The following is a 118329-nucleotide window of genomic DNA, read 5'->3' on the forward strand; positions in this document are numbered from 1 at the left end:
AAGTGGCCAGTGCAAAATAATTCAAGGGCCCAATTATTACTCTTCATAAAACAGAGCCAAGGTTCCACACGGTGGTACAATTTGTAATCTCTTATCACATCGTTACACTTGGGGGATGAGAGCAAAGTATTACAAAGCAACCTTGTTGCAATGGGGTTATATGCACTGAGATTTGTCACAAAGCTTTGTGGTGTTATATGCAAAACAAACAAATTCTCCTTCTGTAAAGACACTTGCAAGTTTTGTAAAACACTTTCAATAATCACTTATCAAAGGTACAACCAGTTTTCACCACTGCCAACCTGTAGCAATGCATAAATATCACACATCACATTTTAGTACCGGGCATATAAAATTGTCTGTGTTACAAAATATTGTGCACATTGACCCTTACATACATCATGATATATCCTGCCATATTCTGGCATTTTAGCTTATGTTCAACAAGCAAAATTTCATACTTGAAATGTTGTGATTTTGCGTCGCATATTGGATGTGTGTTTAGATAGCCCTGAAGACTGCATTCACCTTTATAACAAAAGTGGTAAGCATACTATTCTCAATGTCGTTCCTTGATGTTACTGTTTGCATGCCGGCTATGCACATCTATACACAGCTGAATGTAGACGAATAGCTTTCTACTATTAGGAGTCAGCTCTGCAACTCTCTGTCCTGTCAGGTACTAATGATCAATGACTTGAGGTTAGATAAGTATCACTGCGGCATTCTCATTCGGCACAACAATCACCCTTGACTTCATTTAAAAAAAGTATAATCTAAGATACGGACACTCTATACGCACAGGTAGTGGAGTCCTGTCCAATGACTGCATGACATTAGAGTCGTGTTATTATGAAACCAAATACATGAGAGGAAAAGCCAGATCTTGGTATCCTCAGTGTAAGATCCCCTTACAGGTGTAGGTAATGTCAAATATGCTATAATAAAGGTCAGGAATCCAGCAAAGCACTGACAAACTGTACCATGGGACTGAGAGGCTTTAAGTCTGTTCTTTATCCTCTACACCCAAAACTGCATCATTTCACTGTTAATTTACCAACCTGATAACAAAACATTCACTCATTATAAATTACACCCGTGACTGTAAGATATCAAATGAAAGCTGAAACTTTGCTCCTTGCAGATTTCTAGTAGTTCCCATAGAATTCTATGTAACTTGCAAGAATTTTACAGTTTTGAAAATGCAAATGATGCGTGTAGAACAATGTATTGATCATGCTTTTCTTTGTGGGTTCTACATTGGAGGTGGCCGTGGTTTTTTCTGCGAAGGAGGGTAAGGAGGAAAAGGAGGAGGAGGAGGGGGGCGGTAGTCAGTAGGGTTCCCACTGGGCAGTGGTGGCTGGAAATCACTAAAGAGACCTTGATGATCAATGGTAGACAGCATGGGAGGCAACTCACTCACTGTTGACAACATGGGAGGCAACTCACTCACTGTTGACAACATGGGAGGCAACTCACTCACTGTTGACAACGGGGAGTACCTGGGTGGTGGAGGAGGAGGGGGCGGAGGAGGCACATCTTCCCGTGGTAGTGGGGGTTGTGGCTCTCGCTTGCGCCTGGAGTGTTTGTTGACTGGGGAGGAGAGGTGGGAAGATGACAATCTGGCTGGGTCTGGTGGCATCGGGAGGTCCAGCAAGGACTGGCTGCTCTGTGAGGAGGCCCTGAATGCCTCTGGCACATCCAGGGCCCTACGCTTACTTGGAGATATGGCTGGTGATGCATCTGAAGCACCGGACACATTGGGACTCCGTGAGTGTCTGTGGTGCCCATCTCGACTGCGGTGATGACGGGATTTGTGTTTGTGATGCGACCGGTGATGGTTGCTCTGGTCCTTGTCTCTGCCAGATTCTCTTGGTGAGCTATTATGGGGTGAATTAATTTTAAGATTCAGTTTTAGTGATACCTGGCCTGGTGACTCACAGCTGGCATTAGGAGTTTTGTTGGAGTCTTTGCCGTTACGCTCGTCACTGCCATTATTGAAGGAATTGGAGAGGCCTTTTATTTTCAGTTTGATTCCAGTGGAGGTGGTCAGGACAGTGTGTGGTGAACCAGTCTCCTCCAATCTCTGCCTCTTAGCTGGGGCCATATCACCACCTGCTTCACTGACATCATTTTCATGGGCATGCTTGCGGGATGAGGGTGAATGGTTGCGGTGCTTGTGAGAGCGGTGATGTTTTCTGTCATCTCTCTTGGATTTGTGACCTTCCCTCCTCTTTTCACGCTCTTCTTTTCTCTCACTGTGATCCCTCTTGGAAGATTGTCCATCCTGACAATCTTCTGGCCTTGAGAGAGGATGAGGGTTTTCCTCCTGGGTTACATGCTCAATTAAGTCCTTATTAATTCTTAAGTGTGTCTTATCAAGTGATGCCTGCTCTGCTTGCAGACTCTTCCCTGATGATGGAGGATTATCAACTGTTGTTTTAGGTTGTATTGTGACGGTTTCAGGCACTGAATTAAGCTGAGGAACATCAGAGACATTCAACCCGCTCTCCATTTCAAGCTCTTTTTCCAAGTTTGCTGAAAGCTCTTGGAATATTTCCAGCTTGATTTGTCCTTCATTACTCGTAAGATCTGGCTTTGGTGCTTGGATGGATTCTTTCTTGATAAAGGGTAGCTTTGAGATTTTGTCAGCATACTTGCTAGAGTCAGTACCACGGAGAGTGTGTTGCTCCTCTTTGACTCTCCTGTGCATTTTCTCATTCCTGTCTGAGATTCCTTTGACAGCATGGGCGTAACTCTTTTCCTTTAGCCCTGTACCTAGAGCATCACTAACATTACTCTGTAATAACCGAGCGCTAGAAGTTGCAGGATGCTCGTCGGTCATTTCTGGTGGTGCAGGAGGGTTTGCCTCTGGCCTTCTATGCTCTCTCCTGTCTCTATGGTCCCCGACAAGTCCCCTTTTGGCTGGGTCAATGCTGGCTATTGATGACAGAGCCTTGTCCTGAGATTTCACTTTGTGGGCTATTTGTGGGCCGGTTGGTTTGGCAGAGCTTGAGGGAGCCCTGCCCAGGCTTGCTGGAATCCTTTCCTGACCTGAGGAGCTACGTTCATGACTAGAGGGTAACCTCTCTGGCCCCGAAGGACCACGGGTGTGTCCTGAATGAACCTTGGGGTTTCCTGGCATTATTTTGTCAGAGTTGGAGAGAAGCTTTTCGTGACCAGAAGCATGCCGGTCATGACTGCTGGCTTGTATTCTTTCATGACCTGTGTGAGTCCTCTCATGAGGTGGATGGATTCTCTCATGACCCGTGGAATATCTCTCATGGCCTTGAGATCCTCGCTCCTTCCCACCGACACCAGGTGGAACACCCGGCAACTTATCTGGATAGTGTTTTGAGTCTCTGTGTGATGGCCTACCAGGAACAATTCCACTGACTTCAGACTTCTCAGGACGGCCCATGGCTGGTGGAGGTTGCTGCTTTTTCATTTGCATTTCTCGCTCTTTTCGCTCCTTCTCTTTACGCTTGTACTCCTCAAATGACACTTTGACAACCTCCTGTTTGGGTGGACCAGCAGCCGATGTAGACGATCCACTGCTCCGCTCCCGCGATGTCTTATCACTCTTCTGGGACGACTCCTCAAACTTTGCATCTTCAGAGTCAGAGAACTGATCGAAGCCAGACTTTGCATCGAAGGAGTACTCAAAAGGATCAACCGATGAGGTGGCGACTACCCCGCTGTCTACTGAGCCTTGAGATGATCCAGCAGTCTGTGGTTGCTGCTGCTGACTGCCATCTGCACTGGGTTGGTTCTCTTGCTTGGGCTTCTTGTTGTCTTTCCCAGAGTGCTAATAGTGGCGGGGAAAAGCACAGTTGGATCATAAACAGACTTGGACATATATGACATTTATACAAGATCTAAACTAACAAGTAGAGTCAACTCTACTAAATCAGAATTTCATAGGTCATAGTTGGGAGTAAATTTTCAGACCAAATAGTGAGAAGTGTGGTCACTAAAATGAATATAAAGTTATATGCTCAAAGTTTAGTCTCCGGTCCCAAGGTTTCACTTATGGAGAGTGGGCCATATATACCTCAGAATCTCTGACCTGTTGTATCACACATCTGCCTCATGTATGATAAAGAAAAAAAAAAAAATCAAAATTTAAAAAAAAGTTTGAATTCCAGGTAAAAAAGAAAAGAAATTAAAAGAATTGAGTGTACATTGCATTACTTAGTCTTGTGTCGTGAGAAAATAAAACCATTTGTAATTTCAATCACAAAGCCTTCTAATACCTAAACTACGAAAAAAAGAAGCTTTTAAAACCCTTGCTATTTTAGACGTTTGTTGAGTTTACCAACAGAGCTTTGAGCAGCTTTTAGTAAAACACATTTCTTTGTTTATAATGACACAAAGACTTCTCAAAATAATGAGCTTAGTCCGATCATGCCGTTTCAAGAGGAAGAGTCAAGACAATTGTTGAAAAATGTGGCACAGGATGCTATGTATCTTCTCTTTTTTTTTTTTGTATTACTCGCCCGGTTGGGCAAACAGATTTTTAAATTGTGACAGAACACTTGTCCAAACACGAATTTTACCTGTCTGAAAAGAAAGTCCAAAAATATGAGAAAATGATAGAGAAAAATCACTTGTAGGTCAAGGGCTTGATAAAACATAAACAGTTGAATGAACACCAAACATCGATTCAGACATGAAAACACATTAGAGAAACAAACTTAGTTTGATAGAGTGTTGGTGTTGCATTGTATTGGGGCTTTTTCATGCAAGTGTTAGAAAGTTGCTGAAATGAAATTACAGCACATTGCATCAATTAAACAGTAATCATCTTTGGTCTTCTGTATGGTTGACTTTGTGGGTTTGAATGGGGGAAAGTGAAAAAAAGGTGGCTTCAAAATGTTTCGCTTGCCCAATTCAGGCAAGCAATTTTTCTCTTTGTTCCAAAACACTTGCCCGACTTTGATCTTTGACTTGCCTTGGGCAATTGGGCAAGCATTTATGTAGCATCTTGTGGCATACAATCATGTTGCAGACACCAAGATTTCCTTCCCAAGCTATGTTTGGCCACCAGACATACCTTGTATCCCATAATTCTCTTCTTCAGCCGCATTGGACAGCGATCAATGATGGCAAGAAACTCTCTTGTCAGTTCTGGAAGAAAATCAAACACAATCGGATAAACACATTGCTATGAACTTGCCCAACAGTCATTAGTGGAGAAGACATCAGGAATACATCTACTTCTCACATAATCAGCATATGTGCCATTCATATGAACATGGCCCTTCTCTTAACTTTGTTGATTTTGACCAGTAACCAAGGATTGACCCTACAACGTATAAAGCAGCTACGTTCTGTGTACACAGTGCATTGAATGCCTGTAGCAATATGTGGAAGTTTCACGTCGTGAATGTTTCTAGTTTTACGGTAACATAATAACTGGACTTACCTAATGAAAGTTGAGCAAAAAAATAAAATTAAATTAAATTTTAAAAATGGCATTTTCAACAAGGTACAGTGACCCTCGCATCATCTTTTCTTTTTAATATTAAAAACTGTCGAGTGATTTCTACACTTCCTATGAAATCATAACACCATTAGTCATTTAACTTCAATCAACTTTAATATTATCTTACAAAAAGTGCAGTGAACTTTGAAATGTGACCTTGAGTAAATTTGCCAAAAGTCTGATCAGCGCATCCACTTCAAGTAGCATACTTGGGCTGGGTACCAAGAAAACTCACTGAGAGGTTTTTTGCAATAACGAGCTGTGACATAGATGGATGGCCAGATCTTATCCCCCCCCCCCCCCCCCCAAAAAAAAAAAAAAAAAAAAAAGAAAAAAAAGACTAAATGTCTATGGACATCATTCAGGGCGATTGTCATTATTGAAATATTAATTTGTAATCTAGTATACTTTTTTTTTCTATTTTTCCAATTTATCAAATAATATGGTTATGTGGATGGGATGCGACAGAACCACACCTTCAGTAAAATCTCCGTAACCTCCAACCCCCCCCCCCCCCCCCCACCAGCATCAATTATATTGTATACTAGATATTGCAGTGATTGACATGGGACAAAATTGTACCTGAAATCATGAATGACAGAATTCAGATAATATGCAAGGTTTTTCAAAGAACCATATACGTCTGTGCCATGCTTTCTTTTTGTCTTCATCAGAAATCACATCTAATCACTTCTACATTTTCAAATCACTTGGCTTCCAATTTCAGACAAACGTATGTTCAGTAAAATGTGTACCAAAACTTACCATCTAGAAGATTTTCTGTCACTGTTGGGTCAACATACTCCCACCAGCCTTTGCCATCATTGGACTTGGGAATCTGATGGGTTGAAAAATATCATAATACAAAAATCTTTGATCATCCATCTAAGGAAACCTGTCAATCAGCACCATTTCTGATTATTATTATTGACATTAATGTGTCATGTTACACATCATTTGAAAGCTTATGGTCTAAACTTTAATTTTCCATAATAATCTGAGTGAGGGCGCCCTTCAATTTTAAGTAGGACGCCCTCTTATGTCACATGATTATCATTGCAGACTTATTTCTACATGTTACCCAGTACCTCATTTTTCCACACAACATGCTCTTGCATCACAAAAAGGTCTCACAGATGGTGTAGAAAATTTATTCAGCTTTCAGATAATATGCTTTTTTCATCAATAGCATCAGTACTTTTCATTTTATGAACAAAAGTCTGTGACAATTACAACCTAGATTTCACACATTTTGTGTAATTTCTGATTTTATGAGTGATGTTGGCCTGAAAGTAGACAAAGCGTGTTTGTATCTTATCAAGCTGAAAATACAAATTGAATTGTGCTTTTTTCTTTTAAATTTATATTAATCTTGTCCTATGATAATGCCATAATGATAAGATAATCTAAGGATAAAAATTTTTATTGAAAATATTCAGACATCGGAGTGTCCATGCAGTCGTTGATCATCATCTATATGCTAGTCTACGACTTTCTGCACTTTCCTTATTGAAACAGAATTAACTTTCACAACAGTCATTTTCTTCATGATTAACCTGCATTGAACTGAAGTTTTGCATAGTGATGGTTTCATCATGTAATAATAATAAACAATCATACATACCCCAACATCAAGACTGTACAGCTTCAAGCTTAAACTATGGTTTCAATTGTATCACTTTCGTGAATTCGGGCCAAAGACTAAAAAAAACTCAGTATTGTTGGGAACAAACTTCTAGCAAGTTCTTTCATTTCCCACGATTTATAGATTAGGTAGAAGCAAGTCACCAGCAGCCACTTCTACAAGGGTACAAACTGTACCTCAAAGTAAGCACTTACAGTACCCCCTTTTATGCAAAAAGTGCCACATCAACTGGACACCCCCCCCCCCCCCATAAAAACTTGGTCTCAAATAGCCCAGTTAGAATAGGGTTAAAACCTCTCTCCTCCCTTTTCTATGAAATTGAACCTCCCAACTCTCATTTATTTCAATCACTCTTTGAATGGGTTTATGAATAGTCCAATTTGAACAAGTTATATCATACATCATTCTAAAGCTTAGAAAGGACTGTTTCTAACTATGCAGAAAAGTTAAAATTTCATTTTGGCCTACTTTTTGTGAGTTTTGAGCTGGGCAGTCCAAAATGAGTGAAACAAATAAAACCTACCAAGTTGAATCTTATTTATAGTACGTATCATGACATGACTGATGTATTTAAATGATTCCTTACTTTCTGTTTTATTGACAATTATGATAAATCAAATTTGGTATTATGGACATCTTTATTATGTGATATGGAGTGAAACATGAGGGCTCATATGCCTCCAGGTAATAAAGAATTTTACTTTTGTGAGCCCTGGCCCATGTATTATTCCCTTACATTTCATACATGTACACCTGAATCTATGTTATATTGCAGCTGTACAGCCAAATAAACAATGATGATGATAGTAATGATAATAACTAGAGAAGCACTCTGAAAGCGCAGACCTCCGCCAAGCAGCTCATTTCCACCAGTGATCATGTTCTTTCATGGAGATCAGTGATTTCCGCCCATATATATGAGTGCTACAAGTTGCCCGATTTCCCAACATAGGGGCTTCTTGTTATGTCATCCTAATGTCCAGCTGCACAGCGCCCCTCGCCTTACATGAAGCTTAAACTAGAGTATGCACTTTGGTGCGCGTATGAAAACCTAAAAAATGCACAGCTTCAACCCCCAAGTTCAATGACCCTACCTTCCAAAATATTGAAAATCCTTCATAAAATTCACAATTCCTGGATCACTACCAAACTTTAATCATCTGCTACTTGTGTCATTTTCAACCATTCTTGTAAGTTTAATCCAAATCCATTCACAACCTTTGAGTTATTTTGCACACAGGCAAACCAACAAACAAATGCAAATGAAAACATAACCTCCTCCCTTGGCAGAGGTAATAATAATAATAATAATAATAATAATAATAATAATAATAATAATAATAATAATAATAATAATAATAATAATAATAATAATAATAATAATAATAATAATGATAATAATAATGAAGATGATGATGATTACAATAATAATCTGGTACAAGAAATCTATTAATTCCATGTGTAATCTGGATAGGCACTGACCGTCCATTGTGTCCACTTGCAGGCAAGATGGATGCAAACACAGGCAACAACAGTCGGCTTGTACTTCAGGCAAAATGTAGTCAGATGAAGGCTAGAAAGGACAGAGACACAAGAAAACAAGATTTGCTCGTAAGAGCAAGTATCAAACTTAAACCTTAATACAATGGTGTCACATGTGGTCAATGTTCTACTTGTAGCATCAAGTTGAATGCACTTTGCCTGCTACTCAACCACTTGCACCAGCTGCCCAGATGTCACATGGCTTTTTGTCTTTCCCTTCCAGGCAGGAAGCTACTACAGGAATATCACATCCATCATTAACACTTCAGCTATAGAAAGCTTATGATTGAATTTGAATAATATCATGTCTATACTTTTATTTTTTTTCAATGGGGATGGGAAATATTTGTGTATTTCAATTCCAAGACTACAACCTTGTTATGTCTGGATATTTTTCTTTACATGCCAAGTGTTGGATTTTTCTCACAGGTCTGGAGTCATTACAAAGACCAACCAAATTACATCTGGACAGGGTGAGATGGGCTGCTGGTAACCTGGTGTTTACAGACATAGCTCCTATGCTGTCTTTCATGTGTGCTCTAGCTGAAGAAACAAATAATTACTACTTTCTAAGTGTTAAACTAGCAGCCACAAATTCTGACATGTTGTTACTAGGCGATGCATGAATCATGAAATTGGGAGTTGATATTTGAGCTGGTGTACAAGTCTCTCATGACTTTCTAGCTCCATCGCTGGATACACATACCTCCTGGCACCTGAAAGAAACAAGATACTGCAGAAGGAAAGTATGAATTATTAAGAGTGTAATAAAATTCTGTCTTTACCCTTGTATTTTTGCCTGACTGAAAAGTATATACACAATACTGTTATAAGTTTTAATCAAACTCTTACACACTTTATGAATGCAAACACCAGGTGATATTTTTTTCTCATAAGTTGGCACAAAGTGAATTCAACTTTCAGCTACAGCACTCATATAAGATATACCACACAATAGCTTATTTGATCACCTACAATCACTTACCTTGACCTCTCTATTTCAAGTTTAGAAAAGATAATGTTGGAAAGTTTATCTATTTAGTTTACGCCGATTCATATCTTCACACAATTGCATTCACCATCCAGTGCCCATACATGATTTTCTCCTAATTGTTGCATGGAACATATCATGCTATTTTGGATTGGGATGAAACAGTATAGGTCCAATCATGATTTGAGAATACAGCCGAAGTTCAGGGGGTCATGGGAGTCAGTACAAAATACCCCTTTGAAAAGAAGTGATAAAAACACTTTCTCTTAAAATTTTACTAAAATGCATGAAAAGTGAATAACCATGCACATTATTTCCCCTGATGTTTTATTCAATAGTATAAGAGCTTGCTGTTATCATTCTCATCAAAATAAAATAAAAACACATTAACATTTGCTGACTTTTACAAATCATAAGTCATTAAACAAAGTCTCAGGTTAAGTGGTTTAAACATCATGACCAAGGGGGGATTAGACGCTTATTAAAAAAAAAAAAAAAAAAAAAAAAAAAAAAAAAATCAATGCTGCAAGCTTAACATACAAATATGGTATGCCATGTTAAAAAGATTTGGACTCATCACAGTCACAATGGAGCTGTGTCTTCATTTCAGAGGTTAATGTTAATGTTTCATTAGAAAATTACCTTGAGCTAAGGCTGCATCCCAAATCATGATAATTTTTTTTGTTTCTTCCCAATAAACTCTATCTCTTCCAAGCTGAAAGTATGAGCATCAATTCAGCACCAAATTGGCAGAAAATCTATTAGAGTGAGATAGTTATAGCTGATACATTACATATGATCACTGCAGCATTATATTCTTCAGAGTTCAGATACTGCAATGGCCATACATAATATAGAGAGTTATGTGATCTCCTTTTTCACATATTTTGAATCACTTAAATGACTTTCTCTTATCACTTGAAAAGGAGAGAGTGAGAGAGAGGCAAGAGGGGCAGCCAACCTGTTGGTCGCCAAGAAATAGGAGCTCTGCGACAGGTCCTTGCTGGCTGCTCCGGGAAATATGGGTGATGTGAGCCAGGGGTCCATGGTGGCATGGATGGGGTGTCAGCACCAAGCGTCCACACGCAATGCCCGACCGAGGAGCAGAAGCGGTGCACACACCGTGACACAGAGGTGAAGCGTCACATCACCCATGATTGGAGGGGGGAGGCAGGGGAGCAGACAGGGGGAGACAGGAGACCATTAGAAACAAATCCTTTTCCTCTCCCTCATTTTCTTACAAGTGACTGCAGTCAACACCGCCTAATCAGCACGAGTCATTTTTTGATCTGACTCAGCTTTACTGCTCATTTTGCTTCGACACATTACACTCTAGATCCATCTAACATACCTGACCAAAACATTTCTTGAAACAATGTTGGTTAATGGACATTCACTCCGACTGACACATACAAACTTGTACATGTGACTGAATCACTAGACACATCTATACACCTTGTGAAGAAGGCATTACATTCCCTGATTATCTTGTCCAATCAGATAATTTTTCTGTGATTGATGATCACAGTAAAGAGTGATCCTTCCCCCTTTTGTGGACAGGGGAGAGAGTAAAACTGTTGCCTACGAAGTCTTCCATGATAAGATGAATTGGCAGGTATTGAGTAAATTTCATCACAAATTACTGCCAAACTTATGCAATTTCCATGTCAGATAGAAATATGCCAGATCAGATAACCCCTGATTAGACAGCAACAACTGCAGCACTTTCTTAAAATCAACCAGACTTTAAAATCAACATGAGCAGTAAAATTGCGTCTTTGGAATAATGCAAGCCAAGGTGCTAACAAACACTGAAGAAGAGGCCTCTCATCTGTCGAAGTTTGAGGCTGTTTTTTTCGCTTCGCATCACAAGAGTTAGCCTTCTCTTTATGAACTGAAAGAAAAAAAAAAATAGAAAGTTAGAAAAATGTTTTGTATGAAGCTGAATGGGAAAATTACTGACCTGACAAGCAATATCACCATGAATCCTACCACAGTTGGCAAATAAACCACTCTTAATAGTCTCTGGGAAGTTTGTTGTTATGCCAAATTTTAGTGCTTGAGCTTGGTAAGCTTCAGCTACATCACTTTTAAAACTGAAATGGGCACATTAAAATCTGCAGTGCAGCATTAGTCCTTGAACAGACACTCTGAAAGGATTTCAGTATGAAAATCAAGTCAAACATTACCATGACATGCTTTCACAAGGTCAGTTTTTCAGTACGATAAAAAATGGTAAGTGCCACTACAGTCTTCCTACCACAAAGGTAGTCATATATTCGTTGTAAACAGTTTTTACATGGACATTCATCACACTTGGATGAACAATTTTCCAACAAATAGCAGTTGCTGATGGTAAAAGCTCTGTATAAAAGCTTCAGCCAACTTGGTAAGACAGTGGAGGCAGGATGAATTTACAGTTGAAAGCAGCTAAAACTGGGGTTAGATGTGCATTTGTTCAAACAGGGGATAGTATGCCGTGTGTACTGTATTTATCAATTTCTTGGAAATTAAAATTGTATGTGCATACACCCTTGACAACCAGTAATCTCTTGTACCCTAGAGCAAGAGAAACTGAGAAATGGACACACACAGATAGATGCTTCACTACGACATACTGCCCTTGTGAGCTTCTTCTCAACTCATCATGTAATTATAAAGGTGTCAACTGTACTTCTCCCTTCCATCTTTTTGATTTTACTAACTAAACTGAAATATCTATCCATCTGAAATTTATCCCATTTCAAAACTACTAATAAAACAGATCCCTGTGACTTAACCCTAAAAAGACTGGGCTATTTTGACGCCTCGTAGGAGTGGGGGGGCTCATTGGCCCCCTCCCCCCCAAGATCTTGGCCATTGACCGCGTGATTGCAAGGAAAATTGGCACACGCGTCACCCACAAGGTAATCTACAAAACTGAATAGGTAATTACTTCACAAATATTCAAAATTATTTTTAATAAATTAATTATGCTAATTTATGCATGAATTAAAAAAAAAATGGCTGTAAATCTGTAATCAAAGGTCCAAAACTGCTGATTTTTAGTTTAAGTACTCTGTGTAGGATTCTTATCGAATGTACATTAAAAAAAAACGGCGGTATCAAAAATTTTTTCTTATGTATTTTGTTTTTAACATTTCTTATGTATTTCTTTGTTTTCGACTTTTTGTTTTTTATTGTTTTTTCGATGGAAATCATCAGCGACACTATTTTGATCATAAACAACATGAAATTTATTGATTTTGATCAGTAAAAGTAAAAATAATGATATATTTATGAATTTTGGTCAGAAACAGAATTTGCATTGGATTAGTACATGAAATCACGTTTTTGAGCAATTTCTGGTCTGACATGCACTTACAAAATATTGCGTAACTTCAGAACCGCGTACCCGGGCGTCGCAAATTTGGTCTCAAAAGTTGCGCAAGACTTAAAAGAAATAAGTCATAAAACGTCCCGCCGTGAGATTTTTACGTTCAGATTTATCGCGAAAAATGTCGAGGGGGGGCCTAAAAAGCCCCCCCCCCCCCCCCAGTCTTTTTAGGGTTAAAAAATGAACAATACTTGTACCAGAGACCTTGTCGGATCACTAATATAAACATGTAACATTCCCACACTTCACTCTGTGCAAAGACATAAGCAAAGATATAAGCCAATTTAACAATACCATACAACTTTTTTCATAGTCATTATGTCATTAGAAACGTATTATGTATGGGTTTACAAATACAAACTTTGGGAAGTACACTGCTTGGCACACTTGACAGGATTTAATAATGGAACTTTGCCTTCTGTTTGATGTTTAACCTGTGCAGTACACAGCACAGATTTCACACAGTATCCACTTATTCACAATTACTTCACACTGGAAAGATATTTGAGTTCTTTGTTTTGAATACTATTTTGACAACAAAGCAGCATGTACACAAACAGCGTTGTGTGCTTATGAAGGATTCAAAGTTTTCAAATCTGAATATATGACCGATTACAACCTTAAAGGGGCTGTACAGTACTGGTTGAGGTGGGGATTCATGTTTTGGACATTCTTAAGTGAGATAATGAGAAACCTCTTATGAAATATGAAAAAGCATGTAATTTTAAGAAGGATTCAACGTTTATTTGATGAAAATTGGTTTTCAAATGGCTGAGATATCCAAAAAAGTGATAATAATAAAAGGCGACAGGCCACAACTTTATTAGGATCTCTTTGTTTCACCTTGTTTTTGCATATCTCGGCCATTTCAAAACTGATTTTCATCAAATCAACTTTTGATACCCCTTAGAATTACATGCTTTTTGACATCTCATAGAGTGGTTTCTGAATATCTCGCAAAACGTTAAATGCTAAATCCTCGCCTCGACCAGAACTGTACACACCCTTTAACAAAGCTTGGCTACTTAATAAAAATGGGACAAATCTGATCAAAACATTTTGTTCTTCTTGAATTCCCCTTCTCCCCTTATAATACATGTGTATACGTTAATCTGACCAATAGACGAATGTGTTAAGACTGTTTGCAGGCACTGCAAAAAAGGTTTGTGCCTACAAACAATTCCTTACCTCTGATCATCTGTGTGCATTTAACAACGTGTGAGTGTGGGTGAACCACACCAACCTCGAAGCCTGCAAAAGATCGAAGAAAATACACAGCATGTTAAGCTTCACATACAACTTTTTCGAAGGTGGTATAATTTTTCCTAAGTAGTTCACATCTTCACAATGCATTACAAGAATGTATTTGATAAACCAAATATGTGTGGTAATTCTTAAATTCAAGTTATGGATATTTTAATAGCAAAAGTGAAAACTATTGTATGGCTTTGCCTGGACTGTTCTAAGTGCAATATACAGATACTTTGCAGGTGTCTCAAAGTCACTTGAATCGCCAATCAATTTAATATGACAATAGATTGTAAATTCAATGTTGCGATATAAAATTACCTACAGAATGGAAACCACCCATCTCCTTTGTTTGAGAACATCACTATACAGTTATCTTGCTATCTCATACAAGGCAGAATGGCATCATAATTATGACTGGTCTTAGCTTCCAAAGAATAATGTGAACTCCATATTTGTTTCAGATCATGTTGCATCCACTGCACTTGGGCAATATGATGGCATTCTTAAATCAAAATCCCTCCTAAGTTCTGCATGGTAAGCTGACTTTCTTGATTTACAAAGCAATAATGTATTAATTAAAACAAAACCATACCGAGAGTTTGCAGAATAATGCTCTCATTGATGACCAACTCCTGGGCTTGCGCTGCATAGGTCTACAATGAAAACAAAATGATTGAAAGACATACACATTAAATAACAAACAGAGAGCTAAAATTAAATGTGTAACCTAATCACACAGATCTGTTTTCTTCCATGTCCATCAGAAACGGGGCAGCCAATAATGACACATCAAAATCAAGAAGGTTGCAAAGAGCTGTTAAGAAGATACTCTCTTAAATTCATCTCAATTGTGAGTATTCCCAATCAGGGAGGTTTCTTAAAGGTATTAGCCCACATTTGTAAACCTGCAGCAATTGGTCTCATAGTTAGCATGGAGTTTGGGTATGATTGCAGTAACACCTGTGCAAAATTTCGTTCCAATTAGTCCATTACTTTCATAAAAATAAATGAAAATGCACCGTATGCATGCGTATAAAAACGCTCGCTAGCTCCGGTCCACGCGCGTACTACATGCATGCGATACATGTGTAAGTTAATGTACGTAGCTAGCCCGCGCTCGCAATTCGATTTTGGGTCGGGTTGACCCGGTTTGAAAATTGATTTTAAAACGATGATTTTCTCTCTTTTATCGAATGGTATAGACAAAGAGCAATAGGTGAGGTATGTTACTGTTATAACTTGTACTTGAAGTCATATTGGACCTGTTCTTTGCAGTTTTGATTTTCGTGGGTTTGCAAATGTGGGCTAGTACCTTTAACATTCTTGTCAGGTTATGAAGAGATAAGTTTTCACAAAGCCTCCAGCAGAATCTGTGAGCCTTGGGAGGTCTGCAGATGTTTTCAAAACATCACACATTTTCAGATATGTAACAACTGAGTTTGCCCTAAATGAGTACATCATTTTACATGGACACAGTGAAACTTACAGGAGCCTAATGCAGATTTAAGCAAAGGGTAGTCTACACGTGTAATATACCACATACATTGTACTTGAACATCAGCAGTTTCAACAATGATTGTTTGACATTCTAGAACAGCTGTCATACAAGTTATATTCCTTTGAGTTGATGGTCAAAGAATTGCAATCAATTCTTTATTTTCTCAAAGTACTGTATATGGGCAATTCCGCGGTTAGTAACGTTACATTTTAAGAAATTTAGATATTCATTTTTACTACTAAATCCCCGTTTATTCATTTCAAGTCAAAATCATGTTAAAAACATGTTCATCCTTCCCAGGTTTATGATATAGAAAAGAATGAATACAATCCAATAAATATTAGAATTGCTATGGCAACTAAAAGGGCTGGTTAGTAATGTTACGAAAAAAGGACATGACAAAAAAAATCAATGTCTTGTAAAAAAAAAAAAAAATGTGCAAAAATTCAAGTTACTTCAAACAAAGTGTTCCATTAATTTCAATTATTGCATCATGACAAATGTGACCCGCTACAACAACAGGATCCTAAAGTCGCTGACAGGTGAGCCGAGAAAATTGAGTTTGAAGTCAGATCACCAAAATCTGTCAAAACGTTTGGATTTCTGTTTTACATTATTTTGTAGTCTAATGTATCTTCTATCATCTGCCGAAATTTCGAAGCTAAATGATCAAAGGAAAGGCCTGAAAATAGCATTTTTCTGGGCCATGATTGGCTCGCCCGTCAGCGACTTTAGGATCCTTTTGTTGTAGCGGGTCACAAATGTTCATGCAAATATTTTTAGCAGTTCAACCGATAATTTATTAGGTAGACCCCCAAATGCTTGGTTAGTAACGTTATGGTTAGTAACCTTACTAAACGTTAGTAACGTAACGTAACGTAACGTTACAGTTAGTAACGTTACATTTGTCCGGAGTAATTCTGCAGGTCATTTCACCCTTTTGTAAATGTAATGGACAAAATGTTACGACATCTGTGTTCATCTTTTACCTTTTAGCAAAAATTTGAGGAAAAATTTTCAAAGCACCCCCCTGTAATTTGCATTTAAGTGAATTTCAGCGTCCCCAGTCCCACATGTACATTTTGAATGATGGTTTTAGATCTGGCAAAATCAGTAAATACGAAAAATAAAATTTACTGAATTTGAAAGACCTTAGTGATTGGTGAACATCCATGGCATTACATGGTGTAGTTGATACCTAAATTAAAGAGTAAGGTAAAGAGGCACATTTCTTTTATCCATGTCATGTCCACCTACCTGCGGAATTGCCATATGGCAAATATTTCGCGAGGTTTTCATTTTCGCGAGTCAGCAGCTATTCGCGAAAAAAAACGCCAAAATATTGACTCTGATCCTGATATGAATGTGATGTACACGTACACATTTCTCCGTTCAGTACAGGACTCCACGATCGCAAATTTAACCACTCGCGAAATCATCGGGAAATCTCGATTCGCGAAAATTTAGACTTGCGAAATAAATGGCGTATACGGTAATATTTCCCACATAACTTCAGGACATATCCAGGATATGATGCCCATACAAACCTTCAGTAAAAACATCTTCATGGAAACAGAAGAAACATGACATCTGTAACACCATGTGATCTGGTTGTTTTGTGAAGAAGCAAATACCTGCAACATAGGAGACAGTTTCAAACTGCCCTCCCCCCAGGCCACAATAGGGAGCTTTAGATTTTAGACGCGCGCACGTTCAAAGGGAAAAAAAACATGGTCTGAGCGTGCGCATTAGCGCACGTCAAGTTACTGCGCACGCTCAGACCATGTTTTTTTCCCTTTGAACGTCCGCGCGTCTAAAATCTAAAGCTCCCTAATATTATTGAGCAAACTACTCTAGAGTCTGCATTTTCATCCATTCCCACTGCAGTTTTACTGATCTGCTTGCTTTTGATGGCTACTGCTTAAATTTATTATCTCCTTTCAGTGAAGTTGATTCTACTTCAGGGATATACATCTCACCACCATAGCATACAAAGGCATACAACTGGTGTACTTAGTATCCGACCATTACTGTAAAGCTACACAAGATCTCAAGATTATGTAGGCAGTATTCAAAAGAGTGTTTGAGCCCATATATTTCACTCTTATCACACCATGGAAGCTCACTCCATGCACACAACCTTGGAGATTTTATGTTTTTAAACACTATTTTTTTTTTCTTTTTAATTTTTGATTTTTATTACCATTTATCAATGATCATTATCATAGATTTTTTGGAGAGTGGGGGGTCAACACTGGTCAAAGGGTCTTACGTACATTGCTCCTTGGGTCCAGAGGGGGCTCCCCCCTGTGCAGGCAGGCATGGCATACTCTGATAACATGCTCCAACTTGTGAGGCTGCTCCTCCACCTTGGCAGCAAGAAACAAAGCTGCTGCTGCTATGCTCTGTTGGTGTGAAAAATCAACAGACAAAAGAACATTGGGGAACATAAATGTGAAGTAAAATATGTACTCACATGTCCAAAATGAAGACAGAACAGGTGTTATTCACAATATACTGGCGAGAAGAATAGATGCACTTTGAAATATCTAGCATGAATGCTAATGTGCATAATGCTGTCTTGACCTTTTTTTTTTTTTAAATCAAAACAGCATGAAACATTTCATAATTTATGATCAGAAACTCTGTTGAAAATGAATAAATTTTCAAAGGGTATACTCGTATCACAATGATTTCATACTTACATTGCGTGGAAACCGGGTGAATGTGTGATACATGTAAAATCGGTGCATGTAAACAATTGCCGTGTTGATGCATAATTGAAATCTGTTAGAAGATGTCAAGGTAAAATTTAAAAGATTGCACAAAGTTCTTGTCCTAAAACTGCACTTGCTACAGGACCAAATATTGTGACATTTCCTTATACTGTACACTTGAGAATAATTGTACAATTGCTTATGCTATGCACTGATTTGAGCATCGCGATCCAGTGCACTTTTAAAATATAAATAAACAGCTAAGATCATTACCAATCCACATGTAAACTACAATTTAGTAGATATTCTACAGACCTGTATAATTTAGTTCTCGTTCTCCATTTTCAAACTGATTAGCCAAGTTGGCCTAGGTAGTTTGTGAGCATGAGTGTGCAGACTGTATCCATATGCACATTGTGAGTCGATGTGATGGCAATCTGACATGTGTTGTAGAGCTATCGCCATCGATGGCAGCTTTCTGCCCACAATGCATCGAACATATTGACTGTAGCGACACGCTTACGCACATATTCAAATTCATGAAATTCTTCCGTCGAGATGTTTTCATTGCAACTGATTGACAAATTGCCCTACATCGACGTAAATAAGCACTGAATTGATCAGTGTTTTAGTAGTAGCCATGATAAAAAATCATGGGCGTACATACTCGAGCAGGATTCGAACCTACGACCTCCTGATCACCGGACAGGCGTCATCTCCACTAGACCACCGAGCTTTCGCCCGACAGTAAGTGTTGGTTCTAATCCTTATAGCATGCAGCGGGTACTGCTTTGTTATTCAAATTCATGAAATTCTTCCGTCGAGATGTTTTCATTGCAACTGATTGACAAATTGCCCTACATCGACGTAAATAAGCACTGAATTGATCAGTGCACATATGTACACACAAACACACACCACTAGCTCCCTGCATCGGGCGCTGCATGCACACGCGATCTACTGTAAAACGAGGAATGTTCGCATGCATTTTAATTTTGCAAATTTCGCGAGCCAAGAATCACGAAATTAAAATGCATGCGAAAGTTCTTGTCTACACTATATGCATTGAACGCCATTGGCAATTCGCGAAAATTTAATGCCACGAAAAAGGCTGTCGGCTCCAATTCGCGATAATTTCATGCCACGAATATATCATGTTTTACAGTATACACTGTAAAGGCCATGTGACAGCGATGGGCGTTAAATTTACACACTGCATGATCTGAGCACCTTTGCGTGGATGTTACTATGGATCTTGCATAGCGTCGCCGGTCACACGAGCCGACGAATCCCTCAGGTTTGCGTAAGAATGACAATTCGAGAAAATCGCGTTTGAAGTTAACCCATTTTTTACTTATGGTTGCTACACTTTCATGTCTATAATTTCCAATTATTTTTGTAGTACATCATACTTCAATTCTTGCTCTAACTTGTGAAGTTTTTATCGAATTGTATTGTTAACAAATAAGCGGGAAATCGTCAAAGAGCTGCATGCATGTATTTTCGGTCTGCAAAGAACGTTGTCATTTTCCATGTGTGTCCATATGTACATGTACATTGAGCGTTGTCATTGTCAACGCATGTATTACATAGTACGCGCACTGTGCACGCGGTCAATGAACTGTTGAATCTCAAAAACTACACGCAAGTCAATGCGCACTGATTCGTCGGTTCGGTGACCGCGCGTACTAGTCCGCGTACTAGTACGCGCGGTCACCGAACCGTCAAATCGCCTGATTGTTTAACACACGCGTCTATGGGGAAAACAAATAATTTTCACAAATGGAATTACATACTTCTACAAAAGTGATAACTACGTAAAAATTACACTGAATTACACACTGAGAATTTCAGAATATGTAGTATGGAATGTCTACTATCGAAATGATTGAAAATCTCAAAATCTAACATTTGACCCAAAATCAAATGATTCGTCGGTTCGTGTGACCGGCAACGATATGATGCCACGCCTAAAATGTTCGCTGCGATCAAAAAATTAAAACAAGGGGTGTCTTTACACCAATTTGTTGTCAGTTATGTACCAGCGCTCTACTATATCATTAACTATACACAGACCTGTCGCTGTACACAAGTGTAAGTCGCGACAGGGCTGTACCGTGTGGACGCTACGTAATCTTATAATTCCAGGGCGCCGATTCTATTTTGAATTTACTGCACCATATTTGTTACTAAGACTACATAAGATGAAAACTTTACCTATTTAGCTACCGTTTTCAGCTATTGATATTGACATACATATTTCACAACTTACCAGAAATGACACCTTTTTTAATCCTGTACGCTGAAGAAATCCTAGAAATCGCAGAAATGATTTGAAATGTCGGCGCAGCACTGGGCAAAGGGGGCGCTGTCGACCGCGTGGGCGTACAAACTCTAGCAGGTCAGCGCAGTTTGTATCGTTCAAAGCTGGGAAAGATTTATTTTGAATCGCCCAGCGATGATCACAGCATTCCGGGTTAAGATTGGACTTTTTGCTCAGTGTATGTTGCGTGAGGGCTCACTATGGACTGAAATACCATGCTCATAGTCCAAGCATCTCAATTCACAGGAGTGATTAGTAAAATTTGTGATAAGAATGTAGAAATTTTCAACAGTTTTGTTGTTGTGTGGCTGTGTTCGAGGGGTTTACTAGATATGTGTATGGGGTTTAGTAGATATGTGTATCACACGGCGTCTGGTCGGGCTACTAGAACCTACAGTAGGCCCTATATCATATGATATGGAGCAAATCTTCCCGTTTCATACATGTATGATACCAAATTTTGTAGGAATCGACAGCGGCATGGACTGCAGATTTTGCAATAAAAACGAAATTTGGGACAAAAATAAGGGGTCAAAGCAGCGCAGACATGCGGCTCCATTGCGTTCTATGGGACTTGCATGTTCTTAATCTTAGATAGGGGCGCATTGTTGTCTGAAGGTTGGCAGTGCGCAATCGGACACCCTACAGTCGCGTTGCATGCCATGCCTGCACACTAAGGTTTGGCTGCCATAGGCCATGTACACGGTTTAAGCAGCGCCTCAGTCAACACAGCGCAAGCGCAGATCCCCGACATGCATAATTCATGCCGCCCGAACTGCACCGAGAATGCCTGCCGCTCCACCACTCAACTCCGGATTGCGTACAGAATATCGATATCTCGACTATCGGCTGTGCAATCGCAGCAACGAGAGAGCTAAAAATATCTTGGCCTCTTCTCTCTCGGACTCTTTCCGCTCCGTGATGCGCATGCCAGGTCTTAGCTCGTTGCTGATTGGCCGAACCACGACTGCATTGGCCATGTGTATTGTGAGCACTGTGTCTCGCTGCTGCATCGCTAGCATGCACAGCGCGTGTAGTCACTGCACGCTATCCCGCTCTCGTAACCCGTTTGTATGTACCCAAACAGCCTCGCAGCGCACCGCTAGTATCGGGTAGGTCGCTCGCTACGGAAATCTAACATTTTCAACATTGATCTATGCACTTCAAACATCCTGGTACATACATTGCACATACTTGCACACAGTAAAAGTAGTATCAAAACACAGATAAATCGCTCGAGAATCCATCAAAAAATATCACGAGGGTGAAAAAAAATTGCATGAATGACCAAAACTACTCCTTTAATAACATATTCTTGGCACAGATTGCCGGAAAATTCCATAATATAGGGCGAAATTATAAGGAAAATCTCTGTCGTTTTCCAGTAAGCCACGGAGGTGTACATGGTATTAACGTAAAGCTTATGAATGGAAGAAAGCGATGATGTCATTGTCGGAAGGCATTGTGGTAGAGCAAGCCGACCAATGAGGGAAAACCTTTCATAGTTGAAAGCGATAGCAAGCCAATCATCAACCGATACTAGCTTGCCGTCGTCTGCTATGGTAGGGATCAACGGCATGGTGCATGCAGTGCGTTGAGTGAGACATGACGTCCTCGCTCGTGAACGGTGGGAGTGCAAACCGTAGTGCTGCACTGCACCCGTCTCTACTCGATCATGCCTAACACAAGGGTGTCTGGTAGATTTTTGCAACTGGAGAAATACACATCATTTCACACAAAAACATAAATATCCATGATGTCCATTGTTAACATAATACATGTGCAAAATTTCTCACCATATTCATAAATAACGGTGAAGTTATGAGCAAATAAAAACAGGGTATTTTTCATCCTCACGCTGTTAAAACCTTGGCAAAAAAGTGGGTCGCGAGCATAATGAAAATTCACTGTCAAGCGCACTCCAGTGGGCGGTGCTATTCACTTCATTTATCACATTCAAAGCGCGCATGTTTCTAAGGCTAAGCGCACATCCTTGTCAGCTAGCACACCTACCCAGTAGCTAGCTGCAAGGCCCGCTTCGATCCCGCGGCACAAACTAGTCAGTGGCCCATGTGCATCGCTATAGCTTTTGGTCTACAGATTGCATGGAGACGCGCACATGTACTCACATTACGTACCGGCGGTGCGCTATGCTGTGCGGAGGCTGAACAATCGTACCTATGCATGCAAAACAGACTCGACTGTTCTGGAGCTTTGCGTAAGTGCGCGCCGTAACCATGAGTCATGGCGTGTAACTATGTGTCTATGACTTTTAGGCCCCGCCTCACTTAGTTCGCTGATGCTGTTATTATGCTGATCGATGACAGGGTATCTTAATCGCTATTTCGCGGGTTGATCCCGTAGAATAAGTGAAAAACCAATGCTATTTTTGGATTCAGCACCATTGAATCCTCCTACACCAGCCTTGTGAGTTTCACAGTCAACGGAACAGCTGAGTTATAGCGATGTTTAGGCTTAAATCTAAATTTAGGTAGCAATACGTCTTGATATCTGAACTCATCATAGGACGAGAAGAATGAGACCACCACAAGCTTTCATATGATACCAAATTTATGGGGATTTGTTCCCGGGATGAACCCGCGAAAATGCCTGAAAGGTGATTTTAAGCCAAAATTGTGGGTCCACTTTCCGACCAAACGCGCGCCCTACGTTTGCCCATTGCCCAACACGCACTGAACGCAGCTGGTAGTCGTAAGTTTATTTGAAAATGCTAGCGCTGTTGCAACCAAAATGTGACTTCCATGATATCATATGTATCGAAAAGTCTAATATGATAGATTTCTCTTATTGTAAAAAAATGTTTTGAAGTAGTTTTATGCTCTGTAAATGCATACAGACCTACACTGTAGGTCAAAGATGACTTGTGAACTCGCGACTTGTGCATGAATTTTGAAGGGGAAGAAAAAGTACATCGCACTACCGACGCCCTACTAACAGTAACACTATAAAGTTTACAGGAGGAATTGAAGGGCACTAATGGTAACCAACGGTGTAGCATACCAGAAGTACTTTCATTACGCATACACAAGTCACCGACACATGCACACACATCCAACGTGAGATCCCATCCCACACACCTGCACACACACAGAAACACATGCTGGCGACCTGCCCGCCAACTACTCAACTCAGATTTGCATGCATTGCTGCTTGATTAACGTTAGGGTAAAATCTTGCACCCAATAGGCCTATTACTTTAGTAGAACACTAAATAGGGCCGTAAAGTGCTGGACTACCTGGAATTTTGGCGCAACTGCTTCTTCAACTTGTTTCTTGAGGCCAGGTCCACAACCAGGATTAGGCCTATTAATACGCCTAGCTAGATTTACAATAGGCAATATAGAGTAAAATATCCCGTTTGCGGCAGTTTAAGCATTGTTAAGAGTTTTTCCAACTTGTAAACAAATCAGGCATATTATTTTCAACCATTTCATATATCATAGACAAGATTATTCATTAACGCAATTGTTTTCATGAAAGAAATTTACCATTGACCAACGCAGTTTTCATGATTTACCATGGCAAAACCCGGCACAATTTTCGCCGATAAGGGCGATATGCGACGTAGTATTTCTGCTTGCGGCACGATGTACAATCCCTATGCAATACGCGCGTGCTCCGCGATCTTTAGCTGAACGCCTTCACATGTCTCGCGAACATTGCGTAAGCGCCAATTCCCATTGCGAAAGCACGTGAAAATAGCGTGCGCACATGCATTGGCCGCAAACAAGATCGCACTTCTGGCAGTGTTGTTGATGTCTTTCTCGTGTTTTTCTCATTTTTTTCGATGGTAACATCCACTTTCTGAAAAAAATGGCGGCCCACATCGGCTCGCGAAAATTCTATTTTTTACGTGAGGATATGTTTTCAAAATCCATAAACATCGAGAAACGAAAAAAATCTAGTTTCTTGGACCATTGTTTCTTAACTGTTATGTTAAGAAGTACCGAAAATTTCATTTTGGATGCGATATGTTGTCATTTAGATGAGAAAATTTCACTTTCGTCAGAGATCGTGCCCATTTTATCGGTTGGTTTTTGTTGATTGCTAGTGTGTTACTGTTAGTATATGTGTAGTGTGCATGTAACAGTGCAATGCTGTGTTTAGCTGTATATTACCGTGTATGTTGTACCTGCCGCGAACGGCTGCACAGCTGCTTACTGACGCAGTTACTCTAGACCAGACCTAGTAATTTATGCTAGACTCAATTCTTTTTAAGTTTTCCTGTAATTTTGGTGCACTAATCTAAGTTATGGAACATGAGACATGAGATACAGATACGACAGTTCACCAGCGCCCATCATTGCACCATTTGAATTTATGTGTTCTAGACCAATGTCTCAGTGAGAGTGTATGGGAGCGGCAGACAGGATCAGGACAGGTACAGACAGGTAGACCCGATGCCGGCGATGGCAATGACATGCGTTTCATTGCCATTCGCTTACATGACATGCAAGTTACGCCATGTTGGAATTACAATCTACACTTTGATCAAGGATACACTTGTAGCCGCTGACCCATATCCTGAATCAGATTGGCAGCCTGCTGGCGATATGACAGCTCTTTCTCTGGATCCAATCCACATTTTATTGATGGACTGTTTAACAGTTGTTCTCTTGAAAAATACCAACGGTCGGGTTTCGTCGCCATTAGTCCCGTACCGGCGAGATATCCAAGAGACAGCGCATGCGCATTTCTTCGAATAACGTAATTTCTCGTAGATTCTCGCGGTCAACGTGATGCACTTTTTACTGGTGAACCCGCACATGTTCACAGCACAGGGCGGCGTAAGAGCTTTTAACCTCAAGATGTGGTCACAGTCCGCACGTCCTGCTCGCTTGCGAACTGCATACTAGCACAAGAGTTCTGTGCATATAGTAAGAGGGCACGTACCTGTAATAACTCCATGGTGGTGCAATCGAGAGTAATGTGGTGCGTACGCTTCACGTGCGTGTGCGCTACAATATATCTATGGCGCGTCGATCGCTGATATCAAGGTCTGCAAAATGAATCTACTTGAAAAATCACTCAAATAGCGGCAGAAATCGAGGGTAGTCGGTATTTTACATGCTGGATGACGTGTACCAGACATTAAGTAAGCATTTGGTGTTATTTATCATTCTTATTTTAGTTCTTCTAAGAAACGTGAGCTTTTCAAAATTGAACATTTTTTGCGTTCTAGGCCTGTTGGTTACATGCAGTTTTTAACACTACTAGTATGATCATACCTCCGTACTGCTGGTACTGTACTATTGGCCACTGCCACTCGTGCTGTGTCGCAGTCTCTTTGCAGTCCGTAGCCATCGCACGCTCCATCTTGCTAGCCGTGTACGTGTGTACGCGTGGATGTCGACCACCGAGCTCCACCATGCCCAGCATTGCACTGCACTGCAGCATGCATTGAACGTTGTACGTACACATAGAGCTAGACGTTGAGAGCTGGTCCGTCCGGCGGAGCGCGAGCGAGTCTAAAGCGGTTTTACGTGGGCTGTACATTATGTACAACAATAATTATTGTAATGCGTTAGCGCACGTTCCGTGCGACAAGTGGTTACTCTACGATTACCACTGCACTACACGCATTAACGGTACCGTCGGCGCGGTACATGATGATGATGGTGATGAGCCATGTTTGTTGACTGATGTACACTGCATATGTGTACATGATAATGATTGTACTCTCACTCTAGAGTTTATAGGCTAGAGTAGTGGACCATCTTTTGTGCTCACATGTGTTGCGATTATACCAAGGTCAAGGAAGCGCCTAACCGTTAGTTGTGGTTGGTAGCATGGTTGGGTGTTAAACACATCGACACCTTAATTGACAATAGATAGGCACCTAAATCATGTAAATCTAGATCATTTCTACTTCAAATATCTCACTAATTTACATGTATTGTAGATATTTTCTAGGCCTATCTCACAATTTGCCTGAAAGTGGTGAAATTGTACTCGCCATGCTCAAATGTATAACAGTTAAAGTTTAACAACATTTTGTGTATACAACCACACGTTGGTCATTACATGTAGGTCCTACATAGTCATAGGGATACACACACGGTACGGAGAAGATGATCACCGGGCCGTGCGTGCATGTCAAACATGGTAACGCCACACAATCATGATCAGCTTGCTCACAAAGTGATGAAAATAACCTCATTTTCATGCCTTTTATTATTGTTATTTTACAAATATATTTTTCGCTCCGTTAGATGGATTCAGGAATAGATCTATTCTGACTTCACATTTCACGAGCAGACTGACAAGCGCACATTGAAAATGCGATATGCGGTACACGCTCCAAAACCAACCAAGATCTATTCTTGCCATCTTGGTTTGATTTTTAATTGTTCTGATTGTTTTCTTTTGTTTTCTTTTTTTTGGGGGGGGGGAGCTGTCATTTTGCCAGCCGATTTGTTAGGGATTTTTTTTTTTGTGTATACAACCACACGTTGGTCATTACATGTAGGTCCTACATAGTCATAGGGATACACACACGGTACGGAGAAGATGATCACCGGGCCGTGCGTGCATGTCAAACATGGTAACGCCACACAATCATGATCAGCTTGCTCACAAAGTGATGAAAATAACCTCATTTTCATGCCTTTTATTATTGTTATTTTACAAATATATTTTTCGCTCCGTTCTCATCGTGTTTTATGGGTTTAGAATTAATAGCAAAGTTACAACTGCCGCTAAATTGGGGGACTTTGGATTGGCATCGCTAGACTGCTGGTGGTGTGCTAGCAATCGCTCAGCGCAGCTGCAACCTAGCCAGCGCAGTTGTGCCGGCCACTCGCCCCAGCAGGGACCCGGACCCGTGCGCCGGCTGCCTGCGTACGCTGGATCGTGGATGCGCGATTTGCGAGTACCCAACGAAGGCGAAGAACGAAGGCGAAGTCTCAATAACGACACGATGCAAAAATCAATTGTAACTTTAAATTCACCTCATCAAATCAAGAAAATGAGAATAAAGTTAAATATGAAAAAAAAGTAAATTTGTCTAGATGGTGTGATAATATTATATTAAATGGGATTAATCTAGGAGGCAGGTTCATGTTCATCGCTTTGCGGTGGTGCATGATCGCGTGTTGATGTGGCCGGCCACAAACATTCCCGCTACGCAATAAAAAGCTTCTTCGTGTGTGTGAATGTACATTACACACGAGTGTGGCTGTATCCAGCAACTAGGGCCATGGCTACAACCACACTCGTGTGGCTGGATGGTAAAGACACGCGTGTGGTTGTATACACTGCCTTTTTTTATTTTCCTTCCTTGATATAACATAGGCCTACAAAATGTAATTTCAATTTCATGGTACAATGTAATTTAGGATAATCTCACTCGGGCCACCTCAATTTTAGATCAAGCGCAGTCCCATTTTTCATGCTTGCCACGCTGTGCATGTAATATGTACATTGAAATATAGTTGTAGTATCGTATGTAGTGCATGAATTAAAGACACACGCAATTCATCTTACCTGGCCGAGTACAAAATACTACTCCCATGAAAATATCCACTTTTACAGTAGCCTATACATCATGATACATGGGGTATTGTAGTATTGTACAGATGTAGTTTATGTTTGTAAATCCAGCGATGGCAGCACATTTGCCGCACCTTGTTTAACATGTTAGGTCATCATAGAGTGGTACAGTGGTAAATATCCAGTTTGTCATGTTTGTCATGCTTGGAAGCCCTCATCTGCTTTCAAACTGTACGTCTGTACAATGTAGGCATATGTGATCTGCGGGAGTGCGGGTACATACATAGATTAGAACTCACTCCTTCACTTTTATTGTTTCAATGTTAATTAATTAGGGCCTACTGGGCTGCTGAGTATTTCACTGCCCGATTACTGTACAAGTTGAAATTTTCGCGGTGGTTTTATTTTCGCGAATTTCGCGAATCGTCCTTGAACCGCGAAAATAACAACGCACAAATAACTAAGTTCAGTTAGACCCTCGCAACCGCGAAATTAACAACATATGAAAATATCTTCCAAGTAGCAATTCGTGAAAATATCTATACGCGAAAATTTCAGCTCGTACAGTATAAGAAATGACAAATGATTGCCACATTGAATACACTGTATATCGCAGTGTTTTCCACATACAGTACATGTAGTAAGTAAACATGAGTGTCTATCATTTTTGTTTCTCTCTCTCTCTCTCTCTCTCTCTCTCTCTCTCTCTGGCAGAATCATGTATCGGTCAAAAGCAAGTCATGGAGGTCGACGCACTACTGGAAGGTCAGAGGGCCTTTTCTGCAACTATTCTCACCGCATCTGCATGCAGGACCGACATGAGGGCTTTGAGTACTGCCTGGACCACATTCTGGAGGACAAGTCGGCTCCCTTCAAGCAGTGCAACTTTGTCTCCACCAAGACAGGCCAGAAATGCCAGAAAGCAGCCCCAAAGGCTGACAGGAAGGAGGGGTGAGCTGTCCACAACATGTTCATCTCCATCTTCATCTTGCAATGCTGTAAAATGAGGAATGTTTGCGTGCATTTTAATTTTGCAAATTTCGCGAGCGTCATAGATTCGCGAAATCAAAGTGCACGCAAAAGTTCTTGTCTACACTGTATACATTGAATGCCAGAGGCAATTCGCGAAAATTTCATGCTGCGAAAAAGGCTGTCAGCTCCAATTTGCAAAAATTTCATGCCGCCAATGTATATCATGTTTTACAGTATTCTCTGTAATGTGAACTTGGAAATGTTGCAACATCAGTTCCTCCCCTACATGCTGTACCCTTTTCATAGCAGGAAAATGGCACATTGTGATGTCATTGTTAGTTTGCACCAAATGATTGTGGTTTGAAAATTGTTCATATTTCCTCAGACACCAGACGGGTGATTGTACTTTTTCAAAATGTACCAATCAATTAAATCTCCTGTTTCATTGGACATTTTCTATAAAGAAATATGATTTTTTTTTTTTTTTTTTTTTTTTTTACATCTTACTGTATGGGTTTCTTAATCAGAAAAGAGACAAATCAGCATTCTATGAGTATTTGTTGATTGAGCTTTCATTTCCAAGAATTACTATATTTGTCAGCGTGTATGCTGCACCCGTGTATAGACTGCCAATTTTTTGGTTTCCAATGGGAGAAGAAGAAAAAAATGAGGGAAAACATGGAGTTCTATGATTTATGTTATGAAGAGCAAATGACACTGAAATAAGAATACTCAAATGGTTTGTTTTCATTAATTTTAATGGCAAGAATTATAATTGTACATTGTATTTAGTGTCACATTGAATATTGGATAAATTCATGAAATTTTCTGGTTTTAGACCAATTTCCATATAATCGTGTAGAAGCCACACCCAATTTCCCCAGCTTTTTTTTTTCCAGAATATTTATGAAGGGGTGTGGCAAATATAGCAATGCAAAAGTATGTATCAAAAGGAAAGTGATATTGAAGCAATGTACAACATTGCACATGATTCATGCTGAAGGGTTACAGTTTACCTCACAGTGTATTCTTGTGCATTTTCTGTTTTGATTACTAGCTACTGTCCTGCCCATGCAAGGAAGGCAGCTCAGATGAGACACAAAGCTGCCCTAAAGGCCAAGCCCACTGATGCTGTGAAGGACACCCTGGATGAACTGGACTACTACCGGCCAACTTCCTCCAAGTCGGTTCCAGAGACTCCCCCTTCCCTTGCCACAAAGATTCTAGGTAGGGAACATCTCACTCTAATGATTAACCCTATTCTAACTGGGGGGGTCAAATTGACCCCCGCCCTCGACGTTTCGCGCCACGATTTCGCAACGCGCAAAGATTTTGCCGCGTCGTTTCACAACTTTTTTCACTGAAGTCTCCCGCATATTTTGAGACCAAATTTGCGACGTCCGGGTACACCGTTTTGAAGGTACGTAATGTTTTGCATATGCATGTCAACCAAAAAACAGCTCAAATTCATGATATCATGTGCTAATCCAATGCAAATTGTGTTTTTTGGTTAAATTGATATAAATTAGATTATTTCAACTTTAACCGTTGAAATTAATCAATTCTAGTGTAGATAAGCCTGAAAAAGTGCCTGCAACAAATTTTGGCAAAAAAACAATAGAAAACAAAAGGTCGAAAAAACAATAAAATACATAAGAAATTAACAAAACAATAAAAACCAAAAGAAATTGATTTTGATTGTGCTAATTTTTTTCAAGAAAATTGTTTGATGTGTCTTGAGGAATTCTGACACAAAAACTTTGCAATCCTCCAGTCTTTTTAATGGAGTTATAGGTGAAAATATGATTTCATGCACAAATTTGCATAATTAATTTATTTAAAATAGAAAGGCAATATTCTGCTATTGTATGACCATGTTATCTTGTAGTTTACATCCAGCTCTATCTTCAGGCAAAATTTCACGGCAATCGCACGATCGGTGGCCGAGATCTGAAGGGGGGGTCAAATTGACCCCCCTCAGTAAAAACTTGGTCTCAAATAGCCCAGTTAGAATAGGGTTAACCCTATTCTAACTGGGCTATTTGAGACCAAGTTTTCACTGGGGGGGTCAATTTGAGCCCCCCTTCAGATGTCGGCCGCCGATCGCGCGATTGCCGCAAAATTTTGCCTAAACATAGAGCCGGATGTCAACTACAAGATTACATGGTCATACAAAACACAAATTTTGATTTTCTATTTTTAGTAACTTAATTATGCACATTTACGCATGAAATTATATTTTCACCTATAACTCCATTAAAACGACTGAATGATTGCTAAATTTTTGTTTAAGAGTTCGTCAAGACACATTGAATAATTTTCTTGTAAAAAAATAGCACAATCAAAATCAGTTTCTTATGTTTTTATTGTTTTGTTAATTTCTTATGTATTTCATTGTTTTTCGACCTTTTGTTTTCTATTGTTTTTTGGCAAAAAATTGTTGGAGGCACTTTTTCAAGCTTATCTACATTAAAATTGATTAATTTCAATGGTTAAAAGTTGAAATAATCTAATTTATATCAATTTAACCAAAAAACACAATTTGCATTGGATTTGCACACGATATCATGAATTTGAGCCATTTTCGGGTTGACATGCATACACAAAACATTACGTAACGTCAGAATGGTGTACCCGGACATCACAAATTTGGTCTCAAAATATGCGGAAGACTTCAAAGAAAAAAGTTATGAAACGACGCGGCAAAATCTTTGCGCGTTGCGGAATCGCGGCGCAAAATGATGAGGGGGGGGGGTAAATTGACCCCCCCCCCCCCCAGTTAGAATAGGGTTAATATTAAAGGCATAATTTACCATTTGTGTATGAAACAAAAACCCAGCATTAGTGCTTCAAAATAGTTCTAAAATGTGAGTTAGAGATAGAAACAACCTAATATGTAAAAATTTCGAACCAGTATGATAGATGGTAGTATTGTTGAATATACAAAATGTGAACAATAGTTATGATCAGCTTGGTTATGATAATAATGTTTTCAGACTAAACCGTCAGCAGTTATGGTTTAATGAAAAATATAGTGATATCTCCGTATATTTTAGGCTTTATTGCAAACATTTTATATGGTAGGATGTTTTGTCATACAACTGACCTACACATATGCTTCAAATGTGATATTTTGAAATTTTTTTAAACCACTGAGCTAAACTCCCAATAAGTAAGGGTTGTACAGAACAGTATTATAAATACAAATGCAGAATCTTTGTCAAATGCCTAAAAGTAGCTTGAATTGTAGTGAATTGTAATGCTGCATTTCTAGTAACTAAAGATGTTTAACTTTCAGTGAGTTTCCTGAAAATGACGTCATTGTGAACTACCTCCCTTTATTGCATAATTTCAGTAGTGAGAGGTAGGATTCAGTGACATACTGTGTGTCTAGCATACATGAAAATGTCATTGGCTATCATCAGTCTTGGCTCCAAAGTGCCATTGACCCCTCACAGGTCATGCTCAGAGTACAGCAACAAGATTGCTATTGACTGAACATGGCTACATGGCTACATGTTTTCATTACAGTTTGCTTGTTTGTCCATGTGCAAAATAACTCAAAAATGTAGTCAGCGGATTTGAATGAAAGTTGAGAATGATACAAGTGACAGATGATTAAATTTTGATTGTGATCCAGCAATTTTTGTTGATTTTATGAAGGATTCTTGATACTTTGGCAGGTAGGGTCAATGAACTTGGGAGTTTAAGCTGCGCATTTTTGAGGTTTTCATACATGCACTAAAGTGCGTGCAGTAGTTTCTGCTAGGGTGAGGCGCGTCGCGCAGCTGGGAGTTGATGATGTGACAAAAGGCTTCTATATTGGGAAATCGTGCAACTTTCAGCATGCATAAGTACAAGCAGAAATCACTGATGTTTATGAAAGAACAAGATCAGAGGTGGAAATGAGCTGCTTGGCGGAAGTCTGCGCTCTCAGAGTGCTTTTCTAGTTATTAATGAATAAAGAAGTTTTAATCAATGTAGATATCAACATGATTAGACTCCCTTTTCTTCATGCCCAGATTATGGCAGCGAAAGTGAAAGTGATGGTGACCCTCTCCTGTTGGACCAGGCGTGGCGTGGGACTACCGACAGTGATGCAGAGAGTGTAGACAGTGAACAGGAGGACTCCCTCAAGTGAGTTTAAAGAGCATCTCAAATCATTTTGGGGGAAATCCCTTGTCTGCTCTCACAGGCTCAATGAGAATCTGCACACTTCCCTGCAAACACGATAAAATGTTTTCAACCGTAAAATTTGTAGGATTTTCTTCTCCTTCATAAGACTATGTACTGCTGATTACATGAATTGAGTGATTGTCAACCCACTTCTGAAAACATTACAAGGGCTGTCTCATTCCTATTACAATTAGTATTACAAATTTACTTAAACATGCACTTATGCCTGGTAGATATTTATTGCTATCGAAATTAAAATGTGCATGCATTGGTTTCTTGAGGAAAATATCATGTAGGCAGGTTTTTATTTCTGCTATTTAATTTTAGGTGTTGAGTTAAAAATATCTTAGCTTACATCTAAGCAAAGTTCATTCTTGAGACAATTACATATTTCCAGATGTTAATTTCTCTAAACGTGCTCAAAAAGTTGTATAAAATCTATAAGATCTCTTGCTAGAGCATTGCTCTCATTCATGTCAATCCAAAGAAAACCATATATCCATCTTAAGGTTATTCTAAACTACATGATTAGTTCTGATATATATTTTACATCGATACACCCACCCCCACAATAAGGACATGTACCATCACTTTCGTTGTATATCTAAAATAATCATTGCCACTAAAATCCCTGGGAATGTTTCCAACACGTTTTTAGGAGAATCTTATGAAAAGAAATAGAAGGCTATTTAATTTTTTCTCGGTATCCTTCATTACAAGATATGCTGGGGTGTATACTGCAGAGGAGGCGGCTCTGATCACCAGAGACAAGCTGATTCGTCTCCAGTCACTCTACATCAACCAGTTCAAACGTCTTCAGCACCTGATGAGGGAAAAACGCCGCCAGTACCTGATAGCCCAGCAGCAAGAGAGAGAGACTTATGGTGAGGGATTCTGACACCTCCTTCCTCTTCTTGTCCGATGGCACAGCATACTGCGCTGATGGCATTTGCTGTGCCACTAGAGGCTAAATGTCATTTCCCTGATTTTGGGAGTGTGACGTAAAGGGTTTTGGTTTAATATAAATGACCTATGCATCAATCTCTCTTACTTGGAAAGTGCTTACAAGAAATGGTCCAACTGAATGCAGCATACAAAGGTCATGTGAGCTGGCATGGGGAAGGGGGGTGGGGGTTGGTTATGCTGCTGTGTGTGGAGGCTATTGTTTAGTACAAAGAAGAGGAACCTATACCAGGCATGTTATTCTGCAGAATTGAATCTGATTTCCTGTTTTACTTTTTTTCTTCTTCTGAAGTCTGTACAGGTGTTGCTATTTCTATGTATTTAAATCACCAGAAAAATGTGATTTCTTATTTTTTTTTTAAATAATAATCATCCCTGATGTATGCATCGCATACATGTACACACTGTTTTTCTCGGGATTGCCACGTAGCATTGTGTAAGAGCAATTCTTGTCTCCTTTGCATCAAGACATATCACAGTCTTGCCATCTGTACAGGGAAGAATGGATCACTGGTATGGTGTTATAAAAATGCCTGGAGAAAAACAGAACTGCAAAGAGAGTGTTTTGAGTGAAAGCAGAGATCTGAAAGAGAACAGATGAGTTGAAAATTAAGCCAGTTGCCCATGTGTGGTTTGGCCTCTATTGTTTAACAAAGGAAATGTGTAAAGTTTGTCCCACATACATTTCTCTGAGCTGTGCTCCAAGTGGTACAGTGGACTCATGTTATAGCGAAGTCCTCAGGACCGGCAGTTTTCTTTTGTTATATCGAAATTTTGTTATAACCGAACTAATAAACAATAAAGATATATGGAATGGATGATGTTGCGGCCTGAATTTTACTTCGTTGTAACCGTGTTCGTTATAACGGGAGTGCACTGTATGTGATTCACATCTGAGAGGTAATGTTTTGTCATCAGTCATGTGTCCAGATCTACAAGATGCTGTCCATATTTGCTTTAGATATTGCAGAGAAAGAGGAAAGAAAATCTGTTCACTTCATTCTTGTTATTTCCTGTAGGCATTGACTTTGGTGTAATTACTGACCCGAAGCAGAAGCGTAAATTTCGAGAGTACCAAGCTGCCAGGGGCTTCAGGCGGAGGAAGGGAAAGGAGGCGCTCTTGTATCAGAAGTCCAAGCGGAGGCGGATTGAAGCCACGCCCGACTACCAGGGCAAGCAAAAAGTCCCCCTCATGCTGCAGTGTTGCTACACTTGCCCTACCAAGGAGAAGGAGCAATGTAGTAAATTCAGTCTACCCATGGCCAAGTTCTGCAAAGATCGTATCCTTTCCAACTTCCTTTCCTTTCCTTCCTTCCTTTCCAGTCTCTCTGAAGGCATCAAATTCCCTTTGTTTGCAAATACTGCTTCTTAAAAGCAATTATTTGAGCTTGACATGACTAAGGAACAGGAAGTCATTTCATTATCTGATTTGTGCATAACTCTTTAGTGTGGAACATTCCATTAGCATTTAATTAATCTTTTACTTTAGTTATTTCATCATTTAGCCTGATTTGTTGCACAGGAAACTTCGATTTTCTTTACAAGAAAACACCTGTTTATTTATGTGAAAAATGTTCTGGCTTGTATCTGTTTGTTTGTTTGTTTGTTTGTTTTTGCATGTCTGTTTTTGCTTAGTCATGGTATACTGATGAATTAAATTCTTCCCGCAGTATAGTTTCAATATGATCCTTAATTCTGTGCCCATATCAGACATCCTCATGGATCCTAAACAAGTACTTTATGTGGAGTGTACCAAGGGGAATGGCCATTGTGATAGACCAGCCTCCCTCATGGCACCTGATGAGAGCTGTTCTCTTCACATGGGTCTTCCTGAGCATGTTCCCTACAAACCTTACGAGCCTGAGCCACCCCCACCCCCTCCCCCACCACCTGTACCCAAGCAGGTGCCTGTGCCCCAACCGCCGCCCACCATCATCCCAATCCCAGAACAGGCCCTCCCACCAGCCCCCATCTTGCCCTCCCAGCTGGACTCTCAGATCGACCAGCTGCTCCAATTCCAGCCACATTTCCTGGAGCAGCAGCTGCAGCAGCACGTGTACGATACCTCTCAGCTCCTGAGTTCCTTTGCCCAGCCAGACATGGACATCCAAGTAGACAGCCAGGGGGATGTGCAGGCTGACACGAATGTAGCTGGAGCCAGTCAGGCAACACAGATGACCACAGCAGACAGCGAGGGCAGCAATCAACTTGACATTGACAAGAGTGGTCTTCCAACAAATGAAGGCACAGCACAGTACAGTATTCAAGTTGATGCCCAGACAGACATTCATGTTGATGTGGAGACAGATCTCCCATCAGATGGTCAGCCTGAAGTAGAGGAGTCAGTACAGACTGGTCAGCAGGTTTCAGCCACATGGACATCGCCCTCAGCCTCAGTTGACCAAAAAGACACTGAACATACTGACAGTTCAGAGAATGCCAATGTTGGGGCACAGGAACGTGGCAGCGAAGCAGTAGATATGGCAGAGGACGTACCTATGCAGACTGAGCAAAGTTTGCCATCGGATAAGGCCGAAGAGCCTACACAGGGTCAGACGGAGACAGGAACCGACCTCAAACAGGAAGTGGAGATGACCGACCAGCACATCTCACAGGCAGATGTAACAGAGAACACACCAGAGGCTACAGACATGACTGTCCCGCCAGTCACAGAGGCTTCTCAGATAGTGGAGGATACAGTGAGTGTTTTGCAAAGTACACACATTCTCAATTTACACTAATTTTGAATGGTCATTCAGTTTTTGCCAAATACTGTAAATGATTATGTCGCTTAAAAGCTGTTTTTATGTCCTTTTTTTTATGTCTCCGCCACAAAGTGATGCCAGAGGCATTATGTTTTCGGGTTGTCCGTCCATCTGTCCGTAATCATTTTTGTGGACAACGTAACTAGAAAACCATTTGAGGTGTCCTTACGAAACTTGGCATGTGTACAGTGTATACTATGAGTGGGCAAAGTTGTGCCCGTCAACTTTTGGGTGCACATGCTCAAGGTGCTCAAGGTCAAAGGTCAAGAGTCAGTGGTCAAGGTCAACTCCTCAAAATGTCACTATCTCCCTCATACATTCTATCTATGCAATGGCAGCTGGACTTTTCTTGAAACTTAGTGTATACATGTATTACCCAGTAGAGATTCATTGGGAAAGATTTTTGCCAAAAGGTCCAAAGGTCAAAGGTCATGTTAAAATGCTAAATTACAGTTCTTCTCCATATCTCGTAAGTGGCCAAGGTATCATCATGAAGCTTTGTACATATTTATGCATATACTGCCTGACGGTGATTCTCTTGGGAATTATAAGGTCATAGGGGCAAGGGTCAATGGCGAGGGTAAAATGTCAAAATTTTACTATTCAGTACTGAAATTACACTTTTTCCCATACATTGGAAATTACTCAATGCATAAACTGAAGGGTCAAAAGTCAAGTAGAAATCCTCAAATCCCCAAATACCTGCTCTCTTAGACAATATAGCCATACATTCAATTAAACCTAGTTCAAGGAAAGTGAACATTCAACACATTTGTGACAAACATGTCATTTCAGTAATATGCCAATTATGTGAAACTGTCGTCACACATTGTCAAGTTGTACTATAGACCTAGTGGGAGAACCATGCATTATGGCGGAGGCATACCAGTCGCAATAGCAACATTTCTAGTTTCTTTTCTATATCGAAAATCTAGGGCAATTTTGGATACTGCATAAACACAAAGAAAACAAGATAATTCGTGGAAAAATCCAGATGATTTAACAATTGTTTAAATATGACAAAAAATGTTTGCAACAATTATAACCTTTGAGTAGCTGGTGCCTTTAGTTCTCGGCACAGTCATGCAGTGCATGATATCCATGCAAAGTGTTCCAAGCTCACTAGTACATCATAAAAACCAGTTTGGTTCAGATGCTTGATCTAGAATTTTGAAGAATCACTGATGTGTTCTGATAATGTTCCTGCATTCACCCAATATTGGGTTTCATTCCACTTTAAAGTTACTCACAACTATTCCAAGTTAGCCAACGTAGTTTGTCTTGAACTAATATGATCTCCTGTGTAGGTGATTTCAAGCACCACTGTCACTGTAGATGAACAAAGTGCCTGCACAACTACAACCAGCAGCCGTCCTTGGTATCACCAGAGCCAAGTGAGCAGATCATTGATGTGACAGGGATACCAGATGAGAGTGCCTCAAACCAAGACTTGGATCTGGAGACAGGGCAGAGTTCAGACCAACGGGAGTGCTCTGCCCAGGACCAGACCACTCCAGGCAGCGAGGATCTCCTCTCTAACTCAGGCACAGGCAACTGAGTGATCTGTGAATGACTTTCTTCCTGTAAAAAATGCATTCCTCCAGTTTGGACATGTTTATGCTGTTGCTTTTTATTGTTCAGCTTTGTGTGCATTACAATTGTACATTTTAAGCACCAGTCAGAGGTGAACCTTTTGTATACAGGACTTGTTTGTGTTCTGAGCATCAGTTGAATGATTTATTGCCAATCAAGTTGAAAATGATTCAACTTTTCTATTTATTTTCCACTACTGTTCCACTGTACACATATTGTCAAACATCTGACTTGTTCTTACTGGCAATAGTTGCCACAGGTCTTTTGAGCATTATGTGTTTATCTGGATTAATCAGTGATAGACCTTATTAAGTCAGAGAATATCTAGACAAACAGAAAATTGTGTTTACTAATAGTGAATGACAATAAAATTATGTGAGAAAGAGAGATAAGCAATGATGTTTGGATTGATGTTATATTTAGTTAATGGCTGAATGAGTGAAAAATAGGATGCACACAACATCATGTCATGCTACACAAATCTGCACTAGGGCACAAACCAGCTTCACAGTTGCCTTTGCTGATTTTGTTGGGGTTTATATTATAGCGTGAATGTGCACAAAATCTACTTGCATTACCTGTGAGCAATTCCCCCCCCCCCCCCCCCCCCCCCCCCCGTAATCATCTGTATTGCATGCACATTCCTTATTTTCAGGAAAAGGGGTATATCTCAGGGTTCAGTTTTGGGGAAAAATCCTGAAAAAATTATGAAATAGGGAGTTTTTTAATATTTGTAAAAATGTTTTTATTAGGGGAAATATTTTTATTATTTCTTCAATCTTTCCAATCCTGAAATAGTGTCCCGATTCAAACCCCTGAAAAATTCTGAAATTTTGGTAGTAAGGCTTTTTGTTTGCCCAAATTCACCTGAATGTGCTTACTATAATGCATGTTTTGCTGCAAAGCATGTCAGGCTGGGCTTGCCTTCTTTTCACAGGACATTTTGCCACATGCGATGCAGATATGTCACACAACTTGTACATGTACACTTCTAGCAGGCTTCCCTTCCCAAAACTCCTTGATAGGGGGTCAATAGCCGAACCTATTTCCATCCTTAACCCGTTGAGGACGAGTCCCGAGTATACTCGGGCAAGCATCTATGGGAAATACGTGTTGAAGCAAAATGAAACTGTCCTCAACGGGTTAAAGGGGGTATCTCTATATGTTTAGGAGCAAGCATAAACATTATGTGTATGGTTGATCACTTGAGTGAGGAAGGGGAGGCTGGGGAAAGGGTGGACATGTCAAGTATTCGAGTATCTTTGTGAATTAGATGATCCCATAGAGCATGACATTTTCAGATTTTTAATTGGCAAGAGAGGTAGTAAACCTAATATTTGGAGTCCGGATATAGCCCCCATGGTGTCAACTGTATTTTAACCAAAGTTATTTTGTTTCTTGCTTTTAAGCAGTATTTGGAATGCCGTTGCTTAGTATATTGACAGACGTGTCAAAGAATGCTTCCTCTAAAGACAATTTTTGAGTTCAAATGTGAGAAATCAAAGAACTTGTGATTACCATTCAAAGTTTGATGTTATCAGTGTTTGTATTGTTCAGAAATTAAGAATTCCATGGTGTTATTGTGGTATGTTAGTGTGACATTTTTCCACGAAAATCCAGTGACAGTGACAGTGCTTTATAGATGATTCTTGCAGGTAAGCTGAAGGAAGTATAACAGTACTGTTACCGCTTTATGTACGTGTAAATTTGTAGGGTTGTATGCTGTGTGTGTTAATTGAACAAGCCTTTCACAATTGAGAAAAGTTATATCCCATTCTAGATGCTTGTAACGAGATAGATAGATATTTGAGATTCGTTTGACCCCCCCAAGGACCCAATTCCTGTTGTCACTTTCCCTGGGGTCCATTTCATAAAAGTCTTATGAGAGACTTTTTGCTTAAGTAAGACTCACTTAACCCTAATCAGGCTGGGGGGGGGGGGGGGCGGAATCCGCCCCCCCCCCTCGACGTTTCGCGCAATATCTTCGCAACGCGATAAGCTCCCGCTGCTATGTTTCATGACTTTTTTCTTTCAAGTATTGCGCAACTTTTGAGACCCAAATTGTTGCGCCCGCGCCTACCGTTTTGACGTGACGCCCGTTCGAAAAAAATTTGTCAACCCCAAAATTGCTCCAAAACGTGATTTTGTGTACAAATCCAATGCAAATTGTGTTTTTTCAATTAATTCACATAAAAATTCATATCTTCACTTAGAATGGCCAAAATTAATTTATTTTAGCACAATAATGCTTTGAAAAATGTCTGTGACAAATTTTCGCCAAAAAACAAACAAAAACAAAAGGTCAAAAAACAAGGAAATACATAAGAATTTCAAAAAACAATAAAATACATAAGAAATTAGTTTCGATACAGATTTTTTTTTATCCTATGTCTTAGAAGAATGATACAAGAAACATTTTTAAAAAGAAATTAGCTTAATTGGAGCATAAATAAGTGATTTAGAGCCCAAAACTGATTTTATGCATAAATTACAATAATTAATTAATATAAAATATAAGAAAAATTTTTCGCAGAAAGCAACCATACATTTTGATAGAGTACGTCGCGGGCGTCGCGTGTGCCGATTTTCGGCGCGATCGCGCGTTCCATAGGCGAGATCTGAGGGGGGGCGGAATCCGCCCCCCCCCCCCCCCCCCCCCCCCAGATATAGCATAGCCAAAAAAGCCCAGCCTGATTAGGGTTAAGAGAGACTTCATGAAATGGATTTGAAAGTCTCTTATAGCTACGTATGAGCCACTTTGGCCATTCTGTGATTTATGTAGAGACTTTTATGTGATGACCTCGTGAAACATACCCCTGGTGACTTGTAGCTGAATAACCTACAGATCCCTGTAGGACTAAGGTACAAGCTTGTCATCTGCCCGTCAGAAGAGCCCTAGCATGAAACTTTGACTCCCAAATCAAATTTTTGTTGGTGTCATAATTGGACAGTGGTTTGAAAACTCTTTCATGTGATGTAACGTCATCTATTTGTGATTTTTTTTTTTCTTCAAGGAGGCATGCCTTAGGGCCCTTCTGCCCAGTATTCAATATAGATTTATTCAATCAAACTACTCATACTGAATGATGTTCAGTCTGCATGAAAATTTCTATGCCAGATAAACCTAAGGCAAGTCTTCTGGCTGTCTGAAACAACCTTTGCTATAAATAAGTTATTAAAAGTTCACCATTGGGTGTATGATATTGGATATGTGTGTGGTAATGAGTGCACTGAAAACAAATTTCTGCTCTGCAGTAATGATGGGTTATTTTGCTTATGAAATATTCTTAGTATGAAAGCCTTATTTAAGATACCGGTAGATTTTACTGGAGACGAGATGGGGCCGGTTTGTGGTGTGGTCATTTCTGTTTGTTTGTTTTTTGTTTGTTTGTTTGTGTTAAACTGGTGTATGCATTAATTGTATTTTAACAGAACCAGGACAGTATGTAATGCACAGTATGCAACATTCTAAGTGCAACAGACAATCTCATCCAAAATAAAGATGCTCCTCACCAGTTAGCTCCAGCTAGCAAGGAGTGAACTGGTATGAGTTTCCAAATTAACATTTCTGCAACAGTTTTATATTGTATTCCTGTACAAGGATTTATTGTCTTCATGCAAACAAAAAAGACAAAGGCATCTTTATGCTTATTTACTCTGGGAGACAGAAAGTATTGCTACAGTAGAGTGTGTTTGTGTATGTGAAGGTATTATTCATGCTAGAAAGTTGACATGCTGTAATATTGTTCTGTTCCAGAGTAAGTTGTGTGATGTCTCAGTACATGGAAATCCCATTATAACAAGTTGCTAGGACAAGCGTTTTTACTCTATTAAACATTACTGGTTCCTCGTAAATGTGAAGAGAAAAGATACAGTATTACAGTACATAATAGTGAAAAATATGGGACCGACAGAATACATCTTTTGAAAAGCGGTACCTTGTAAGCAGGCTTGTGATAAGGTTTCCCTGTACTTGGGCAATCGCATGGGTAGCTAGTGAATGACTTTTTGTCAATACAGTTTACAGATACAAGTTACTGTGAGACTTGATATAATCGCAGCATGATATTTTCGCGAATTGGAGCCGACGGCCTTTTTCGTGGCATGAAATTTTCGTCAATTGCCTCTGGTGTTCATTGCACACAGTGTAGACAAGAACTGTTGCATGCGTTTTAGTTTTGCGAATCTTGGCGCTCGCGAAATTCGCAAAATTAAAATGCATGTGAACATTCGTTTTATAGTATATGAAGATATTTGCAGTAAATCAGTGTATACATGTGTATAAATACATGTAAAGAGAAAGATAGATAGCTAGATACAGTAGATTGATAGACAGATGCACACACACACACACACACACACACATTTTTCACACAAAATCACAACAATCTGAATCTGAAAATTAAAATCTATGGAAAACACAAGTGATTAAATACAGTGATGAAGATGAAGGTTGTTTGGGCTGTCATTTCAACATACTTCACACAAGATGTAGTACAATATGTGCACAGGACAACACTAACGCCACAAGACTTCAGTCAATATGTCTTGTATATCATCCGTTGAGTTTTATTGCCACATTTGTTGACACTTCGTGAGTGGACAACTACACAAAAATAAGGCACAAAAAAATGTTGATCATACTGTTCAAGTTGAGAACATCGGTACAGTATTGGTCATGTGACTCCATTTTGGAAACCAAAACTTTAGAAGATAAACACACACATCAAATCTGACTTGTCAACTGTACTTATTTGAGATAAGTACATGTATCAGTGGTATATATATATTTTTTTTTTGTGACAGACTTCTGAGAGACCAAAACATTCCAGAAAAAGGAAAAGTTTATTTTCTCCTTTCAGTGAAACAGAGGCAATATGCAGCCTCCAAAGTGTTAATGTCATTGGTAATCATCCAAACATACACAGCTTGCAAGTTGTGTTGCATATTACAATTGAACAAGGAGAGATAACTGAAAGTCACAACTAAGATGCCATACTACAGATTACTGTAAAAGTGGAAATTTTCGCAGTGTTGAAATTTTTGCGCATTCACGCAACCAGAAATTAGCATGCGAATATTTTTGCTTGCCATATGTTCCCATGCGCGGTGGCTTGATTCCGCGGAATTAAAATCAAGCAAAACTCTTCTTGCCCAGCCAAGCGCGAAAAATTAGTCGCGCGAAAATATCCACATTTACAGTAGTGGCATGCATGCAACATGTCAGCAGTACACACAATATTATACTATTTGCAACTCATTAACAATCAGAATTTCATATTAAGTAGATTTCTGTCTTCATGAAAAAGAAACATGACCTGGCTTGAGTCTTCAAAGAAACCGTTACGAGGCACTACTAGAGATGTAAATTAGATTACATATATTTCATTCTATTCAAATATATAAAACAGGGTACAAAGAATTTTAATATAAGACAAGCTACAACTTACAGAGTAAAAAAATAATGCATTTTCAATAGAGCAAAACATACAACTCATCCCAAACAGTATTTCATATGGAAATGTAAAAGAATTAAATAAATCAAACTATGTTTGCTCAGCATGAGCAAAGCAAATCTGATACTACATGCAAAATTCAGTATCTTCACACCATTGAAATGACATTAAGATTAACAATGCACTGGTATTATGTACTTAAGTAAATTGCCCACAAGTTTTAGCAGGCTGGAATTAAACTTCACTCATTGACAGTCTACAGATAGCATCTCAAACACTCGGCTAAACTGATGTCATTTCTTAGCACTGAAATGAATTTTTATACAATCAAATATTACAAAGGTTGAAACGTTACACTCTGCTTCTATTAGATTGGATACGGGTGAAGTCGACGGTGATTTACCAGAATTACATTTTTGTGGCATTGGAATCAGAGAGGAAAGTGCAGAACTTTACATAAACTGAATACATGTATAGTCTTTTCACTATTTCTTAAAGAAACAACCTTGTATACACAGGTAACATGAGAAGTTCTCTCATAATACATGTACATGTTACATAGAAAATCATAAATTAAGAGAACATGTTTGTAAGAAATGTTACAATGAGAACACTGCAACAAAACATAAAGAGTGGCCATCACAGTACCTACATTCAGTACCACTACATGTACTGAAAAAACTACAGACGTACAAATCTAGTCTCATGCTACACATCCTGAGCCACGTTGATATGTTCAATAAACATTGCCTTCTGCCAGTCTTTGCAGTGTAACTACTCTCACATTTCTGCATTATCAAAAATAACAGAGAGTAATTATTTGTAAAGTCAATCTATAAGGTTAATTTTGACAATTTTCCTCTACAAACCCTCTCTACAGCTATGACAGGCTACTTTAAGGTCATGTGAATCTGACTAAATTCAAGATGCTTCGCACTTTAATATACATCATACAAAATAAATCTTTAATTCAAATCAAAAATTAATTTCAGACTGATTCGAGCTGTATTTACTGGCAAGGAATAATGACACATATTACATTAAATTGTGTCAACACAAAATCAGGTATAAGATTTGTGAAGAAAATAATACACGTACAACATGATTTCTCATCTAGTTTTCATAATGGTCCCACCTATAGTGTGTAGCTTTCTGTGCATACTTATCCAATACTTTTCATGTAAAGGTGCTGTCTACACAAGTCAACGAGTACTGTGTTCATGGGTAGGAAGCTCCTAAGATGGAATGGTATGCTTTTACATTGTCTGACATTTATAACATTTTATTAACAGGTAGGTGGTGTATCATATGTGTGAATAAAATAAGATTATGGAGTGCAAACATATCACCCTGCAACTACAAAATGACTAAAAGAATGTATTTTCTCTCACTAAAAGAGTGTACTATAACAATGTCATTAATAAATCACATTTAAGGATGTCCCTCAGGGATTTGTCTCACACAGGATAACAAAAATGAAAGGTGATTTCACGTAAAGAATTCATCTCCTAAAGGTATTCAATCTATGTCATAAAAAGTAACCTGTATTCTAGGATCACTTCACATTTGCTTTGCTCTACCAGTGTCTATTTGTCTTTTTTCTTATGGATGGGGAGGTGAAGGGTTGATGCACTTCTCGTATCTCTTTAACTTCCAAGAGTTCCAATTTCTTCAAGAACTTGCACTAGCCAAAGATTTCTGACTGAAAACAAACAATAAATATTGCCAATATTTTGCAACAACACAACGTTCGCATACTTTAACCCGTTGCAGACGAGTCCCAAGTATACTGGCGCAGGTGTCTATGGAAAATGTCAGTTGGAGCAAAATCAGTCCATCCTCAACGGGTTAACAAGAAGCAACTCCTGACTGTTCCTTTAACCCCTGTCACAGGGTGACATCACAGTAATACCACACACAAACAAAGCTGAGCTGTTCTCTGCGAAACAGGAAGACTCTAAATTTGTCCACCAAATCTTACACTCTAACGCCAAAGTGGTCATAAGCATGACCTCCTTGGACTATTCTCTGGACAATACTGATGATAAGTGGCATAGCATAGAATTTACCAATGATTTTTTTTTTTTCGCAGTATCCCCTCATATATTCTTTTGTAGGAAAAACACCAAGAACAGCGAGAAGTAATAAACATATCTAAATCAGAGGAATGGAATGGATTACCATCTGTGAATCTACAGGAGTATGGAATGTCCACTGTACTGATACAAATACGGGGGTGGGGAAGCCTAGACTCTGTATACTTTTCATTGCAGACTGCTCACTACAATTTGAGCTTGTTGTCACTTTGGATGCAAACAATAAACATCACACTGGTAGCGCACCCTCAGCATCTGTTTGGTTGTTACTCTTCAGCTTCCAGATTGACGAGACTGAAGGGAGCGAAGAGGTAGCCCTCTCCACCGTAAAACTTGTTCTGGAATTCAATCCTGGAAATGAGAGATTCAACATAATAAGATCACAGTTACAACACTAACTATGTTGGTAGCACTTCTTTGGTATGCCCTTCTCATCTCATTTCATCCTGCAACTCTACAAGAATGCCTGAAGGGCACCCTCTCTTTTTTTTTTTTTTGTTGAAACAAAAGAAATAAATAGAAAAAAAGAGGGGGACATGTGCTCCCCCCTTTAATTTTGTAAAGGCGCCTCCCCTTTATGGAATTCCTGGATCTGCTCCTGATAACAATACATTGGAATCATCTTGTTGATGTGCCTTCATGCACAAATTCTGTGTTTTTTTCACAGGAAGGCAAAAGAAATGAGAAATACTGCTGCATGAACATAAAGCCGGATGTAATCTACAAGACTGTTAAGTTCAATTTTCAAAAAATTTGCAGTTTTTATTTTAAATTAATTAATTATGCAAATATATGCAAAAAAACTCATTTTCGTCTATAATTGGCTTATAAAAGCTTATGGAATGCTGATTTTTGTTTTAAATTTTCCTAGTGACATTCCGAACATTTGTATGTAAAAAGAAAATCAGTATCAAAATTAATTTCCTATGTTTTCTATTGTTTTATCATTTTTTAATGTATTTCTTTGTTTTTTCGAACTTTTGTTTTTGTTGTTTTTTTCAGCAGAATTTGTCATACACATCTTTAGAAGCATAGCTATACTAAAATACATTTATTTCAGCCATTAAAATTAAAAATATGAATCTTTATATGAATTAATTGAAAAAACACAATTTGTATTGACTTTGTACACAAAATCACGTTTTTGAGCAATTTTGGGGTGGACGAACATTTTTTGAAGGGGCGTGGCTTCGGAACGGTATGCCCGGTCGCGACAAATTTGGTCTCAAAAGTTGCGCGAGACTTGAAAGTAAAAAGTCAGTGAGCGGCGCGGTCAAAAAATTTTGCGCGGCGGAATGGTCGCGGAATTTGTCGAGGGGGGGGCCATTATGGCCCCCCCCAGGTAAGTTAGGGTTAAACTGGCACTTGCCAATTACACTGCTTATCTTATCATGGAGACAGATTGAATGGGACTGGTTGAATTCGTTAAATATGCACAAAATCTTATGGAATGTTTCTTTGTTTTTGTTTTTTTAGAAACTGTCAAATTGAGAGAGAAATGGAAGTTTAGAATGTAATGCCATTTAAAGAAGCAGTTGTAGATTTAGCAATTATTAAAGTGGCTTTTTGAAATTCTACTACTGAAAAAATTATGCACAAATAACAAAGGCCACCTAAGAAAGATAATTTGTTACTCTTAATAATGAAAAGCTAACAACTGTTTGTAAAAATTATAATGAAAAGATGAACCATCAACTCTAGAAATATGGTTTTAAAGATTTGATTGTTTAATCTATGAGCGTTTGCCTCAAGCTAGCCCCCAGCACCTACCAGTGGAGACGGAGAGTATGTAGGAAGGCTGACAAGCCCTCCATCATGATAAGAATTGCCACTGTCATCACTGCCCAGGCCGCAAAGACAAAGAAGAGCTCAATGCCGCCAGCAATCGTGAAGACATAGCTCATGGCTCCTGTTGGGTACATCTCTATTGTGTAGAGGAACCATCCATTCTTCATCACCATGTTCCACAAGACCTCCGACAGTTCTTCATTTCAGCATCAGAAGTAAAAGGCAACAGATGAAAAAGATTAGTTATTGAATGCAACACCGAAACCTGTAACAATAACAACAACTATATACTACTATGTATAAAATAGTGATAAGCGTGGTGAGTGTGGTGGATGTGATGACGGTTGTGGTGGAGGTGATGGTAATGGTGGTGGTGGTACATCTGTAGTAGTGGAGGTGGTGGTATAGGTGGTGGTATTGGTGATGGTGATAACGGTGGTGGTGGTGGTGGAGATGGTAATAGTGGTAATAGTGGTGGTGGTGGTGGTGGTATACGTAGTGGGGGGGGGGGGTGTCCGAAGTGATAATGGTGGTGGTGGTGGGGGTGTTGGAAGTGGTAGTGCTGGTGGTGTTGGCAGTGGTAGAAGTGGTTGTGGTGGGGTTATTCTCCCAATGTAGCTTCCTCAATGTCATCATGTTATCAGAGGACCCTGATATTATCATTACACCATTACAGCTGGAATCCAGCTTGGGGTGCTGCCATGGGCAGATGCCAAATCTCACTTTCTACACATTCTGTTTAGAGAAAATTTGCTTGGGCAGGATAAGATATAAGACTGGCATGAAATTTTTGAAAATATATCACTTGCGATAATTCTTGAATGTCCTCTTTTAGTCTGGAGGCTAATTTTGCAAATGAGCACCTGCCAAAGGGACATGATCCTAGGACATTCAAAATGTGTCTCAATTCTTCACCAACTGCACTTCAGATAATTCTTGGACAAGTATGTGGGTACTGCTTCTGTGTTTACTGCATACGCTGAATATTTTGCGTGGTTGTTTTATATCTCCGTTCAGTACAGTACTCCACAATCGCGATTAAACCACTCACAAAGTCTCAATTCGCGAAAATTTAGATTCGCTAAATATACAGTGCACTCCCATTATAATGAAATGCTCGAGACCGGCAGTTTTCTTTCGTTAAAACGAAATTTCGTTATAACCGCACAATACAATGTATAACGAAAACAAGGAAGCCACGCATATATCATATTCTGTTTGCTGAATACTCGTCATACACTGGAAAGCTATGTGAACAATAAAACAGTTATTCAACTTCAGATTATTGTATAACAATGACGCAAGTTCCCCTCAGAAACTGTGCGAGACACACTAAGCGAACACACAGTGATGTGACGCGTTTGCCCATGCAGAGATGCTATGTTGTTGTTATCTTAAAGATCGAAAGAAGAGAGAGAGAGAGAAATGGGGCCCTATACAAATAATTTGCCCAAGATTTATAATTTGCATTTATAGATGCTATAAATTTGCATTTATAGATGCTATAAATGCTTGTTCCGCTACTTATTTTTCGAAAGCGATCCTCATTTCATTATAACGGAACACATTTCTTTTGTTTTTCTTTGTCAGTGGCGCTCGGAAAAGACTTCGTTATAACGAAAATTTCGTTATAACCGTGTTTGTTATAAGCAAATTTTGTACCATAGACTTTAATGGCGATAATTTTGGGACCAGAAGTTTTACTTCGTTATAACCGAGTTCGTTGTAACGGGAGTGCACTGTATGGCGTATACAGTATTATTTAGGTCCTGCCAAACAGGCCCCTAGGGAACAAAGCTATCAATTACTTTACACATTTCTATACACATTTAACTACATACCTGCATGGGCCAAGCTGAGTGCCCAGAGCCGTAGATAAGATGCTGTGTTAGAGACACAACCAAGGCAGTATTCAATGGTGTGAATAGATTGGAGGGTGAATATCTCTCCCATGTCAAACTGTGTGTGGACAAATCAGAAAAGTAGTAATAATAATAATATGAATTTATATTGCTCCAAATCCACTCTGCAAGAGTGCTCAAAGCACATACATGCTATTATCACCCCAGTCTCTGGATACATTATTTCCTGCCAGCACTGACAGTGCTCACTCTCCACGCCCTGGGGAGCATTCCAGTCAGTCGCCATTTTACAGGCGCGCACATGCTGATCAACCAACACAAATATTCTCATCCTACCAGGTACCCATTTATACTCCTGGGTGGAGGGCAGCAATGTGGATAAAGTGCCTTGCTGAAGGGCAAAGGTGTCATAGGTCTCGAACCCATGAACCCAAACCACGAACCCAAGGAAAGTCATTCCTGCAGACAGCAGGTTTTGCTACTTGTTCATTTAGGGGCATGAAGAAAGACAGACAGACAGACAGACAGACTGACGGACTGAGAGATGGGACCATGCAGGAATTATTAGGCAGGTTTTTATCCTATTATCCTTTTGTTTTTTTACATTTTAAGTTACACTCATGCTCATCTTCTGCACATGACAGCAGAAATTCATGTACTACATAGGGCAAGTCTTTGGATTGTACTACCATGCAGTGTGAATTTTGTCTTGAAGTTCAAATTAAGCTCTTCTATGCTACCCTACATCTCATAAATCAAATGACCATGATATACACAATAAAGGTTGGTTCTAAATGTGGTAGAGCAACCCCAAAGTCACAAGTAGCAATGTGGATACTACTTCACAGACAAGCTGACAGCATTTGCTGATGAGACAAATTAGTTTCTATTGCCGATCAATACACATTTTGGGGTCAATAGTAAATACTGCGATGTGACTTACAACCAGTTAGGAGCAGAAAAACTGTAACGTATGCCTGCAACAGCACAGCTCACTTCCATAAAGTGGAGAATCGGTTCATTTAGAAAGGACAGCTTTGTTCTACAAGACGATTCTTTCCACAGTAAACATGACCCTGATAATGTGCACCTTCTCCAGTTCTCTCACCTCGTCCTCCTGTAGCTGCTGGGAGGTTTCAAAGACATCATCGGTCATCGAATGAGACCCGCTGGACGTCGACGGTTTGTCCGCTTCCTCTGGGGCAGGACTAACCTGCTCAACGTCGCCCCCATTGATGTCCGAGTTGACCGACATTTGATGAGGAGAGGACCGTAATTGTGCATAACCCTTCATACAACAAATATCACAGGAAAACAAATGGAAACGAAATTAAATTGCACAATGAAGATGATGATAATGAGTCTGATGAGGAGATGTACACTATCATGATTATGGCTGGATATTTTTAACTTTACAATGCTGGACATCCAAACTGAAATAACTGGAGATGGAAATTTGGTTCGAATTGTGGTGGTAAAACATTTGCTAACAATAAGTTGTACCTGTAGCAGTATAATACTTATCTACAATAGTTGGCTGTAGTATGTACAAGCATGAGGAATTGTAGTAGTAGAAACAACAAAGAGCAGTGATAGCAGTCAAAATTACAGCTGCAGTAGTAAGAGTAGGAGAAATAGTCATGGGAAAATAGGTACTAGTTCTAGTCATAGAAGAAATGGTAGTAGTAGTAGTACTGGCAGAAATGGATAAATTTACAGTTCACGTAGCACAAGCAGACAAAAAGTATGAAATACCTCTATCTCCACTAGAAAAGGTACAAAACTTATATCTCTCCGATGTTTTACATATCTCTAGTTGACAAACCTATGATATATGAACGGCAAGCAATAAATATTTGGGCCATGAAATTTTCAGGCAGGGAAAGCAATCGCATACAAGGACTACACACAAGAAGAACAGTCATGGGAGGGCTAGAGACACAGAGCAAAGAAACCAAAAGGGAAGGGTCGGAGGGCTACAGGCTAGGAGCCCAAGTAAAGGGAGGGGAATTAAAGAAGGTTAGACAGATAAAAGGGAGGGGGATTAAAGGAGCCCGGGTAGACAGATAAAAGGGAGGGGGATTAACCCGTTTAGGACGTGTCCCGAGTATACTCGGGCTGACGTTTTCCAGGCTGTGGACTGGTCCCGAGTATACTCGGGCTGAGAGAGTGAAATGAACACGCATTTTTAAACTTAGAATTTCACCAACAATACGATACCTATGTTGAAAATGATTTATATTTTGTGGGACTACATACATCAAAGTTGCCATCTGTGAACATTTTGTGATGATTGGTCATATCTTATGTCTATAAACAAGCAAAATATTGACAAACATGAGTACAATTTTCACGACATTCAGACCTTCGCAACGGTCGGGAAACTGACCAATGACGAGCGACCAGCCGCACGCTCTGGCGATCTCATTTGCATCGGTATGCAAATTGTGTCACACTCAAGTGAAAAGCGTGCGTGCGGCGGTCAAGACCGTTGCGTGCACGCACCTACCTTATTAGCACACATTTACATGATAAAGTATTGTAGCATACTACTTCGTGTTATATCAGGAATGCAATGTCGTACTTATGGATCTTCTATGAAAGCCATCTCGGCATGACAACCTGCTTATATTGGCATGAAATGTTGGCCTTCTTCTTCCGCTGCTGAGTCCTGGGATTTGCTAAAACTCGGCGAATTGAATAAATTCAAAAGTAAATCTTTTGCGTGTCCCTGCATGCATGTGATGTGTGTGAATGTTTTTTGTGTATGTTTGTTATCATGACAGCGATGTTACTTGTAGTTGTTTGAAGAGTTTTACCATCATGAATAATATTCTGATTATGTTATAAAACTGTTAAAAAAAAAAGAAACCACTTGGCCAAGAACAAACCGAGTAGGGGATGTACTGCATACAAACAACGCAGTCGATTGTGCTACTTCATCGAAGTCGTAAATTCATATAAATTGAATAGACCAGGTGGCCAGAGTATCAGGTTACATTGTACCTCCTTGAATAGACAGGATGTTGATACAAAAACATTCCTTAGACGCACGCGTAGACGCCATCTGAAAAGTCGGGGATTATGAGCATAATAGAGAAGTTCAAAGGCCGATTACAGACAGTCTCTTTTTTCTGCATCGGTCCATAGAATGCATTATAGTGATGTGCTTCGTATGTATTACGTAACCACTTTTACGGACCCCAATGATTTTATGGTTGTTGGGAAGCGAATGTGCAAGTTCTCATGTGGTTGTAACCAACATATATGTATAGAATTTAAACTTCGACAACGAAATACGCTGCAATAAAGTAAACAAGACATATGGCATTTTTTTTCTCTCATACGCTTAGCATTCGCCAAAAAAATGTAGATATAATTATGATGTTCGGTATGATGTTTGCAGCATTTCAAAGAAGCAGTCAAAATAAAATAATATCCCATATTTCGATGATACCGACGATGGTGATGTCGACTGTTTAGTCTTTTTTGTTCTAGTTCTGTATGAATTCCTCATAATATGCTAATATTCGGCTATAGTCGCTCTGTCAATTACTTATACATTTAGAAGTCTGAGGTGTTTTCAGTCCACTTCTTTCGTAAGTTCACGAGTCAATTTTTTTTTTCGATCATTGAGTTCAATCCATTTATAATCAGTCAAATATGACAACTTATACCGAAAAAAAAACGATTTTTCTTTTTTTTTTCTTTGTAGAAAGCGCTCCAAATTTGCGAAATGGTGATTCAATTTTGCGAGAGACGGAGATGTGATAACCACATCGCTTCAATTGAACAGTTTGTTTAGGAGCAAGGTATTTCGGGCAATAAAAACATGAAATTAATGTTCTTGTCTTATCTCATGTTTATCGATGTAATCAAATTTTTTCATGTTGCTATTGAAGTAATTTATGAACTTATCGTGCCTGTGTATTTTTTATGTCTACGTATATCTCTGCATTTAGGTATGCCTACATTCATTCATTCCATTAGACTTCGTGAAATCGCATTGAAGCATTTTCATATTCATAAACGATTGCAGCAAATGCTCGTTTCCTTTATAGGCCTACATTATGGTTATTGAATGAGATTGTTAGTACTTCATTTTTGTTTTTGTCTTTTATCGGGGGATGACTGGTATACACAATAAAAAAATATTGATTTACACTCATGACATAAGAGAAGATCATTTCAGCAAAATTAGCCGTCTGTTATGAGATATCAAAGAATGCCGGGAGAAATGTCGTTTATTTCAACAAAAATATCGTCTTTTCCTTATTTTCTGAAGTGATGTAATAATTGTAGGTCGCAAGCCTGTGTGGCTTGTGCTTGCCATACTTCCATGATCATGTCGGCTTCTTCTACAGCTGCCGGATGGCCAACCTTTTTTGTTGCTAAATTGAATGAATTTCTCCGTCGAACTCGGGAATGCTCACCTGCGACCCTGTTTGAAAAGACGCTCTCTCATATTGAGACGAATTTGAATTCTCAATGGACATTCTAATTTGAATTGTGTTAAGGCTACGTAATTTGAAGTGATATAGTGAAAGGAAACTGAGATTGAATGAACATCTTCATTGCGCGATCTTTTTTTTAGGCGCTTTTGAATTACCTAACTGTGAAATTAGAAGACAAACGTACACACACACACACACACACACACACACACACAAATGACTGCAAAATCTTTGCATAATGTTGAACCATTTTGAACACTCGAATATGTCGTTTTGCTCTTCCTTTGTAATACATTTGCCTCGATTAGTGCTGCTTCGATTTATCTCATTGCATCTCATTACTTTCCTTTCCAGCTATACCCCGGCATTCCCATCATCTACAATTAATCGTTTAGATTGAATATCCCCATTGATGGTGGCGATCACCTTTCCAAGATACTTTGCCCGTATTATTATATATAATCTCATAAGATATCACCATAACACAGATTATAGGCAAACCTAGCCGTGTGTAATATTTCATTTCGTTTGCAAAAGTGTGTTCAGATTACCGTCCATGGAACTAAATTTAGAAGACCAGCCTATTTTTTTATCTCTTTATCTATCAATCTTTCTTCTTATCGCATAGACTCCGATGTTTCGTTTGCAGACCGGAAGAGCTCATAAATGCTCCATCAACTGACTTGAATAGGTGTTATATATATATATATATATATATATATATATATATATATATATATATATATATATATATATATATATATATATATATTATATTATATATAACAATAATCTATCCCGTTTGCTGATGATTATCATATCACTGTGTGACATTCAATTTCAAGTGATGTGCAGTGAACAATACCTTCCCGCCATTACGGTAGAGTTGTAAGGGAATCATGATTGCACATAAAATTTGCAACATACAACCCGACAGTAAACTTACAAATGCGCTCGTTGATCTCCTTTATTCATCTCATGGAAACCTAAGTCATATAATTATGGTCGAAATCTGGAGGCAGTCATGATGGATAATTTCACAAAGCAAACGTCTTTATACAAAAATGCATGGAGTTCGCAGGTTTAGTCACCATTAGCTGTCAAAGATTGCAAGAAAGATGCAACAATTTATCTGAATATTGAACATCCCATCAGGCTCTTGTCAACATTATGAAAATTGTTGAAACAAAACCAAGAAACAAACTCAAATGGAAGATTGGTTTGAGAAACTCAACTTCGATGTTGCTTGAAGCTTTTTTTTTTTCTCTCTCTCATACTTATGAATGACAGCCTGATTATGTTATAAGATCGTTCAAAAATCTACTCGGTCAACGAACCAAATAGAGGATATTGTGTATAATAGTCATCATTTTCATACAATGCAAGAGCCAATATTGCCACTATGGGGTCTTACAATTATATTCATCATGGTGAAACACAGCGTAACATGTGCGCGTGTTATAGGCAAGAACACTTTGAATAGACCAGGTGGCCAGAGTATCAGGTTACATTGTACCTCCTTGAATAGACAGGATGTTGATACAAAAACATACGCACTCGTAGACGCCATCCGAAAAGTCGGGGATTATGAGCATAATAAAGAAGTTCAAAGGCCGATTACAGACAGTCTCTTTATTCTGCACCAGTCCATAGAATGCATTATAGTGATGTGCTTCGTATGTATTACGTAACCGCTTTCACGGACCCCAATGATTTTATGGTTGTTGAAAATCCAATGTGCAAGTTCTCATGTACTTGTTACGAACATGTATTACAGAATTTAAACCTCGACAATGACATACGCTGCAATAAAGCGAGAAACAAGACATACGGCAGAAGTTGTCTTTTTTTTCTCTCTCTCTCTCTAATACGCTTAGAATTCACAAATAAAAATTATGGTGTTCAGTATTTGATGTTTGCAGTATTTCAAAGAGGCAGTCAAAATAAAATTACATCCCATATTACGACGATACCGACAATGGTGATGTTGACTGTTTAGTCTTTTTTGGTTCTAGTTTTGTATGAATTCTTCATAATATGCTAATTTTCGGCTATAGTCGCTCTGTCAATTACTTATACGTTTAGAAGTCTGGGTTTTTCAGTCCATCTCTTTCGGAAGTTCACAAGTCAAATGATTTCACGATCATTGAGTTATAATGGTTTTAGCAACACACTACCGTTTTGTAGCTCAATCGATTTATAATCAGGAGAATATGGTAACTCATGCCTAAAAAAAAAAATAAACTTTTTTTATGTAAATTTGTAGAAAGCACTCCAAATTTGCGAAGTGATGATTCAGTTTTGCGAGAGACGGAGATGTGATAACCCGTCGCTTCAATTGAACACTCTACTTTGTTTAGGAGCAAGGAATTTCGAGCAATAAAAGCATGAAATGTTCTTGTCCATCTCATATATTGATGTGATCAAATGTTTTCATGCTGCTATTGAAGTGGTTTATGCACTTATCGTGGCTGCGTATTTTTTATAATAATTGCATTATACATCTCTGTATTTACGTAGACCTACTTGCATTCATTCCTTTAGACTTCGTGAAATCGCATTGAAGCATTTTCATATTCATAAACGATTGCAGCAAATGCTCGTTTCCTTTATACATTATGCTTATTGAATGAGAATAGTACTTCATTTTTTGTCTTTTACCGGGCGATGACTCGTATACACAATAAAACAAAACAATATTGATTTACACTCATGACATAAGAGAAGATCATTTCAGCAAAATTAACCGTCTGTTATGAGAGATCGAAGAATGTCGGGAGAAATGTCGTTTATTTCAACAAACATATCATCTTTTCGTTATTTTCTGAAGTGATGTAATGATTTTATACCTTCAAGCTTGTGTGACATGTGCTCGCCGTTCTCCCATGGTCATGTCGTCTTCTTCTATCAGCTGGCGGGTGGTCAACCTTTTTGTTTCTAATATGAATGAACTTCTCCGACGAACTCGGAAATGCTCACCTGCGACCCTGTCTGAAAAGATACTCTCTCACATTGATGCGAATCTGAATTCTCGATGGGAATTCTAATTTGAATTGTGCTAATGCTACATTTTTTGAAGTGATAGGACATAGTGAAAGGCAAACGAGGTTGAATGAACATCTTCATGGCGCGGTCTTTTTTTCTTTTTTTTTTGTTGGCTATTTTGAATTACGTAACTACGAAATTGGAAGGCTAACGTACACAAAAAAATGACTGCAAAATCTTTGCATAATGTTGTACCCTTTTGCCCTTTTTTGCCGTTTTGCTCTTCCTTTGTAATACATTTGTCTCAATTAGTGTTCCTTCATTTTATCTCATTACATCTCATCACTTTCCTTTCCAGCTATCCCCTTCTTCATTCCCATACAAACGTGTAGATTGAATATTATCATTGATGGTGATGATCGCTTCTCCAAGATACTCTGCCCATAAAATTTATATATGAAGAGTTTGTTTGCAAAAACAGATAAGTCCATATTTGCCAAATGGAGATATTTGCGATTAAAGGTCAAGAAAAATAAAGAGAATGATAAGAAAATCTTTGCTTCTTTTAACCATAACTTCAAAAATATACCTTTATATGTAGTGACCAATATATCACTTAAAAGGTATTATTTTGTACTTTATGACAGAGATCGTACTTCAAAATCTTCAAAAATGGACTTATCGGTTTTTGCAAACAAACCCTTCATATATATGTATATATATATATACATATGTATATATACAGATATATATATATATACAGATATATATATATACATATATATATATGTGTATATATATATATATATGTATATATATATATATACAGATATATATATATATATATATATATATATATATATATATATATATATATATATATATATATATATATATATATATATATATATATATATACATATGTATTATATAAAACGTAGAAAGATATTACCAAAACACAGGTTGTAGGCAAACCTCATCTTGTATAATTTTACATTACGTTTGAAAAATCTTTTCAGATTATCTACCGTCAATCAAACAAAATTTAGATGACCAGCCTATTTTTCTCTCCTTTTTCTCTTCTCATCATATAGACTGCCCTGTTTCATTTGAAGAGCTCATACATGTTCTGTCAACTGGCTTAAACAGGACCGGTGTTTTATTCTTAGTTTTTTTTTTTCTATGTAAGAAATAACGATACTCATTTAGGTTGGTGATTACTTTTTATAATAATTAAATATATGCCTTGTATCACTGTGAAAAATCTCATTTCACTTGATACATAGTGAATAATTAAATCATTATCTTCCCGACATTACGTCGAAGTTGTAAAGGAATTGTAAGATCGCACAGAAAAATAGCAGCATCAAACCCCGATAATAAACTCACAAATCGACTCGGTGATATCTTGTATGCATCCAATGAAAACCTATTATAAGTCGCATGATCGAAATTTGTAGGTAGTCCCGATTGATAATTTCAGGAAGCAGACTTCTTTATACAGACTTCTTCAGAGGATGGCAGGTATCGCGCAAGCGTGGATTATGCATTTTTATTCGTCTCAAAGAAAGTTAGAAAGATGCAAAGATTTGTTTGAATATTGAACATATTCCAGGCTCTTGTCAATTTTATGGGAATTACTGAAACAGAACCAAGAAATAAACTCAAGTGGACGTTATTCTATTACGAAATTCGACTTTGATAAATCAGTATCACCAATTCTACTCGTAATATTACATCGTTGATGGTTTGCCTAGTGTTGAAATGAAGCCACGTGCTTCTGTTACAGACACGCGAGCTTTGTATTTGGATACAAGTAGCGGGGACAAACAAGGTGTAACAGATTTTCAAATGTTGTATACAATGAATAAACTTCCTTCTGTTTCCAAAATTCATTGACTAGCTATGGTAAGGAATTTTGTGAACAACAGGAAGTCAAGAGTGGGTTCGTGTGCCTTTGATATCGCCACAATACGAGATTTACTTGGCGTGTCTTACAGTCGTGTAAATGGAAATACGCAAGCCTGTACACAATGCTCCGATCGATCGCTTTTCATTGAAAGACTTTGAAGGCTTGTGATCAGCGGATTACAGTTTCCATAAAAGATTGCCTCCATGAATCAGTAAATTCAAGACAATTATGTAGTAGAAATTTGCGACACCCTCGACATAGCCTGGTGCCCAATAATAAAAGACGCTATTCATTTGAGTTGACGAGGGAACGTAAATTGACGATCGTATAGTACGTGAAGTTCAAACCGCGCGCGCGAACCCAGATAGCGAAGGGAAGCGACATTATTATTCATGAGCGGTCGTTATTCATCCAATCAGAAAGCGGATTCCTACACCGCATACACGGCAATTTGATGATTGGGTAAAGCGGGACCGTAAGTCACACCCCCTTAGTAACCCTCGGATCGGGCTCGATTTTGGAAAACCTGTCCGTCTGTGGGGGTGTTCGCTCGCCAAAGCAAACCGTCCTAAACGGGTTAAAGGAGGGTAGACAAACAAAAGGCAGAGGAGGGTGAGTGAAGATCCCAAGGATTATTAGGGGGCAACCTGTGCTGGATAAGGATGAATAGGGAGGCAACATCAAACAAGATAAGGAACAACAGACGGATATCAAGAAAGGAAAAGATTGAAATAGCAACAGCAAGAGTGTGTGTGTGTGTGTGTGTGGGGGGGGGGGGGTAGGGTCTGTCCACCCTCCTGCTTCAATCCCCTTCCCTTTAATTTTAGTATACCTGTTGGGCTCCTTGTCCATGACCTCCACCCTTCCCTTTTGTTTTCTTTGTTCTGTGTCCCTAGCCCTCCTATGACTGTTCTTGTTGTGTGTAGTATTTATATGTGATTGCTTTCCCTGCCTGTTTGTCATTTTGCCTCTGACAAAGATTCTGCTAGGATCGAAAGCTCAGACCTCTTTTTACTCCATTTCACTACATTGGCTCCCCACTATTGGATAAGCGCTTTTCAGCACCTTTTTTGCTCCATTTGTATCATTTGCTCACATAGAGGGCTGAACATTAGCAGTTGCCTGGTGTCCCAGGGCCACAAGAAATTATTTCAGGCCACCAAGCTTAAAGTGTATCTGCACCCTGAAATTTATTTTTGAGAGGTGTGAGAGCATGTCTTCAGGACCACAGAAAAAATTATATCTCATCACAAAAAAATGCCCATAATTGTTAAATATTAATTTCAATAAAGCAGCACACACCAGTGCGCGCTGCATTAGTTACCAAAAATGAAAAGAGTTGCCACGCGTCGAACTTTTGTGTGTGCACGTTTTCTTCGTTTGCCTCCGTCTGCACACAGTATACTGAATACCGTCTATCGGTATCACCTGGGTGGACACGCGTACACGTACGTGTGTCTTTCCAATGCCCGGATCCGGATAGCCCGACATGACTAGTATGTACCTAACTACTAGACAGCATCGTAGCAGCGGAGCCCGGCCTTGCCGGCCCTCCCGCGAGGAGCTTAGCATTTGGCACACATCACATGCGCACAAATTTCAAATCCATGAACGGATAAGAACGGATAAGCACATGCGCTGGCCGTAATATTCAGTGTATGTAGCTCTCCCAAGGTCCTCTCGACCGAGTCACATTCAGTCATCAATTTGAACAGAAAGGGACTATTGGCAGAACAAAACACTGCCCGAAACCTGTTTTAAATACTTCAACTTAATTAGTTAGTCTTCAAATTGAAGAAATTTTTGGATTTTAAGTTGACATTTACCCGCGATACTCATTCTGTCGTGATCCTGTATGCTACAATGTGAAACCCCATTACGCTATGCGTATGGGGCTGCTGGTCGCAGTTAATTGCATGATTACTAAGACATGAGAGCACTTTGGGGTGAGTAAGTCTCACAGTGTCAGTTATATGAAAGGCACTTTAACCTGAAACACAAAAATTCAGGGAAACTTTTGAGGTACCAAAACTTTATATTATCTTTAATGGCCTAACATGAAATCAGGGAAGAGTTAAGTTAGTTTTTTATCAGGCAAATTCCTGCTTCTCAGAACGTCTCTCAGGTGGGCCGAGATGTCCGCAAAAAAAAAAAAAAGCTAAAAAATAGCTTAAAAATATTTGTAATCCATCAGTAACTGGGTCTTGAAAAAACACAGAGGAGAAGGGGGTCTCAGGGTTAAAAAAAAAACTAGAAATGTCGCTACGGCGACTGGTGTATGCCTCCGCCATAATACATGGTTCTCCTAATAGGTCTATAGTACAATGTCTTGACAATGTGTGATGACAGTTTCACACAATTGGCAAAATATTAAAATGACAGGTTTGCCACAAATGTGCTGAATGTTCACTTTCCTAGAACTAGGTTCAATTGGATGAATGATTAAAACATCAAGAGTGCAGGTATTTGGGGGAACTGATGATTTTCACTTGACTTTTGACCCTTTTACAAGTTTATGCATTGAGTAATTTTCAAGGTATTGAGAAAAAGTATAATTTCAGTATCAAATGGTAAAATAGTATTATCGAAACCTGGCCTTTGACCTTTGACCCCACAGTTCCAAAGAGAATCACTGTTAGGTAGAACATGCATAAATATGTAAGTTTCATGACAATACCTTGAGTTATTTTTGAGATATGGAGGAAAAAGTGCAATTTAGCACTTTCACTTGACCTTTGACCTTTTGACCTTTGACCTTTTGGCAAGAAACTTCCCACAGAATATATATTGGGTTATACATGCATACATCAAGTTTTAAAAAAATCCTTCAGGCACTGCATAAATATAAGGAAAGTAGTTATATTTTGAGGAGTTGACCTTGACCTTTGACCCCTGACCTTTGACCCATGACCCCCAACTTCCCTAGATAATCACTGCCCATCGGTACAAGCATATATACTAAGTTCCATGAAGATACCTTGAACCATTTGCGAGATATGGAGAAAAACATGAAATTTCAATTTTTTTTTCACAAAATAACCTGTGACCTTTGACCTTTGACCCTGTGACCCTAAAATCCACACAAAGTATCATCCCCCAAGGATATACCCTCATACCAAGTTTGATGCAAAACCACCACACGGTTCTTGAGATATCGACAAAAACAAAACGGGACGGACGGACGTACGGACGTACGGACGTACGGACGTACGGAAGTACGGAAGTACGGACGTACGGACGTACGGAAGTACGGACGTACGGACGGACGGACGACCCGAAAACATAATGCCTCCGGCCACTTCGTTGGCGGAGGCATAAAAAAAAAAAAAAAAGGTTGAGAAGCGTTGATGTAAATGGTTGCATTTGATGAATCTTACCCTGTTTCTAGCAGACAATCTGTGTCTGACGTAGAGGTAGATTGGTCGTCCAAGCAGCATCCATGGAATACACAACACAGCTATGAAGACCAGCACCATCTGGACAGTTTTCTGTATTTAAAGGGGAACAAAAAAAAAAAACTATCTATCTATCTACCTACCTGAATCTCAGTTCCAATGTTTCATGTTTTTACAAATAGTTCTTTGTGCAATGTGATTTGATCAAAAGTTGCAATAATTTCATGCTTGTATCACAGCATATTTGGAAATCAGGCTGGGCCCATGGGCTCTATTATAAAATGTGAATGCCCTTTATTTCTCTGTCTGTTACTACATCTTTCCCTTTTTCTCTATTAATAGCAACACGACCATTTCAAAGCCATGGATAGATAGGTAGATATAACCTCCACTCCCAAACATTTTTGTGGCAATCACCTTCAGTCACAATACACTTTATATCTACCATTTTTATGCATGCCACATCAATTCAGTCTTCGCACTGCAAGTGTTGATTTGTGTGAATAAAAGTATACCTTACATTTTGCTCAAATGAGAATCCATACAATGCTTTGCTTTACAACTAATGTACCCTACATTCGATTACCCCTAAGAAAATTCCTCTTCCAATAACTTTCCCAAGAAGATAGTGTGACATTTACTGTTTAGATATTCCACTTCTACAGGGAAAGTCCCCATTTCTGACATTTACTGCTCTCAGTGGCCATGACACCAAGAGGTCATTCCCCAATGGTCAAGTTTGACCAACTCACTTGACTGCTGTACATAGGTGGGGCAGGCACTTGGAACTGAAACATGTAGATGAGTACGTTGATGAGGTTGGGGGCGACATCTGAATTCTGGGGTCCAAAGGCAAACCACTTGTAGAAGATGAGGAAGACGAGGTAGCCAAAGATGGAGAGCATGAAGAGAATCTGGGGGATGAACTCCAGGACGATGCGGTGGAACTGACGTGATACACTGAGAGAGATTCCAAGAAAATGGAGTGGGATTACAATACAGCAATCAATTGTTTAAATCTACAGTCTATAGAGCTACTCAGTCTTAAAACACGGTAACATTAACAACTAGAAAAGCACTCTGAGAGTGCAGACCTCCGCCAAGCAGCTACTTTCCACCGATGATCTTGTATTAAAAAAGATTTTTCTCCTCTCCACCACTGGGGAAGTTCAAACTCTTTGGGCTCTTCAATAGAGATCGGTGATTTCCACCCATAGGTATACATGCTGAAAAAAATCGCCCGATTTCCCAATATAGAAGCCTTTGTTACATCATAAGCCCTCAGCTGCACGGCGCGCCCCGCCCTAGCAGAAACTAGAGTACGCACTTTAGTGCGCGCATGCAAACCTCAAATACGCGCAGCCTAAACTCCCAAGTTCATTGACCTTACCTGCCAAAATATCAAAAAATCCTTCATAAATTCCCCAAAAATTCTTGGATCACTACCAAAAGTTAATCGTTTGTTACTTGTGTCATTCTCAACCTTTCCTGCAAGTTTCATCCCCAATCCGTTAACTACTTTTTGAGTTATTTTGCACACGGACAAACTAACAAACTAACTAACAAACAAACCAACGGTAACGAAAACATAACCTCCCCCCTTGGCGGAGGTAATTATCACATTACTATGGTCCCGCACCTGCACCCGTGATAAGGTGATAAGGTATTTTTCTGTTATTTCCCCATCTCTTTGGAATAAACTCCCTCTCCATATTCGTAATGCTGAAAGTGTTGGTAAGTTCAAATCATTGCTGAAAACTTATTTATTTACTCAATCCTAATTTTTGTTGCTGTTGTTGTTGTTACATCATATGTACATATAATGCTGTATCTTACCTTAATATTTCTTTTTTCCCCGGATTAATGTGCTTAGAAACATTAGTATTAAGCACTATATGTGTTATTCATCATCATTATTCATTATCATTAACATGTGTCAACCACACCTGGGAGGCTTTCAAAATAAGAAGAAAAGATGATTCAATGGATTATGCAATGAGTCAGGTGCATTGCTATGTCAGTGCATAAATAAGCTATTGTTTGGCATACTGAAGCCCCCAAGTTATGACTGAAATAATCTTTAACAAAAATAACAGCACATTGATTCAGATTACAGGCAGATTTTCCCTTGTAATTGAAATTTAAAGAAAGGTGGTGAATAAAGCTTTTACTTCTTCATATATGTCAGGTTTACTAAGGATAGCTTAAAAGTCAAATACATTAAAGGGAGTATTAAATTTTGGTAGAGACCTAACTTCAGATTTCTATTTTTTTTTTTTTTTTTTTTTTTTTTTTTTTTTTTTTTTTTTTTTGGTGAGCTCAAGAGAGACTTCTTATGAAATATGAAAGAGCATGTAATTCCAAGAGGGATTTAATGTTTATTTGATAAAAATTGCTTTTGAAATGGCTGAGATATCCAACACAGAGTAATCGTAATAAAAGGTGGGACCCACCTTTTATTATGATCACTATGTTAATTACTTTGTTTTTGGATGTCTCAGGCATTTCAAAACCAAGTCTAATCTGAAACTTTGAATTCGTCTTAGAATGGTATGCTTTGTATTATATCCTAAGTAGTTTCTTGGTATCTCACAAAAGTCAAAAGCCCAAATCCTCATGTCCACCAATACTGTACCATCCCTCTAAATGATCTGCTTCTACATGACACAAGATATAATGGTAGGCCATCACTTTTACCACTAACGACTTTTGTTGAAATAAGTTGAATATGATGGCTTATTGTTTGGAACTTTATCCTGATTCTGATATTGAGATTATCAAGTGACTCTAGAAGGCAACTTGAATTTGGTCAAGTCATACCAACATAGAGACGGATATTGTCAGTAATGTTGGTTTTAAATGTCTACATCGTACGTTCACACTGAGAATACAAGAGGATGACATTCTGATTCATACTGTGGTCAAGGACTAGAGCCTGGGGTGCTCACACTGAGAAAGCTGTAACAGTAACTACGATTCTGCATATTTCTTAATTTGCCTGAAAGCATGGTATTGTGTTCGCACAGAAGAATAAAAAAGTAATATTGTCTAAATGCCATTTAGAATGTGCAGAACCTAGTCAACTTACTTTAAGAGTGAAAAGATGATATTAATGAAGACAATACTCACATATGGTTGATGAGGCTAAGGAATACACCAAAAGTCATTTGAGTGATTCCTAAGATTACAGACAATCTCATTTTCAAGGAGTTGATGAAATTCAGGGAGTTATCTGCCATCTGCCATACCTGTAGCAACAAAACAGAAACAGATATAACATCAAGGATAACACTCAGGTACTCTTGCAACTTCAAAATTTACTCATTATTCTACATTTTAAAAAAGAAAACAAAACACAAACAAAGCATGTGATGTGCACACACACACACACACACACACACGCACACATAAATTCACTATCCCATTTTTGCATAATATTGAGCGTTGATTGACAATAAAATTCATATATAGTTGCAAATTAATGTACTTTTTTACAATCATATGTTTTTGTGGCGACTGTCAAACTTCAAAGCCATGAACCATAACACAGAATTCTAGCAGAAAGATCACTAGTACTTAAGATGTCATATACATGATCTGGAAAAAAATAAAATTAAAACTAGAAATGTCGCTATGGCGACTGATGCCTCCGCCATAATGCATGATTCTCCCAATAGGCGTATAGTACAATGTCTTCACAATGTGTGATCCATGACAGTTTCACATAACTGGCAAAATATTGAAATGACAGGTTTGTCAGAAATGTCTTGAACTGGGTTTGCTATAATTTTCTAAGAGTGCAGGTACACATATTTGGGGAATTTTGGGAAAGTTTATGCAATGAGTAATTTCCAAGGTACGAAGAAAGAGTGTGATGACGGTACAAAATAGATTTTTTTTTTTTTTTTTTTTTTTTTTGGGGGGGGCATTGAAATCTGGCCTTTGACCCTTAACCTTTGACCTTCTGGCTGGAAATTTCCCAGAGAATCTCCATTAGGTAATGCATGTATTAAGTTTTGAAACTAATAATGCAAGCATTGCATATACTAGTATATGAGGGAAATAATAGAATTTTGAGGAGTTGACCTTGACCTTTGACCCCTGACTATTGACCCATGACCCCTAAATTCCCTAGATAATCCCTGCCAGACAGTACATGCATATGTACCAAGTTCCACGAAGATACATTGAAGCATTTGAGAGAAAAGTAATATTGCAACATTTTCACCTAACCTTTGACCTTTTGACCTTTGACCCTATGACATGAAACTCTCTCTGGAGAATCTTTATGCAGTAGTACATGTCCACACCAAGTTTCAAGAAAATACCTTCGGGCATTGCATAGATATGGGGGAAATTGCAACATTTGTAGCATTTGACCTTGACCTTTGACCTCTTGCCAATGTCACTAAAATCTACTCAACTAATTGTCCCATCATACATCATCCTTGGACCAAGTTTGGTGAAAGCTGCTTCATCCAGTTTTGAGTTATCACGTAAACAGATAAATTTTAGGATTTGACCTTGATCTTTGACCTTTGACCTCTGTCCGATTTCACTGAAAAACTAATCAAGTAATTGTCCCATCATACATCATCCTCCAACAAAGTTTGGTGAAATTTGCTCCATCCAGTCTTGAGTTATCGCGTAAACGGATACAATTTCATGATTTGACCTTGACCTTTGACCTTTGACCTTCAGCCGATTTCACCCAAAATCTAATCAAATAATTGCCCCATCATACTTCATACTTGGACCAAGTTTGGTAAAATTCCAGTAAATATTACTCAAGTTATCGCGTAAACGAAAGCGGACGGACGTACGTACAGACGTACGTACAGACGTACGGACGTACGGACGTACGGACGGACGGACGGACAACCCGAAAACATAATGCCTCCGGCACCACTTCGTGGCGGAGGCATAAAAACAAGAACAAAACTTGAGGTAACAGAACTGATGAATTTCACTACCTGAATTTCTGAACACCATGTGACAGTTATTCATATTCAAAATTAATCAAATCAAATCAAATCGCTCACGCTGGACCAACACTGTGGAATTCACTTCCTCGTGAGATGAAAGACTCAAGCTCTATAACATCTTTCAGGAGTAATTTAAAATCCTATCTGTTTAGCAGTGCATTTTGAAGACCAGTGTCTTTTGAAGACAGACTTTCATGTCTTTTTTTTTCTGTTTCTTCATCTTCTTCTATTACTGTGATATACTTGTATTTTCAATCTGTTTGCTTTGATGTACCTATTGTAAAGCGCCTTGAGCATTTAATCAAAGTGGAAAACGGCGCTATAGAAATTGTATGTATTATTATTATTATTATTGACTCGGATTTAATTAAAGCGACCCTTTTCATTGCACAAACTGGCTGACTATGCAAACATTCTGCAATACTTACAGGGTCTAGTCCAAAAGGGTATGGGTTACCGTCGTAGCATGTTTTGGGGTCCAGCATCAAACTCTGATCTTTGTTCAGTTCTGCATCACTGTGATGGCAAAGAGAAGAATGGGTCAGATAATGATAATTGATCTTCTCAATGCAGAAATTCTATTAACAGAAAATAAAATATGAATGAAAGCTTTGCTCCTATTTACATAAATGTACCAAGAATACCAAGCTCAGCTCTGATTCACCAGTAGTCTCTGTTTAAACAACCAAATCTCAAAGAGAAGCAGTTATGAGTGCAAACTTTTGAAACTAATTGACATATTGCTCTACATTACTGTAAATAAGCACTGACTTTGCAACTGATTGACAAATTGCCCTACATCGACGTAAATAAGCACTGAATTGATCAGTGTTTTAGTAGTAGCCATGATAAAAAAAATCATGGGCGTACATACTCGAGCAGGATTTGAACCTACGACCTCCTGATCACCGGACAGGCGTCATCTCCACTAGACCACCGAGCTTTCGCCCGAAAGCAAGTGTTGATTCTAATCCTTATAGCATGCAGCGGGTACTGCTTTGTTATTCAAATTCATGATTTTCTTCCGTCGAGATGTTTTCATTGCAACTGATTGACAAATTGCCCTACATCGACGTAAATAAGCACTGAATTGATCAGTGTTTTAGTAGTAGCCATGATAAAAAAAATCATGGGCGTACATACTCGAGCAGGATTTGAACCTACGACCTCCTGATCACCGGACAGGCGTCATCTCCACTAGACCACCGAGCTTTCGCCCGAAAGCAAGTGTTGATTCTAATCCTTATAGCATGCAGCGGGTACTGCTTTGTTATTCAAATTCATGATTTTCTTCCGTCGAGATGTTTTCATTGCAACTGATTGACAAATTGCCCTACATCGACGTAAATAAGCACTGAATTGATCAGTGTTTTAGTAGTAGCCATGATAAAAAAAATCATGGGCGTACATACTCGAGCAGGATTTGAACCTACGACCTCCTGATCACCGGACAGGCGTCATCTCCACTAGACCACCGAGCTTTCGCCCGAAAGCAAGTGTTGATTCTAATCCTTATAGCATGCAGCGGGTACTGCTTTGTTATTCAAATTCATGATTTTCTTCCGTCGAGATGTTTTCATTGCAACTGATTGACAAATTGCCCTACATCGACGTAAATAAGCACTGAATTGATCAGTGTTTTAGTAGTAGCCATGATAAAAAAAATCATGGGCGTACATACTCGAGCAGGATTTGAACCTACGACCTCCTGATCACCGGACAGGCGTCATCTCCACTAGACCACCGAGCTTTCGCCCGAAAGCAAGTGTTGATTCTAATCCTTATAGCATGCAGCGGGTACTGCTTTGTTATTCAAATTCATGATTTTCTTCCGTCGAGATGTTTTCATTGCAACTGATTGACAAATTGCCCTACATCGACGTAAATAAGCACTGAATTGATCAGTGTTTTAGTAGTAGCCATGATAAAAAAAATCATGGGCGTACATACTCGAGCAGGATTTGAACCTACGACCTCCTGATCACCGGACAGGCGTCATCTCCACTAGACCACCGAGCTTTCGCCCGAAAGCAAGTGTTGATTCTAATCCTTATAGCATGCAGCGGGTACTGCTTTGTTATTCAAATTCATGATTTTCTTCCGTCGAGATGTTTTCATTGCAACTGATTGACAAATTGCCCTACATCGACGTAAATAAGCACTGAATTGATCAGTGTTTTAGTAGTAGCCATGATAAAAAAAATCATGGGCGTACATACTCGAGCAGGATTTGAACCTACGACCTCCTGATCACCGGACAGGCGTCATCTACACTAGACCACCGAGCTTTCGCCCGAAAGCAAGTGTTGATTCTAATCCTTATAGCATGCAGCGGGTACTGCTTTGTTATTCAAATTCATGATTTTCTTCCGTCGAGATGTTTTCATTGCAACTGATTGACAAATTGCCCTACATCGACGTAAATAAGCACTGAATTGATCAGTGTTTTAGTAGTAGCCATGATAAAAAAAAATCATGGGCGTACATACTCGAGCAGGATTTGAACCTACGACCTCCTGATCACCGGACAGGCGTCATCTCCACTAGACCACCGAGCTTTCGCCCGAAAGCAAGTGTTGATTCTAATCCTTATAGCATGCAGCGGGTACTGCTTTGTTATTCAAATTCATGATTTTCTTCCGTCGAGATGTTTTCATTGCAACTGATTGACAAATTGCCCTACATCGACGTAAATAAGCACTGAATTGATCAGTGTTTTAGTAGTAGCCATGATAAAAAAAATCATGGGCGTACATACTCGAGCAGGATTTGAACCTACGACCTCCTGATCACCGGACAGGCGTCATCTCCACTAGACCACCGAGCTTTCGCCCGAAAGCAAGTGTTGATTCTAATCCTTATAGCATGCAGCGGGTACTGCTTTGTTATTCAAATTCATGATTTTCTTCCGTCGAGATGTTTTCATTGCAACTGATTGACAAATTGCCCTACATCGACGTAAATAAGCACTGAATTGATCAGTGTTTTAGTAGTAGCCATGATAAAAAAATCATGGGCGTACATACTCGAGCAGGATTTGAACCTACGACCTCCTGATCACCGGACAGGCGTCATCTGTCGATGTAGGGCAATTTGTCAATCAGTTGCAATGAAAACATCTCGACGGAAGAAAATCATGAATTTGAATAACAAAGCAGTACCCGCTGCATGCTATAAGGATTAGAATCAACACTTGCTTTTGGGCGAAAGCTCGGTGGTCTAGTGGAGATGACGCCTGTCCGGTGATCAGGAGGTCGTAGGTTCAAATCCTGCTCGAGTATGTACGCCCATGATTTTTTTATCATGGCTACTACTAAAACACTGATCAATTCAGTGCTTATTTACGTCGATGTAGGGCAATTTGTCAATCAGTTGCAATGAAAACATCTCGACGGAAGAAAATCATGAATTTGAATAACAAAGCAGTACCCGCTGCATGCTATAAGGATTAGAATCAACACTTGCTTTCGGGCGAAAGCTCGGTGGTCTAGTGGAGATGACGCCTGTCCGGTGATCAGGAGGTCGTAGGTTCAAATCCTGCTCGAGTATGTACGCCCATGATTTTTTTATCATGGCTACTACTAAAACACTGATCAATTCAGTGCTTATTTACGTCGATGTAGGGCAATTTGTCAATCAGTTGCAATGAAAACATCTCGACGGAAGAAAATCATGAATTTGAATAACAAAGCAGTACCCGCTGCATGCTATAAGGATTAGAATCAACACTTGCTTTCGGGCGAAAGCTCGGTGGTCTAGTGGAGATGACGCCTGTCCGGTGATCAGGAGGTCGTAGGTTCAAATCCTGCTCGAGTATGTACGCCCATGATTTTTTTTTATCATGGCTACTACTAAAACACTGATCAATTCAGTGCTTATTTACGTCGATGTAGGGCAATTTGTCAATCAGTTGCAATGAAAACATCTCGACGGAAGAAAATCATGAATTTGAATAACAAAGCAGTACCCGCTGCATGCTATAAGGATTAGAATCAACACTTGCTTTCGGGCGAAAGCTCAGTGGTCTAGTGGAGATGACGCCTGTCCGGTGATCAGGAGGTCGTAGGTTCAAATCCTGCTCGAGTATGTACGCCCATGATTTTTTTTTATCATGGCTACTACTAAAACACTGATCAATTCAGTGCTTATTTACGTCGATGTAGGGCAATTTGTCAATCAGTTGCAATGAAAACATCTCGACGGAAGAAAATCATGAATTTGAATAACAAAGCAGTACCCGCTGCATGCTATAAGGATTAGAATCAACACTTGCTTTCGGGCGAAAGCTCGGTGGTCTAGTGGAGATGACGCCTGTCCGGTGATCAGGAGGTCGTAGGTTCAAATCCTGCTCGAGTATGTACGCCCATGATTTTTTTTTATCATGGCTACTACTAAAACACTGATCAATTCAGTGCTTATTTACGTCGATGTAGGGCAATTTGTCAATCAGTTGCAATGAAAACATCTCGACGGAAGAAAATCATGAATTTGAATAACAAAGCAGTACCCGCTGCATGCTATAAGGATTAGAATCAACACTTGCTTTCGGGCGAAAGCTCGGTGGTCTAGTGGAGATGACGCCTGTCCGGTGATCAGGAGGTCGTAGGTTCAAATCCTGCTCGAGTATGTACGCCCATGATTTTTTTTATCATGGCTACTACTAAAACACTGATCAATTCAGTGCTTATTTACGTCGATGTAGGGCAATTTGTCAATCAGTTGCAATGAAAACATCTCGACGGAAGAAAATCATGAATTTGAATAACAAAGCAGTACCCGCTGCATGCTATAAGGATTAGAATCAACACTTGCTTTCGGGCGAAAGCTCGGTGGTCTAGTGGAGATGACGCCTGTCCGGTGATCAGGAGGTCGTAGGTTCAAATCCTGCTCGAGTATGTACGCCCATGATTTTTTTTATCATGGCTACTACTAAAACACTGATCAATTCAGTGCTTATTTACGTCGATGTAGGGCAATTTGTCAATCAGTTGCAATGAAAACATCTCGACGGAAGAAAATCATGAATTTGAATAACAAAGCAGTACCCGCTGCATGCTATAAGGATTAGAATCAACACTTGCTTTCGGGTGAAAGCTCGGTGGTCTAGTGGAGATGACGCCTGTCCGGTGATCAGGAGGTCGTAGGTTCAAATCCTGCTCGAGTATGTACGCCCATGATTTTTTTTTATCATGGCTACTACTAAAACACTGATCAATTCAGTGCTTATTTACGTCGATGTAGGGCAATTTGTCAATCAGTTGCAATGAAAACATCTCGACGGAAGAAAATCATGAATTTGAATAACAAAGCAGTACCCGCTGCATGCTATAAGGATTAGAATCAACACTTGCTTTCGGGCGAAAGCTCGGTGGTCTAGTGGAGATGACGCCTGTCCGGTGATCAGGAGGTCGTAGGTTCAAATCCTGCTCGAGTATGTACGCCCATGATTTTTTTTATCATGGCTACTACTAAAACACTGATCAATTCAGTGCTTATTTACGTCGATGTAGGGCAATTTGTCAATCAGTTGCAATGAAAACATCTCGACGGAAGAAAATCATGAATTTGGAAAAGCACTGACTTGATCAGTGTTTTAACCCTATTCTAACTGGGGGGGGTTCAATTTGACCCCCCCCCGACGTTTCGTGCCACGATTTCGTAACGCGCAAACATTTTGCCGTGTCGTTTCACGACTTTTTTCATTGAAGTCTCCCGCATATTTTGAGACCAAATTTGCGACGTCCGGGTACACCGTTTTGAAGTTACGTAATGTTTTGCATATGCATGTCAACCAAAAAACAGCTCAAATTCATGATATCGTGTGCAAATCCAATGCAAATTGTGTTTTTTGGTTAAATTGATATAAATTAGATTATTTCAACTTTTAATAATTGAAATTAATCAATTCTAGTGTAGATAAGCCTGAAAAAGTGCGTGCAACAAATTTTGGCAAAAAAACAATAGAAAACAAAAGGTTGAAAAAACAATAAAATACATAAGAAATTAACAAAACAATAAAAAACAAAAGAAATTGATTTCGATTGTGCTAATTTTTTTCAAGAAAATTGTTTGATGTGTCTTGAGGAATTCTGACACAAAAATTTAGCAATCCTCCAGTCTTTTTAATGGAGTTATAGGTGAAAATATGATTTCATGCACAAATTTGCATAATTAATTTATTAAAAATAGAAAGTCAATATTCTTCTATTGTATGACCATGTTATCTTGTAGTTTACATCCAGCTCTATCTTCAGGCAAAATTTCGCGGCGATCGCACGATCGGCGGCCGAGATCTGAAGGGGGGGTCAAATTGACTCCCCCTCAGTAAAAACTTGGTCTCAAATAGCCCAGTTAGAATAGGGTTAATAGAAGCCATAAACTAAGAAATCCTAGGCATACATACTCGAGCACGTATGATCTCAGGCGTCTAATCCACTAGACCATCAAGCATCCGCCTGAAAGCCAGTGCTGGCTCCATTTTTTTAGTGCAAACTTGTCTCTTACTAACATCAGCGGTCCATTTCATAAAAACTGTAAGGATGGCAACTCTTGCTGGAATGGCAACTTCCAATAGCAACAGCCAATCAGGAAACTTAATTTTGTTGCTACCATGACAACTGCCATTCCAGCAAGAGTTGCTATCATATCAACTTTTTATGAAACGGGGCCCAGAACTCTGTTTATGCAATATATGATTTCCATGCAATCACATACAATTATAACACTAAACCTTTCAGATGAAGACAATGCTGCACAACTCAACTTCCATATCAACTTCTCTCTTCTGTAATCATGGCATTGACAGCAAAAATCTAAAAATGTATTTTCAGCAACTCACTCAATACATGCTGTATTCCATTTGGATCCAAAGATATTCATGGATTTGGAGACGAAGTCGTTGTACATGAGGCCACAGTAGATTGAGAATAGTCCCATCAGGAGGATGAGGTAACGACCACCGTAGATCGGACCAAACATCTACCAAGAAACATCAGAGAGTATAGGTAAATCAGAGTAAAATGTAAATTTCACTGAAAAATATGATCAAACATGTTACCAGAATAAGTACTAAAAGATGTAATACAGATCCTACTTGTAAAAGCTGCTCGTGATTATGTAAATTAAGAATCTTGAACACTACTGTTTTAATAGCAAGCATTCAACCATCATTATTTCTATTTGACTCCTAATACTGCTTTTCTTACTTCTATAAGACTTGCTAAATATAGGATGTGTTTGATGAAGATATTACCAGTAGCATCTTCCTATCTATGTTCATGTATGCCTGATATAACTTTGTGAGAGGGACATGATGTCACTGCATGAACTCAATATCAACACTGGTGGCACACACAAGAGTCCTGAGCATACTTGGGAAAGTGTCTATGGGAAGTGCGCGTCATAGCAAAATCAGCCCATCCTCAATGGGTTCAAAAAACATTACAGAGATGGACTTAATATAACAATAAAAATCTTGAATGAAGTAAGCTGGTTGTTCCCCCACAAATGGGATGAGAAATGAGGAAGTGTATGAAGATAGGAGGTAATGGAAGAACTCACATCACTGGTTCCCATTGTGTACTTGAGTTTCTGTTCTTTCGAGACCATCCAGAGACCAAAAAGGAAGAGGAGAATCCCGTGTCCCGTATCACCAAACATGACACCAAAGAGGAACGGGAACGTGATGATACAAAAAGGAGCTGTTGGGAGACATACACACAAAACCTTCAATGATTACACATCTACATATATACCCATCTTTGGGGAATAATAATAATAGTAATAGTAGTAATAGTAATAGTAGTAATAATAATAATAATAATGATAATGATAATGATAATAGTAATAGTAATAGTAATAACAATAATAATAAAATATTAACAATTATGATAATAATAACAACAACAATCAAAACAAATAATGATAATAATGTCTTTATATAGTGCATTTACGATAAAAGTACATGTTCAAATGCGCTTTACCATAGGATTATTAACATTAATGAAGCAAGTTGGAGGAAATGTACTTCTCTTAATTACTCATCAGCCTTGAAGCAAAACTAATGACTTCAAGGTCACTGATGGCATACAAGGATGAAAAAAAAAAGCTCATATTCAAGAAGACAGAATTCCTGGCAATCTTCCAGAGAAGACTTCAAACAGTCAGTCACATGGTATTCTCTCTCAAAGCATTTAGCTAAAAGTGTCCTTACTGGTTATGCAAAAGGAGCTGTGATGATATACGGCCATATCTCACAGGTATCAAAACATGGACATGAGCTATCATTTCTTGTCAAATATCACTAAAATTTTCATTCATCTCAGTATTTCTTAAATTTACCACTTCCTCCAGAACTTATTAGGAATATGTACACTGTACTTTGCTCCATAATAAATACCACATAGAACAGTTTCAGGTTCAGGCTTATTTCAATATTCCTTTAATGCATTATTTTCTAACAAACTTATTGGGGCTTCTTTGCCTTGTGAGAAATACCACATGATAAATATCCAGGATTAGATTAAGAAAGACAACAAACCGTAAAGGAGAACTGCTAAATAAAATAATACAATGTATTTGTGACCCGCTACAACAAAAGGATCCAAAAGTCGGGGGAGGACAATTTTCTGAAAATCACATGACATTATTCCCCTACTCTTCTTCTTTAATTTCATGTATAGCACAACTCATAAAATTACTCGGTTGCGGAGATATCGATGATTTTAGCGCATGTCAAGTGGTTGAGAAAATCAGAGTTTCGAGAAAAACTTCTTCAAAGTTTTCCTTCCAACGCTATCATGATCAAGGGGAGGCGCGACAGTTTTCACCGCTTGACAATATAAGGCATGCTCCTAGCGACCTCCGTGATGTTCATTCAAGCTTAGCGCCAGCGGACAAGGCATGACCAATCAGTTATCACGATGCTGCACACTGACCAATAAGATCACTCCATCGTTGCTGGGGGCGGGGTCTAGCTGCGGCGCAAAATCCAAATCTTCGGACATGTTTCTGTTACATTGAAAGTCAGAAAATCATTGCCCAGAAAAATGTTGATTTCTTGCCTTTCCTTTGATCATCTAGCTTCAAAATCTTGGCAGATGATAGACAAAACATTAGACTACGAGATTATGCCAACAATAGAAATCCGTTTGTTCTGACCGATTTTGATGGTGTGACTTCAAACTCGATTTTCTCGGCTCAGCCGTCAGCGACTTTAGGATCCTTTTGTTGTAGCGGGTGACATTTATATTGCACCATCTGTCTTGAAGGTACAGGTGCAGCATGAAGCACAAGGAGAAGAAGTAGGGATACAATATACTGCAGGCAATTACAGCCTTGAGTCAACTATGCAGTTGCGGATCCAGGGGGGAGTGCACTAGGTGCACGCCCCCCTTTATTTTTTTTGCTAAAACAAAAAAAAAAGAAAATGGGGTGATGAGTGCGGCCCCCCTCCCCCCCTCTAATTTTGTAAAGGCATCCCTTCTTTACGGAATTCCAGGATCCGCCACTGGCTATGTACTGTATGCCTATGTGAAAAGGACCATTTTTAGGTTAGCTTTGAAAGAATCTAATGTTTGCGAAGAACAGACATAGCAAATAATGAGCTGGGCATCTCAACACACCTGGATTGACTTCCCTGTAGGTGGCCACTCCGTAAGCATCCGTGATAGTCTGGTAGCCTTCTGTGAACTTGTTGGTCTTGTTGAAAGTCGGGGCCTCGCTCGTCGTGGAAATCACATTCAAGATGGACGGCAACGAGGATCCACTCTTTTGCTACAAATATGAGAGAAATGAAGAGAAAGCAGACATACTTTCAGTAAATTCTGTGAGAGTTTTCACTTAGCAGTCCTAACATTATTCCAGATTTTTACTGCTCCACCATTAATGACAATAAAGCTTTTCAAAGACAAATCATTTTCCACAAATTAAACAGAATGTCAAAGACATGTGACTATCAGTAAGACTATCAATTTTTCAATTGTCAATGCGAGGATGACTAAGCTACCATGTATAACATAGTAGATCGATGCTAGCTCAATTTTCTGCAGAATCTTGCACTCTATGGCCTGAATCCACAAAGGTGGTACAAATGAAACCATGGTTTAAACCATGGACAAAAACCATGGAGCGCCAAATGTCACATGGAATATTTCATTACGAAATCAGTCATTTCGTTGATGAAATGATTATTTTTTAATGAAATGACAACATTTTGTAACTAAATGAACATTTCGTCCACGAAATGGTCATTTTGTTGACGAAATGACCAATTTCATAATGAAATATTCCGCGCGACACTTGGCGCTCCATGGTTTATGTCCATGGTTTAAACCATGGTTTCATTCGTACCATCTTCGTGAATTCGGGCCTAAACGAGCAGATCAATCAATAGGAGCCTCATTTGCTCGGAGAAGCCATTTTTAAATAATTACTGTAAAACATGATATATTTGCGGCATGAAATTTTTGCGAATTGGAGCCGATGTCCTTTTTCGTGACATGAAATTTTCACAAATTGCCACTGGCATTCAATGCATACAGCATACACAAGAACTTTTGCGTGCATTTTAATTTTGCATATCGTGGCACTCGCGAAAATTAAAATGCACGTGAGCATTCCTCGTTATACAGTGTAATGATCTGTCAAATCATGAAGTTTCAAGAGGCTCACCGTTCCCCTCTGCAGTGCAAGTCTGATGGTCCCAAGTTCATCGACCGGACACCAACACTCCCCGATCAGACACCGACTTGTCACGTCAAAGTTAAACATGTTGAGGGCGTGGTAGATTGCCTTCAGTTTGCGCACCTTGATGAACCACGATGAGAGGTTGAGGGCAGCAGACGCCAAAAGTCGCTGCCGGTGATCATCCATCTGAGCCAAGACCTATCACAGAGATTAAAAGATGATGTCATTCTGACTCATAGAAATCCTATTTTGGGGCTTGACCTCGAAGGCAGTGGCAACAGAAATCATGTCTGCATCATTTCTTGGTGGAATCGTATTACTCCTACGTAACGTTTGAAAATTGAAAAATGTAATCACTTCTCCAATGTATTTTTCTTGTTGTTGTTTGGTAATTCATAGATACGGTTTGCATCCCAGTTACAACATGTCCAAAAACACATTAGACCCCATCTTCTCAACTGGTGGGTCCTTTGCACCTCGGGGGGGGGGGGGGGGGGGGATGTCGGCAAAAAAAAAATAAATGAAAAATATTTTAATAATTCTAACTGGTTCTCAAAAAAAAAAAGGAAAATAAAGAAACTTACAGGAGCCAAAGTGAGGCTTGCCTTAAAAAACAAGAGACCCGCGGGTCTAGCGCTCACCTGAGTATCGCAAGTTCACCTTTCACGCAGTCACTAATCTAAATTATTCACAGCTCTACCAAAATTTGGCCAGGCATTCTCAAGTAGAAGATGAAAATATACAATAAGGGCCCAAATTTTTTAAGATTCCTTAATTATTGGGGATTGGGGCCCCCTGGGGCCCTCTGGGTAGAGCATGGTGCCCATTTTGATAAATTTAGATCCTGACCCCCTAGGGATGCTACCTGCCAAGTTTGACGAAAATCCATCATGAGGTTTTCAGGAAGAAGATGAAAATGTACAATTCAGGCCCCCATTTGGACCTTCCCAACCACCCCCCCCCCCCCCCCACCCCTGCCCCCAAGAGGGGCACCCCTGGATCTCCTATGAACAAACTCAAAACTACAGTCATTAATGTACTCACTCATAGTATTATCTTAGCTCTATAACTTCTGATTCTAGAGAAGATTTTTAAAGATTCCTTCATTTTGGGGGTTTGGGCCCCCTGGGGGCCCCCTGGGTGGGGCATGGTGCCCATTTTACCAAATTGAGACCCTAACCCCTTAGGGATGCTACCTGCCAAGTTTGGTGAAAATGAGTCACGGGGTTCTAAAGAAGAAGATAAAAATGTACAATTTAGGCCCCATTAGGACCCCTCCTCACCCCCCTCCCCTGGGTCCCAAGGAAGGCACCACTGATTCTGCCATGAACAAACTTGAAACTACAGTCATCAATGTACTAACTCATAGTATTAACTTAGCTCCATCACTTCTGGTTCTAGAGAAGAACATTTTTAAAGATTCCTTCATTTTGGGGGGCTTTGCCCCCCTGGGAACCCCCTGGGTGGGGCATGGTGCCCATTTTCACAAATTGAGTTCCTAACCCCCTAGGGATGCTACCTGCCAAGTTTGATGAAAATCGGTCCTGGGGTTCTCAAGAAGAAGATGAAAATGTACAATTTAGGCCCCATTAGAACCCCTCCCCACCCCCTCCCCTGGGTCCCAAGGGGGGCACCCCTGATCCTGCCATGAACAAACTTGAAACTACAGTCATCAATGTACTAACTCTTAGCTCTATCACTTCTGGTTCTAGAGAAGAAGATTTTTACAGATTCCTTAATTTTGGGGGGTTTGGCCCCCCTGGGGGCCCCTTGGGTGGGGCATGGTGCCCATTTTAACAAATTGAGTTCCTAACCCCCTAGGGATGCTACCTGCAAAGTTTGATGAAAATCGGTCCTGGGGTTTTCAAGAAGAAGATGAAAATGTAAAAAGTTTGCGCACGACGCACGACGCACGACGCACGACGGACGCCGGACGAAGGGCGATCGCAATAGCTCACTTGAGCCTTTGGCTCAGGTGAGCTAAAAATTGAGAAATGTTGCATCAGACTTCAATGAATGCTCTCTCTCTCTGCCTTCATTACGAAATGAGTAAATGATGAAACTCATCTAGTCAGGTTTTCCAGAAGAAGTGTTTCATTCCTCTTTACCGTTAAAAATTATGATCTGCCTTTTTTTTCCTAATCTCACTGTCGTTTTCTAGTGCTCTATTATTCTAACTGGGAGCCCATACAACCGATGGTTTCTTGGGATTCATATGGCTCAATGTGCCTTGCCAATACTGTTTGCTGACTATTGCTAGTCATGTGGGGTGAGCCACAAGGGGTCAGCATCGGTTGGCAGTTTTCCGGTGGAGGTTTGTGGGGCGGACCACTTCACTATCTAAAGTTTGCCCTCTGCTCTCTGAAAGGAAGTGAAGTGGGATCTTTTACTTCTGTGAGTCATGAATCCCGCAAACGTATATCCTCCATTAAATGTCCTATCCAAGGGACAGTACATCTTTAGCCTCTGACCAAAGAGTATGGCATGATTACACACAGCATTGCTCAGCTGACCTCACTGGGACTCAAACCTGAATCATTTCATTGCACAGAAGACTTGTTACCAACTGAGTAGCCTCACTGTAGTTAACCAACATCCATGGACAAGGAAATAATTTTCTTGGTATTCCATAGCAATTTATGCATTTTGGTATGGCTGCTCTACGAAATGTTATTTGTTCAGCAATTTCAATACATAGAATTGTACATCATTTTGTTCAAAATATATGTCCATCGATGACAATCACTATTCATTTTCAAGAAGGGAAATTATTTCCTTATGGACACTGGCTAAGGTTTCCTGGAAAACAAGTTTTCATAACTGAAGAGAAATATTCCCCTTTGAAGCTTGAATCCTCACTATTTGTAGGTCCTGGAGGCGAACGGCGATCCCCTGGGCCATCTCTCGTCTCTCAGCAGGATCTTCTGGGCAAGGGTATTGGGAGGCACGGAACCTGTGACCATCAGATTAGGGAGGGATAAAGGAGAGAGAGGTTTTCATACAGGATTCGTGTGTTTTAGTGACACATATGTAAAGCCTGGTTTCTCTTTCAATATCATCATGTCGAGAATAAGAAAGGCATTTTAAAGTTGTCTTGAACACTACAGGTTTAGTGGCAACTTTACGCCCTTCTCATTCTCACCCGATGGTATGTGCACATGTGTGCATTGTGTAACTATATGTGTCCACCTAAGTTGTCCAAACCCTAATCAGTAATGACAATGCCAGTAATCCAATTTTCCTTTTTCTTTTAAATAAGGTAAAAAGCAATGCCATCAAATTGTTTTAATATCTATTTCAAAAACATATTGAATACTATTCCATAACTACAGCCAGTGCCAGAAAGAGTATAGAACATCACTCTTGGTTTCGAATCATTTGCACTGGGCACAAAGTGTGTCCACAAAATAACTCTCAAACCAACTGCCAACAAGTGGATACTTTTTGCTCACTTTGTTACAACTGGGTAAGAATTGTATAAGAAATGAAAATACACAAATAATGCACATTACATGGGAAATCAGTAATCATCCACCCAATAGTTACAGCCTGTGCATTGAAACAGGCCAAAAGACACGAGGTGAAGTCAAGCATGTGTAGGCCTGTTCAAAAGAAACATTGGGTGGATAATTTTACTAATGCCCAACTGAGTAATGTGCACTATTTGTTTTATGAAATGGTGACATGATTAATGTGCACTATTTGTTTCATGAAATGATGACATGAGTAATGGGCACTATTTGTTTTATGAAATGGTGACATAATTGTGACCCTGCATTAACACAAAACGAACAAAAAGTCGCACACACTGATTTAGTGTGAGGACTGAAAATAGGTGAAATGGCTCAACCTAGCCAATCTTTACTTTTTCATATTTTCTAAAAAAGCAAGTCTTCTTCTACATTATGCTAAAATTTGGGATTACATAACAGGCAGGAAAGTGTGTTTTTTGTAGTTTATGTCGAACATTTATGGTAAAATAGTGCGATAAGGTGTGTCTTTAGAGTCACCTTTTCATTTCTTAAAAACCTTGTACGCACTCTCCACTTTCAACTCTAATAACTTTTGAAAGGATGATGCTACTGCTTTGAAAGTTTGCATTAATTATGGACAGAATGTGTTGATAAGGCATGCTCAATTTCACTTTAATCTGATAATCCCTTCATTGTTGTTACTCCAGTGGTTTACATCCTGTTTTTGTCCCATTCATCACACAGCCAGCACGACTTGGTAAAGATTAAGCGCTTAAATAGACACTGTGCTTCATAGCCTCATTTCTCAGTTCACACTTTTCCTGAGGGTGTGCTTTCTTTCCAATATTTAGATAGGTTAGGAGAGTCCATTTGATTTGAGTTATACATCATTTTAAAGCTTAAAATCTGCTCTTTCAGAATATGCTCTTAACTCTCGCAACTTTCTGTTGGTTTTGTGATGCAGGGTCACAATTAATGTGCAACATTTGTTTTATGAAATGGTGACATGAGTAATGTGCACTATTTGTTTTATGAAATGATAACATGACTAAAATTCTGTAGCAGCCATTTTAGCAAGATTCACAGGCCAGAACTAGGTCCAAACTAAATGTACTTCACAGAAAAAGATTGCAATGCATTTATAGTACACAGGCAATGTAGCTGAGTGCAGATGAGCAGGTGTTAGTACTAGTCATTGGTATACTAACACCCAGTGAAATGTACATTTGGGCCTTAAGGCAAAATGAAAGACTGGTCACAGGATAGCTCTCAGCAATTTATTTGGTAACAATCCGCATCACCACATCATAACACAAACTAGCATACATTCAACACCTCTCAACATCCCCTAAATGTTTCCTGTTCCCTTTAGTTGAATAGAAATTTGAAAGTAGAATTTTGAAGTCATTGAATTTCCCCTGCACATGTAATGTGTCTTTTGTTGTCCAGTGAATTGTTAATAACCCTGGGTTTCCTCTGGATCTTGTGTCTATCCTTGGTTGACTAGTGAAGCTCTGATATCAGGAAACTTCCTGTTTGTGTTGTTCAATAGTACACCCCATATGTGACCCTGCATCACAAAACCAACAAAAAGTCGCCAGACATGGATTTTTAGTTAAGGGCAGATTCTGAAAGAGCACACTCTAAGCTTTACAATGATGTATAGCTCAATTGAAGTGGACTCTCCTAACCTATCCAAATATTTGAAAGAAAGCACACACTCTGGAAAAGGGTGAACCGAGAAAAGGGGCTCTGAAGTACAGGGTCTATCTGTCTATTCAAGTGCTTGATCTGTACCAAACCATGCTAGCTGTGCAATGAATGGGACAAAAAACAACAACAGGATGTACACATGTAAACCACTAGGGTAACAACAATGAAGGGATTATCAGATTAAGTTGAAATTGAGCATGCTCTATCATCACATTCTGTCCATGATTAATGCCAACTTTCAAAGCAGTAGTGTTATCCCTTCAAAAGTTATCAGACATGAAAGTGAAGAATGTGCAAAGGATGATCAAGAAATGAAAAAGGGCCTCTATAAAGACATACCTGGGCCCTGTTTTATCAAGATAAAGTTAGCGTTGATTGTGAAATCAACGCTAACTTTATCCAACTTGAAGTCTGCTATAACTTTAAATCAACTGCAAGTTTCCGTTTTACCAAGAGACTTAATAGTCGATTATAGTTATAGCTCATCACCATGACTTAATTATTGATTTAGTCAAAACTAAAAACACGGGACGAGGCTGGTTTCCGGTACTGTCTGCTTAAAAACAACACAATACATTAAGCAAAACAAACAACAAAAACGTGATTGTTTGCCATGGCCACGGTTTCGTAGTCTGCAAGTGCGACGCAGTATTATTAGCACTATACAGCCGCTGATTTAGAAGTATTAAGTTTGCAACAAAGCCGCAAAATACGCCGATTTGCGTTGTATTGAAAAAAGGAGGTCGATAGATCTAGCACATCCCGAGCTCAACGAAAATCTGCGTATGCGCGTGCCGTAAAGATTCCGCACATACTTAGGATTATTAAAACACTCACGTATTCACTGAAATGGATCTAAACACGTACAGTAACTGACTGTCCAAGGTGAAGGTCTTGTAGGCCTACCACTATGCATTGTTTCAAGTTCTGTGTGTTTAAGTGTAGGATTATGGAAACTTCTGAGAGTGTGGTGACTACAGTAGCTTGCTTTTACCTCTACGGCGCAGGGGCTTTGTAAAGAATAGATCGCGAGTCTACATCATCAACATGTCGAAATTCTAGATCGACTTTGAAGACGCTCTAATCAGCAGTACGCCACTACGTGTTACGGTAAGTACAAACGATGATGGTGATGATGATGAAACAGCATTTGTATGGCGCCATTTATCTGTTAGAAACATTCAAAGGCGCCCACCTCCCACAAAGTGTCACACATCATTCACAAAGTTGCCGGAAAAGATGAGTCTTCAGTGCAGACTTGAATGTATTGAGGCTGCTGCAATTCCGAAGCTGAACTGACTCGCTGAACGTTATCTCAAGTTACTGTCGTACTCGGTGATATATAGAATTAAACTCTTTATTTTCTGTATATGCCTACTGAACTCTTAATTATTACCTATTGCCGAACTAGCTCTACGTAGGCCTACGCACGTCAGAAATCACTGGTTTCCTCGCATATGGGTTCTTTGGCAAGATACTGAGTATGCAGACGCGGTTCCAGTCACAGTACCGTACTCGGTTACTATGTTTGCTTGCTGGCGATAGCTTGATTGGCGGGCGGGCGGCGGGCCGAGGCGCCGGGCGCGGAGGCTGGGATTGCGACTGCTGTCGAGGGTGTTTGCGTGCAGCAGTCGCGTAAGCAATGAGTGCCGATCGTGAATTTCATGCAAGGAAAAGACCATAATTACATGAAAGAAACGCAACAAAAAGTTAGAGAAAGGTGAGCAGTTAACAGACAAACATTTGTGACAAGACCTCAGCTAGACTATGAAAGTGTGACAGTCATCTTTCTTCTGTAAATTGCCTTACAATTGAGTCTACCTAGACTGTTTCTACTTAAAGTTGATATTTATCACCTGTTAAGTTAATCATAGATTTGGAGCGGTTGAGAAAACTTATGTGTTGATTTTTTAGGAAGTTGGAGTTGATGTCAACTCTGGGTGTCTTGATAAGACGGACTTTAACTTAGCTTGGAAGTTAATCATAGATTAAGTGGACTTAGAGTTGATATGAGAGGTTAATCATAGATTATCTTGACTTAACGTTAAATTTATCTTTTGATAAAACGGGGCCCTGATCTCACTACTCTACAAAAAAGGGTTGTAGAAAAACTGCTGAAAATTCACTTTCCCATTCGTTTTATGTCGCTCCAAAACGGGCACAATTTTGTGATTTTGTGTACATTTCCAATGGAAAACAGTGCTCTGTCATGAAAGGCATAAAAACCTGATTATTTTTACAATTAATCACTTTCATTGATTAATTTTGTGCTAATTATGGTAGAAAAGTGGTCAGTGACAATTTCCAATGAAAAAGCAAAGAAAAAACAAAAGTTGAAAAACAAGGAAATACATAAGAAATTCTGAAAACAATAAAATACATAAGAATTGAAATGAGTTTTGGAAGTTTTTGTGATGTACAATTGTTGAATATGCTAAAACAGATTTACAGATCAAAAATTAGACTCTCAATGCTTTTAATTAAGCTAAAATATCACCTTGAGCTTAATTTGCATAATTAATTAATTAAAATTAGAAATTGATTGTTTCAAAAAATCTTATAACACAATCTTGTAGATTATGACGCAGGTCTCACGCATGCAAAATTTCATCGCGATCGCACCACCGATGGCCGAGATCTCAGGGGGGGGGGGGGGGGCGGAATCCCCCCCCCCCGGTCTGAGCATAGCCAAAAAAGCCCGGCCCCTTTAGGGTTAAAGATAATATAAAGTTTTGGTACCTCAAAAGTTTCCCTGAATTTCCTTGTCTTAAATTGTGTTTCAGGTTAAAGTACCTTTCATATAACTAACACTGTGAGACTTACTTGCCCCAAAGTGCTCTCATGTCTTAGTAACCATGCAATAATGGTTTCGTACCAGAGCCGTTAGTTTGACTCGACGCGGTACCACGAGGTAATTATATACCAGGTACACGTATTGTACGAAACCATTATAATGCACGATAACTGCGACCAGCAGCCCCATACACATAGCTAAATGGGGCTGTGCATTGTAGCATTCAGGATCATGACAGACTAGTATCGCGGGTAAATATTAACTTAAAATCCAAAAATTTCATCAATTTGAAGACTTACCAGTTAAGTTGAAGTATTGAAAACAGGCTTCGGGCAATGTTTGATTCTGCCAATAGTCCCTTTCTGTTCGAATTGATGACTGAATGTGACTCGGTCGAGAGGACATTGGGAGAGCTACACTGAATTGACGGCCAGCACATGCGCACACAGACATCTTATCCGTTCATGGATTTGAAATTTGTGCGCATGTGATGTGTGCGCATGCGCTGGCCGTAGTATTCAGTGTAGCTCTCCCAAGGCCCTCTCGACCGAGTCACATTCAGTCACATTCAGTCATCAATTCGAACAGAAAGGGACTATTGGCAGAACCAAACGTTGCCCGAAGCCTGTTTTCAATACTTCAACTTAACTGGTAAGTCTTCAGATTGACGAAATTTTTGGATTTTAAGTTGATATTTACCCGCGATACTAGTCTGTCATGATCCTGAATGCTACAATGCGAAGCCCCATTACGCTATGCGTATGGGGCTGCTGGTCGCAGTTAATTGCATGATTACTAAGACATGAGAGCACTTTGGGGCGAGTAAGTCTTACAGTGTTACATTGTAGTTATATGAAAGGTACTTTAACCTGAAACACAAACTAAGACAAGGAAATTCAGGGAAACTTTTGAGGTACCAAAACTTTATATTATCTTTAAAATCAAGGGGTGCGACTTTTTGTTCGTTTTGTGGTGCACGGTCACATATAGAATATTTAGGTCAATTCCATTCCACACTCTAGCTGACTATAAAGAAGGTTCATGCCAACAAAAAAGAAAGTGAAAGCACCTTCACTATTAAAAATGAAACCAGGAACTAGACGCAGGTCTTAACTTATAGAGTCACATAATCTTAACACTGCACTATGTGATCGGTCATATCCGCAATTATGCAAATTAGAAGAGGAAATTACATCAAAGCCTCACAACTCTCACATCACAAAAGAATTTTGTCAATAATCTGGTAACTGTGTACGACCGGTCCTTACAAAGTTATTTTTACAAACACAATGTGATGTCATGTAAAGTATGGCATTTCCTCCTTATTACAATATTATTGTTTTAAAAGATTTAACTACTGAAGGGTCATCTGCAAGCCAGTAATTGAATTGTTAAGTCAAGACATCACCACCTAATCGAATTTGCATGTAGTAATTTTGACTGATATAAGTTTCATGAAAACATTCTATTCAAATGTTTATATTTTCATAATTCTGTGATTTTATGATGATGATAATTTTGCTTGCTATCATGATATTGTCACTGTTTTATTTGTGTGATTTTTCTCTCATAAGTATAGGCAATGTGAACATAGAGCAGATTTTTCCTTTATTATCATTCCACTTCCTCTTCTTGTTGATCCACATACTGGTCTTTAAGAAAATGGTGAAGTAACAATGCTCTAGCTACTTAATGCTGTTCAGCTTGACAACCGTGGGAAAATGTTTCGACTGAATATTATCCTAACCACACTAGATAAATGGCTCTATGTACTCACCCTTCACAGATTCTCTTGACTCTATAGCCAAGCTGGGATCCTTGGTAAAACAGGATGAACACAAACTTGTGAATCTCATTGCCCTGCAAATATGTAAGAATAGAAAGAACATTTGAAAGGAGACAACACAAGAGCACACATGGATTTACATTTTTCACAAACATTGTTACCTGCTTGCACCACAAGCACAACTGATGACTGATTCCACAGGCAGATGTACAGTTATGAAATCAAGCATTTAATAAACTCCAAAACAAGTACATGAAAAAAGACAAGCAAGAAAGAAATAGACAAGTTTGGAACTTTACTTCAGAAAATAGGTATCATGGTAATTTTTGACAGAAGCAAGATACATGTATGTGTAGCTTCTTTACCATTTGAACCAGATTTGGAACAACATTTCTTGAACTTGAACATGTAAATAGGGTTAAACACTTTCTACCATCCCAATAAATCAATTTCTATAATGAATGTAATCATTTCTGTAACATATTGTTCCTAGTGAAGTGAAAGTAGATTGTGCCTTTAATCATAGAGATTTTAGATATGGCAATTGGTTGTACCTTAATTTATATAATTACAAAAATGAACACATTTGGAGCAAGATTGTGATTGTAAGGCCTTATCAAGATGATGCTTACCGTGGCTGGATCACTGAAAGGCGTCGGGATTTCAGCATAGCGAAGAAAGACGTTGCCACGGGATACACGCCATAGCATTTGCTCGAAGGCGGGAACTCGCTCCCTCTCAATGACACCTGCTACAAAGCTGTGTGAAAGGGACACAAAGATGTGAATATTTGAATAATTTCTTAACTTAATTCAAGGGCCTCTGTGTTCTACTGACTTTAATTTACTTCCCCACTCATCTCTTTCAGCAATTAAGTTTATGTGCAGGATGCATTAATGTTGTTGCCAGAAATTTTGTTGCTGGCTATTTTCCAGAAGAGATCATGATAAATAATATTCAAAGATGAAAACATTCTGCCATACTTACATAATGTTAGCTGTAAGTAATATACTTTTTGTTTCTGCAAATGGCAGGAAATAATGCCAATGTTGCTCTTTCACACACTAATCTAGCATGCTTCAGACAGTCTTTATACACAGGATCACCTTTAAAGTTTCGGATATTGAATGCCTGTGACTGTAACATGACACTTCCTCTTCCGGAATTCATCCTTTGAACTCCTCATGAGTAAATTATCTGTAGCATCCTGTGAAGGCATTTTGGTACTCTTGAAGCCAAACTCACCATACCATCAGGAAATTGTACTGGAAGAGAAATGGTTTAAAGTTTGCTCTGAACAGTCAATTGTTTCTAACTCAGTTACCAAGACAGTCTTTGGAGCGAAGAATTATTATGACCAGATTGATAATAAATGTTGCTACATAGTTGTGCATGTACTGGTGAACCCCATTAGAGCAAACACTGACACAAAATTTCACTACTGCAAGAGAATTTTCCCAGGATGCATTTCTTTTCATACACATCAAGGGCACTACACACTTGACATAGCAAGCAAATTGCAGAAAACACATAACAAGATTTTGTTATTAACCCATGGAGGATGAGTCCCGAGTATCTATGGGAAATGCGTGTTGTAGCAAAATCAAACCGTCCTCAACAGGTTAATACAAGAGGATCTTACTAATAAAACTGTCAACATTTCCCATACTTGATTTGATGTTTACAAGAAGATTGAAATAACAGGGAAAAATGTGTGTTTTCCCAATACAAGCTTCAAAGATTCACAAGGCACGTCATTTTGTACACATTAAATGCACACAAAAATGTGCCTCATGTTGCACCTCATCACAAACAAAACAGTGAGGTAACACACACTGTGCAACATGTGCAAGCTTTGCATCATGAAGCATGCAATATAGAACATATCATTCACCAATTCATGCATGTGGTCACAGGAGATGGTGTGACTGATTTTCTGGCTATGATGAATTGATGCTCCCATTCCCACATGAATGGAAGAGAGCCACAAACAGCTTGTCATTAGAAACAAATATACAGTACGTCCCAACAAAAATTACAATCAGATTTTCGCATTGATAACACTTAATATGATTAAACCATCTAGATGCTACTTCAGTGTCTTAAAATATCTTGGCAAAACATCTTAGCTCTTTTTTGCAGAAAACCCCATTCAATTTGGTTAAGCGGTCACAGAGAAATGTGGATTGTTGTAAAGCATGTCATGAGTCTGATTCTCCCAAGTTTAGCACTTGGATGCTCTTGGAACTGCATATCAATGTGAAAACACAATATACAAAACTTGGAGGAAAGAGATTCTTGACATGCTCTACAAAATTCCTTATTTCTTTTTGACCATTGAAGCAAATCAGATGGGGTTTTCTGTAAGATGTGGGCAATGATAGTTTCATACCCTGAAATTGTATTTGGATTGCTTCACTATTTTTAAAGTTATCGTTGCGGAGGGTACCGTTGTAATCTTTTGGGGGGCCATACGGCATAACACCTCCCCTCCCTCATCTTTTTCTATAGTGTGTTTACACTCATACAGTGTAGATCCACAATTTATATACTAAATATTCAAATCTATAAAAAGAAAACTAAACAGTGGGGTTTTTATATTCTTCATGACTTACTCCATGGAAAAATTTACATGTTTTTATTTGTTAATACCTCTAATACTTCAAAGAGACAGCAATAGCTTCTTACAAATCTAACTGAGGTTTTCATCCCTCCCCCCCCCCCCCAACATATTCTAAGGTGATACTGATGCTTTCTGAAAACTAATCAGGGTATTATTTCTAATCATCCATGATTTCTGTATGTACTCAAGGTGACACAGGTTGTTGTTTGTTTGTTCATTTTTTTGGAAGTATTTTTGTTTATCTCCCTTGACTTACTCTAAGGTGACACTGGCACGCCTGTTGAGGGACCCTCGACCCTCTTCATCCATGAGGATAGGATAGTGACTTCCATCTTCATGAATCTAAATGGCATAGAACAAAAACAAGATCCACATCACTCTCCATCACACACCATCTGAGAAAGCCTCATAAGGCTGTAAGATCAACAACCATTTAAAATATCATGATCCCAAAGAATTAAGAAAAAAAAAAGTTACCTCAATTCCTGTACATGGTTCCTTGAATAATGTGTGAAAAAAAAAAAAAAAAAACCTACAGAGCTGCAAATATCAATCAACAAATAATCCACGTGTATTTGTGTTGTTGCCATTGTAATTACAATAAACTTAAATTGAGATTTTTGTGAGTTCTTCAAGGAACCAGACCCACGATCCTGAGGAAGATAATAGTGCTTTTGACAATCTTGTTTTTTGAAAGAAAGATGTTATTCAGAGGGGTGAAGGCTCAGGTTTGAGTTTCTTCAGTTTGTCTTCCTCTACAAATGAAAATTTGTTAAGATCGCAACTGCTGATCTGTAAATTAACAAACATGTCGGAAAAAAGGAACCAGTCCCACTGGTTCCTTTTTTCTGACATGTTTGTTAATTTACAGATCAGCAGTTGCGATCTTAACAAATTTTCATTTGTAGAGGAAGACAAACTGAAGAAACTCAAACCTGAATCTTGTTTTTTCTTTCACACTGAAGTGATAATATTTACATAGACAGATTTAAGTTGTCCTGATGTTTGAATTAAATAAGTAGTTTAATATGCAAATTGTAGACATGAAAAAATAAATGATAAGATAAAGACAACAGTTACAATTCAAGATATTCTCTCTAACTCATCACATATCAATTACCATTATTATCATTATCATTTTCATTATCATTATCATCATCATCATCACCACCAACAACAATATTATTATTATTATTATTATATTATCATTATTATCATTATTATTATTACTACTACTACTACTACTACTACTACTACTACTACTACTACTACTACTATTATTATTACTATCATCATGATTAATATCATCACCATCACCCAAAAAAAAAAATCGTTTTAAAAAAGGAGGGGTGGCCAACTGTTTGTAATAGAGAAACCATGACTGGTTGAGTTTAACAACAAAGACTAGAACCAGGAGGAATTTAGTAAAGTGGAAATTAAAAGCATTACTGGGCCACATGCGAAAATTAGTTGTGTGAAAATATCCACTTTTACAGAATGTTAGTGAAGTTGTACTCACACTGACATTGGCAAAGAACTCCTCAGCATTGGCCAAGACTCTCTGATGTTCCATCAGCTCCAGGTAATTCCGCTGCAAGACCTCATTATTCTGATTCACCTCTCGCAGCTCATTTTCAGTCTTCTCAAACGTAGCCTGTCAGACAGGGAACAGTCGAAGAATTTATCACAAAATCACTTAACTACATTTTTGTCAATTTGCGATATTTGTGACAAAACCTGTTACAAACAAAGAATGTGGTGAGAAAATACAGGAGTTTTCATCAGTGATTTTCAAGAATATTCCTTATGAAATGCAACAGGCAGGTTAGCATTGGAAAGGTTTTAGTTTGGCCTATCTAATCATGGAACTATCTGAAATGTTTTAAAAATATGAATGCATAACATATTTTTCAATAAAATTCTTCAATTCTTAAGCTCAGTGCAGATGCTAGGTCCAAAGAAAAAACCTAATTGTAAAATTAGTTGCAAACTTTGTATTACAATGATATGTATATCACCAAAAACAATGCTCATGGTCCAAAATCTCTCATAAGAGTGATTCCTCTTGTCTGTTGTTATTTTCTGGAATGAAATTTAAAGTAGTTTGTCACTTCTACAACAACACTTTCTATGTAAGTACTATATGTGCTACCACTACTACCAGTACCATTACTTTACTCCTACTACATTTCACATACAATATTATCACTAATAATACTACATTGTGTATGTACTTCCACCAATGCTCACAGCAGCAAAATTTGTAGCTGTATTATAGTGCATGTATGTGGAAAATAGTACAAATTACATTTTACAGAAATTATCCCCATATAAAAATCATTTTAAATGACTCCGATGAAAAGTACAGATCATTTCAACTCTCTTTTCATGCAAAAATATCTTGCCTAACCTTATAGAACATTAAATCACACAGCACTACTACAATGGGGCCAGGTAGTTAAACACATGTACAAACTTGTACTTTTTTATAGGTGCTCTCTTTTTAAAGTATAAATAATATAATTTTCCATCAATTTGTATAAATTGTTAATGACCCATTTATTTCCTGTACAAATTCTATGACACAGGGTGGTATATTAACCTTTTGAGAATGGTTAGATTTTACTACAACACACATTTCCCATGTAGACACCTGCCTGAGTATACTCAGGACTCGTCCTCAATGGGTTAATAGTATGGGCAATATACCATATCTTTCACTATTTATGTCCAATAGCTTCCTCTGACAGCACTTGGACTTTGCACGCTGTGATCAAGAACAAAGGAAGCCTTGAGTAAACTAATGTCCTTATACTGCGATGATAAAACATCCCACTCACATGGCCTTTACACTAATGGGAGGAAAATGCAACAGAGTGACTCCAGTGATTTTTTTTTTTTTTTTTTTTTTTTATACTGTGCCTGGTACTCAAGGTTACTGTAATCAGAATGACAATGTATCATGTGATCTAGCAATCACACATTTTTATGGCACTTAGAACAGAGTGAACCAGCAACCCTTTCAGTAGGTGTGTCTTCATCAGCCCGAAGTTTCAAAATAGCACACTATCTTGTGGTTACCAAACTAGCCCGATGTCAAAATAGCGAGCTATTTGTGTAGTGAAGACGCAAATAGTGCGCTATTTGATCGGGAAAATTTCCCCCGAAATCTTGGTCTAGTTCGTGAACTAGCGCGCTAATTCGTGAAATAGCGCGCTATCTTGGATACGTCTCCATCAGCCTGAAATTTTCTCGATCCCTCCAAGCTTCTGGTTAGCCAGCTGGCTATGGAAAGCGCATGTACAAGCTAGTGACTGTGCACGGTACATACAGTGTACACACACAGTGTATTCAAGGATCACCTGTGTACTAGGCCTATAGTAGAGCAGATAAGCCCTCAAAATCACATGAATTGTGCAAAATTTGACTAAAGCATGAAACTTTCACCAGTGTTAGTACATACCATAAGATTTATTTTAAGATCGGGAGGTAAGTCTGATTTGACCTCTGATGACCTCCAGAGGTCAATGTACTTAAGATATCAGAAAATCGATGTTTTTAGACATTTGCAAATGATATATGTGGTTATGTTGCACTAAACATGCATTTATACCACAGAGAAATCATTTCCAGATTCAACAGAGCACTGACAGGTTTTTACCTTTGACCTCTGATGACCTCCAGAGGTCAATGAACTTTAAATATCAAAATATCGATGTTTTTAGACATTTGTGAATGATATATGTGGTTATGATTCACTAAACAGGCATCTATACTTCAGGGAAACCATTTTCTGATTCCACAGAGCATTGACAGGTTTTAACCTTTGACCTCTGATGACCTTTGGAGGTCAATGACCTCAAAATATTATATTGATCTGTGATGTCATTGGTTAATGGTAACCATTGTTAAGATGTACAAAACAAGCATATCTGTCTTACAATGAAATTGTCTTCATATTCTAAAGAGCAGACAGGTTTCTACCTTTGACCTCTGATGACCTTGAGAGGTCAATGACCTCAGAATATCAGAATATTGAAGCATGACATCATTGGTGAAAGGTCAAACATGGTAAAGATGTACAAAACAAGCATATCTGTGTACAATGACATCGTCTTCATATTCCAAGGCACACAGACTAGTTTCTGCCTTTGACCTCTGATGATCTCGAGAGGTCAATGACCTCAAAGTATCAGAATAGTTTGGCATCATCAATGGTAAACATGATGATGTTTTAGAGAGCACTCGTAGGCCCTGTTTATTAACGAGCCATTACTGTTCACCTATGAAAATCACACAAGGTCAAATACCTCGAATGAAATGTGAGGATGTTAATATTGATATTGCGATAGTTAATAGTTAATAATTGTTTATAATGTAGGGCTTACAAACCATGCATTTCTGTTACCAAAAAAGTGGCTACTCATTCCGCAGAACTTTTCAGGTAATCATCTAAGTCGGGTATGTGCACAGAGCAAGGGGTGTCGATCTGTTTTCACGTGGGGGGGGGGAATTGGAAAATATTTAAAAGCATAAGTTCATGGTGCAAAGGAATGAAGCGGAGGGGGAGGATGTGGGTGGGGGATTGGATTTTTGCAGGTTTAGACCTGAAATCAGTGATTCAGTGTAGCTCTTGTTTAATGTGTGCGTCATCACTTATACGGAAGTTGATGGGGTGTGGGCGCATCTCACCTACCCTCCTCCCAAAGACGAAGTTTTTTTTTTTTTTTTTTTTTTTAAGAATCTGATGCATACGTTTTGGGGAATATTTGGAAAATTATGGATCACCAAGGTGTACCAAGTCTATATGGATGGGAACCCAGCAAGCGCAGCGTTGGCGAGGGTAGGGTATTCCACTCCCATTCGACAGAGCTCTTTTATTTTGAGAAATGAGATTCAGCGACCTGGCACACAGGCACTTTTGAAGGAATACCTCGAAATTGTATCAAAAAGGTGTAGTAAGTCAGCCATCTATGGAGGAAGACCAATCGACAGAAGGATGTGGGTGGAAGTATCCCCCTCCCACATTATGGAGCTTTTGCATTCTTTTGTTTGCATGGATTCAATGATCTCGTGCCACTCTTGGTTGAACTACCATTTTGAAAAAAAAAAGTCCATACCCAAATGTGTAGCCATAATCAATGCATGGAGGAGAGGTTGATACAGCGAGAGGAGGGTATGAAAGGGGCTGTCCCCCAATCCTTCCCATGCGAGGGAGCCTTTGCAGTAAGAATAGAAATGTAAAAAAAAAATCTAGTATACACATTTATGATGGAATATTTGGGAAATTATCAGTAAAAGGAGTGTACCAAATCTAAGGGTAGAAACCGAGGAGGGATTGTTAATTGAAAGATACACTACCCCCTCCAACAAGAGGGATTTTCTTTAATATGTCGGAACTGAAATTAAAGATCTAGTACATACTTTGTGATGATATAGAACAAAAAATGGGACAAAAGCACTGAGCGTATATGGAAGGGGACATAACGAAAGATAGTGTGGGGGAGGGGGTATGCAAAGGAGATTCTGCCTTTTAATCTGGTGCATACTATAGCTGAAATGTTCAGTGACAATTCATTTTCTGTCAAAAAAGTGAAGAAAAAAAAATCTCAATCTCAGGAAATACTTGGAGGCAAAGTTTTATGTCCCCACCATTCCCCCTCCCATATTTTCTCGGGAGGCGGGGCAAATGCCTCTTGCCCTCCAAAATGAACAATCGTGCATAATGTATATAGGAAAGCCTTTTCATCTTTGGAATTCAAATAAAAATATCTCTTAAAAACATTTTTCATAGAATAAGGGAAATTATCATTCCCCAAAGTATGTTATATCTGTGGAAGGAACCAAGCAGGGGGAAGGAGTCTATCGAAAGGAGATATCCCCTCTCACAGAAGGGAGATTTTGCATTTCAGAATTAAATTTTAACAATCCGATGCACACTTAAAGTGAAAAACTTGGGCAGTTTTCTGTCTAAAAAGCAAAAAACAACAAACAACAAAAACTAACAACAACAAAACATAGTTCACATCTCAGAATTTAATGGGGTGGGGGTCAACTATCCCTGCCACCACCCCACCCCTCCTCCAAACTGATGCCCCAGTATGTGCATGTGTTTTATTCCACTTGTTGAAAAGAAGAGAGAGTTTTAAGAAACGATATTGTTCAGTGGTCGCTATCCCAGTCAAGTTAATTGTTTATCAATAAGGTGATTTCCTTCACCTGTATACCTTAAGATGATGTAGGCCTGGTATTTGCCTTGCACGTTATTACATCTATTTCTTTTTTAGTATTCTCGTTTATATTTTGATGTGAAAGTTGTTTACTTTGCCACGATTTTATTTGTACATAGAAAAAATAATCCAAGACTGAAAATGAAAATGAAACTGATACAATATTTAATGATTGACATGATGCACATATTATGTATTTCTATAGCAATAAAAGTGAGCAATTCAAAAGGCGTGTACTCATTTCACATGAACATTAGCGATGATCCTCTGACCCCTGGAGGATATTGAAAGATATGCATCAAAATGTAAGAATATTGATGTCTGGTCTCATTGGTTTGTAATGGCCAGCTGCTTATGAAATAATAATTATATTTAAAAAAATGCATTTTGTGTGTGTGTGTGTGTGTGTGGGTGTGTGTGTGTGTCCAAAATTGTATGCAGAGTATTCCACACACAGTTCAATTTTGACTTCCATCTAGGACAATGAGCGGTTACTTTTTTCTCAACTACACTGTAATATCAAAATCTATTGAAAAAACACGGTGGCGGCTGGGTCTAACACATTATCATTCCTTTTCGTTGGAGATCCATGCGGGATGGTCAAAACAAACATAAAAAATAGATATCTCAGACCTAATTGTTATAACAAAGCATCATATCCTCATATACCCAACCCAACCCTCTATGAACAGACAATGTAAACCACCCCATGGACTTACTTGGAGCTTTAGAATATCCTTTGTCAACAGAGAGAGACATCCAAACCTTTGCAGTGCCGACTAAGATCTGCCATGGAACTGATTGGTATTGGCTCTGCATCATTGACAGCAGATCTCGTTTCCTACTCTCCTTCTTCTTCTTCTTCTTCTTCTTCTTCTTCTTCTTCTTCTTCTTCTTCTTCTTCTTCTTCTTCTTCATTATACTGTGTAATCTTGTAATATTCTGCCATGGAGCCTTTTCTTAATTGGTTAAAGAAGGTATCCAAAGAGCTATATGAAGCAAAAAACAACAAACAAATGCAAAAACAAAAAGAGAGACATCTTCTTCTTCTTCTTCTTCTTCTTCATTATACTGTGTAATCTTGTAATATTCTGCCATGGAGCCTTTTCTTAATTGGTTAAAGAAGGTATCCAAAGAGCTATATGAAGCAAAAAACAACAAACAAATGCAAAAACAAAAAGAGAGACATATGTATCTTTAATAACAGAGCTGAATATTGAGTATCTCTCTCCTGAAGTGTTTCAAAGAGATACAAGAGACAGTGGCCGAGAGTAGCCGCCACCTTTTTTGGGAGTAGGCCTACTTTGTGTTCTTGCAAATGATGCCTGACATTTTTGGTCATTTGCCCTTTTTGAAGAATGCAGCAATAGAGCCACAACTTCCTGCGGAGTGAATATTGTGGAGTTCTTGATGCAGAACATCATCGCTGAATTTGCCTCAGCTGTACTTTCTTACAGGGATTGCCATTGTAGTTTTGTTTTGTTTTGCTTTGTTTTGTTTTTCAAGTGTGGCTGTAACACTGCTTGTTTTGCATATGATGGTCATTGCAGCTAAAGAGTGCATATCTTCTCTGGATCATTCCAAACTTCATGATGTTTCACCTGGGTGAATGGATCCCAGATGATGCATGCATATTCCAGGACAGTCCTGAGCGGCATGGAGTAGCAAAACACCTGAACTTTATGATACTCGTATCTTCGTCTGGAGAGAGTCTTTGGTTGAAGTATAACCTTTTTAAGCTGCTGTGGCGATTTGATTCCAGCTGAGCCTCCTATTGGAACTCCAAAATATTTTGCACAATCCGCTTTCTCCATGGTTTGCCATGAATGCTTATCTATTCCCTGGGTAGGTCTCGGATGGCAATAGCTAGTTGCAATACACAGGATTGCTTCATGTGGAATGCATGTTGGGCCTCACAGTATGTCGAAGTTTTCAAGATGGTCCATGATGTCGCAGCTGTGGACTGTATACTCCAGGACCATGAGTCATTCATCGCAGTCATACTGTAACAACCCACCAGCTTTACACTGGCCAATACAGGCCCACCAGCTGGAAACTATGCAAATATTGCCCATGAGCTTGACACTTTGGCAAACCAGTCCCATAATGAGTCCGACAAATGGGGGAAAAGGTCTATGAGACTTACACTGAATAGATTAAACACTCTGTATATCAGTCTCGTGGGCCTTGTTTTCCTCGAGTGTCGAGATAATGGCCATATTTTCCTATATTTGCTAGTCTACATAAATAACCCAAACATAACAGTTGTATTTTAGGTCACTGCCATCACTCAAGAAACTTAAGCTTATTTCTGAAGTAATTGACCTCTCACATTTCAGAGACCTGTTACTATAAACCAATGCTCTGTGGAATATGCATACATACTTTGATCAAAACATCAGTGCGTGATTTGTACATGATTAAGCATTTACGATTACACCAATGAAGCCAAACATCAATACAGGTAAGCCTACACATGTGACCTAAGTGACCTCTCATTGTCCTGAGAGGTCAAAGTTGGATATAATGCACAGGCTAATGACCAATGTTCCATGGAATGACAAGATTCTTCTATTATAGCATAAATGATTGTACATCGGGTATTACAAAGTTGACCATTGACTATACATAGAATATCAATATTCTGATATTTTGAGGTCATTGACCTGTCACCTTCCTCAGAGGTCAAAGGTAGAGACACGTGAGTAATTTCTCTTGCTCTGTGGAATAGGAAAACAATTCAATTGTAATACAAATGAATATAACATCTAAATCATGTTTGTCATCAACCAATTGCACCAAATATCAATGTTCTGACATTTTGAGGTCATTGGCCTCATCATAGGTCATCTGAGGTCATCAGAGGTCAAAGGTAGAAATCTGACTCGAAAGGCTCAGTGGAACATTGAGGCAATTCCTCTTACAAAAATTAGTTTTTAGTACATAATTATCGTGTTTCAGTTATGAGTGACGCATTAAAATATCAATTTTCTGACATTTTGAGGTCATTGACCTCTGAAGGTCATCAGAGGTCAAAGATAGAAACCTGTCAGGGCTCTGTGGAATATAAAGACAATTTCACTGTGACAAAAATTAAGTTTTAGTACATCATTACTGTGTTTAATCATTAACCAATGATGCAAAATATCAATTTTCTGACATTTTGTGGTCATTGACCTCTGGAGGTCATCAGAGGTCAAAGGTAGAAACCTGTCAGGGCTCTGTGGAACATAAAGACAATTTCACTGTGACAAATATTAAGTTTTAGTACATCATTACTGTGTTTATCATTAACCAATGACGCAAAATATCAATTTTCTTAGATTTTGAGGTCATTGACCTCTAGAGGTCATCAGAGGTCAATTCAGACTTACCTCCCGATCTTAAAATTAATCTTATAGCATGTACTAACAATGGTGAAAGTTTCATGCTTTAGTCAAATTTTGCACAATTCTTCGGCTTATCTGCTCTACTACTACTGTTGTTCACATCTTTAAAACCAGGAAGGTGATTCCTCTTGCTCACCTCCCTGTTAAAACTCATTGCCGTGCATAATGGTTGTTGTTTGTACTTCTTCTTCTGGTCCACTCTACCTAAGCTGAAGATTCTTGCAGATTGTGTGTATTTTGGACTTGTTTAAACATTGCAAATCGTTAATTTCATGTAAGATGTCTCACTGGACAGAGGAAAGAGTAGCGTTATTGATATCCCTTTGGAGAGAATATGCTGTACTGCTCACCTCCCTGGTTGTAGTACATCAAACATATGGTGATATAGGAGATTTTGCGCGGGGAAATCCACTTTCGAACCACAAGCTAAGCAGAGTGATAATGCAAAGTGTGCATACATGTGTCAATTTTGGGGCTAATTTCCCAAGCGGGCTGTTCGAGCTGATGGAGACGCACATTCGCTGTATCGGGCTATTTTTCCAGACCGCAAAATATCCCGCTAGTTTGAACTTCGGGCTGATGAAGACATGCCTAACGTAGATCTCCAAAACACCTTCATTACTGTTGGTGATAATCTGTTGCACACTTTTAGTGTCAACGAGATTTTGACAAATCAATCATGTTCAAGTATTACAAACACACACACAAAAAAAAAGGTTATTTTCCCACACCCAAAAGAAACAGTGTCACTGATTCTAAGATGGCATGGGAAATACATGTACTTTAATGTTCTATGAATCATTAACATGTACTTTAAAACTGTATGAAGTAAATGCACATATTATGACTCAGTCACTTTGAGATACCAGCAAATATCACACAGTGAACCAATGGGAAATTGTTATAATTATATCAAATGCACACCAAAATGCATCCATACTGAGATATCCTGGTATTAAAGGAAGAGTGGCACAGTGCCTATTCAAAAAGAGAAGGTCCTTCCAATGGAGCATCTTCACCCTTACAATGTATTTCTTTCCAATTTTAATTACCGGTACACAAATATACAAATTGTAGAAGACAATTGATGTGAATCATGAGAGTAGGAGTCACATCATTGCTAAGATTTTTAATTTATGCTTTCATGGAACACAAATGTCTGTATGTACCTACTTAAGATTAACCTGCTGTCTCGTTCAGATGTATAACATGAAACTGAGATATGAATCATCAGGGAGGCATTATTCATCTCAGATATTTAAACACTGAATAGTGTGGATGGTGTCAATAAAGAACAGCATACTCAGTGGTGGATCCAGAGGGGGGTGCAACGGGCGCACATTCCCCCCCCCCCTTTATTTTTCATTAAAAACAGAAGAAATAAAATGAAACCCGGAAGTGGCACCAGAAATATCAGTTGCGCCCCCCCCCCCCCTTTACACAATTCCTGGATCCGCCCCTGCTAGCAGGTGGCTTACTTTCCACACGATACACATCCATGGCAACTTTGAATGAAATATGGCTATAAATGTTAACTTCAGAATAGAGTACAAGCAAGATGCTGTGCAGAGCCCTGCAAATGTTGACATGCAACGGGTAGCATGAACAAAAACAACATGAACCTACAAACTGTAGAGTGCCCAACCATACAACTCCATATCAAGTTTGAATAAAATCCAGAGTGACAATTACAAATATTCAGCTGGTCTCTGTGACCTTTGACCTCGTACAACGTAAGTGATGGATCAATCAGCAGGCTCAACAAAACCTTGTTGTTGTAGATGGTACAGATGTATATCTTTGAAAACCCATCGTACAGCTTTATGCAAAACTTGAAGAAAATTCATGTTCTCATGTACACTTGGCTGAGCCCAAAATGACTTTTCCAAATGCTATCTTTTTGCCTCTTTATAAAATTTAAAGTCAAAATACTGAGGATACTGTGACTAAACACAATGAGTGACTAGACTTTTTTTGTTATATGTCTCCATGGTATATTTGAAGGAAATCAAACAACAATAAATTGGAAATATGGTCCAGACTTTGTCTTCCCTGGGATTGAGAAAGAATCTCAGATACATAAATCGTATCCATCATAGGCAAGACGTTCAAGGCACAAATCATTCTCTTACAGGTCTATTCTATAAATGATAGCAAACTACTTGATAAATTTGATTTTACATAGACCCCCAGGAGCAATTTAACAGAACTGAAATACATACAGTTTGCAATCAAATTGCCTGCATAAAAATGAATTCACTTTGAAAGCTGGCAAAGTTGAGCAAAGTACCCCACACCCACAGATGGGTAAAAAGGATTGCTTTCCATACCTGAATTCTGAATCTCAAATAGACACAACTTTCTGATCACCATCCTTTTCATAACGCTAGCATCAAGGGAGAGCAAAGGTTGTATCAGTTTCTTTCTTAAGCCTTTTCAAGAATCTCAATCAAAACCCTCTACAAATTAAATTTGTTAAGATCGCATCTGCTGATTTGTAAATTAACAAACATATCGGAAAAAAGGAACCAGTGGAACTCGAACCTGTCATCTACTGCTTTCCATCTTTCCAAATAATATTCATCGTTTACATATTGCTTGATTGCTGCTTTCATAACATTGGAGTCCCATAAATTTCCTGGGATGAAATCTACATTCTTTGAAGCAGTCGAATGACACTGCTATAGAATGCAATCTGGAGAACCTGGACAAGGTTTGCCTCTTATTCAGCTGTATACTGTAAAAGTGGTTTCTTTCGCGGTGGTTTTATTTTCGCACTTTTCGCGTTTTGAGGTTGAACCGCGAATTTAACATCATGCGTAAATGTTTTGAACTCGCCGCTTGTTACAACGCTGTTGCCCACACACAAAAATTCCGCGCATTGCAGGTATTGATGGTATTGATGGTCAGCACACACACAGATTTTGCCAACCGCGAATTTAAACACACGCAAAAAAGTCGGCACCAATGGAAACCGCGAAAGTATCTGTACGCGAAAGAAACCACTTTTACAGTACTGCTGGCAAGTTGTCATCTAGCATGTGTTGATACACTTACCTCTAAATCGATCATGGCTTTAGGCACTGGGGCGGGTATGAATGAGAGATTTTCCTGAATCTTGATGCCGGCGAGTTTGACCTCTTTCTCCACATACCCTGCAACAAAAAAGAGGAATCAAAGCATTTTATAGTAATAAATGAAGTTTAAACTCCTGTTTGATCTTCTGATGATATCAAACATAACCTTGTAGGGATACACACTTGTGATTTTCATTTCCCAAAAGAAGGCAATTGGTGACATGAGTCGGTATGCCACCCATTGTTTTCTAGCCTGAAGCTAAAACATCTATATCTACTGTAAAAGTGAATATTTTCGCACTTGGCCGGATAAGAAAATTTTAGTGTGTTTTTAATTCCACAGAAACAAGACATCAACTACTGGTGGCAAGCAAAAATATTCACATGCTTTTATTTTCGCACTAGCTTCTGGTTAAGTGCAAAATGAACAAAAATTTCAACACCGCGAATATTTACACTTTTATAGTATTAATTGTTCAGCATATTTACAGCTCTGTCTTGAATCATTTGAAATAACTGCTACTACAAAATTGCACAAATCAAAAAAAAAAAGCTATTTTCAGTGGTCAGAATTGAAAGTCATGTCCAACTAACAAGATTTTCCTCCTCCTAGCTTTTTTTTTTCTTTGCTGCATCATTTACCAAGTTTTACCACAACATTTCCTTTCCTCTTGTGCTTTCGCACGAGTATGATATATGAGAACAATCGGAATTGACAACATTTCACCATCTCAACTGAAACTGACATCAAGTCACAAATCAATTGCGTAAATTTGTCAAGGAGTTAAGATGGGAATGTGCACTGGAAACCAAGTGAAGGGGAAGAATGCCGAGAATCAAAACCCAGCACAGTACTCACAGTACTTCCTCTTTTAGACAAATGCTGCAGAGTTTTGATCACCGTACCTTAAAGTAGGTAGGTTCAATGGATCCATTGTATGAGGACTCATGAAAATATGCTGAAGCTTGCAATAACAGCTTATTGTACACATATTGACACTCAACTTATTTTCTTGGTCAATACAAGAAATGTATTTGTAAGCATTAAAATAGCCCTGTTATAATCAGATTAGTTTAGAATCTCAGTACATTATGAAGTCTAGGGACAGGAATACAATACAAGACATCCCAAAACTGAATATTGTAGAATGACTTAACTTGTGAGTACTCTTAGAAAAATATGTGAAAAGGAACTATTTTCTTTACTATTTTCTTTTTCACATTCCTATTCATTTCTGACATTACTTAGTATCCTAATGTAGTGTTGCTGAATTTAAAATAAAGGGGGGGAGGGAATTGCCAACATCACATGTAACTTACATTATGAGGAAATTTGAGGGAAATTGGAGAATTGCTGTGATGTGTCATTGTCACACACTGAGGCAAAAACTGCCAAAAATAAATTTTGGCTCAGAGATAAGTGTAAGGAATCTTGTGATCTGTAGACCAAAGCATTGGGGAAAACTGTAGTCCTCATATAAACAGAAACAATCTTTGTTTTTTGAAAATGCAGCATTATATGACATGAAACTATGCTGGTTTGAAATACATAGTCATATTTGTAAGGTAGTTGCTTTAGGGCAAGTCCAAGATAACGTGCGTGTTACGTATGTGACATTCAGAGACTTTTACGACCTGAAAAATAGTGTTTAATGGCCTTTGATCATATTGAACTTTATTGTGGTGATTATTGATATCTAGGAGAAGAATAATCATATCAAAAATGGAGAAAAATAACCTTGACAATTATATTCTAGAAGAGACTAGAAATGTCGCTATGGCGACTGGTATGCCTCTGCCATAATGCATGGTTCTCCCAATAGGTCTATAGTATGTCTTGACAATGCATGAAAACAGTTTCACATAATTGGGAAAATACTAAAATGACATGTTTTTCACAAATGTGTTGATTGTTCACTTTCCTTAAACCAAGTTTAATTGGATGAATGGCTATTGTATATTAAAAAGAGCAGGTATTTGGAGATTTAAGGAATTTTACTTGACTTTTGATCCTTTATGAATTGAGTAATTTCCAAGGTATGGAGAAAAGTGTAATTTCAGTATTACATAGTAAACTTTAGCATTTTAACATTGATATTTGACCCTTGACTTTTGACCCTGTAACCCTAAAATTCCCATGAGAATCACTGTCAGGCAGTACATGCATAAATATATGACAAAGCTTCATAATGATACCTTGAGCGACTTTGGAGATACACATGTATAGAGGAAGAACTGAAATTTAGCATGCTCAATTGACCTTTGACCTTTTGGCAAAAAACTTTCCCAGCAAATCTCTATTGGGTAATATGTGTACAAACACTAAGTTTCAAGAAAAATCTTGCAGGCATTGCATGGGTATGAGGGAAATAGTGAAATTTTGAAGAGTTGACCTTGAACTTTGACCCTTGATCTTTGATCCCATGACCTCAAAATTCCCAAGATAATCACTGCTAATCAGTACATGCATATGTACCAAGTTCCATGAAGATAGTACAGGGCTGTACCTTGAACCACTTTTGAGATACGGAGAAAAAAGTGATATTTTAACATACTGTATACGCTATAATTTTCGCGTACATAAATTTTCGCAAATTGCCGCTGTCACACATTTTCAGAGAAACCAGAGAAAATATGAAGTGGCAAAGAAAGTGTGAATTTTCAACTTACTAGCAAATAAGAATGATACTAGTTATACACTGCATGAAAAAAACTTACCAAACTCTGCGAACTAGTAAGTTAGAATTCAACATTTTTGAAGTGGTTAAGTCCATTGCGCTAGATTTATGTCGAGTGGTACGAGGGTACGAGTGAATTATTCAGCAGCAACCAGCTGGAGCATACGAAGCCCCGGCCCCTAAAGTTGACATACAGTACTTGTAAAAACCTAGCGGCATGCAAACGCAAGAGCTACAGTGTAGCAGTAGTACATGTAATCAAGGGTGACACGCCGCGCATTTGTAACATTGTGGCATAATGAAACTAGAAATGTCGCTTTGGCGACTGGTATGCCTCCGCAATAATGCATGATTTTCCCAATAGGTCTAGATAGTACATGTGGACAATGTGTGATGACATTTTCACAAAATTGGCAAAATATTGAAATGACAAGTTTGTCACAAATGTCTTGAATGTTCACCTTCCTTGACCTAGGTTTAATTGGATGAATAGGAGAGCATGTATCTAGGGATTTAAGGACTTTAACTTGACTTTGACCCATTCATACATTTAGGCATTGAGTAATTTTCAAGGTACAGGTGTGGAGAAAAAGTGCAATTTCTGAACTGAATAGTAAATTGTTACCATTTTCATCTGGCCCTTGACCCTATAATTCATAAGATAATCACTTTCAGGTAGAACATGCATAATATGTAATAAGTTTCAAGATAACTTGAGCCACTTCGAGATATGGAGGAAAAAGTTAGTTCAGCACTTTCACTTGATCTTTGACCTTTTGACCTTTGAGGCAAAAAAAGAAGAAAAAAAAACTTTCCAGAGAATTTCTATTAGGTTACACATGCATACACCAAGTGTAAAAAAATAATAACCCTGCTGGCATTGCATAAATATGAGGGAAATAGTAAAATTTTGAAGTGTTGCACTTGACCTTTGACCCCTGACCTTTGACCCCATGAACCCTACATTCTCTAGATAATCACTTCCAGTCAGTATGTTCCATGAAGATACCTTGGAACAATTTTCCAAGGCACGGAGAAAAAAAAGAAGTTTTGATATTTTTACTTGACCTTTTGACCTTTGACCTTTGACCTCATGACCCAAACTTTCACCAGAGAATCTTAATTGGGTAATACATGTATACACTAAGTTTCAAGAAAATATCTTCAGGCATTCAATAGATATGGCGAAAATAGTGAAATTTCATGTATTTGACCCTGACCTTTTAACCTTTGGCCTTTGACCTCATGACGCAAACTTTCACCAGATAATCTTAATTGGGTAATACATGTATACACTAAGTTTCAAGAAAATATCTTCAGGCATTCAATAGATATGGTGGAAAAAGTGAAATTTTATGTATTTGACCTTGACCTTTTGACCTTTGACCTTGAGCATGTGCACCCAAAAGTTGATAGGCACAATTTCACCCCCTAATACACATACATGCCAAGTTTCATTAGGATACCTCAACAGGTTTTGATAGTTACCTTGTCCACAAAATTCATTACGGACGGACGGAAGGACGGACGGACGGACGGACGGACAACCCGAAAACATAATGCCTCCGGTACCACTTCGTGGCGGAGGCATAAAAAAAAAACAAAACAAAACAAAAGAAAGTGGAATTTCTCACAGAAATAGTATTGTGCCGTCTACTGTGCTAGAATACTGTGCGAATGCTACTTACAGCGACTGGGCTGTGTACTAGTATACTAGTACTCAGTAGTTAGACGTGGACGTGCTATATACGAATAAGTACGTAAACAAGCCTAGCCAGTATGGTCTGTTCGGTAAGCCGTGACATGGTATACTAGTACTGAAATGTTCGTATCATCAAGGCAAGGGATTCATTTTGGAAGGTAATATTTTCGCGTGTTGTTGATTTCGCGAATAGCTCCCGACTCGCGAAATTCGCAAAAATAAAACCCACGCGAAATATATAACGTATACAGTATTCACTTGACCTTTGACTTCTGACCTTTGACCTCATAGCCCGAAACTCTCTCTAGAGAATCTTTAGTGGGTAGTACAAGTATACACTAAGTCTCATGGAAAATACCTCCAGGCATTACATAGATATGGGGGAAATAGTGAAATTTTGAGCATTTGACCATGACCTTTTGACCTTTGACCTTGAGCATGTGCACTTAAATGTTAATAGGCACAACTTTGCCTACTCATACATACACATGCCAAGTTTCACTAAAAAAAACCTCATCAAACGTTTTTTTTAGTTACCCTGCCCACAAAATTTTTTACGGACGGAGGGACGGACGGAAAGAGGGACGGACGGACGGAAGGACGGAAGGATGGACAACCCAAAAACATAATGCCTCTGGCGACACATCGTTGCGGAGGCATAGAAATATGTGCCGTTGCGTATGGGACCAGAAAAAAAAATTTTTGAACATTTTTTTCAACCTCAAAACTCTCTGTCAGAAAGTATTTCATTCTACAACTTGTTTTCAGTGTGATGAAAGTCACAACACTCAAGATTATCAGAGGTAAGTTTCACGTCATGAGGCAAAAAGCTCTAATTAAAGGTTCTAATTAAAAGACAGACATATTGTTCAAAGTAAAATCAGTTGAAATTACTGAAATACTGATCAAGATTGTCAAGGGAACAATAGTCCTCAAATATTTACCATCATAATCATATTTAATCATATTTCATATTTTTATGACCAACCTAAGTATGCATGCCCTGTATTTTTATCAGGATATTACTACTAAAACAGTGAATAGTATTAAAGTGTTTACTTCCATTGATGAAGGGCAGTTTGCCATTCAGTTTCAATAAAAAACAACTTGACACAAGAAATATTAATTTTAATGAATATGCAATACCTGCTGCATGGAACCCCAGTAAATAAATAGAGTAGATATTATGTAATCAGGTCCTTGATTTGAGTCACACCTCACTATGTATACCCATGATTTTTATCGTAGATACTTAGTCCAGGCTAGGCTCCATAGAAAGTGCACCTAACCTTGTTTTTTGATATATACAATGTTTTTTGATGGTTTCTTGTCAATTCGAGGGTGCTGATTCCAAATCCGATTGATGCCACTCGCGTAACCTTGAGCATTTTCGGCAAAATGCAAAAATCCAAAATGGCCGCCAGATATGCTAATTTGGCCATGATAATCCCAGTTATGTCAAGTTTATGACCAATTATTCCATCAAAGTTTTTTTTTTAATTTTTGTTCCTTGAGTAATTCTACTTGCACATGCAAGAAACTTTTCATTTGAAGAGGTACATTTAGTATTTTAAGCTTATTTTCAATTCAAAATGGCCGCCACTCCTATACTCATGTACTATATGAATGGCAAAAAATATGCATAGAAATAGAAGACGAATTGTCAGTCACATACCTACGCTTTTATCAAATTTTGCATGTGCCATGCAAATCTAATGAGTGCCACTAGCAAAACAAGCAAACAAACAAGCAAATAAACAGAAAATGTATTGTTTTTAGACTTATTATATTCTTCATACAAAACTTCAAAATGAATGCCACTCATATACCCCTGCACAATATGAACGGCAAAGTGTTCATGGAAAAAACAAATTTTCTTTTTTTTTTCTGTCACCCAGGTACACTGCTTCTCAATTTGTGTGCTGATTATAAATCAGAGGATTGTCACTAACAAAAGCTGTTTTATTCTTTGATGCAAACATCCAAATTTGCTTCCTCAATCTGAATTTTCCCAAGAAATTTGGTAAAACCCACCAAAGCTTAAATTGACGCCAACATCAACATCGTTTATCAGGAATGATTAGACATGAACAATTTGATAAAAGGCTGAATCCTAGATGATGACACAAATGAAATTTCCAATTACCTTTCCTGTTCTACATTATCTAAAGCGATATTATACAAACTTTTCAGTCCCCTCACCCGAGAAAGAACATGAGGAAGGGAAAAGTGGAAAAAAGGGACCACCTCACTTCCTGTTGTCAAATCTCTGAAATGAAAACAAGGCCCAAAAGTTTTTCATGTTAACCTAGATGAACTATATATGGAAGATGAATTCTACCATTTTTTTTTTCTGAGTGAATGTGTTTGCGTATATGATGTCAAGAGAGACTCTGAGATCTGTACAGTGCTGCCTCATTCTGAAAGCAGTGTTATAACAACTTCACACTGCTTGTCCTTAATCTTCAGCACTCAGAGACTCCAACTCTCCAGCTTTCGACGGGAGATCTCCCGCCGAAAGCCCGTTTTGCAAAATATCCCGTTCTCCCGCTTGAGATTTACTTTCTCTTGCCCTGGCTCTGTGTCTCCCACTTGAAATGATTTCTTACTTTGTGTGTCCGTATGTTCAAAAACAAGCCTTAGATAGCACAAAAGAACATTAAGAACCCTATAAGAGCTTCCAGAGCTCAAGCGGGCCCTGGACCCCGGCCGCAGGGAACTTCGCGCTCTTGATAATTTATGCGCTTCGCGCATATCAAGTTGGAGTCTCCCGTTTGCTAGGGGTTTCAGGCGGGAGAATCTCCAGATCAGAAGGTACTTGGGGTTGGAGTCTTTGAGCACTTGCAGATTCAGGATTGCTCTAGGTAACCAGACCAGCCGTGTTCGGACTCTGAATGATGGCCTCCTTAATGGTGGCTGTAAACTAACTCCACTAGAGCTCTTTTTACCATATACATGGTGACATAACATTCCCTTCACGTAGGAAGTTTGCAGATGATCTTGCTTTTACGTCTCATAGACAGTCCTTGGATGACATGAGCCGAGTACTGACCCATCTCAAGACAATAGAGGAGTTCTTCACTTTCTGGAGACTTTGCGCCAACCTTTATAAGATTATCATCCGACCCATGCCTTCCATCTTAGTAACCATCTTGCCAATGCTGTGTTCAAGGTAGCCCTCTATGGCAAGCCTTCCAAGCATAGGCTATGGAAGTCTACCTTCCTTCACTGGCACTCGATCACTCTCCCTCACGCTGGATGGAAAGGATGGCAAGTGTCACCAGTCAACGTGCTGTCAACGCATACCCTGACCTTCCAAACATGATAGCATGGGGGCATTTCATGAAGCGTTTCGTCTGAAAAATTTGTCTGACAAATTTGCTCTCAGCCAATCAGATGTAAGGATTTTAGTAGCTTATAACAGTTAGTCAAAAAGAGAAGATCTGACAAAACGCTTCATGAAATACCCCCTTGAACAACCTGCCATCAATGCGTCTGAAATCCCACAAGCCTAGATTTCCCTCCCGTAACTTGAAAGCTTTGACCCCAAAACCGGTTGGTGAAGATGCTGGTCTGATGTCATCTCTGACACCACCTAAGTTACCTACAACACTGTCTCTGGCCTGGCAACAAAGCCATAGGGCTTCAACGGGTGGTGATCAAGCAAGTCTTCATGTCTTCATTCTGTTTCTATGGCAAATAATCGCCCTCTGACCCCTGAGGAAGTGCTGAACATCACCAGATGTGGTTTCAATTAAAGCAATTGCAAGACTTATGCATCTTTAGCCTGAGAATTCTGCAAATTTGGGGCTGATGTCACCTGTTGCCAAACATCCAATTAAAGGGTTCTTTAAAGGCAATACAAATTACAGTTTTAGTTTTAAGACAAGACTGAATGAGATCATAATGTCAAAGTGTATAATTATTATCAACACCTGGGAACTGTGAGAGAACTGAAAGAGGTATCTCACTGCTCCTTTGTTGATGTTTAATGAATAGTTTGTACGGTATTGCGTGTAGACAGTTTCATTTATGCCTTCACACCAGTTTTTGTCGTTATTTTAAGTCAAGAAGAAAATCAAGTTTACTCTATATATCAAGGCGGTACTTCTAAATTATACCATATCAAAGTGATGGAGGTTATGATCCATTTCAAACTCGCCTCCCTCCCCCCGCCCCCAACTCCTTGCTAGAAAAAAAAAATCTATAATGTATTAAGGGTTTTTAGTTGTGTCATTAACGTCCGGTATGTTTTTGTCTGCAACCATGTATCTCTGCACTTTTGTATAGGATTTTCTGTACTTTGTTAATATGGTTATAGGGGAATGTATATTAGAAGCTTTGTTTTCTAGATTCCCCTCCATTTTCAACATTATTTGATAAATACAGTGCATCTAGGCTTCTTAATATATTGTGTTAGTATTACATTTTTATATTCAACCTACGTGTAGAATATGATATTATATTGATTTCTTCCGAGACGTTTAGTGAACTTATATTCGTTGTTGAGACAAAATGAAATAGATAAGAAATTGTGTTAAACATAGTAAGGTTTATGAATATTAAATGCTGAAATATACATGTAGGCCCTCTATATTGTAAGTGACACCCAACATATTTGTATTACACATGCAACACTTTATCACAGCGTAGGTACGGGACTGGAAATACAGTAAATTTGTTCTATATTCCCATGCATTATGTTTTGCCATTCATATAGTACATAAGCATAGGAATGGCGGCCATTTTGAATGAAAATAAGCTTTAAATACTAAATGAACCTATATGAAATGAAAATTCTCTTGCAAATGCAGATGGAGTAACTCTAGGAACAGAAATGTACAAAGATTGGTGGAATAATTTGTCATATAATGCGCATTATTATGTTTATCACGGCCGAATTAGCATATCTGGCGGCCATTTTGGATTTTTGCATTTTACCGAAAATGCTCAAGGTTACGCGAGTGGCATCAATCGGATTTAGAATCAGCACCCTCAAATTGACAAGAAACCATCAAAAAACATTGTATATATCCAAAAACAAGGTTGGGTGCCTTCTAGCCTGAACTAACTACTTAAAACTGAATAAGGACAATTTGTGTATCACTTGATGCAAGAAACACTAATTTGAAGTACTATTCGGTTTCAGTACCCTTTAAATCAGAGGTCTCCACTTTAAGGGACTGTAATAGTCCAGATTCAGATGGGAATTCTGATTTCAAATTTTACAAGATAATTAACACTTCTTTTATGAAATATCAAAGAGCATACAATTCTAAGAGGAATTCAAAGTTAACATGACAAAAATCAATTTTGAAATGGCTGAGATACATTGCATCCAGAAACATGGTGTCCTAATAAAAGGTGGGTCCCATTTTTTATTAGGACCTCTTCATTTTACTTTGTTTTGTTTTGTTTGTTTATTCGTTTGGTTTGTTGTTGTTTTTTTTTTTTGATATCTCAGCCATTTCACATTGAATCTTCATCAAATAAAGTTTGAATTCCTCCTAGAATTGTATGCTCTTTAAAAATTCATATATGTGGTTTCTAATCATCTCGTAAACTGTTGAAAACTGAATCCCCATTTCTACGAAAACTATACCATCCCTTTAATGCTGCTTTTTATTGTGTATTTTGCCATCTCCCCCTCCCCTTTCTGAAAATTACTTAGTCAAGTACATGTATTGTTTTAAGTGTCTATTTAACTCAAAAAGTAGCTTCAAAGTTGGGATGCTTTCGGCAGGATGATTGACCATTTATGTACTGAGAGACCTTCCCAGCTTTATGTAGCTACATGCATTCACATGCAATATGTATTTAAAGGACAAGTTCACCTTCATCAACATAAGGATTGAGAGAATGTAGCAATATTAGTAGAACACATCATTGAAAGTTTGAGGAAAATCGGACAATCCGTTCAAAAGTTATGAATTTTTGAAGTTTTTGTGCAGTCACCGCTGGATGAGAAGACTACTGCAGTGTATGATGTCACATGCGTACAACAATATAAGGAAAATATAAAGAGAATTTCACAAAATTTCATCTTTTGAAAAAAGTACACATTCCCTTGACTCGTTACTGACATATGTTATGGGTAATATCATTCCCATTGCCTTTAGGAAGAGGCAAGTCAAATGCTCTTTTATTATGCGAAAAAAAGTGAAAATATGTTGAATTTTCTTTACATTTTCTTTATACTGTTGTACTCATATGACATCACGAGCCTTTAGTAGTTTCCTCATCCAGCGGTTCCAACACAAAAGTTCTAAAAATTCATAACTTTTGCATCGATTGTCCAATTTTCCTCAAACTTTCACTGATGTGTTCTACTAATATTGCTGCATTCTCTTAATCCTTATGTTAATGAAGGTGAACTTGTCCTTTAAGGATGTCTCATACGATAATGCATTTGTCCCATACGTAACACTATTATTTTTCCTCATAAAAATATTTCTTTTACTATTTTTTCTTCTTTCTATGGTATTTAACTTCTTTAAAAGATAAATCAGAACTTTCCAGAAGGGCACTCAAATAACCTTAGAAATTTCAGAAAAAACCTAAAAAAAATGACCTCATTTTGCTATGTATGGGACATCTCATGATAGGACATGAGCTAATTTGAATAATCATTTGCATAATCCCTAAATTTTCATACCAAGTGAAAGTATTTGATGAACTTCTTATGTCCACATATTAATCAAATATCATTTGCTTTCCTTTGAATAAGTATGAATTTTTATAAATGTCCCATACATAACGCTGTATTTCACCAAAAGTTATGCAAATGAAGCCCTTGAAATTTGCATAAATTTCCATAATATCATTTTTTCCTTCCATGGAAATCAAAACTTCAACTAATAAGCTTCAAAATGTGACCTGCTACAACAAAAGGATCCTAAAGTCGCTGACAGATGAGCCGAGAAAAACGAGTTTGAAATTACATCATCAAAATTGGTCAAAACAATTGGATTTCTGTTTTTGGCATAATTTTGTAGTGTAATATTTTGTCCATCATCTGCCGAAATTTCGAAGCTAAATGATCAAAGGAAAGGCAAGAAATCAGCATTTTTCTGGGCCTTGATTTTCCGACTTTCAACGTAACAGAAACGTGTCCGAAGATTTGGATTTAGCGCCGCAGCTAGACTCCGCCCCTAGCAACGAGAGAGTGATCTTATTGGTCAGTGCGTGCCATCCTGATTACTGATTGGTCGTGCGTAGACACGCTGGCGCTAAGCTTGAATGAACATCGCTGAGGTCGCTCAGGAGCATACCTTCTATTGTCAAGCGGTGAAAACTGTCTCACCTCCCCTTGATCATGATAGCGTCGGAAGGAAAACTTTGAAGGCGTTTTTCTCGAAACTCTGATTTCCTTGACCACCTAACATGCGCTAATAAAATCATCTATATCTTCGCAACCGAGTACTTCTAAGAGTGGTGTTATGTTTGAAATTAAAGCAGAAGAGTAGGGGAATTATGTCATGCCATTTTCAGAAAACTGTCCTCCCCCGACTTTTGGATCCTTTTGTTGTAGCGGGTCACAAATGATACCAAACATGTCAATATTGAGCAAAGATGAAATTTTGCCTTCTGAGGGGACCTTATCTTGGGACTTGCCCTTTATCAATCTATCAGTAGGCAAGTATTAATTCATAACATTTTTAAAATATGTGAGAGTTTACATTTGTACTTACGAATTTTTCTTTCCATTTCATCACAGCGCCGCACTTCACTCACAAATTTGCGATGAAAAGCACTGACATTGGGATTGAGCTGCAAAAACACAAGGCGTGAAATACAAATCAAACTAATTCAAAAGTATTAAAGTAGGCTGCTTTGATGATCATATAATTCTTTTTTATCAGACTACATGATGGGCTAATTTTCTGTAAGAGGACTTGTGACATTGTTGTACACACACACACTGAATGGTTGATGGCACAATACAATTACTGCCATAAAGGAGAAATTCTTACAGATATCATGGACCATCCAATCCCCTTATCTTACAGTGAGAGTAGGTTAGGGAAATAGAATAGGTTCTTCTTTTTCTTCCATTACTGTGACCATGATGAACTTGCTGATCATTCTGTCACTTCCCAATCCAGTTATACTATGAACGGCACACATTATCTTCATCCACTGCAGTTAAATGAAAAACTCTGCAATGATTTGCAAACCTTTCCGATTCTGCAAACTTTAATCAGAAGGCATCTCAAGCTTCTAAAATGACCCCCCCCCCAAAAAAAAAAAAAATTGTATTATGATATATAATGCAAATTTCTCTCACTAATATTCCACAGCAATGAACTTAACATTGAGTAAAAAAAAACAAAACAAAACAAAACAAAACAAAACAAAACAAAACAAAAAAAAACTCCATGGTAAAAACATCCAGTTGTAATATGAGCACAATATTTTTAACAACCAAAGTAAATCATACTGCACTGTCTGTGATGGGATTTAACTCTTACATCTCTGAACTGAACCAGGCCCAGTTCACCAAGTTCCGATGCACACATGTATGCTGCCTCAGACTGCACAAAGAGTTGAGCCAAACACATCTTCTCTCCACGAAACAGAGACCCCATCTTGGCTGGGATTCACACCTTCTCCTTTCCAAGACACTGTAATCCAGAACTGATCAATGAGCTGGCAAAATGAAAAGGAAATGAAAAACAGAGATCTTTGACTTGACTGTTCACATGCCTCAAGATCAATGGTGACGTAAACAAATACTAGGGTCAATCCACGTCAAATCATCCAATTTTCAGAAAAGTTGTCACCCGACCCCCTCCGATTTTCTTTAAAATCGCACCAAAATGTTCCCCAAAGTGTCTGACGGAAAAACTCTAAATATTTTGCCCCAAGGTCAATTGGTTGCTAAGATACAGCCTCACATAGCAACCGGTGCGCATTCCAAAATATTAGTTAAAAGAAAAATAGTCATTTTTGATTGACTGTTTTAGCATGGATATTAATGCAAAAATGTTCATTATCTGGAAATTGAGAGAACTTTATAGTCTTTGCAAGAAAAACTTACTGTGACGCGAAATTGATTTTTCGTTAACGTGCACGAGGTCACCGAAAATGGTGTTAAATGTTAATTTCGAAAATTTTAATGCATATTTAGAGGCTAATATCTTCCACATTTCATCACCTTAGGTTCTAGAATATTATGCTGTTGAAGGCTTCGACTTGCTCAGTAATTTTGAAAAAAAAATCAGCGCATTCATGCGCACCGTTTTTACGGAGAGCGCCCTCAAAGTTGACAAAAATGAAAGATGTGCCAAATTCAAGGTCACAGATCACCCTTCGTCCCACCTAGGAATGGCATCAATTTTTGTGTATTGATAGACATTTACCTATATTATCTTGGGTTACCAAAGAATTTTTGCTACCGAAATGTTCAATGGCAAATTTACCCCACCGAAAATGGTCGTAAACGGCCAAATTTCCATGTAATATCACATATTTCGTTTAGGGGTCAATCCACGTCAAATCATCCAATTTTCAGAAAAGTTGTCACCCGACCCCCTCCGATTTTCTTTAAAATCGCACCAAATGTTCCCCAAAGTGTCTGACGGAAAATCCCCAAATATTTTGCCCCAAGGTCAATTGGTTGCTAAGATACAGCCTCACATAGCAACCGGTGCGCATTCCAAAATATTAGTTAAAAGAAAATTAGGCATTTTTGATTGACTGTTTTAGCATGGATATTAATGCAAAAATGTTCATTATCTGGAAATTGAGAGAACTTTATAGTCTTTGCAAGAAAAACTTACTGTGACGCGAAATTGACTTTTCGTTAACGTGCACGAGGTCACCGAAAATGGTGTTAAATGTTAATTTTGAAAATTTTAATGCATATTTGGAGGCTAATATCTTCAACATTTCATCACCTTAGGTTCTAAAATGTTATGCTGTTGAAGGCTTTGACTTGCTCAGTAATTTTGAAAAAAATCAGCGCATTCATGCGCACCGTTTTTACGGAGAGCGCCCTCAAAGTTGACAAAAATGAAAAATGTGCCAAATTCAAGGTCACGGATCACCCTTCGTCCCACCTAGGAATGGCATCAATTTTTGTGTATTGATAGACATTTACCTATATTATCTTGGGTTACCAAAGAAATTTTGCTACCGAAATGTTCAATGGCAAATTTACCCCACCGAAAATGGTCATAAACGGCCAAATTTCCATGTAATATCACATATTGGGTTTAGAGGACATTTCAAATGTCCACACTTTCAAGATGAAAAGCACTAGCCCTGTGATATTTGCAGTAGGCATAGTCTGTTATATATATTTCAGTAATATATACCACAAAACACTTTTATTACTTAATAATGACCTTGAAATTTAATCCAAAATTTGATAAAAACAATAAATTGCTCCATTTTCCTCATTGCACTGCATATAAATACGTGTTTTGAAA

At 38.7% G+C, this 118329-nt stretch overlaps 3 protein-coding genes across 5 annotated transcripts; 1 reads left to right on the plus strand and 2 right to left on the minus strand.

Moving 5' to 3' along the window:
- Positions 1-991: 991 nt before the first annotated feature.
- LOC140237460 (uncharacterized) lies at positions 992-25517 on the minus strand. 3 transcript variants are annotated; one of them, XM_072317386.1, is made up of 11 exons: positions 25354-25514; positions 18497-18578; positions 18068-18196; positions 14886-14946; positions 14231-14293; positions 10628-10673; positions 8616-8706; positions 6254-6326; positions 5057-5130; positions 1441-3808; positions 992-1410 (listed from the first exon to the last, which is right to left on the minus strand). In XM_072317386.1, the coding sequence occupies exons 1-11, from the start codon at positions 25500-25502 to the stop codon at positions 1256-1258; spliced, it is 3291 nt and encodes a 1096-aa protein (XP_072173487.1). In that variant the 5' UTR covers positions 25503-25514; the 3' UTR covers positions 992-1255. The 3 variants fall into 3 exon arrangements, with proteins under 3 accessions (XP_072173487.1, XP_072173489.1, XP_072173488.1); XM_072317388.1 differs by having other exon boundaries at positions 992-3808; positions 25354-25517; XM_072317387.1 differs by lacking the exons at positions 10628-10673; positions 18497-18578; positions 25354-25514 and having other exon boundaries at positions 992-3808; positions 18068-18145.
- A 300-nt stretch (positions 25518-25817) lies between these two features.
- On the plus strand, positions 25818-39395 carry LOC140237651 (uncharacterized). The gene is given in 9 exon segments (XM_072317578.1): positions 25818-25947; positions 29058-29294; positions 30373-30542; positions 33338-33452; positions 34212-34375; positions 35474-35734; positions 36165-37153; positions 38527-38569; positions 38572-39395. Coding segments are annotated over 8 exon segments (2181 nt in total). The 5' UTR covers positions 25818-25947; positions 29058-29061; the 3' UTR covers positions 38778-39395.
- A 5820-nt stretch (positions 39396-45215) lies between these two features.
- LOC140238099 (V-type proton ATPase 116 kDa subunit a 1-like) lies at positions 45216-116541 on the minus strand. Its single transcript, XM_072318028.1, has 20 exons — positions 116368-116541; positions 115588-115666; positions 103497-103594; positions 92340-92474; positions 91077-91162; positions 88830-88956; positions 88189-88271; positions 81291-81384; positions 78417-78629; positions 77369-77519; positions 75306-75445; positions 74584-74723; positions 68174-68261; positions 65890-66008; positions 63513-63720; positions 62743-62853; positions 51123-51302; positions 49994-50111; positions 48135-48348; positions 45216-46715 (listed from the first exon to the last, which is right to left on the minus strand). The coding sequence occupies exons 1-20, from the start codon at positions 116482-116484 to the stop codon at positions 46631-46633; spliced, it is 2586 nt and encodes an 861-aa protein (XP_072174129.1). The 5' UTR covers positions 116485-116541; the 3' UTR covers positions 45216-46630.
- Positions 116542-118329: the final 1788 nt, after the last annotated feature.

Source organism: Diadema setosum, chromosome 14, assembly GCF_964275005.1.
Source record: "Diadema setosum chromosome 14, eeDiaSeto1, whole genome shotgun sequence".
In the NCBI taxonomy this organism is placed as follows: domain Eukaryota; kingdom Metazoa; phylum Echinodermata; class Echinoidea; order Diadematoida; family Diadematidae; genus Diadema; species Diadema setosum.

Excerpts from the sequence above, each read along its gene's own strand:
- LOC140237460 (XM_072317388.1), bottom strand. The coding sequence starts at position 25,502 with ATGGCGACGAAACCCGACCGTTGGTATTTTTCAAGAGAACAACTGTTA. Across the intron at positions 14,294-14,885 it reads CATTATTCTGCAAACTCTCG|GCTTCGAGGTTGGTGTGGTT; the intron begins GTATGGTTTTGT and ends GATCTTTTGCAG. Across the intron at positions 8,707-10,627 it reads TATTTCTTGGCGACCAACAG|CCTTCATCTGACTACATTTT; the intron begins GTTGGCTGCCCC and ends TGTCCTTTCTAG.
- LOC140238099 (XM_072318028.1), bottom strand. The coding sequence starts at position 116,484 with ATGGGGTCTCTGTTTCGTGGAGAGAAGATGTGTTTGGCTCAACTCTTT. Across the intron at positions 115,667-116,367 it reads GCCTGGTTCAGTTCAGAGAT|CTCAATCCCAATGTCAGTGC; the intron begins GTAAGAGTTAAA and ends GTGTTTTTGCAG. Across the intron at positions 88,272-88,829 it reads CTTTCAGTGATCCAGCCACG|GGCAATGAGATTCACAAGTT; the intron begins GTAAGCATCATC and ends ACATATTTGCAG.